This window comes from Larus michahellis, chromosome 1, assembly GCF_964199755.1.
Source record: "Larus michahellis chromosome 1, bLarMic1.1, whole genome shotgun sequence".
NCBI lineage: Eukaryota > Metazoa > Chordata > Aves > Charadriiformes > Laridae > Larus > Larus michahellis.
This window is the reverse complement of record NC_133896.1, coordinates 203,523,137-203,645,032: the sequence shown is the minus strand read 5'-3', so window position 1 is coordinate 203,645,032 and position 121,896 is coordinate 203,523,137. Positions and strand designations below refer to the sequence as shown.

Here is a 121,896-nt window from a genome sequence, read left to right as displayed (position 1 = left end):
GAGGTGGCCAGGGGAAGGGAGCCGCAGGGACATTAAATGTTGGCCTGCCAACAACAGCGCACCTCAAGCTGCCGTCTTGCAGTCAGAAGACTGCAGTCTGCAGGGTCGCATCCGACACCGTGAAAATATTCAATATAACTGATTTTGGATTCTTAACAGCATTTAATTCCTTCGGCGAGTGGTTGCAGACACTGACCTTCTCCATTAGCGCTCTCCTTTGTGGCGATTGTCACGGAATGCGCCTGGCGCAGCAGCGGGGTGTACATCTTCTAAGGCAGAAATGCATTTTAAATTGCACCGGGTCCCCATCCAGCTCGTTGGCCATATGTTTAAAGAGGAAAGCGCTCCGGCATTAGCTACAGCTCAACAGCAGACGCATAATTTGTTTCACCTCGAAGCACTCTTGGATACACTTTTCCTTCAGACTAGCAGAGATAAATGACTTGCTGGAAGACAGCATTTGTAGGACAGAACATTTATATTGCAGAGAGGAGAGATTTTTCTAAAGCTTTGTTATTATTGCAATGAATCAGCGTTTGCTACTTGATGTAATCTTGGCAGCATGGCAACACGCTTTTTACCGTTTCGAAAAGAAGTGCAGAGTAGCTGTTCTATTTCAAAATAGCATCGTTGTGTTTGTTGGTTTTCAAGGAGGTGCATGCGTAGGGCTATTAGGTGACACGTCTCAAAATACGTACAAAGGATTTTACCTTTGGAAGGTGACGAGTACAGATCAGATTTTTCCATATTACCATTTTTACTGAAATAGCCAAATATGAGAAATATGAGTAAGAACAAATTGCAGTGAAGTCTTTGAGCCTGCACTCACCTATACACGCCGATGCAGTGCTGAGTGCTTGAGGGCTTATTGCATTACGTGGGTCTCCACAGATGCAGCTCTGCTTAAAGGTACAACGTTTGCAGGGATCGAGCCCCAAAATAATAACCCTCTGATTCTATATTTTCAAGTAAGAGTATTTCTAACTTTGTTAACGCACATCATCCCCCTTCCAAATCTGCTGGGGAATATGCATCCTGTCTGATACAGAGCTAAAAACCCTTTTACACTGATAATACGTGGAAATGGCTTAGTGCACTAGACAGTGTTTACATTCGTCGGAAATCGAAGTGACTTAGGAGCATAATCACCTTTACCAGAGCGAAGTTCAGCGGAACAGGGGCTGAAACTCCAGTACTGGCCAGTATTAACTGGGGTGGGGGAGGGCTTTTGAAAACGGAAAGCAAACGAATGAACCCACGCAATTTCAGCAGCATTGTGTGCACGCATGCAGGGCCCGGGGTGCTCACTTCAGCCCTGCCATTCCTTCTTGCCTTCTCTGTAACCCTGTATTAATCTTGCTCTCACCCAGTGTCTTGCTCCCCTCTTTTCCTTGCTCCCAACCCCAGTATCTATTACCAGCAAAGATCTCTCTGCTCCTCCATATCATCTGTATCCCCACCTCCACGTTAACTTCACCCCATTTGCTGAAAACATCCTCCTCTCTCCAGACGAAGAGCAAAAGGGTAGGAATTGGTGTGAATATTACCAAAGTTACAAAAGTTAACAAGATGATGACAAGGTGATTCTTTTCAGTGGTGGCCAGTGACAGGACAAGAGGTAACAGGCAGAAACTTGAGCATAGGAAGTTCCACCTAAACATGAGGAGGAACTTCTTTACTTTGAGGGTGGCAGAGCACTGGAACAGGCTGCCCAGAGAGGTGGTGGAGTCTCCAACTCTGGAGACATTCAAAACCCGCCTGGACGCGTTCCTGTGCAACCTGCTCTGGGTGACCCTGCTCTGGCAGGGGGGTTGGACTAGATGATCTCCAGAGGTCCCTTCCAACCCCAACCATTCTGTGATTCTGTGATTCTGTGATACGACATACAGTATGAACGATGCCACCCAAAGAGGAGGAAAAATGCTGCAGTCCCCCCTCACAGTGCCCTCTGCAGTGGCATCACTGGGACTTTTGCTTCAGCAATAGCTTGTAGAACTGACACCTAAAAAAAATTACACAGAATATAAATGGAATTTATGACATAACAAATAATATTTAATACATAGCATTGAATGCATACACATCAATACCAGTGCTGTAACAACAAAACAGAACTCGTAAAATTAGCAGCAGTTTTTTGCAAGTACAAAAATACACATTTTTTTTCAGAACATATATAATAGCAAAATTTATCAGGATATATTATACAAACTCAAAGCATTTAGATAATGCATTACTTTTAATATATTATATGATGTTTTAGATGCTGCATAATAAAATTACATGTGTTCTGCTTGCAATAATACATAATGCCATTTACAGCAGTGTTAAGAAACTATTCACAACTTAAACACGAACAGAACAGCCAACGAAGCACAATAAATGAAACACACAGAGTTGCGAGGTGTTACTTACAAGCTTCAGCGTTTCTCCTTACATATTTTTGAGCTTATTTTTTTTTTCTTTCTTTTGACGTGTGAAAGAAATAACTACACCTATCGAACATACCTTATAAACATACAGAAAACAATACACTTATTCCTTGGAGGACAATGAAGGTAATACCTATCAGTTTCAGAACAGTAGTTTAATACCACAGTTATGGAATCTATGCTGACTTTTCACGCTACATCAAAACCACAAAGGACTGGGACTCACATCCGCAAGGCTCAACACATGAGTGGTCAAGGGGAGAGGCCCAGCAGGCCCCCCGCTGCCCTGGCGGGCTCACAGAACAGGGCGCTGCTCTTAGTCACCTCCTGGGACCCTTCCAGATTTTCGTGAGATTTCTGTTTGCTTGCTTTTCAGCAATTTTTATTATTCTTACAATGTTCTTGCAAAGCTTTATGTGGGAACATTACTCAGACAGTTTCCTAAAAAAGGAAAACCTGCGAATCTGGGGACTGCTCAATTAAATTTGAACAACCTGGTTATTAAACTTAAAATGAACACACATTAACACCAAAGGCATTTTCTTTATGGTGTTTATTTTAAGCGTTAAGATTCCTCCGCAAAAAAGCTTTGGTCAGTCTCTTCAAACTTTGGATTGCTGTAATGCTCTTCTAGACCTCCTCTTTGACCTTGGATCATGAACTCTGTCTCTTCCTACGACTTTCAGAGGTAATGGCTGAATGTCAGGTTTAATCAAATAGCCGTCGACTCCGTCAGTAGGTTTCAGGGGCACTGGCCTGCTGTTGGGCTCTAGCAAGCCCCCCTCAGCCAAAGCCTCGGTAGGTTGTGGAGATGGTGGCACCTTGGTGGGTGTAACCAAATAGTCATCAGCCGCTTCAGCAGCAGTGTCTTCGTGTTTCTTTAGTGACTGAAAAGTGCTATCAAAAGGGGAGGAGGTTTCAGTTGGGGTAAACACAGATTGGTCTGAAAACTGAGAGAAAGCACTGTCGAGAGAGCTCATCGACGACACAGACGGAGACGTCGCAGGAGAAGACAGGCTAGAAGAGCTAAATCCTGAGCAAATATTTAATCCCTCTGGCGTTGGAGGCAGGAGGCAATGGGACAAGTCTTTCTTTTCAACGTTTTGGTTTGTGTTGTCACTTTTACCAACGTTAATCCCTATAATCAAGCTCTGATTGATAAGCTTTTGCCCTTCCATCTGCAATGACCGAAGCTGACGGAGATAGTCTTCGTCTTCATGAGACAGGACAATGTCACAGCTAGCTTTGCGTGTTGCCTTCTCATGACTGTCACGAATGCGGGCAAAGCTGGGTGCAAGGAGGCCAATTGCTGGCTCTGAGGAGCGCCTGTATCTCCTCAAGGCTTTGAGAGTGCCTGAGGTAGCTGCTGAAGAGAAGCCCAGGGCGTTGGAGCAGAGAGACTCGTTCTCCGAGTTTTCTTGTGATGAAAACTTATGGTGTACGTCAACAGAAATCGTCAACTGTTTCGATTTGGTTTTACTTTGGATTTCATCTACCTCCGTCTGCTCCGAATCACCGTCGCTCAGAGTGAAGACAGACTCCCTGCTCCTGTTATCCTGATCTCGGTTTTTAATCCAGTCGCTGGAAGAGGAGTCGGCTTCATCATTCGCCTCATTTTCCAGGCTGTCGTAGGAAGAGTCATTCAGATGGAGGGAGGCAGCATCTGCAAGGACAAACCAAGTGTTAACACATCGGTGACTGCACCACCCTGCAGACAAGCAGCTACATTATTATTTTTTTTTGGCAAGTATCGTTTCCTTTCAAGAGCATTCGCCCTTTAAAGATTCTTCAAGCATAAATGCCAATAATTTCTGAAAAAATTACTCTCTGATTTTGAAATGGAAAACCTGAAATGAATGCTAAGTTGCAGTTCAGTCAAGAGGCACAGGATAATGGCACAAATAATGGTTTGGGTCTTTTGTGTTGGGTTTTGGTTTTTTAAGTGGGGAACTTCAGTAGCAGGTAACCCAGCTGCAAACAAGAATTTACACACAGTATATTAAATCAGTAATTTATTGAATTTTTCTTTTCATTATTGAATATTGAAAGCAACATTTAATCTTTCTTTCCTTCTTTTAGATGAATGAAGAAAACAGGGCATACTTCGTGCTTTCATAGTCTTACAATATTTTTAAGAGCAACACTATGAAGAAAGTTCTAGTCTCGGTTTAAACAGTCACCTCATTTCCACTGAGCAGCACGCACCTGGGCCCTGTTCTGTATATGCGATAATTGGAATTACATTAAATCTCTTTTGCTCTGGGCTATGCTAAGCTGACTTATCTCACATTTGCAGGAGACAGAGCTCACGCATGAGCAGTCACCATGCCTCAGTGCAGGTCTGGAAACTTGCTCAGCTGCCGTAACCTATCGTGGGTCTGAGCTTTCAGTCCCAGCACATTCCAGCATGGCAGATCCCACGTACTTCCACTCTTGGGAAGGAGACAGGCCAAATTTCACAGGATTTCACCAAATTTCACTGAAGGCAGAGCATAAAGAGTTCGGGACAGCCACACTGAGTCAGTCTGGCATGCCGAAGCAAGTGCCATCACCACTTTCGGTACAGGCCAACTGTGACAGAATTTATTTTACAGAAACGCTGCTTTAGAAATATTTTAAGGAGAGACCCAAAACTCCAGTCAAAATCAACATTATCACAGGGCTGGAGAGAAAAAGAGCATTAACAATATTCTGGAATGCTCTGCCAACTAGTCTGTTAGACATTTTCAGTCCCCAGTTCCATGATTTTTCTGTGCTAGGAGCAAAATCTGCACGTCCCACTGAACCTCTGGAGATCTCTCTCTTTTGGTAATGAAGAATAGATGCTTTCAACCCTACCCTAATATAATGGTGTGACAGCTGTATTATGACCACTGGCTTCCTGATATTCTGGGAAAAAATAGGCTGGGGCAAAAATTGTAGACTTGAGAAGAAACCTTCTCCAGATTATTTTCTTTCTTTTTCTTTCTCCAGATTTTTTTTCTTTCTTTTTCTTTGTTTTCTCTCCCCTCTGTTTTTTAACACAGTGGCTCAGATGACTGGAATAGGAGCAAGGGATTCTTTGGGAGAGCATTTTGTGACATAGTTCAGGTCTATGGTAAGTAGGATCAGTGATTATCACCAATACTTTGGGCAAAAGATACAGAACAGCATTATCTGGGAACACCACATGAAAAGGGAACAGCATTTTTCTGTGGAATATACCGATCTTTTGGCTGGATGAGTTTAGCTGTCTAACAGGATCAAAAAATCATCCGTATTACCTGAGCTGTTCTCTCTCTTGCATGTCATCAGTATTTCTCCAAAGAGGGAGTTAATTTCCTCTCCAAAAATCCTGCAGCAATTCTCAGTGAGGAACTGTACCAGACTAGAAATCTGCAACAAAACAATGGGAGAGAGATGTCTTGTCAGATCTTCCATTATTTCAGTCAGAGCACGCTCACCATACAGATGAGGAATGGGAGCGAACTGCCCATTCACGATGTGCCCCCCGACAGCCAGGATCTCCTCTTCTGATCTGCTGGGCCTGAGGAAAACAGCCAGGCCCATCTAAAATGTCCCCGTATATATGCTTGTTTATGTTTTTTCCACTTCTACTCCTATTCCAAGGTCACCACAACCAGAGATCCTTTTGATGAGAGAAGCACTTTGCTAAGACACTGGGTATTGCTTTATGATCTTCTCACCTTCCTCCTGGCAGATTATGTGAATGGACAGATGAATGTTTCTGAAGCCCTGATAAGAGGACAAGTCCTGATCTGAAGAGGTACAGACTGTTTTCATGTTTGTAACCAACAGCCTGGTTTGAACAGGATGAAGGTCCATTTGGTTTTTTACTGCACTGCAGTGTCTCTTACCTTTTTTGTAAATTCACTTTCTATATCAGGAGTGGAGGAAACAGGAGGCCAGAGCAGGCTAGGTGCAATGCAGATAGCCAGATTAAATGCATTCATCTGGTTCTCTTCAGATCGCATTTCTATGCCATGCAGTACTCCAAAGATGTAACGTAAGAGAACAACATTAGCTCTGGGGAGTTGCTCTATTAACCTGAAAACATACACAAATGTAATCTTCAAATTAGTGACTGGACAAAATAAAACCATTTTCCATAGACACACACATGTCAAGGTAATGAAAATACAGAACAGGGTAACATGGTCCACTAAACAAATCAGAGTGTGTCAAAGACGTGTTCTTGCTTGGCTGCCTTCCCTCACTGTGACACATCTCTGAACAGTTTTCTGGGAGGACAGAAAACACTCTAACACAAAATTACACTCTGTCAAACTAAGAAACCAAGTACAATGTATGACATGAAACTGTATTTCACCTAAGTTGCCTGATAATTCACTATTCACTTAACCAAACAGTTCAGTTTTCACTCCATGCCGTCTAGTTGCCATAAGAATGTACGTATGTAAGTATGCGTGAGGTCAGCTAGTGTACAGAGCTCTGTTTCTCATGACATAAACTTTGCCCACTTTTTGCTTTATATCACCTGCAAGGGTGGAGACTTCCCTTGTCACTACACTCCAGTACTTCATTTACAATTCCCTCTTGGCTTCAAAATGGTCACTAAAATTTGAGATGAATGAGAGGGAATAGATTAGGAACTGATTTCAGCTACCCTTTCACCCAGGACCCCGAAGTTCCCTGCAGATGATTTTGCATTTCATTATCAGGCAGAAATCCAGGTCTTGGACAGCGTATTTATAAATACTATAAATATTTTTTTTTCATGAAAGGGTATTTTATTTATTTACTGGTATCCACAAAAGGCAGAAAAGCAGGACAAAAGAGAGTCAGAAAATTGTCCCATACAGGCAATTGTTTAAGTATATATGTAAGTTTGAATGCTCTGTCATATACACAGATATTTTTTTAAAAAATTAATTTTAAGTTGTAAGTTGAATATTTGCGATTCTGCACTCTGAGATATAAATTTATAGGAAAAGAATAAAGAGAATATAAGTAACTCTACCTTTGGATGCTTTTTATCTTCTCTTCATTATTTCCTTGATCCATCACAGAGACCCACTTATCACAGAGCTGGGATGACAAAATGCTGCCTGGGATGTTGCGAAGAAAATCCTTATCAAGAGAAAAGAAGAACAAAACATGTGAACAGCTGTTCTGGAGCACAGGAGGGAGTAGGAATAAGATATGCAGATACAACAGGATGTATCAATGGGACAGCACTAGCTGACAAGCACCTTGTTCCACACAGCAACCAAAACCAGCAGAAAATCATCTGAGATAAAGAAGTACTTTGGATTATGCTTAAAGTGAATATTTTCCTGCCCTTTCCTCAACCTTTCCTGTCAAAATAGGGGTATTTGGATGCTTCATCTGCTATTGCTGAACTAAAAAATCTGCAGTGGGACCAGTTATTTTGGTGCTGCATTATGTCTGTCTTTACTTATCACTTAACTTCATCTGTAGTCCCCGTTTCGTCTCCTTAGCTGACAAGCTCCAATACCACCAGACCATAAGCACTCCAAGGCACCCCTACCTTCCTTGCCCTAATCAATCCCTAAATGCACCAGTAGGAAAGTAATTGTGTAAGTCTCACCCACGAAAACCTCTCGCATGCAAGAGGAATGGCTATCTGCAATAAAAACATTCTACTGAGGCAATGCTTGCTTGAGAATGGAGATTACTCTTTCTTTTAAGCAACAACTACACATAAACAGATGCACTGTACTAAAATGTGAAAAGAAATTGGCTGATGCCCCTTGTAGCTGAAATTTTACTGAAGGCTTGGGATGCTTTTTGCACAAGGAACGTTGTTTTTAACATACAAGTCTGTAAGAAAAGATAATGCATGGAAAAATTAATCCAAATATTTTGGGCAACACTACATTCACTAGGGTCTGCAGTGTAGGGTATTACTGACAAGTAAGGAAACAGCTCTGCAAACCTGCCTTTCTAGTATTTCATTGACCATAAGCAGAGATAAAGGGCATAACAGGACCAGGTTGTAGCTGAGACCTCAGGAAAGCTGGCAGCAAAACAAGCTGGCTAGTCCTCTTCCCCGTCCTGATTCAGTGGTAGCCTCTTTTGGAGATCCTCTCAACGTTAATGTGCCAGCTCATTCTTCTCAATTCAGCCCACCAAGTCCTCTTTGGGCCTGTCCCTGGGGAAAAGTCCTACTTGTTTGTGCCTGGGATCTGCGCTGCTCTCAGCCAAAAATGGGGAAAGGAACGTTCTTCACATACCTTAAACAAAGATGCTGTCACAAATATGGATTCGCAGGCTAGGTCCACTTCAGCGCCTGAATCAAGCTTCTCCTTGAGCTCTTTGCAGGTTTTTGCACTTCCAGAGCGTCTGAATATACCCTCGGTGGAAGGGCCCTCTTGGTAAAGGAGCGAAAGCATGTCCTAAACAAAAGTAAAGGGCAGAGATGCTTTCTCAGAAATGTATTTTATTGTCTAGTGCCATTAAAATGTAGTTTTGCTGCAGATGAAAACCTCTGAGTCCTAAAAAGCCTCACAAACCAAACACAAGTCAAGGCTCACCCTCCAAACCACGCCAAACTGCGCAGCAAAGCTGTGATCTGGGGCTCTGATTTTAGAAAACATCCCCTCAGAAACACTGTGCTGCCACTGCTCAGCACTAACCTCTTGCATGATCTTCCAGGATCTGTGCAAGTTTTAGCCAAGTCATATAAATATATAAGCAATGCGGTATGGGAAAAGGAGAGTGGTCTACCCAATCCAAAGCTCTGCATCTGACAGTGGCCTCAGCCGGACACCACCTTGCAGGAAGATATGAAACCCTCACTGCTCATCAGTGTGTTTATTATTATCATCGACCAGAGACGAAGACTTCTGTTCCATGCCCGATGTCTGAAAAAAATGAGATTTTATCTAATCTGGAAAGTGCTTTGTTTGTTGATATCTATCTGCACTTCTACAGCAAATCAGAATCAGATTTTTACCCTTTTGTTACTTCTTGTGAGAAGTATCACACTCTGCAAGCAGCTCAGGGCTGTTAGTGGGACCACCTCTGGGGCATGGTGTTCCCACCTGGGAGGTCACCCAGAGGGGGCTAAAGCTTGGCTTATGGCCCCTCTGAAGCCAACGAGGCTGCAAAAGAGTAAACAGGTAGGCAGCTCACTACATGAGATATTTAAAAGGGAAGAAAAAACAAGCAGATCCCTTCCTCATGTCTCAGACATGCTGGTCACCTCTCCCCAGGCCTCCTCCAAGTGATGTGGAACGTGTCATGTTTGTCTCTTCCGAGGGGGAAACACAGACAGACATTCTCTGGAATTACCTGAATGCACACAGTGGTCTGAGGACCGAGTTATCACAAGAAATGGCAAGAAAATGGACACTCGGGGAGAGTCTGTCATCATTAAACCAAGTTACCGTAACAGTAATGGCTGAGCACTGGCTTTTGGTGACTTTCCTAGTCTGGGCTGTAAGGTAGGTCCTTCCTGACACACAGCAATGCAAATGAGTCTAATGGAAACTATTATTTTTACTTTTCTTCTTTAACATTTCTTTCTCACTCTTGCAGAAGTTGAAAGCCAAGCATTCATGTAAGTGCAGACACTTTGGAGGAGCACCTTTCATGACAGCAGGATTTGTGTCAGCATTTCCATTTTCTTTGCAGGGATTCAGAGCTCTGCTGTCAAAACAGGCTGAGTCCCACAGCACAGGATCTTAGTGCATGAACAAATGCTTCAAAAATATATTTTGAATAAAATATCCACAAGATACAACTGGAAAGCCCGTCTTGAAGTAGTCAACCCAGACAAAATTACATGAATGAAGCCAATGGTATAAGACAATCCAGCGTGGCAATGGCTAAAAGAGAGCCCTACAGCTGTAAAAGCAAGTTTGAAGCTCTGAAGCAGAGATATCAAACATGCCTGCAGCATTCATCCCTGATATTTTCCTTCTCTTGCAGGTAAATCCCACACAGTCCCTCAGACGCAGGATTCCATTCTCTAGAGACGCTGCATGAAATCAAAAGTAAGTTACATTTTGTGGCAGAAACCCACAGTGTTTAAGATTCAAAGCACAAAGTCTACCAAGCTGTGATTCTGTGCTTAGTAAGTTTGGCTTTTTTCAGATAAAAATTTACTAATATTTATGTTTTGGAGAAATTTCTGAAATGCAGCTTATGAATTGGCTTATGTCTCAGACAAAAAGTATGAGAGAGCAGGTTCTTACACAGTTCATCTCTGAAGGGCTTATCTAAATAACCTAAATGATAAAAATGTACACTTCCCCCTGAAAAGAAAATAACAAACCCACACTATTAAAAGACCTGAAAAGTCCTGGTATGATTCACTATTCAGGCAGCGATAAAACTGCACATCGAGAACAAGCTCAGGAGACAAACCATCTCTTCCTGTAAACTGGTGTAACCCCGCTGATTTCAGTGGGGTTCTCGCCAGTTGTTCCAGCCGAAAGTCAGGCTGTTAGGACAAGGGGCCCAGAGCTCACCCCCCATCTGTAAAGATTTCAATCGCTGCATCAATAACAGGGCAGCCCTCAGTCCTGACCAAAAATGCCACACGTTCTGCCTTAATTATGGCTAGGACTGTGCTCTAAGACTACCTTTTTCATATTCTTGGATGGGTTTGGAGAGCACCCACAGCACTAGCACTCCCTTGAGACAGGATGAAAAGATGCTCCTGCAGCCTTTGTCTGCCCACCTCTTTTTGCAGTGGTGCTGTCAGATCAAAAATGAGGACCCAAAGTGCTTGCCTGTCCTTGGATGCCTTCAAGAAAGGCACTGAAACTGTCTACTTAAGGGCAAGTAGCGTTTGTACACACGCGTGGGCTGTCTATATGGGACAGCAGATGCCACATTTATGGAGTTGGGGATTTTACGGAGATCTTGGGAGTGGTTTAAAAAGTATGTGCGAACATGGCATTTATTTACACTGCGTAAGTGAGGATTAGGGAACCAGCATTACAGCGTGGGCTAGAAAAAAGAAATAGTCCACAGCAGCAGACCGATCACATATATTTCTCAAGCTGCTTACTATTAACCAGGCCTGACCACAGCATATGTTAAAAACCAAAGTTCTTGCTGAGAACCACAAATGAGGTTTCCTTTTGGTTTCTCTGCTTCAGTAATTCCAGTGCCCTGTTTACAAAGTGTCCCCATGTTCTCATTCACTACACAAAGAAATTCCACCCCTGTAAGAGCCAGCCCTGAGCCTAGGACTCACCAAGAGGGGTTTGGGCAGGTTGTCATCCTCACAGATGGCTGTTAGCAAGAGGCCAAAGAGCTTCCCAGGAGCAGCAGATGTTGAGGAGAGGGGTGCATTGTCCAAGTGAGTGCCTGGGCCACGCCAAAAAGCCCAATTTATGATAGATCTTTTCCTTTTAAATGACTTTTGGCTTAAGTCTGGGAAAAGAGAAAGGTGTTTATTAGAAGAAATGCATTTCAATTCTAATTCCAGTATTTGTTTTGTGGTGGTTGCTATGGTTTCAAAGGAAAAAATGTCATGAACTCAACCAACTCCTTGGCATCCGGCTCAGCCTAATCCACCATGCGCATACCTGTGTGTTTGTGTGTATGTGTGTGTGTATAGAATGTGCTGCCTTACCCACGCTCTTAAGAGGATCACCAGGATCTGCACTGCACTGCTGGACCACAGCATCGGCACTTATTGCTAAGTGTGGGATGGCAAACCTCAGCCCGCCAGCTTCACACGGAGCTGGACTGTGCTAAATAACTCATTGCCCATCCACAGGTGCAAAACCACAGACCTTCCTTGGGAAAAAATAATATATAAACTATAAACACCACTGCCCCCACCTTGGCTTGATGTCCGGAGGCATCCCGGTTCCTCTGGCAATGCAGGGGAGCACCTGCTCTCCCCACAAGTAACGCCAGAGAATCAACTAATGGGGTGAGATGTTTTCAGACCAGGAAAAGTCACCACCTTTGCTCTCTTCCCCGCAAAGCAAGTGTATCATTAGTGCCCTCGCTCCAAGCATTTGCTGACCATGGCCCAGGGACGGACCATGGCCTGCCCTTTAATCAGTGCCTTCCAGATGGCATTTCAGCATGCTGCTAACGCACTGATGGGCTTGGTTTGTCTTCATTTATTTTAATGTATTTCATGAGATATCTAATTGAAGCTCCTATTTGCAGTGCACAGAGAAGGAAATACTGATATTAGGATACAAAAAGGGCTTTTTTCATATGACCTTTCTCAACATAAGACAGTGTAAATGGTTCTTAACAGCACAGGCTACTGTTAAGGGTGGGTTGAGACTGTTTATGATGAAAGTGCTAACCAGAAAAAACTTTTTCTGATATATTTTTCCTTTTCTAGATGTTTTCAAAGCCAGTCAGCTTTGATTTAGTAGCTTATCTACACTGTGCACCTTTCCATTAGCTGGTTCTTCAATCTGGTCAAACATTTTGCTTTCTGCTGTTGTGGAGTGCAAAGGGTAGAAGCAAGGCTCGCAGAACTAAGGGTTGTGGTATAATACCAGATTTTTCTCTTCTATACTTTAATACACTTGTTTTTTAGCCCAAATAGTGATTTTCATTATACGTCATTCCATTCTAGATCACGCTCCCTTTGGGAATGGGTGGAAGTCTTTTCATTAGAGGCTTGCAGGATGAAAAGTTACATTTTAACTCAAAATGTGAACATATGAATGTGAAAGCCTGATGAAAAATTCTTTTAATAAAAAATAATACGGAGGATATACATTTTAAGCAGTCCAAAGCTTCATGAAATATAAGCTTGGCAGTGTCTAAGGCTTTACTTGACACATCATGTTTTGGGAGAACGTAACTAACCTATAACTTTCAAAATGGCAATTTTTCTTTCAGATGAGCTGGATATTAGCACATGAATATGGTTTGCATCACTTGGAGTTCTTTTCACACAATGGCAAATACAAATTGGTGTTTTTTTCTGGCGACCCTGTAGATCTCAGTGGAAGTAAAAATTAAGAAGAGATGCTATTTTGGAGAACAAGGAACAGCAGAAGTGGAAAAAATTGGTCTGGTCTTTAAATTAGGAACTTTTCTTAGTCTCTCACTGTTAAAAGCCATGGCCCAAACTGACAATGTGAGCAAGGGGTAATTGTGATTAACTGCAGCGCTCTCCTGGGACAGGAAGGAAATCTTAGTAAGTGTCCTCCAGCATACCAAGGCAGAAACCAACATATGATGTACGGCAACAAAATGCCACGTCACTTACAAAACTAACATCTACTGAACAACAGAAAACTCATCCTTGTCATATCCCCCTTTCTAAGGGGGTTGAGAAGTCTTGAGGTAAAGAGCAGATGAGAAGAGCAGGTTTTCTTGAACCTGTGCAAAGTTACAACATTAGGAGAAGTCCAGCCTCCTCTCAGCCAAGACAGATGCCAGTTATTGCTCTGCAGAAGTACTTCCATACAAAAACACCAGGGCCTTGTTCTGGTGGATTATTCTAGGGCAGAATCAGAAAAACAGCAATACTTCTTTGGTTGCAGATCTTGCTCAGAGCTCATTCTGCTCCCTGTCTATTCTGCTCATATTTTACATGCAGGGAGTTTCTATACATAGGTAGTATCCCAGACATACAAGTGGCATTTCGTCTTCTTGCAAACTAATCAGAAAATTCTAAGTAAAACCTCAGATCTGTTTAACAATGTAGCATCCTTTCTGATCAAACCCCTAACTGTCAAACAATTTCCAAAGACCTCCTTTCTGTATTGAGACCAACTTGTCGAAATTTCGCTTTCTCTTTTAACAGACAATTAAATAATAATTTGGATTACAGCCTAGCCACTGACAACAATCAGTTCTTTCAAGTTAAACTTTAAGCAAATCAGTATGTACAATACTTTTTAGACATGTGCTCATGAGCATTACTTAATGGCTATGTTTAACTCGTAGGTGACCATTCCTGCCCTGCTACGTGCTGAAAGGCTGCAGGACAGGCAACAGAAACACTCCAGTTCTTCCACACAGTAAATTCTTCTGTACTTTTTTTAACCATCCTGCCAGGACAGCTGATGCAGCTACACCACCACAACCGGCGTCCACGCAGCTACTTATTTGACGTGATGGCCAGTTGTCAGTCATGTCTGCCTGTCAACACCTACAAAGCTGCCTAACCATGGTGCGTGCTGGTACAACTGGGCAGCTACCCCTTGTTGCTTCCAGAAGGGGCAGCGTGCCCAGCACAGCGATATCGCTGCAGGAAGTGACGGCAGGGAGGACAGCACAGCATGTGGCAGTGAAATGTGGGGTTACAGACGCCACTCCCTGTAAATTTGCCCTGTAAGCGGTGGTGTGCCTAGTGGTTTCCTAACAACAACACAGATTTTGGCCTGCTGATCTGTAGATGAGCCTAAAGCCACATCATAGCCTTGGCTTGCACACAGGTGCACTCTGCCATTTTCCAAAAATGAAATAGGTGAGAAAGAGTTAGGAACACACAGCACTGTATGCAAGATAATCTGTTTTGTAAGCGGCCAGACCTATACATCACTTTAAAAGGTTTTGTCTGATGAAAGCAGGAAAGGCGAACAGACTGAAAGCCCCTTTTTCCCACTTAGCGCAGTGCCTGATCGTGACTTGCAGGCTGCCCCAGGCTTTTGCTGCCCCAAAGCCAGCCTCTCCTCCCCTCCTGCGGCTTGCGCAGCACCGCTGACAACACATCTGCATTAGAACTTTACAGGACTGATTTGCATTTCTATTTTCTCTTGCCAGTCAACGTCAGCTGCCAAGCGGGGCCTGTAAACCTAATTACACCCCTTTGCTAGATTGCCTCATTCTTAAAATATGCCATGAAGTAATATATGATACAAATTACTGGGGAAGGGGGGATGAAGGAGTGTGGAAAGGAAATTGATTTATATAAAATGCAATCAATTTCTGGAATAATTTGTAATAGACACTGGTATAACCTCACTATATTTAATTTCTAAAAACATTACAAATGGATTTTATTCATATATTGTGGGAGATCTTAGCTATTGGGGAGTGCACAGGATAACAGTGTGTATATGTTATTTTTATTATTAGATGGTCATTAGTGGTGAAGTAAGGCAGAATTTCTAATTGAGCCGAGTATGCCAGCCTGTTAAGCACAATAAAAACACACCCTGTGATGCATCCTTGCCCTACAGAGTTTTTAGTCTAATGCCCCAATCCTGTAAAGATCTCCTTGTTTGTTTTACCCATGAGCAGTAAGCAGTCATTGCATCACTGACAACAGAGTACAAAACAGAGAGCAGGTGCTGATATATTTGCAGCATCAAAGCCAAAGGCTGAAGAAAATATTACTGTATTCATTTCACTCAAAGAGAATTGAAATAAAGAAGTTGCATTTGCTCACTTCATCTAGGTACTCAAGTACATGCCGAAGCTTTGCCACGTGAGGGTCCCAGTGAGGCAGGTGTACAGTCCTAAGTACCTTGTTGAGATAAAGGATGCTGACAAACGCTGCATGGGAATTCTGTGCTGAAGTCAAGCCTTGACTCCTGAACCGTAAAACCTCCCTTGTTACAGAGCACGGCAAGGGCTGCAGAGAGAAGCTCAGCTAATAGACTTACAAAAATTGTAGGGGAGAGATCTTGTCTTTCTTATGCCGGTTTTAGAACAACCATTTGACAGACAGCTTGTCAAAACATAACTCACAAAGATGACACACATACAACAGCACACTCAAATCAGGGAGAGCTACATTGCAAACCCCCCCGTGCAGCTGGAAAGGTACATCTGCGTGTTCCTCTTTGCTTTCCACCAGCCCCCTCCATCCCAGCCTGTTCGCTTTCAACAGCAGAGCCTGGGAGGCAGCGGGGCTGTGGGCGAACGATGCTGGGGCAAGCGGGGCACGTACCGTTCAGCTGCTGGCACACAGCCAGGCGGCTAGGCTTCAGCACAAACTGGCACTGCAGCTCCTGGGGCAGCTGCTCCGTCAAGAAGGACCCCTGAAGCTGCCGGGGGCAGGCACAGTGCTTTGATCCATGGGGCATAGCGTCGCGAATGTGGCTCATTTTAATTCCAAAGGGATACTCATGTCCTGTTCAAAGACAAATCATAATAATCTGTGTTGGATTGACTGGAGACTTGCAAAACTCCATCTGCCTTGGAGGAAAAGCAGATTTTGCATGCTGGCCTGCGGCACTTTCTCTCTCAGTACTCTCAGAATTGACGCTTTTCTGCATATTTACACTGGCATAAATCATACACTGGCAGATACGGAGTTACTGTGTTCACTGTAGTTAAACAGGCATAAAAGTAAAATCAGACCTATTACAGCTGCATCACACAAAAGACCACCAGAAAAAATACAAGTGATAATTTCTCAATTCAGTGTTTATTCTTTCTACTGCTTTACTTGTGACACTGAAGCTTAGGTACTGGTTGCTCACGTGGTTCTGGCAAGAAATGAGATTTTGGGAGCAGTCATCTGTCAAATTTTTGCTGAGCATGCAAAACCAAAAAATCCAGTGTGAAAGTGATCTTCCCTCCCTCTCCATGCACAGCCATCAACTCAGTCAAATGAGACACAATTATGGTTCCCGTCTGAGGCTGAAACAGGAAGGAAACGTTAATCATAGGGCTAATGCAAATGAGCTACGCTCAGCATTAACCAGCATCTTTGGGGACTACACAGAGGCAATTCATTTCTGGAGAAGCTTTCAAAAATGCCACCAGGAAGATATTTTTTGGACTTGTCTAGAGACCTGGCAGTTGAAATACATTAAATATGGGTGCAATGTTAAGATGTTTTAATTAATTTGCACTTAGACTTGAACACTGATAGGGGAGAGATGTTATTTGAGATTATAGGTAGCGTGAAGCTGAAGCACAGTCAAACTTCTGATGTCTACCTATGATAAAAGCTGTCCTTATCCAATAAACCTTTGCCTAAATATCAAGAACAGCATCAGTTTTATATCAGATTCTTCTTTTCCAAGGATTCTAACTTGAATTTGCAGTGAGAGAGTCAATCAACTAGAAAGGCCTTTCCCATTTCTGAATTCTCTGGTTCTATGTTTAAAACCATAGCTGTGATTTTCTCTGAAGAAGCTACACATAATAGTCAGAAAGACAAAGTCTGGTATGTTTCAAAGACAAAATAGTTTGCACTGTCTATAGGGTGCACAACTTAGACATTGTATAAATATTAATGTTGTCTGACTCCAGCAAAGCATTTGTAGCTAAGGCTGCTTTAAGAAGGAATGCTAAGATTTACTGGGGTTAGATTTGCAGGAGAAAAACAGAAAATCCACAGATCTTTCTCGTTCTAATCATCTGTGAACTCATACAGCACAAGTAATGCTGGGCTTCTACAGGGAAAGGTTCTTAATAACAGGAAGGGATTTGTTCTCAGTGAATCATGGGCCAAAATCAAATCACTCCATCCAATCACTTCTGAGCTTTGGGTCGATTCCTGGGGAGGAAATGTTTCGAAAAGCATTTTAGAAAGTGAATAAGCAATAATTTGTTCCTAATCAGAGGGGAGCTGTCAGCCAGTAAGAGAAACACAGGATTGGAAAGGACCTCTTGAATCAGTTAACTTGAATTGTGGAAGAACAGAACATTTCTCAAAACTCTGCTGAGTTTTGCTGAGGAGGGGAGTAAACAATGTTACGGAAGTGTAGGAAGAAATATGGTAAAGCTGGACCAGCTCCAGGAGAAGAGGTGAGTGAGTGGAGCAGCTGACTTTGTAGAAAGACCGAGGGTCATGCAGCAAAATTGGGGCAGAAATAAATGAACTTTTTCAACCTCTAAGTGACACAAGCAGACAATTGCTCTTCAAGACAAAGGATAAGCATCTGACTAGCTCCCCAAATAGGCAAACTTGCGTGACAGGGAAGTAAGAGAAAAAACGGGAAAAACAAAACAAAACAAAAGAGGAACTGCACTTCGGTCTTCTCTGTATTTCTTGCTTCCTTCAGCACTAGAAACTGAGTGAATGTTGAAAAACAAAATCGTATCAAGAACTTACCAATAAGAGGGTAAGGAGCATCTTCTCTTCCTGAAATCACCCACAGCTTGTAGTCTTTTTCGGAGCCCTTTAAAACCAAAATTAAGAATAAGTTTGCCAGCCATTAAGAACAGGTTTGTGTTAGGTTCCTCACAATATAAGGGTATTCTGCACCTTGCCAGTGGGGTCAAAAGAACCCCTTTTACTCCTGTAGTGCCCAAATTTGCCACCAGCAAAGCTTCTGAATTGTGTCTGTTATGTGCAATGTGATTTAGGTGACCAGGGTCTAGCTCTGAGCAGTGAGAGGGGCAGGAACCTGTCCTTTCTGAAGGAAAAGGGTGAGATTTGCCCCAGTTCTTTCAGTGCTCCTGGAAACAGAGGGATGGAGGTCACAGACTGCCAGGACTCAGGATTGCTTTTGAGGCCAGACCAATGCATTAGCGACGCGAGCTCCCCATGCCACGTGGCTGAGCCAGTCCTTGGCCTGCATGCCTCCCCGCTGCCAGGAGGCTGGAAATGAGGCAGTCCCCAGCATGGAGGGGACCTCCTGCCCCAGGTGCTGCTCCTGGCCCCCAGCCCTTCTGTGCCCCACTTCTCCCCACCGGCGCTGAGCAGCACCCAACCCCAAGAAGAGACAGGTCTGATCCCCTGGAGAGATTACAGATAAGCAGCATGAAGCGGAGGCCTGGCTGCAGAGCATGTGGCAGACAGCGGGCAGTTCCTGTGAGCTAAGGTGACCCTTCAGCTCTGTCCTGAGAACCAGGGTAACTGCATCCTCCAGGATGCGCTCTGGCACACAGGCACCTCCAGCCTCACACCGGAGACCTCTGCTCCGCTATCTCCCAGCTCCTCTACGTTCCCTCTAAGCAGAAGGAGCTCAGGCTTGCCAAACAACAGAATCCCATGCCCTGCACTGGAGAGCAGGGCAGGGGCACCTTCACCGGAGACCTGAGCCTGCACTGATGATGCCAAGGTGAGGATGGCACCCAAGGGGCTCCTGGCACTCAGCGCTGCCCCAAAATCTCCTCACAGGGCTGCCGTCAGCCCTTTTGTGCAGCCCTTTTGTGTGGAAGGGCTTGGGAGCACTGGATGGTGCTTTAAGACTGCTGAGCCCTCTTTTGAAATTTACAGTGGAGAGGATAAATTTACATCAAAGACGACAATTTCCAGAGGACTGGAAAATGTGAACATCTTTGGGAAGAGCTATGTAAAATCTCTGATTTGAAAGCAAATCTAAATATTGCCCGTAGCATAAATATACAAGTCAATGTTGCAGTTTAACTGAAGAATAGTACATTATTTCAGATATAATGGTGAGACAATAGAGAAAAAAAGAATGACATTTAATATAAACCACTCTCAGGACAAAAGGTAATAGCAACTGGATAAATACACTGCATGAAAAGTGATCTATTGTACCTAAAATCCCTTTTCAGTGACACTGCTAAATAAGTTTTCTGGCTACAAAAGGTGGTAAATGCCTCATGACAGTATTTATTTTATTTATTAAGCTCTGAAATTAAATCCTATCTCCTTTTAAAGAGAATTGCCTACTATCCTGCATTGTCTGGACCTTCACTCAGTGTCCCCAAAGCTCTTGAGACTCTTTCTACTTGCCGCACGCACCTGGTGTAATGCTGATACACTCCATAAAAGCCTTCACAGTTTGCTCTCTGACTGACAGAGCTTTCTGGCCCATATTAGCACTGCTGTTAAGTTAGCTAGCAGGGGGCAGAAGGAAAATAAATAGACTTTGGAGACATCTCTGATGCCTCAGGGCAAGCAGCCAGGAGCAAATAAATACAGCTGAGGAGCACAAGAAAGGGTATTTACTTTTCCTTTTAGATATATATATGAAAGGGTTCGTTGGTGTGAAGGGGAAGCAGGGGAAGGGGAAGAGCTGGTAGGCGCAGTTTCAGGAGGCAGACTCCTCATCTCTCGATTGCAAATGTTGTCCTTTATGGGCTTTATGGGGCCATTTGTCAGTATAAATGTGACTGTCCCAGAAAAGTCAGCAAGTGTGCCTACAGAGCTGGGAAACCCAAGGCCCTTCTTTCTGCCCCACTTGGTAATTTGGAACAGATGATCAATGCCATTTTGCACGAACTAGTTGTCATTTTACCAGAGAAACCACAGAGGGAAAAACCCTGATGTGTTAAACCAGAGTGAACTCAGCCAAAGTAATAGCCCCATTAATCACGCAACATGTGAAATGTAGTTTTTATAATTGCCATTGAAAAGTCGTAGAGCTCCTTTCAAGTGGTTCTCTCTGGACATAAATAAAAAACCTCATGACAGCACAGGAGGAAAAGCATCCTCGCAGTCAGAACAATCCTACAAGGGGGTTGGGTGCTTGATTCATACACAGGCTACAGCTTAATTTATTTAACTTGTTTGATTTTATTGCTAATCTTACGCCTCTAATGAAAAAGGCTTTATGCTATGAAGATGCAGTGAAAAAATGTAGTATATTATTTGGGCAAATAATTCTGCAGGCAAGATTTTACATCTTTCAGATGGCTTTCATTCTTTTTCCACTCAAAATAAAAATGTAAAGAGGAGGAAAGGCTTGATTGTGATACATACAAAAGAGCACAAAGCTGAAACCTAACCTGCTCCTCCTCCTGCTCATCTCAAACAAAATATTCTCTTCCAACACTACCATTTTGTTGTTTTTTCTGTACACAAAATGAGGACGCGCAAATGACACCCAAAAAATCGGTAAAAATGAAGCATATAATAATAAAGACTTGCAGTTGTAATATAGCATATATAGAGAGTCTTGATTTTTGATGCAGACTGGGGGTGACAATCTGCAATTAAATCCGTAATTTTAACTCACATCTTATCCTTTTCACCTTGCAGTCCCTCCATCAACTCCAGGGCTACTGAAATGGACAGACTGGTGGATCGTGAGCTCAGAGCAGAGCCCCAGCCCTGGTGTAAATGGGATGTCTGAGCCATAACCAGATGGACAGAAAGAAATTGCTGTGCCTGGGAAATAACAAGTTAGCAGAATAAGCCCCTGGACACAGAATGAATGCTAGGGAAGGCAAATTCTCAGGTTACTCCAATTTTCGCTAGGGCTCTCCAGAAGCCCCAGTGAAGCACAAGAGTGGCATTTTGGTCATATTGACTCTTCACACTCAGGGCTGTGGTAAGGAAAGACTTGTCAGATTCCATGCAATGAGATCAACACATGCATCAAGAGTAAGACATTTTAAAAAAATCTTGTTACGCAAACAGCAGACTGACAGGCCAGTTAAAAAGCTGTCACCCAGGAGCTTCTATGACCATTGGTGTTGGTTGGAGCCACAATGTAAAACAATGAGAGAAACAGAGTAAGGGAGCCAGAATTCTTGTCCCTGGCACTGATTCGTTACTACACCTGAGGCACTACATTGCCTGGTTTAGAGCAAAGGGGCAGCACTTGAGCTACTAGGAATCGCTGCATCTACTTGGTGCACTACCCTGCATTACTGTAAGTCTTGTAAAAGCCCTTTTCCAAAACGGATTCAGGACATTGCTTAAATTGTGTGCATTCAGATTCTGTGCAATCACTCATTTACATTCACATCTCGCATAACACTAAAGGTCCGTGGATATTTAGAGTGGCTGATTTGGACACTTGAGAGCAGTGCTTGTACTTGTAATCTGGGGACACAGCCGATCATGCACGTTTGCACATTTTGAAACCAACTAACAAGCAGGTCAGTAGGTTTCCTGTTCACACTGAAGTATGCAAAAGGAGCTGTATCAAACTCTCACTTCTTGTGTCAAGATATCCTGTTAGGCATCAGCAAAACAGATTCAAAAGCGACTTCAAACATGACGGATCCCTTACAGGGATGAGAGACTTATTAAAAACTTTTAAGAAACTTGATGATCTCTGGAGGTCTATATATTAACAAGGCACTTTTGCTTCATTTCAATAACACTGAATTACTATGATAAAGGATTTAATTAATGTTCATATCCTAAAACTTGGAAAAAGTGCAAGAGAAGAACTGATTACTAAAAGCGACTACAAAAAGGCTCATTAAAACTGGTGCAAGGACTTACGTTAATTCCCAGCTGCTGCAGGGCCATGAGAATTACATCATTTGCTGTATCAACATTGGTTATACTTAGGGTTTTTGACTGTGAATAGAAAAAAGGAGAAGGAGGAAGTGGCATTAAAAATTTGGATTTGCAAAGAGTACCTGAAATGCAATAGCTCTGCATAATTCATTGCTGGAAAAAATGAGACTATCCTGTTAAAATTTTACGTGATAAATAAGTTATCCTGCATAGATAAAATCCAGGTGTCTGAGACCGGGGTTTGATTCCTCTGCTTTGTCGCATACTTTATGTATTTGCTCCCTGCTTCCCCAATAGCTTCATCAGAAGGGAGAGGGCCATGATTACTGGGGACAAGACCTCCACATTAAAATATGCAAAAAGGCACAGTCACTAACCGTACTTTAGACACTGCACGAAGGAGATGTAATGGTTTGACTAATTTAAAAGCAAGCAAGTTTTCTTTGAAAAAATGAAAAATTTCAGTAATTTTTTTCAGTGAACTACGAGGCTCTCGTATCAATTGTTAATAATTTCTATCCTTTCCTACTGAAGATCTCCCTGGCAAGAAAATACGGTACACAGGCTTCATCTCTATATCCTTTGCCACATTCTATATAGATTTCTCAAAGCTAGATTTGGCTTTGTACCAGAAGCACTTCCTCTTGGTAATCTTTCATCCAGTTAAAGTGCTACCTCTCCAGCATCCTCCAGAATCTGCCAATTGGCAGTACGGAAAAGCATGGATCATCAGAAACACTGCTTTCTACATACCTATGGCGACCAGCACGAAATGCCAAGCTTTGTGTTGGAGGAAGTGCCTCTTTCCACAAGGCAGCCTTTCCAGTGTGAGATTTCAGCACCTGCTGCCTGGCACCAGTATTACTCCCGTACAGCTGGGCAGTGCTCTGTACCTCCGCACCGCGGGCTGCTCTTACGCAGGGCAGCACATTTCAAACACACCAGGATTAATGTCTCCATCCTCAGCCCCGCTGGGATGTGGAAGCACCGCTGCCATCACCTTGCAGAGGCAAAACCAAATGGGGACAGCATGTCCAGAGTGGTTTTTGCTTGCACCACCACACCTACGCTGGCCTCACTTCCAAGCCGACAGGCAGCTCCTACACATCAAGCACAAGCTACTAAGCCCTCTTTAGAGGCGTGCTAGTTTGGCTCTGATAACAAGACTACTACACAGCTTTTGGACTGCAGCTGGTTCATGGCCAACCTAAAGCCCTGGCAGAATAAACACATGCCCACTGCGACAAACCGCCCAGGCGCATCCAATGGCCCAAAGAAGGGAAGGTGGCAGAGCCGGGATGTAAATGTTCACTGCCAGTCCCAACACAGTTTGCTATACCCTGCTACCCTGTGTAGCATATCAGTTTTATACTGGCCATAGGATGATCAGGTGAAACAACCCCCTGACATTTTGCATTTAGAAAAGATCTGAGCTGTACATTTGTATAAGTCCCTGATGGTAACAAGCTGCCATGGCAATCAAAGGAAAGTAGTGAGAATACTGTATATCTCGCTTCGGGACATATCTGAAAGCTCATACCATAAAAAATTTAACATTTGCCTGAAGCAATGACATCTGGCTCTCAGGAGTAGGTCAGCACATTTGCATAAGTTTTGCTCTTGGCTAGAATATAATAAAATGTTTTGTGCCTTGTGTTCAGCCTTCGTTACCTTCCAAAACTGAAATAATTCCTGGGCATCTCCAGCTGCTGTAGCACAGGGACCACACTGCCATAAGAACAATTTGCATCACAAAGTTTCCATCTGCTCCTCCACTATTCCTCTACTGTTTTATTACTGATAATAGTTAAACTACAGTGTGTAATTTCCAGGACTGTCAGGACCAGGAAACAATATTTGGCATGTAAGCTAATTATAAGTAAGGAGAAAAGACATTTTAAAAAAAACCCCAAACAAACCCTGGGACAAGAGAGCAACACCTGAGTGCATGTATTATTTATAGACATTTACGCCTGAGCACACCTCGATCTGCAGTCCTGCTTTTCAACTATCACAATTATTGTTACTGTTTATTAATATTTGTCTTAGCAACCTGGCAATTCTAACTATTATCATTTAACTTAATAATGTTTTTCTGAAAAAAGGCAGACTCCTTTATGCTTAGGTCTATGCAAATACAGAATTCTAAGTAAGTGGAGATTCACTGTTGGGCAAAGACCTCCAATGAAGTCTATCTTCTGCAAAAATTTCTTGTGTCCTTGCGAATGCTCTTTAGGCTTCTGAGCATGAAATACAGATCTTAAAAGCACAGTCAGAAAGAAAGGACAAGTGTACACGAAGCAGAGGAAGAATAGACGGATTATTACTGAATGCTAGGGTATCCCTAGAGAATAATTTAGTTTAAATTGGTTAAGAATGACTTAGTAAAAAAGGTGCAAATCACCCTGTGGATGATCTTTCTTTACCAATTTACCTTGTGCCTGTAAATTTACCAACATCACTTAGTTGATGAAAAATGTGCTTAAGGCAATTTCAGGGTGTTCGTATACATAGCTTTACTGACTTATGATCATTACAAACAATAAAACACATTGCAACTTTGCAGAATTGAATGAAGGCAGCTGTGACTTTAGATCAGTTTTACAAGCAAAAAAAGGGTACATTGTACTGGCATTTCTGAAGATGCTTATGCATAAGTTCCGCTAGAGGTGTTTTTTGTGACTTCACACTGTACAGTCTTTAGTTTGTGTGCCAGAACCAGTATTTCTTACCAAGCACACTGTCTTTAAAAAGGAACTCATGTATTAAACACAGGAAACAAGCATTTCAGGGCTGTGTAAGCCAAATCTTTAAAGGGGCTGGATCCTTAAAGAAGGTTGCAATCCAAAGGAACCCTCCCAATATCCAAAGGATTTACAAGTGACTAGCACTCATAGGTGATGCGGATTTAGACCCCCCTTTAGCTCAAGAGCACTTACATATGCACAAGTTCCCACGTCCTTTGCAATTATCTTCAGAGGAATGCTTTTAGGATAGTCTTTTTCCTTCTCTTCTCTTATTCGACTGACAAAACAAGTACAAAACAAGTAAATTTTTAATATTGTAAACATAAATAGCAAGATGGAGATTTAAATAGCAATCAAGCAATAACTGGATAAGAAGCAGATTGTTTGAAGATATACTGCAGTAAAAATATCTCTGAGGACAAGAAAGCATCCAGCAATATCTGTAAGGGATGCCGACTGTGTCCCCCAGTAAGCTCTCTTGTATTAAAGTTGATTGTAGAAATCAGTGTAAGCAGCAGAGAAACCGGATTTAAAAAATCAAGCTAAAACCACCCATCATTGTGATGCCTCAGCTGCACTGTATGGGCTCCTACTGGAATCAGTTACATCCCAGTGTACAGACCAGTTCAAAGGACTGAGCAGAAGAGTGAACTAGAAATCATCCCCAGCAAGGATGATTTAAACAACCCCAGGAACTCTGAAGAATCAGATAAAGACACAAACTTCAACCAGCAGAACTAGGTGACCAGAAAACAAAACCACTACGAGTAGTTTTCTGTCCAAACACCAACTGAAATAAGAGAGCTCTATTTACGCAAACCCTCCCACCACACCCGCCAACTTGGGGTCCATTTTGTAAGGCCAAAATACAGCCAGCCATGAGCTGGCTCTAACCTATCTGCTGATAGGTTAGAGCAGAGATTCCTGAGCTGGGCTTGCTTAGATGCCATCACCATGGAAAGAGCCCCAGGCTCAGTTAGAGCAATGGTGGCTGAGGCTCCTACAGCTGCATAGGGAAGGGACCACATGTGATAGGAATTGTTCCAGTTTTGCACTGAGCCATGTTCAGGCACAGGGAAGCGTTTCCCTCTTTGCATAGTGATCACTCCATGAACAGCACATACCATCTTCTGCAGGGAGAAGACACGAGATGTTTTTTTTCTTAATATCACTTTTTGAAAAGGCTTATCTATCATGATGGCATAGGTATCACAGCTTGGGAATCACTGATTTAGATGACTGGGACTATTATACAAAGACTGTATAATAAAATACCTTTGCAAAAAAGACAGCCATGTTTCCTTTTGTTCTGCAGACCTGCAAGGATTATAGAAAAAAAGGGACAAATCAGCCATCACCCTAATAGCATAACTGCCCTTGTACAAACCACGGTGGAACGGACTGCTTCTTGGTTGCAACTGCCATAAATACCTACAAAAACTGAAAGGTTTTTCCAGATTCTAACAAAAAATCTGTTTGCCTGCAAAATCAACTGAAGAGCCTGCCACAGAGATCAAAAGCCCCAGTAACCAGTTTTTACCACAGAACTTGAAGCTTTACCAGTGAATTCAGTGGTAAATGTGTTGAGTTCTTAAACTGATGTCCAAATAGAAGAGGAGGGCACTTTAAAATAAGAGCTTAATTCAAATGTTTAAAGGTATTTCCTCAGGTACACAGACTTCTTCCCACTTTCACTATTCTAATTCTCTTCTTATTTGTTACTTGGTTCATCACCATGTTACAAAGTACACATAAGCCACAATGAAAAAAGGTCCCATTGCACTTAGTAGGGTTTAACTTTGGACATTTTAAGGTTTCTCTCATCTAACTCTGTCTCATTTACACTTTCAAGGATACAAACTGTCCAGTTAAATGTAGCTAATAATAGGATAGTGCACGGAATCTAACCTAATTTTCCTTCAACTTTCTTGATTTAAATCCTGCCCCAGATGGAGTAACTGCTATTCCCACTGCTGCTTCTGCAAATCAAATTCTTCAAATTTTCAGAGCAGGCATTTAGAGAACTACAACCCTACTTAATGATGCTGGGAGGGGAATGCACCTTATGAACATTAAAAATGTGATTCTCCTTTGTCTGCTTCAATTCTGTTGGATGTGCATCTACGGGCTCATGCATGGCATTTTAGATTTTTCTGTCTACCTCCAGACGTAAAATAATTTCACTTCTATAAAATCTCTGACTCTGTTTTGATTGAAGCTATTGCTTTCCTATCCAACTACTTTCTGATAGCTATAAAGGATCATGTACTGTCTCTAGATCAAAGCTCATGTTTATTGGCAAGAGTTCAATTGAAAATCAATAGAAAATTTCAGCTTTGTTTCAGGACTATTAAGTGAAAAAAACATAAACAGCACAACCAGCTCAACAGAGAGTAGTTTGTGCACAGCATTCTCTTTGGATACGGACAATGTGACATACAAATTAAGCTGCATGCGTCAGCTTTTGCTCTCTGTTGGTAAAGAGGAAAATGCATTTTCCAAGACCTAGCCAAATTACTGTGGCTAAGCAGCTGGGATTTCAGGGGGGTGGTGCCCTCCCTTATCCAAAGTGACGACAGAGCCCTCCCGCTGAGACTAAAATTAGCCTAATCACTGAAATTACCTCTACAGCCCTTACGTGTCCTACAGTCAATTCTGCAAAGACAGACCAAAAATCTTTCACTCTCTTACAATTCAGAGATTCCACTTTAAGAGGAATTTTGACATTTTCTCTGGCACAATTAAATTAAAAAGAGAAATAAGACAAGGTGCATATTTCACTGTATGTTTCCTGCTACTTCCAGTACAAGCTCTTCTGTTTAAAAGTGTCCTACGAGGGTCTCTTTGATCCTTTCATTAGCTTGGCTGTTTACTATTTGTAGTTCATCTTATTAATTAGCCAAGGTGTTTGTCAAATTACATCCAACAAAAAGAGAATTTCCACTGAGCAAGCCTGCAGCACAGACAGTGCTTTGTCAAATCATGTATTTTCTCAAATTTTTAAGTGATAAGCAAGTATCACTGCCACATTTGCAGACAGAAGATGAGGCATGGAAGATAAGTGAATTGCTCACAGCAGTAGAAGGAATTGGTTTAAGAATCAGTAAGTTCCTGCTTCCCACCTTCACTGGTGCTGAAATGAATCCGTGATAGTCTTGTTACTTGTCAGCCTAAAAACATTTAAGTAACTTAGTAAATAAAACATATCTCAATTCTTACCTGAAATTCGCCACACAGTTCGTGGTGGGCCAGCCCAAAACAAAGGACCTCTCTGGGTCTGTGCTGCCTTCACAGACTTCTTCTGTACAAAATGCTGTCCACATCTCACAGAGACGTGCTTGGCACTTTAGTTTGAAATGAGAGTGCGACCTGCCAGAAGAAATTCACAGGTATGTCACAAACATGAAAACATAGCAAGGCAGGTTAAACAGCAAAGCTTGCATTGGAGCTGATGGAAGGAGCACTTACGCTTTAGTTAAAGAAAACAATGCTTTATTTGGGTTTCATATAAAAATATATAAATTTCTCACCTAAATGGGATCAACAGATTTCTTATATGCAGAATAAATAGGCTGCTTGTGGCATCCCTGGGCATCCCCCTTCTTGGGAAAGCTTCTGCCCATGTCTAGAGCTCCCCTCCAAATTTCACCATGAGGCAAAGATTGCCATTTGTGTTGGATTTCTTTCAGTGACTTAATGCCATTGAGGAATTTACAGTATAGTTGGATTGCTTAGCCCCTGGGTCAACAACTATGGTGAGTTTAAGCAGCGACAATTAGGGAATCCTGAAGAAAGAACAAGCAGAAAACTGCCATTTGTGTTAACTACAGCACAGGTCACGTATCACCTCCACGAACTAGCTGCATAGTAGCTTTAAGCCCACACCCCTCGGAGAATGAGCGAGGACTTTGTGCATTCTCAAAATGTCTAGTCACCTACAAGGAAGATACATGATTTCCCCAATTTTTTAAAATTTGTCCCTTCCTGTATTTTATCCTACTAAACATTAGAATACAGTAAAGGTCACATTTACAGACTTTCACTTTTTTTATTTTCTTCTACCTAATTTCTCCCACATCTCCTTATTTTGTAGGATTGGTGGGCACCAGTGCTACATCAGAAACAAGTAAAATCTCACAAAGTCAGTCCAGCTCTGTAGCAATACAAAACCTACTCACTTCAAGGCAGGTTTGCACTAGAGACCTTGCAGACTGAATTACCTGAGCTACGGTTCTTCTGGGCCAGCAGGGAAAGGCTGGAGGAAAAGCATCCCCTCCCTGAAAATATTTTGCCCTTCTAATCAAAGGACTGCAAGCAAGAGCATGTCAGCTCAAGACTGTGTTGCAAATGTGGATGGGGACAGTGCCAGACACCGTGGTGATTAGTGCTCTATAAATAAATATGCCAGGTAAGCAGTTTCTTAGAGCTTTGATACACACGGACTACCTTCTCTGAGATTAGTCTCATTTACAACGTATTTGATTTAGGACAGACTGAACTAATACAGCCTGAAACATAAAAGTACTTGAACCTTGCGGCTTTAAAGTGGACACAGATGAACTTGCAGTACGCTGACTGGTCTGAGGTTTCCAGCCAGTGTTATGCCAACAGGTGTAGTGGGGTAGAGCAACACTAATAACCTAGCAGCGTTTACAGTGGTGGGCAAGAAAGGACCATCAGTGCATATCACATCTGGCAAAAAGGTGCACTTCAATTAGATTTCCACAAAATACTGTCAAATACCATCTCAAGTTCATGCATTTTTTTAAACTGTACCATGGTGTTTCCTGGTCATCTATACATTTCACCTCTCTCTACTCTACTATGTTTTGTTACCCCATCAAAGAGAAAGTATAGAACATTTCAACACACTCATCAACAAATTAGTTTGTGATGCAACAAGTAAAATCTGTTGAGGATAGAGAAATAACTGTAACTGACTGACCACAGAATGAACTGTGAAAATGTAGATTTACAAAAAAATACAGCTGTGAATTCTTATGTAGTTGTTAATAAATGGATGCCTGATCTGACTCCACCGAATCAATCTGTTGACTCTCCCTTTCTCCTCAATTTCTTTTTCCCATTACCCAGTACAGTAAACTCTCTACTTGCTGTTCATAAAGCCAGACCCCTACAGTGCCAGTAGCGGGTGTCGTCAGGGCATTGGCACAAGGACAAAGATGTTCTCGAATCATGCTTGATGTATATTCTTACCCTGTTTGCCATGCCTACTCACAGCTCTCAGCTATTATCAGTATTCAAGTGGCCTGGTTTCCAGAGGCACTGAAACAGTAGCCTCCATTAACATCTAAAGAGCCTGAAGTATAATTTTATCTCTATCTGCCATGTCCTTTATGCAGTCCATGGGTTCTCAGCATTTGTGAAATGTGGGTCTTCTATTTAAGTGACAAAGCATTACCTCTAGAAATTAATATATCATCACTGACTAAGGAAGCCTCATGACTGAACATGTGAAAAATGGAAAGAGTAACAATCTAACAAAGATTTTATTTATATTTTAAGGAAGTAAGTCCTCTTGCAAGTGTTACACTGTAAATATCAGCCAGATCCAGAGTCCACAGAAAAATCACGAACATCAGTGGTGTAGGTATTGACACACCCCAAATTGTGCCACCTCTGCAGAGCAAACTCAGTTCCTTTTGCTTTTCGTAAGTGGCAATTGGATACCTTGCAGCTGTTAACAGATGGAAGATTAACTTCTCACTAGATTTGCTAATCTCCTTAATAGGACCCTCTGACAAAAGCATTAATGGATCTACTGCGAGATTGCTACCGTAGTTCCATGTATGTACTCAACCATCAATTTCTATGGCCAGCGAGGTTGGGAAAATAACCTTAAAATGTACGTGCATACATGCATGTATGTATTACAAAGGAGAAAGATAAAGCCACACACAAAATGTGCCTCCCACACAAAAACTTTTGTAAGAAACCTTGATCATTGAACTGACAGATCCTTGAAATATTCACTCTGCCAAATTAAAACACATGCTTTCTGTAAGGAAGGTAATCAATATATAGAAAACAGTGTAACATTTTACATACTTAATGTTGGTTTAGAGAGAAAAACTCTTTCAATCCATTTCTGACTTACTGCTCACAGGAAAGCAGCAAAAGGTGGGGCAGCAGAGAGGGAAGCACAGCATGTGAGTATTATTCTTATTTTTTATAAGCTGGGATAATGCATGATCTGAAAAGATAACAGTCTACATTCCAAAAAACGATTAGAAAGTAGCAGAAAAGAAACCTACAGGCACTTCATCCAAAGTCATACACAGACGGGTTGTAGAGAGGACTCACCACCTACAAATTTCCATGGGAGCAATGCCAATTTGCTGCCTTTAACCAGGAGCTCAGGGCCGTACAGGAGTTTACTCAGGAAGCTCAGAGGACACAAGATACTTGTTGTTTTCTTTAGGAAAAACTTGTACCCAATTGCTGATCATAACGAGTCTATACATGAGCTCCCTTTGTACAGTGACTGGCTACCTGCAGCTGAGCTGACACCAGCGCAGCGCGGAGGTGTACCTAAGATATCTTAGGTGTTCATATGCCCCAAGCTGAAAAACTACCTAACACAAAAGAGTATTACAAATTTTTAGCACCTTCTGAAGGTAAGTCAGATTCAACTGTATCACTAATTCTGCCCTGGTGACCTGCTGTGTTGACTCTGCATCAGCTATTAAAAAGTCAATAACAATCAATAGTCACGGCTGCATAGCAATACACACCACTCAGGTTTTCCCTCTAGGAATCAGCAATGGTATTTTAGTCTGAGACATCTTTACAAATGCTGATTTTTAAGTAGTATTCATCAGTGACAGTTCTGATGCTTTAATTGCTGTCAGGGCAGCTGCAGAGAGTACATCCCAATTAGTTCTTTAAAATACATGAAGTAATATCACTCAAAATACTGTTTTACTATTTTTAGCAAAGACTTGATCCCCCTCCCCCTTTTTCACATGCAGAAGCACAATTTGTTCTGTTCCTGCGGACTCTCCACCACACTAAATCAAATGCTGTAAGAGCCGTCAATACTCCCTGGGGACCAGATTTTGGAGTGGTTACACAGAGTAGTGCTTTACTATGCAAATAGTCCCACTGGGACCCAGCCAAACCTGCAGTAATGTGCAGCTCAGCCTGGGGTTGTAACATTGCTTCTGCTCAGCACACTGACCAAGGAGGGAGGGATTCATCTCATCTGATTTTAGTTCTACAATTTAGAAGCTTAGACCTAAGCTAGTGAGACTATGCTCACTGAATAGCCAGCGGACAGAGTTAGAGACCCTCAAGAACATGACCCCCCTCACCCACCATCAGCATTCTTTCAGGGTCAGGTGAGTTTGCTGCAGGAAGGTGCTGGTATTCCCTCAGTGACTATAAAAGGAGCCTAGAAGCCTCGATAAGTTGCAAATATTTAACGTTTGAAAGCTTAAATTAGGTGACACAAACATACATAAATACAGTAACAATGCTATTACTAGTACTGCCAGTAGAATAGCAAGACTTCCCCTAAATATCCTTATGTTCACCACCCACCCGTAGCGGAACATGTTTTGGGTAAAATATCCTCTGCGTTGTCACGCTACATCAAGTGAAGGAGTACAGCTGGGGGGGTTACATTTACTATGTGTGATTCAAATGGACACAGCTCAGATTTCTACAGAAAACACAGATTTATCCTGGCTTTTCCCAGCAGCCTCTGAAACAATTGCTTAAGTGAAAAGACACATTGCAAAAGCCCAGGATTCACATCGAGATCACCCACCCTGTGAAACCACAAACACAGTGCCTAACAGAGAATGAAGCTGCATCACAATTTTTTATTTCCCCACAACCCATAACAACAAGTGAAAGCACCGTCTAAAATTGCCTTAAACCACAAATGCTGCATGAAGCTGGCATGCTAGACACAGCTTGTAAATCTGATTTAATTGTGAATGGTAGAGTGAATAATCAGAGCTCAGCAGCAAGCCTGATTACACATGAACACTACCCAGACTGCTCAGCATCGCTTTCTTTCTCCTTCCCCTTCCCCACACTCCTCCTGGCACAGCACAACCTAGAGACAAACACCATGATGCTGCCTGCAGTCTCTGGTTTTATACAGCTGCTCGTCACTGATGTGTATCAAAGCAGCTTCCAGGTAAGCGTGAAGACCTCTAACCCCTCTGCAACATGGCCACCAGTGTTACGCACACCCCATAGGACTGAAGATGACCTATGTAAAACACAACAGTCAGTTGAAAGCAGCTCAACGGACACAGCCAAGCACCAGTAAGTCTTTTCTATGACATTGAGCTTCCAAAGCAGGGAAGCTGATACAACACAGGCAATATATTAAAGAACATCTAATACTTCTCTAAAATTTTGTTCCTGGAACTCCTCTATGGCTATGGGGTTTTCAAAGGTGCCTGAAGAGGTCAGGCGACTAACTTCCATTGACCAAATAAAAAGCTTCCTTATGATTTAGGGAAGATTTGCTACTAAAAAAGCATTATGTAAACCCATGTTATGCTCTACTGAGAAAAAAAGGCTTCTCTGTAGGAGCAGTGCCTGAGGTGCAATACTCACTTGGACTTGGCAACAACCAGAAGGTCTGTGAAGAGGAAAAGGTGTCGCTCCTGGGTTTGCAGACCTGTCTTCAGCTGCACATGGCCATCCAGGATGAACATTCGGTTGTGGCACATGAATGACTGCACAAGGGGACATGCCTCCGGGCTGATGGGGGAGAAGCAGCCTTCCCTGAAAAAGGAAATAAAGGGAATAAAGGAAAGCGAATAGGATGATTGCTTGTGAGTGAGAACCAGGCAGTGACTTCCCACACCTACTGCTAAAAAGCAATTATTTGACCACATGTTATTGAAAGGTGAGAGGGACAATAAAGATAATCCAGCAGTCTGATTCTAAGACAAAATCTGTTAGGGACTCTCTTCACTGAATTACAGTCCAAACACATGGATAGCATCTCTCAAAATTTAAATACATCCCTCTCTATTTTGTCTATTTGTCTAGCTCCTTTTGTATTGAAGTCGTAGAGAAAATACTGCACCTTCTGTAGCCTCTCCATAAAGAAAGTGGAGACATATGCATGACAAAGGGATGACAGCACACCCACCTTGGTCAGAAGGAGACTCATACTTGGGGTCAAGAGCAACGTACAGAAATAATTCAGAATCAAGGACAAACATAAGGTGCAACTGAACCTTGCTATAGACAGACCATGTATTAGACACAACATGAGAAGCAGTAGCTCAGTCCCTCTCCCAGCACACAACCCACACTGAAGTAAGCTCCCATTGCAGGGTTTACCTATGTGACTGGAGCACGGCTATGCTGGTCTGTGGTGTGTAGAGGCTGCTGGATAATCCAAACCCAAGTCTATGGGGGGCTGATCAGGCTCCCTTCTGGAAGACACTGATATTTTCTAAGGAGATATTGAGTAGGTTGAAATCCAAGGTTACTGATGGTGGAGACCTGATTCTCTCAGCCCTCCTGATATAACTATTCTGCATGACATAAAGTAGTTGAATAGTTACTGCAGCGCAAATGTCTATTTATATATTGCCATGCTGAATGAATGTGAGGGTCTGAGGGGAGGACACTCCTCCTCTAGGGCTCTCCAGAAGCTGGCTGCAGGTCAGGCTCTCCCTTAGAAACCCAGAGACACGGCTTCAAATTCTCCCAGACAGGTGAGAGAACTGAACTTGGGTCTCCTACACCCTGGTGTACCTCAAATAATGAATTTCTGGATTAAAACCAGGACCCGTCAGCATCTTTACTCATTATTTTTAAATGCAGTTTTTCAATTATTTGCTTTCCCTAGAGGTGCCTCCAAATGAACCATTTCCCTTTGGTTGAATGAATCAGTTAGATTTTTATTCAAATGTATTTACTTATTTTTTCTTGTTAAAAAAGAAAAATGAAGCTAAAACTTGGCAGGGCCAGCTTGGCAAGGAAAGGCTGAAGTGAGCAGCTTTGCAATTATAGTTTATTCCTGGTCCCGCTGGAATGGATGACAAACACCTAACGACATTGCTGGGAGAAGAAATGGACTCTATATAGTGAAAGTCACAAAATAAATGGGAGAGATACGAAAGAAAACAAGAGTGAGCAGAGAAAACCTTCAAAAAAGGTTATAAACCTTCTTGTACCTCTCTTAGAGCCTGGATGATTCCCGACCCTCCTCTCCTTGATGCCTGTGGCTGGATTACTCAGGAAATTATTTAGGAAATCCTGACAGCTGGGAGAGAAAGGATAAGCTCTGAGATTGGCCTACATTAGCAGGACACACTTTCACTGATCTGTAAGGAGCTGGTGAGGATCTCTGCCTGCTGGGCAGAACCCTGTTTGGCCTTGGTTTCCCCTTTCTGTCTGGGAGCCTGAGTTTTTGACAGAATTCCTCAACTTAATTCATCTTAAACCATGTCCTAATCTTGCCTTTCATTACCTGCCTCTTCAGGGAAGAGATAAAGAAGAGGAATGACTTTCAGAAGGAATAATGCAAACCTGAAGTTATTTGATCGTTCCTCAGCAGAAGGGTTGCCCAGGAGTGCGGAGGTTAAAGCAGAGAGAGGAGTTTTGGTCCAATACAACAGTAACACATGCGGTGTGGCCGGCAACAGGAGTCAGGGGAACAGCAAGCATCTCTCCTACATTGCCACTTCTGTGGGACTGGGAATTCACCAATTCACCAGTTCATCAGTCCCTGGTAGGTTACTGGGACTTGATTTCATAAACTCCCTAGCAGCACTTGGCATAGAAACTTAAGCAGAAATCAGCAATGATGACCAGTCCGTCTGTGTGAAAGCCATGCATGGCCTCTACCTCAAAGGTTAAGTCAGGGAAATACTCACTTACATTTGAACCCAGTAACAACAATAGTTAGAAACAGCCCTTTCATGTTACACCGGTGTAACCAAATCAGCAGAAACATTCATAAAATCATACCAAAGTGCCTGCCCCTACTGTCTTTCCTGTAGGTTCAGGCTCGTATGTCCCCATATAGGCAACTCCGATTGTCCATTTTCTACATCCTGATTTGTAAGCCCCGGAACCTCCCAAGTTAAACTAAGCAACATCTTTGTCATGCAGGCAAGCAAAGGAAGGTGCAGTAGGTTTATTAATGCCAGCAGAGGTCAAGCAAATTAAACTTGGTTTTAGAACAGGAAAATGCAATAATATAAATCAGTTATTTTAGCGAAATCTGCATTTTGACCCGATTCCTTTTGACCCAATGCCTTTCAAGCTTCTCTGTCATCTGAACTCTGACAAGCACGCTCACATACTTTAATAGAGTTTATCTGATAAGCCTTATCAAAAAAAAAGTGAAAATATTTTCTTCCTTTGAAACAAAGTGGAAAAAATCAAAGCCATTAATTCAACCAGAACCTTCTAAAGCCCCAGGACGAAGGAACATGGAGGAAATTCACCAGCAGTGACAAAAATGCCTTTTGGAAAGCACGCTTTTGATCCTCTCAATTAATGTTCCATTGTTACAAGACATGAATGAAACCTGTTTTATTACACTGAAGAAAATGCAGATCAGCTATACCCTCAGGCATAGGGATTTATATGAGAGAGGTATTTTTGGAGTTCAGTTTTTAATGGCTCACTGATTTTTCTGACCGTTAAACGTGTCTAATTTTGAAAAAGTGCTAAGCTCTCAAATACTGACTCTGAAAATTCCTTTTAATAGAATTACGCAAAAATCAGTTCTTAAGTCAGCGTGATTTCTGATATAATGTAAAAAGTAAAAGTAAGTAATATAGGGTCTTCTCTGTGTTCCCCTAAAAGTCATTCTATGATTAGCACATGCAAAAATCCCACAAAATAACATCTTTCCAATTTGTCAGAAAAAAAAGAAGCCATCATCCAAGTTTGTCAAGAAGGAACTGTGAACTGATTTCCAAAAGATGGGGATATCCTGCAGAGACAGCAATCAGCCATGTTCCACTTCATGTGGAATCAGCAAGGCTGATACTGATGCTTAGATAGTGTTGCCATTCTAACTCTCCAGTCTCAAGTGGACATTTTTTCCCAAATGTGCTATTTTGGGGGTCTGAAATTTCTATGTGTGGTTTTAACCAAGGAGTAAATTCTGTAACTTGAGAATATCTACAGAGGTATTCTCGAGTTATTCAGGAAAAGACTACAATCACTGTACTGGCTGAAAGTACTAGAAAGATAATTGAAGATTTTTCTTCTGGCATTTCCAGAGTCTAAATTTTTACACCTATTATTTTTTCAATTTAATCAGAATAGGCATTTTATGCCTATTTAAAAGACACAATGATTTAAAAGAACTCTTCAATTTTGTAGGTGTAATATATGAAGTTGAAATCCAAAGTAGTCAGCCAAACACTGACAAATACATCCCTGTTGTATTCAGTGTGAAAGCAAACACATCACTGCTCACTTTGTCAACCACAAAAGTAACCACAAAAGCACAAAAGATACTACCTCTTCCCCCTGCAGACCTTCCTTGGAGTTTCTCAGTACAACTAATACCTGAATGGCATGACCCACAAAATGTTTATTCTTGGTGTAATGGAGAGCTCAGCTTTATTCTCTATTTGTAGTGAAAACAATGAAAAAAATTATATTCTCCAAAGGAGAGTTTAACAGCCCATGTTACATGGTTACTAAATCCATGATCCAAACATCGTTTATGCCAATGGGAAGCTTTCCCTTTATTTCAGTCGATGATGACTTCAGCCTATCTATGATTTAGGTTAAGCTATAAGATGCCTCAGAGGAACAATCTGTTCCAAGGTACCTAAGCTGGAATGAGCTATCGCAGGTATCTATCTCAGGTATATGACATCCCTCTCACAGACTGCCCATGCTCCATCCTAAATCTCACTCTGTTGTTTCAGTTATTGTTCTCTGCCAGAACTTCTCTCCACTGATGATATCTCTGCAGCCATAGAACTTGATTTCCTCTAATGATACAGAACCAATGCTCTTTGCACGACTGATACCTATTGGAATAAAATATCACTTTGCTCTTTAACCTCTGAAGTCCTTCACAAAAGGCAGGTGAGAAATGCACCTTTTCATTAGCAGAGCAGTAAAATGGCAGCTATTCAAAAGGCTGAAATCTGACTCAGCCCAGACACATGAGGGGCTGCACATGGTCTGTCCACTACTTACACATGCACAATACCTTTCCAAATTCCTCTCACAGTGACCAACTTAGCCTATAGTCATTTCACACATAGGTGTGATAAGCAAAGATACTGCATGCTTGTGCCAGTGCTGAAGCCCAGGTGAGAACTAGAAGCTCTTTCCAGTTTTGTGCCTGCACACACAGACCTTGCAGGTTGCCACATAAACCTAACCTTGTCTTGGCTACAGGCCAGGGAGGCCACCAAGCAGAGCACCAGGCAACCCTCCTCATGGTGCTCAGAGGCTTATTTTGTGCATCTCAAAGGCCAGTTTTGGATGGCTGTAAGGAACCAGCGATTTATCTTTCAGGAAAAATAAAGCCAATGAATTTTCAACTTCAGTCTCTCTCAGCAAAGCATTTACTGTATCATCACTGAGTCACAGCATTGGGCTAAAGCAACCCACTGAGAGAAGCTGGAGCTATTCACACCCTTTCAAGGATAGTGAAAACAGCAGCTATCTGCACAGTAAAAAACGTCTACAGCCTAGCCCACATTCCAGATTTTTGCCAAAATGGATTTATCAGCCAGGGACAACATGTGATTTGTGACCAGCAGAGATACCCCCAAAAGCAAGCCTGATCTAGATGTCAAGTTCCTTCATTTTCTTAATAGAGCTTATATTGGAAATCAGGTAACAATAATTGTACTTTTTTTCCGTGCCTCCTACTCAGACCCTTAAGCTCCTAAAACTCCCTGTGAGAAGGAACTTCAATAGCACCTTAATAGATGCTTGCTTCATACTTTTGCTAACGAGGCAGGCCCTGCTAACTGGAGCTTGGAAGCCAAGATGGTTTACTGCTGGAAATCCTTTATCACATAACACATATTACCCATATTGTGTGGCTGGAGGGTATTTTGCATTCAAGGTAATTAACTTAATAAGGTATTAAGAACTATTCTTTAACCAACCAAAATAAAAGAGCTCCAATTTGGTGTGCAGCCCCATCTCCCCTGAGATAAAGTAGAAAAAAATCCCAAACCTGTAACACAGCAGTGAGTACTGATCTGCCTTTGCAGGGCTGCCTATAGTGCAGTCAAGTGCAATATTAACATTTCAGGACTCCAACACGTATCTAATTTCATAATAAATGATAGTTTGGACGTGACTTGTACCTCATCCTGGCCAACCTGAAAATATCATGATAATGGATCACATGAGAAAAGAGAAGGGTGAAAAACTAAGTGAAAGAAGACCATTTTTTGTACACTGAAACCAAATCCCTACGCTTGGGACTGAACACAAGACCACAGATATATGGTCTTGCTTATGCTCCTGATGAATTTAGCCTCCATAATACCGAGAGCTCATTAAAGCGCATGGTTTGAAAAGAGCTGCTTGTCCCAGCCTGCCCTGTCCCCACTACCTGTTTGGTGTGGCCACCCACAGACCTGCTGGCTTCAGGGCCGAGCACTTGCAGCTCCTCTCATCATGAACGAGGCTCCAGGCAGACAAGGCTCACTCACACGGAGCAATCTGCAGGCTCAGAGCTCTATCTAGACAGGCAGGTTATATAAAAAAATCCTCTGCATTTTTAATGGTGGTAACCACTCACTACTGTCACTGCCTTCCAGCCATGACCAGCGCTCTCAGGGAGTCACCCGCGTGCTCAGGGTCTTTGGTGCTTCTTCCCACTTTGACACCTCATGATTCAGAATATGCTTTTCATCTAAATTTATGCAGCACTTTATTCTAATAATTATACCTGAAGGGTGAAAGGAAGCACAAAATGTATCAGCCTGGAGGGTAGGAGTGTTTTCTAGGAAGGCGGTAGGTAAGATATGGGCCGACGCCAAGTTAGTATGCTGTTGTAATTTTACACTGACTATTTATAGAAGGGACTTGGAGAGACAAGCATAAAACTCTCTTAATCACATGGGCTGCCAACCCATTTCTGAAAATCTGCTGTCAACCTGATCCCTGCTATGCTAAGGGAGCTTCTTTCTAAGGATGCTGGGCATGTTTGCTTGCTGTTATCTATGGTAAATCTTATACAGTTGAAGCAGCACTTTGTGAAAACGGTGCAGCATTCCAGAAATAGCAAGTCTATTTTCTCCAGCACTCCATTAAAGTGCCCCAGGCCATCACCATCGCGTACAGTAGCTTTTGCACAATGAAGCAAGTGAGATCTGCTCAGTTTTTCAAAGAGCATTAATTACTTTCTAAGTATTAAAACGCCTGCTCCTACTTCACAAGTGTACTTTACTGGTTGCCACTTCTTTTTTACAACTAATGTATTGGAACAAATCCAAGGCAGTCACCTCTCACACCCCTGTGTTTTCCCTCATGGACTGCGCCTGTGGAACTCACGGAACGCACTCTGCCTCGGAGCATGCGTCGGCCCCAGTTCACAGCCTCTAGCACAGGGCTGTCCTCACTCTACCCGTGCAAGCGGCTGGACCTCAGCAAGCTGCAGCAGAAAACACTGCACCCAGGATAAACCAGTGAGTCCCACCAGGGTCCCAGAGCCTTTGGATCCAAATGCACTGGCAGCCTCCCTTCCAGCAGAGGCAGCACAAGCACAAGCCTGGACAACAGAATGAAAATGAATATTAACAGAGGTTGGCAGCAAGCTTGGCCCAGATAAATCGATAAATTTACATTTTAGGGCAGAAAGCAGGGCTACCTCATATTTAGAAAATCAGGTACCGCTTCTCGGCTTCTAAAACTCAATGTACACATTTTAATTCAAAAGATACTGAGAAAATGTTCCAACTTAAATTATTCTAGAATTCTAAAAGCTGTTTTGTAAGTATCTGAAATGATCTTTGCTGATGTCAAAATCTTATTAAAATAAGATTTTAACATCATGCATCATTTTGACATCATTCAATAAGATTTTGACATCACGCAAAGATGAATTTCAGATAATAAGTATATCCTTCAGATAATATAAGCAATAATCAGTAACATAATAATACTTATAAGTATATATAACACTAATACTTATTACTTATAAGTAACATTCAGATAATAATCAGTAATAGAAATTATTATGATGAATCAACATGATTTATATTAAATGTTCAAAGCGTCGAGGCCTGTAACTATTATTTTTCTGTAGTCTTCCAAAAATCAGTACTAATGATTACGACTTGCAGTAAAATATCACATAGCTGTAGGGCAAAATGCATCATTAAAAAAAAAATCTTCACACCTTTCAGGATGGAAGCTTGGCAGCTTAACTGAAAACAAGCCACACTTGAAGTAATTTCTACATAGCCAAAAGGACAATATCCTCTGCAAAGCAAATATGTACTACAGCATGGTGGCTGGAGACAGGAAACATGCTTGTGGTTTGGTTTACTTCCAAGGTTTTTTGTTTTATTTTAACAAACAGCTGCAAGGTGTTTACTCTGAAAATTTAGCACAAGGGCAAAATTCACTATTGGTATAAATTAGCAGCACGGGTTTCAGTCATATTTTGCCTATTTCCACCAGAAAAGAATTTAGTGCAAGTTATTTAAATCCTATTGAAAAGTTCTTGCAGTGTGGGTGTCCTCCAGTCCTGCTATACAGCTCTGCTAGCAACCAGCAAGGGGTTTTGGTCCAAGTCTCCCTGAGCAGGGGAGAAGTTTGGGGGAGCACATATTCACGTGCAGAAGCCAGTAAAACCTTTTTTGGCCTTTGGGAAGGATCAATCTTTTATTCCCCACTGCAGTTCCCACTCAGTTTTACTGAGTGACGTAGCACCACCACTTTGAGTTACTCTCCCCTTCCAGTTGCACCAGGGAAATGGCGTTCCAGGTATTGTCTACCCAGACAAAGATTTTGTTGTTCAGATGAAAAAAAAAGTCAGAAAAAAAGTGAGCTGGAGGGGGGTGGAGAAGGAAAAAAATAGGATGAACAGAGGGCAAAGAAAGGCCAGAACTAACACTCCAGCACTGCGGTTCTGCACCATGGTTGTCTGGGCCTTTTGGAGCTTCTTGTGGCCTACAAGAAGTCTGGAGGTACAGAGGCCTCTTTTGCCACTTCCACCCCAGCTCCTTCCTACCCATTCCAAGGAGGCATACACAGGGGAGCACTCTGAGATCTCAGTTGCACCCATGTCCCCCTAGGAGGATTCAGTATTATTTTAGTAGCCTGAAGGAGTAAGGTTTCTGTCCTACCTTAACTTTTTGGCGAAGCAGCAATCACAATTGGGACATTTAATACCACTTAATCACAACCGGGACATTTAAAAGCCTTGCTCAACTCCACTGATTTTGAGTTACCTCATGGATGAAACTAACCTTTCCTTCAAAAGGGTGTTTCAAATATCTTCTTGCAAACTGTATTACAAGAGTTCGGCACAGGTCATGTAACAGCCAGGAACTCTGGGCTACCAAAAATAGCCAGGACATGCTGCAGATCTCTGTAGAAACAGGTCATTTATTTCAAGCTGATGTGAAAAGATTGGTGTGGGCATCTTTAGAAATCCCTTCTGGACCATCATGTATGGCTGTCAGTGAGCCCACGTGTGAGTATCTGCCCACCCCATTGTCTGAACCTGCAGGTTACACAGGCTGTAGATGGGCAAGAACAAGGCACCTGTGTGACTGTGTCTTTTTAACAGGGAAACATCGCATTTTCTACGTGACTGCCTAGGTTTATTGCCTGTCAGTCACCTCACACAATACCAGGGGGGCTTCTCACAGTCTCTCAAAGTCTCATTGCTCAACAGTCATCCTCTTTAGCCTCTGTTTTTCCCACTCTTCAAGAAGTAATTCAGTCAGGCTCTTCCCCCCCTCAGTTCACGCCACCTGGATAGAGCCTGCAGTTAGGTAACAATGAGTTTTAAGAAAAACAAATGCATTCAAAACAGTGCAAGGCTTCAAATACGTGGCCAGGTAAAGCAAACCTGGAATCCACCAGCTGCTGTTCCCTGATGGCCCTTTTTCAGGAGAAAATTTGCTGACTGTAAACAAAGTAATCACATACAAAGTGACCTATAAATAGCTGCAAGTACTGCCTTTAAAAGATAAGCCCCTTCACCACGCTTTATCCTCCGCAAGCTGCAGCTCTCATTGAAGCTGCTGCTGCCCGGCCTTGCCTGTATGCCCACAACTGTGGGACAATGTGGGGTGAACTCCATAAAGCTCCACCGCAGATGTGAAGGGAGGATCTGCTCAGCCCTCATATTGGCTTAAGTTTTTAAGGACCACTTCCCTGTGAGGGACAACCAATACGGGTGTCGCATGGAAGACGGGATTGTCACTTCACTGCACCTGTCCCAGATGTAACAGGAACAAATCTGGCTTTGGTTTGCCTCAAGGGCTTTAAACCATATTTTGATACTAGTACTACAGCAAAGGAATTATCCTATTACAGTGAAGAGATTACTTGATACGCCTGCCACTGCCAGCTATTGCAAGTGTAATGACCCAGATTCCTTCTGAACAGCCAGCAGACAAATTGGACACAGCCACATGCACCTGTTTGCTGTCCTGTAACTAACTGCCTACATAGTCAATGAGTTTTTCACATAGCTACTCCAGCAGGTTTGTCTGAGGTTTCTATTCCACCAGCGATCTGAGTGGGGGATAAAAGCCGTTAGAGGATTCCCCACATCCCTGCACCTGACGGTAATTACTTTACATAAGGGAGAAGCGGGCACAGGCCAGTTACCTGCAAGGAACGGCAGCCTGGAGAAGGGGGAAACACAAGAGCCTTTCCCATGATGACAATTTTCCCCATGTTTATTTGAGCCTTTGATATACCAGAAGAGCTTGCCCGTGTCTGGTTAGCGACCTCCTTGTAGAAATGCATGTCACACTTGACACACCACTCACCAGGAAACGTGTCCTGCTCTTGGACAGCAGAACTGAGAGGAATGAGCGTGAGGATGCCTGGTTGGAGGGGCTCAGCAACCCAATGTGTTTCCGGAGGCGCGCTAACAAATGAGATGCCCTGCAAAATACTGGATACAGTTTCACTACCAGAAAAAAATGCAGAGGGAAGGAAGGTGGATGAAAACACCTCAGCTCTGCTTATTCATTCAGGTCTTTACCATTCTTTTCTGCATTTTCTGAATAATGCTGCCATGAAGACCAAGGATGCACCTAGATGTACTGAGATACCTACTCCCATTGAATGCAGTCTGCGCACTGCATGAAGGTCCAAACCAGCACGCTCATCTCAGTACTTAGAACCACTTTCAGCTAGGGGACAGGACAGGCTGAACATGGATGTCAGTGCGTGATATGCAAAAACAACCCTGGGAACAGACGTAGGCCTTTCGCCTCCCAGGTAAGTGCTTTTACCATTCATGTACAGAGCCAGGCTTGCTCCTGTCAACACAAGATTTTTGGTCCCAGGAACACTGTGTGTCCTTCTCCATAGTGGCCCACCTTCAACTGTGGGAGGGAGATGGAAAGCCTCCACTCACTCCAACTACCCTCTGCTTTAGTAGTTACATGCCTCTTCTGGGAAGCAGAATATGAATTGCCGAAGGAGGCAAAGAGCTGAACCTGGGTGATCCATCGAAAGCACACCAACTTTGAGGCCAGCAGTTTCACAAAGAGCAGTGGTGGTCTGTGGGGACTTGCTTAAGGAGCATGCTAGAAACACCTAGCATAGCTGACACTGAGCTTGCTAGATGGCACAAACCTTGGTTGCATAGTCTCTTCCTGCCAAATATCCAATGAGCCAGGCTTCTTCCCACGTCAGCCCTGATATTGCATGTTCGGCAACCACTGCCCTAAACAATTATTAAAAAAGACTCCAGAAAAAGGGACTTGGACAGAGGTTTAAAAGACATCAACATTTGCAACTGCTTTTGTGAGGGCCTTGCCCAGGCAGGTTAAATAGGGTCTGTGGACTAGTGGATGGAGCTTCCCGTGAGCATCTCACAAAGCAGTGTTTAGTTCTTTAACACAGACCTGCACAGTGCTGCCAACAGTCATGCCGTACTGGGATGTGGAAAAGCACAACTTGAGGTGTTTGGGAAGCTCTTTGGTCAGTAGGAGAGTGCCTAAAGAGCAGAGGCACTTGGGAGGTCAGGCAGCCACTGAGATGATGTTTTTTAAGTCACGGTTTTAGATTCAGGTACCTAAATTATTCCCATGTCTTGGCCTTATCCTTTATTGGATCTAGCCCCCAGTACTGAAACACTTAAGACATGGGCACAGAAGGACTCTAAAGACAGACTGTTACTCCCGTGATGTGATTAAAAATTCCTCACCAGCAGTATTGTGCACCATGAGGAAGGAACCAGACCAGGAGAAGCGATGCTGTATCACCCAGGAGGTGAGTTCAATGCGTATTTAATGCTGGCCCATGTAAGAAGTGAGAGCACCAGAGGCTGCACATCAGCCTGCACATCATTAGAGGCTTTCTGCTTGTTTACACAAGATAAACGACCGCAAAGCAGTCTGAGCGAGTCAGTCTGTGATTTCCTCAGGTATGCCGCTGCCCAAACTGCTTGGCCAGACTGTCATTTGGCAGAGATTTTATTGTCTAAAATCAGGGATACACAATGGCTGGACAACAGCTGCATTCTGCCAGACCTCAAGGCCTAATCCAAAAAGCCCCCAAAATGGGCCACAGCCAAAAGCGCATGTGGACAGTGAGACATCTGGACAAGCAGGGCCCTGCGCTCATCCCGATGAGCAGTGCCCCTCACTGTCTTGCCTTAAAACTGTCACAACTCTATCCAAAGGGGAATCGGCTTACAGCGCTAGTGTTAAACTATTAGTCATTTATTATAAAATTAATCCCTCATTTCAACTCCAATCCCTCCAAAACCCCCTTCCAAGCCTTCCTCCTTTTTACCTCTAGTCCTTTTCTTTTAATAAAAAAGGCAGCGTATCTCTGAGAGCCGCAGCTCATTTCCATCTCCAGATGTACAAACACCGCTATAAGCCAGTTTGTATGTCATAAATGAAGAACTGATGGGTTTTATCGAAAACAAACATATGCACATATACACACACATGCTCACACACAAAACAAACAGAATAAGCACAGCGGGGGGACAGGAATGCCAATCTCTTAGTTAAAAGGCCATTTGAGGCCTCAGAAAGTTCACTTTGTTCCTTGTTAACAGTTAATAAAATTTTATCCCCAGCTATTACTATGTAAAAATAACTTTTGCGTTCAAGCACGTGGTTTAAGGAAACAATACTCCAGTGTCATAATTAGCTTAAATCAAGCATGAATTAAAAATACTATTAAAATTACAACTTGTAGAATACCATCACAAGTTATTTTAATTATGTGCAATCCCATTAAAAAGGAAGAACAATTTGAAACAAAATAATGGTTTAAAAAAAAATAATTCATGCTTCCTTATCGTACATAAGGAAACGTGACATAGTGAGTGGAGAAATTTGGGGAAATTCTCTCAAATTTCTGTCCCTTCAGATTAAGCATAAAATGTTACAACATCAGAACTTCTTACGAAATGGAAAATCTCAGATAAAATCCTGACCAGATGTGTCGAGGCTAAATTATATCTAGAAATTAAACCCAGAAGCAAAGAACTTTTCATTTGCTTTGTTGACTGGGTCTTTAGGACCAGCATTTTCCCTCCATCCTGATGACCAGAAACTTCATTTCTAATGAAACTGTGATTTTTATAATCACATGACTCCCGGAGCTGGAGCTTTATGGAAAAACCTATGAAATACCACAAGTCAAGATAAAGCGAGCGGTGCCCATACTTAATCCCTCACATTGGGAAACTCTGTTTTGTGGGATTTTGCCCTTTTTCTCCCTTTCTTTCATAAAATGGCTTTTCTGTATTCTTGAGTGTTTTGGGGTCTCTCAGACGAAGGCCTGTAAGATGAAGAGTGGAGGACACAGGGCTGCCCCCAGGGTGCTGCCACCTTGATTTTCACCTGGGGGAACCACTCAGACAATAGCGACAGCCCTTGCCCTTCCCAAAAAACCCACAAGCCCTACGGCTTCAGAAAGACTGCCTTGCAAGGGCTCCCTTCCACGGCATGCCCCTTCTTAAGGTGAATGAAGGCATTTAAGAGCCCTCATCTCTTGTGACCACACCATTTGGGTGGCCGAGGGCACTGGGGGAGGCTTTAGAGATGTTGTTTCAGTTGTGCCCGTGCATGCCTAGCGTTTTAGCTACCCGCCCCCCCGCCACCCGAGTCGGCCTCTCACAAGCCATGGGGCAGCGGGTGAGGGCCACAGCAGGGCCTTGGCTCGCCCGGCAGCCATATCTGCCTCAAACACTGTAAATCTTACAGTTACCTTGTTACTCCATTATCCTCCCCCCTCACCTCCCTTTTGCGGCCTTCAAGGGAACCCCCTCCCACACAAACTGCGATACCTGCATAACGGAATGGAAGGAGCCTGGGACAGTACCTGGCCCCGTCCTGGCCTGGAGCCCATCTCTCCCCACACCACCACCATTGGTGGTGTGTAACTGCTTCACAGGCAAAACCCCACCCTGACCATAGGTGTAAGGCACACACAAAAATGGCCACACACACACGCACAATGTGGCGGCCCCTCAGGTTTAGCCACGAGGCGTCATCTGTCTCATACCATCCCAGCGCTGTGCCCTGCGGCGGGGTGACCCTAGGCCATGCCCCACATGCCACCAGCAATGGCACCATCGATGGGCCAGGCTGTGGTGGCCCTGGCCAAGGGTTCCGCTCCTCTGCGCAGCATGGTTCTGTGGTGGCTGATGGGGACAGGCACCCCGGTAGCGAGGTGGCCTCAGCCCGGTGGGTGCCATCTCCCCCTCCACACTCCAGCAAATGCTGTCATGGTGCCCGGGGTGCCACATGGTGGCTGAGGGGACAGCCCTCAACTGCCCATAAAGGCCTGGTCCTGTGACAGCCGACAAATAAAATGGCTGTGGGGTGAGACAGGGTGGCAGGCTCCCCGGCTTCGATGTGCTGAAGTGCTGAGCTTCACCAACCAAACGCGCCTCGCAGAGATTATTTTGCTAGGTGAAATTATTCGCTACCATGGAAACGAGTGAAGAATGAGCAAAACGATTACAACCGAAACACCTACTTAACAAGTTAGTTACTTGCAATGAACTTTCATTCCTTTCCTCCCTGCAATCGGATTCGCCTGAAACACCAAATACTCATCTTCCCTGTGAAAAAGAGACAGTTAAGGCCTTCTGGCAATTTACATTTATTAAAAGTCTCTATTTTTGTCTTCATCTAGTCACATAGCTTGGATCATCCACATATCTTCTGACTAAAACCCTGAAAACACGATGTCCAAGACTTCGGGAACACTCTGTATTTGACTAGCGCCAAGTGGAATGTATTACTAGATTACACATATGATCTTCGTTATCTGGGATATTTAGCATTTGGCACGGGACCCCTGGAAGATAACATGCCAGAATCACTTACTGTGTGTTGGGAGAAGGAAGAGCAGCCTCTCGGTGAATGGCACAACACTGCTTCAATGTACAAAAGGGAAAAAACACCTTGGAAACTTGTGAAATCCTCATATTTTACCTTTAACTTCTTCAACTATAAAAGCCACATAATAAAATTGGGTGGGGGTGAGTTTTTAGGTCCTTCCTTTTCAGGTTCTTTAAAGATTTGTTCATAAAACCTTTTTAAATTTATGCTTAATTTTTTTAAAACAGCCCCTGCTTCTAGCTTACACCAAAATAACATCATAAACATGCTTGACACTGTAAGAAAGAGTCATTTTATTACCAACATTTTAGCACCTTTAGTGTGTAGATACACATATCTATAAATGGTCATGAAGACTCAGAAATTTTGAAATTATATTAATAAGTTTAAGCATGTAAAAATATCACTTTCAAAGATCTGGTGAGGCGTGCATTAGGAAAGGAGAAGCTGCCAGCGATGGCAACACAGGATTTGGCTGTCCCTGTGAAGTAGCCGAGATGCGAGCAGAAGTCCGCCAACGCAGAAGAGAAACTTGGGAGTTTGGGCTTTGTCACATGCAAAAATTGTTTTGAGGGGCAGCAGAACAAAGGCTGAAAATTTGGCTTGAAACAAGTCTTTATTATTCTATATCAATTATTTTGAGATGACAAGACCTGATGCTTAAATCCAGGCCTCAGACATTTCTGTTTCAAACCCATAATTTGTGTTGCATGGAGGTATATCATTAAGTAAGTTGTGCAGTTTTCATTAAAGGACACCAAGAAAAAGTAAGAGGAAAATTACAGCCACGGAACAGGTCCAGGGCCAAATATAACTAACCTGAATCCTTTGCTGTTTTCATACACATTAATGGAGTTAACAATCAAACTTATTTTTCCTGCATCTGAGTATCAGCCAAGAAAAACATCAAAAGCTTACTTTTCCAATGTATTTCTAGAATAACTTTGCTCAAAGTGCTTCCAAAGAGGACATCTGATGATGTGAAGCAGTCCTTACATGCCTACTCATCACTATTTTGTGAGGAAAGAGAAGCCGCGCAGAAAAAAGGAAGAGAAACAAGAACAGGAGGCAATGAATAGTCTGCATATTTTCATCTCTTGGAAGTAAGGGCCCAAATTCCACTATAATACCTGTACTATTTACTATGTTCCTCTGCTGCCTGCAGTTACGGTTGAGTGAGGCAGGGATTACAGCGTGGTTGCACATCTGTACAACACCGTGCCATACAGCCATCCCAAGTCTTCTGTAGGCCAAGTATCTTGTAACTCCTTTTATATGACTGACATGGCAAGGCAAGATTTGTAAGGAAGGATTAACTTTCATTAAACCAAATGATATAGCTGGGGAAAAAGAAGACAAGCTTTTAAGCACATAAGAATTTCAGATTTGCATCTCTTTCAGGACTGAAGAAGAGGACAATGGCACAAACAAGCTTTTTCCAGCTAGATCATCTTGCCTTACTTGCATCCTTGTGCCATCAGAGCCACAACACCACTACCATTAAAAACCCTTAATCATCTGAATGCTGAACAGCCATCTCCAGATGTCACAGTGGTTTCTTTGAATAAATACCATCAATAAACTTTAAAATGCCCCAAAGTAAGTCTGTCCAAAATGGGTGCCATCACATTTTATGAAAGTGCCCTGTATATAAACCAAGGACACCTGACATATAAAGTGGTATAAAAATACAAACTGACTTGTGCTTTTAAGTATTTCCTGCCCTTTTAAACTTTGCACTTGCTCATTAATTTCAACAAATGCTGAGGTGAGCCAGCTGCTGAGGTGAGAGGATTCATATAAATCCCTCACAGATGTTTGCTAACTTCAGATAGGAGCTTTATTATCTACAAGTCATTAATCAACCATTAACAAGTAAGTGTTATGGAGTCCCAGTATTAAGGTTCACTGCCAGAGGAGAATAATGGATTTTGCAGGCTGGCTGTGTCTACGAGAAGGGGAACTAAGAGCTGAGACAGGTCTGAGATAAAACATTTGGAGGAGATTAGAAAACATGAGAAGTCATTTTGGTGCTCTTCAGCTCACCTGAAGAGAAGGCACTTCACAAGAGTTAAGCATTTACACAACAAACTGAGTGGAAAGTTCAAACTCATCCATCAGTTTGGTGATGAAGAGGAATGTGTCTCGCACAGCCAAACAAGGAAGTCGGGCACAGGTGAGAATTACTGCTCCCGTGAACAATAATAAACACCATCCAAAGTGTTACCCTCTAACTGCTAGACTTTGAAGCTACAAAATCACCTGCTCTGGTTCCGGGGTCCTCAGACTTCACACAGTACCTCTTACTACGGCCACAGACTTCAGTTCAAAACAACAGAAGCAGATAAACTGTTGCATGCCACAGGCAGGGGACAGACATGACTGGGGCAGCATCCATCCACCAACTGTGAAAGCAACAGGGCCCGTCGGGTAGGCAAAGCATTGCCCTTGCTGCAGAACACGGCAACGTTTCCCCTTCTTCGGTCCTCTCCACCACAAAGTTTCTGCCAACTGGCCTTCCCAAAAAAAGTCTTTCCACACACTCGGTCTGGAAATAATTCCGATCCGGGCTATACAAGCAAGACATATTTACAGGTGAGAATGTACATACTAAGTGTGTATCCCACTCAGTGGCTCTCCAGCTATGTCCAATTTCTGATACTTATGGAGCAGGCAATAAAACAAACCAAAAAAAAGTATAATTGAAGAAAAATGTTCATGTCTGAACCCAGCAGGCAAATAACAGACGACTGAAATATAAGCATCAAATATAGTTTATCCTCTTAATATCAAGGAGCAAATCTTAAGACAGCTTGAAGGGAAGACATTATGGAGACATAGGTGTATGAACTGCAAGAAACCCTACTGTCCAAGGGCTGAGAGAGCGCATCTTTTGCCCCCTGTACTCTCCAGTTATTGCTACTCTCCATAGTCCGTCTCTAATTTCACAACCTCAGTTATGAATATGCCCAGCTATGCCCAAAAGATGGTACCACAATTACGAACATAGCGACAAATACAATGAAGAAATAATAGTAAATGAAGAATAAATATGGTAGTACAGACAATCTAAGCAATTTCAGTGTTCTCATGAAGGGGTTGCAAAATACCCGTTCTTCGTATTTTAAAGACCTGGAAACAAAGTCGGAGAGAGGCCACAGAAGAAATTTTACAGACAGAACCAGAACACATGCTGCTGGCTCTCAGTCCTAGGCTCATGCCACTAGACTACACAAAAAGGTGCAAACGCCTCTAGGAATTCATTTCTAAGTTTCCTCTTTTATCTCATAGCCAGCAAAAAGACCTGCAAGTAGTTTCAACTCGTTTTCCTTTCCTATTTTGCAACTCTGATGTTTTCACAGAATACTTTCACAGATTTCTGAAATACTGTGGAATTCTGCATGATGACAAATATGAAACCAGGTATTAGTTAGATCAAACACAAAGAACTTTCCGAAGCTCACATACTGATTACTTAACACACCACAGAGTAGGAAAAAATATTCCTTACAAAGCCATCCTTTAATTTCCCTCAATAATGTTTCTTCGTAAAGAGCTCTGCACAGCTGGAAGCATTAACAGCCTACCAGATGGTTCACTTCTCGATAAACACTTATGTTTTGTAAGTTTAAAGTCCAATGAACTGTAGTGCAGGAAGACAAAAGTTATGTATGCAGAGTGGTTCAAATGGCAGGTCAGGGCTGGGGCTGGACAGGGGACCAGCTCCATAGAAACTCCCATTTCTGTGGTAGCTTTACATTGGTGTAGGGAGGGAGGAGGAACGGCTGATCCTGGCAGAAGATGAAGACAAAAAACATTGAATGCTTCACACCCACGCACACCCACATACACAGCCCCGCAAGCTGCTAATGCTGGACGGGAGAAGACTGTGACCACCAGATCCTGGCCCACAGCATTGTCCTAAACCTGCAGGTGCTTCCAGAGCCCCAGAGTGCCTCTACCATGCAGCAGTCCATGACAGAAACTTAGCTCAAATTAAATTGTACAATCCCACAGTAACCACTCCTGAGTTATGCCCAGTGCTGCTTAAGCGTACAAGGCAGAAAACAGGAAAAACTCACTGACTCACCTCGAGACCGATCGAGATCTGTTAAGTGCTTTGACAAAGATCAAAGATGGTGCAGACTGGCGTCTTTGGGCCAAACTCTTCATTTTCTGTTTGGAAAGAGAAACAAAATGAAATCATAGGTGAGACTGAGAACAATATCTGCATGCATACAGAGTTGTCACAGCCAGACTCCACATGGGAAAAAGGCTGAGTTACTGCCATCAGCAACCCTGGAGGGGGAAAAACGGTTGTAAAGTACCACATATTGAGAAAAAGAGGAGTGACCAGAAAGAGAGTGATAAAGAAAAGCTGATAATTAGTGTCTATACACAGATACCTGAGGTACACTGCACCCATGAAGTAAACACCTAGAGCTTGTCCTCAACCACTTTGTGTGCCTTAATAATCTATTGCACTTTAAATTTATCAAATATTCACATCGTGGTTCAGATTTCAAATGCTTGATACATTTCTGTGTCAGATTGGACATTTACCATAAGTTAAGGTTTGGATTCTACCCACCTAACCCTACACACTGCACTGGGCCACCCTTTTTTTTCCAAATCTTTAGAGATGAGGGCATTTTCCTTTCCTACTAATTTAGCTGGAGCATTACGTCTTGTCTCTCAGTAGTCAATAATGACATTTCTTGTCATTCCTGATTATGTATGGGACAAAATAGGGAAGTGAGAGGCAGGGCAGTTCTTAGCACAGAACTAGGAAGGGAATGGGAAAAAGGAGACACTCAAAGACAGAGTATGCAGCAGGAAAAAAAAAAGAACAAAGCATAGGGAAGAGATGAAAATGTCAGTAGCTACCAAGGGAGCATGGATTCCCATGGAGTGAAGTTGAACACTACAGTAAAAATACTGAGCAACTAAACAACACCGCTTTCCCCAGAGGCAGAAATTTTCAAAAGCAGCCGCAGGAAACAAAACTGCACGTTTCCCCGAACAGAAATGTATTCCCCACTGTACCCTCTCCCTCCTGCAGCCAGAAGCAGGACTAAGGAGTCCTGGCCCTAACTTTGGAGCTGCTCTCTAGAACCGGTTGTGCAGCCTGCTGACAAGGTGCATGACCTCTCCTCTCACTCACCCTCCACCAGAAGGGTAGTTGTAACCTTATTTAGCTCAAATATTTTTCAAAATAAACTGATGAACAAAAGGGCCAGGGTTGAACTCCTCCTGAGACCCTGACAGGACAGTTTCCAATGCTGGCGCGGTCCCTTACGCCACTGAGAGCCCACAAACAGGTGAACCTTTGCCAGCCATGAAGTCTCTGTTCTCAGTTAATCGCAAAACAAGACTTTCTTTCCTTATACTAAAAATAACCACTGAGTACCAGGAACAGATATGTTAGGGAACAACTGATTCTTCTGCCAATGCAAGTGCTGTATGTGGCACACATTTTGTTTGAGCAGGTGCACAGCGTGCTCCCCTCAGAGAAATTCAAATCTACAGTACTACGTGCTTTACTTGCTTTTGACAAGTGTTATTTCTCCTACTTATTGCAGCGCATTTGTTATTGTGTCATTTTTTTGGTTCCCCCTTTATTTATGTAGAGCACGCTTGTTTGTTTTGTCAGATACTCAGTTACAGCTATTGTGCAGCAATTGTTATAAATTCAAATGTGTAATTTCAATTCACCTTTAAAAAATATCCCCTCCTCCCTCTGTCTTTCATCAAAAAATAACCTTCTCAAGACTGATAAATTAAGCCGGTGAACTTTTAGATGTCTTCTATCTCATCAGAAAATAACTGGATAATAATTTAATAGATTACTAACAACCTAGATGCCCATTTTTGCTAGGTTTGAACAAAAAAGAAAGAAAATACTTTGCTAAATTTTTCTAGCAAATGGAATCAGTTTGTCTTACTGCTAGCAAACCTGAGAAGCTGTTAGCATTTTAAAAAGCAGCATATCTACAAATATGAAGGCAAAAAGAGACCTGTATCACAATGCAGTCTAACATAATACAGAAGAAAAGCTACATTTTGTAGGACTCTATATAAAACATCAACTCTCAATTGGAAATCTACTGCAAGTCTGATTATTGGGCAGGTGGCTTTCAAGGGGTGGTTAAAACTAGAGCATCTCGGCCCCTGTGAATGCAGTGGAGGTTTGGTTATCTTAGATCCCTTGGCTTTTCAGGCCTGAAAAGGAAGCCACTGAAAAAAAATGCAGCATTTTAAAATCTCCCTCAACTATGGCAATTTTTTTCATGCTTGGGTGAGCAGCACTGAATAGTGCCTGTGGCAGCGAGATTCCCGTCTTGACTTAAATATCTGAGGACCAAAGTAAAGATTAGGACTACAGCAAGTTTAATAAGAGCTCAAATGACTGGCAGAGAGTCACAGAATAACTCAGGCTGGAGGGGATCCCAGAAGGCCTCTGGTCCAGCCTCTCTGGACCTGCTGAGAGCAGGACCCGTCGGACCAGGCTGCTCCAGACCGCCCCCAGTCCAGGTCTGTGTTATCTCCGAGGATAAGATTCCACAGCCTCTCCAGGCAACCTTTTAACACAGCTACTAAGCAAAGCTTAACAAAAATAAAAGAGCCTTAAAACATAAAAAGACCACTGATGAGATTTGGAAAAGGAAAATTTTCACAGCAACAGTGAAGTGAGTCAGGTCAGCTGCATGCAAATAAAAACATTACACAGAGACATTGACTACGGACAGAAAGGGAGGGTTTGTTTTTATTTTGCTACGTACAGAGTTTGAGAAAATAAAATAAGTGACCATCATGATAACTGGAATTGATTTACTTTGAGAAGGAAGAGAACAAGTTCATTTTTGGCTAAGTTGGGCACAGATGCCGGCTCTCCTCAGTTTCACTGTGTTTACACGTGCAAAGATGTCACCCTGGCAATGCGGAGATACATCCTGGACAGCTGTAGTCAGAGCAGATGTTTGGGAGCAAAAGGAGATGCAATGACCAATTATTTAAGCATGGGACACGGAGAAGCATTTCTCAACATGTGTCCCACATCAAAACCTCTATTTTTTTCATGTAAATATTAGAAAGGTCAACACAGAGAGAGACATCCTCGTACTTGCTGGCTGAGTCACACCCATGTGAAATGTATCATAAAATCAGTACCCATAATGAATGTTTACAGTGTGCCAGATGCAAAGATGATAATTTTGTATCAGTCAGGACAAACTAGAGTTATTTTTGCCTTCCCCACGTTCAAAAGCTTCAGTTCCCGCCCCCCTCACCTCCGATTCAGGTTTAACTTCATACTTTCTGCATTTCTGGTGGTGGTTGTCTTGACCGCTTTTTTAACAGAGACAAAAAGTTTTGCTTTTTCAGTTGTTGGACTGGTGGTACGTGTTAGTATTTGGCTAGTTTCTCATCTGGTATAAACAGTCATAGGGCTACAGATTTCAAAAGAATTCATTTACACCAGATAACGATCAGACACACACTCTGAAAAACTATTTTGTAAACTGTGATGGTAGGTGGTTTATGAGCAGATCAGCCCACCATGCCAAGGACAGTAACCTTGCAAACCATCACTGAAAATATGCTGTCTCTCCTCAGGAATCATAACCCCTATGGATTGCAGGATTACAGTAAAACTTTCAGCAGTATCTCACAAGTCATTGGTTGGAGGAAAAATTTATTCCTGACTGCCAGTATTCAGCTAATTTTGACTCGCAGTTTAGGTGGATAATGGAATTTATGTAAATTAATATTGCCAAGCTAAAATATTAATTCCCATTCTGTGAAAAAGGGCAACATACAGCAGCATTTGCATGATGTCCTCAAAAAAAGGGAATCAAAGATGAAGCACTCTCTTGTACTTTGTGTGTATCACTTTTAACTATATCAAGCTTAGAAAAAGAATGGCAGAGAATAGATTAAATAAAGAATGTGTGAAAAAATTCATTTTCACTGAAATACTATTTCATAGAATCATAGAATGGCTCGGGTTGGAAGGGACATTAAAGATCATCTAGTTCCAACCCCCTGCCATGGGCAGGGACACCTCCCACTAGACCAGGCTGCTCAAAGCCCCATCCAGCCTGGCCTTGAACACTTCCAGGGATGGAGCATCCACAGCTTCTCTGGGCAACCCGTTCCAGTGTCTCACCATCCTCACAGTAAAGAATTTCTTCCCAATATCTAACCTAAATCTCTTTCTTTTAAATCTGTTTCTTTTTTAAATCCATTTCTTTTGTGACGACAAGTAACTTAAGTAACAGATATACAGTTTTTGTAATATTTTACAAGTACCCAGAGAAGTGAAAACCTGTGCAATAAGCCGATACCCGCCTGCAGCTGCTGCAAAGGTGTAGGAGGTGGGAGCCGGCAGCAGGTGGGCTAAGGCAGGGGCTGTGCCATGAATCCCCGGGAGCACACTGCCCACGCCGCTGGGTTTTGGTGCCTGAACCGAGATGATGGTCAGACACGTGTGGGAGGATTCCTCTCACCCAACCTCAGACATGCACACCTGAGCTGTTTGCCCTCTGCTCCTTTTACAGGCAACAGAGAGAAAACAACATGTTTAGCGCACAGTTCATCTTGTCCTAGAAGTGCTGATTTCCTTCACTGATGGTAAAAGAAAACTAAGGTGACCAAGAAAACTGAGTTATCAGCTCAATTCTCTCCCTGCTATCTTGCAAAGGACAGGGAACAGACAAATTTGTGAGCTCAGTAACATAGGGAACAATTGACTTCTCAGAGAGTGGTCTGAACTTAGGATGAGAATATTATATTACCTGATGCCTATTTAAGAGATTCGTATATGAAATAGTTGAAAAATGTATTCAGTTCCTGACTGACAGGTGAGGGTGGCAGAAATGCCTCCTCAGCAATGTGCAGATACCCTTGTAAAAGCCTCCCCAGAGATGAAAGGATTTCAGGCTCCTGATCTACAGGCTGGGTCCAGAAGTGGGTCAAGGCTGGGACGTGTGCCTGGGACATTTAACTGGGTGACAGGGACAACACTCAGATGTGCCAATACCTTGAGCTGAGGATTGCACTCAAGTGGCTAAGCTCTCCCTCTCACTGCTTTATTTTTCTCGTAAAAAGAAGTCTGATTTTAACAAAGCCCAATCTAAGTTAACAATCATGAGAGATTTCACTCATGCAAACTCTGTTCTAGTTGTCTGAGCAACAAACCCTATCTGTGGCATACATTTCTGGTTTGAACCAGATACGAACCAAAGCACAGAAGACAAGCCTTTACCAAAAACCGTAAGGCAAAGTTCAACTAACTGCCCAACAATCAAAAAATCAAAACAATCCTCAGCACCTAGCAGTTAATTTTCCAGGACTATTGGGCACGGCTCTTCCCCCTCCATCACTGGGCTACTTATGAGAGGCAATAAATCATTTTTTCCTACATGCCATAATCCAGTATTTGTTAGACTTACAGCATAGGGTTGTCTAAAAATACCAAAAGTAACAAGAATCTTTTACACTTTAGTAAAGCAAGAAATGGCCCTATGCTGACCTATAACAATCCTGAGCCCTTATAAACAGGGTGAGGAGATGAGTGCATTTGAGCTGCTGGCTTAGGCAGCAGAGATGTCTAGGTCCCATGGAGAGCCCATTTACCATAAAGGCAGAGCAGGTGACCTAAGTATGTGCTTTTGTTTATGCTGGCAGAATACTTTTACTTACAAGGACCTTCCTAAAAAGAAAGCCATTTTTGGACGGATAACCAGGGAGAAAACAATCGCAGGGACACAAGAAGAAAGAGCTATCGACACAGTGGAAGTAAAAGCACATCACCACGGAACAGCAGCTGCTAGAGAGCACAGCAAAAACGGACACTAAAGGCCATCTCAGAGTAGAAAGAAAAACTGACAAAAGCAACTACAAGCAAAAGATGTTCTACCAACTACCTCCCAAAGGATACTAATCTTTGGAAGCACTGATACCGATGTGTTCAAATGATCTCACCCATTTACATCAAAATACGGAGATGCGGCAGACTACGAAAAATGTGGAGGAGGGGAGAATAACATATTTAGCCTATGGGTCCTACTGTCAGCTGCACTGCACCCACAGTGCTCAGACCAGCGACTCTGGTTGTGGTGGTTTTGATGAAGCCCAAAGTTTCCCTTCAAGCCAAACACAAAGCGGGAAGGTTAACACACGGCCATGATTCCGCCTCAGTGTCTGTACAGCAAGGCTTTCGTAGGAGCAGTTTGCAGATGACAGGGGGAGGAGTTTACCCCCCATTCCACATGGATACTTCAAGCAGCATTAAGTAAACAGGCAATGATTTGATATATGCAGTCCTGGGGTATTAGATCCCACATGACATGCCAAGTCCCTCTCTTTCCTACTGCCACCATGAGCGACAAAAAAAACCACCCAAGACTATGAAACTCGAGAACTAGAACACATTGTTTTATGCATAATTTTCAATTTATCTCATGGACAACCAGTGAAAGGATTGCTAAAGCTAGTTTGTAATTAAAGCAGTATCAGGAGGCACATCACTACACTAAGTTACCATACACCAGCACAGCCTGCCAAGGTGATTTCAACCTAAGGACCAACTACGTGGATGACTTCATTAAAATAGGGGCTTTTTCAGTCCTCATGAAAGATAAATTTGCTACAGGATATGTCTGCAGGATGAGAGGAATTGTCCATCACTTCACTAAACAGTGCCATAAGTGTTCCTGGACAGCCAAGATGCCTAGCATTACCAGCTGTGATTTTGACAGCAAGCCCCCAGATCCTCAGCCAGGATCATAGTAGAGAGCACAGAGACTCGCAGGAAGAAGAAATCTCTTCCTTAAGGAGCTTTATGTTAAAAAACATATATATATATAAGGACATGAGATCAAGGTATCATCAGGTACAATGACAAATACATACTTGATTCATCTTTGCAGAGAAAGACAGATGAAGGGCTGAAGAACATGTATGACTACCTTTACTCTTCCAATGCCATTAATTCGCTTGAATTTTATCCATTTAATACACTTTTGGGGAAAACTACAACTCCCCTTTGCCCACCAGTAAACTGTTGCTGTGTATGTGATCAGAATCACAAAGAAACACATTTTATGGTGATAGAACAACATATTTTAAGTCTCAAACCATAAATACTATTTTGCTTAGCGTGCAAAATGGTTAACTTTTTGCACATTGTATGAGTAAACATAAAAAAATTGCTGAGCCTCAAAAAAATTATAAGTAGTCACTTGAAATCTTCAAGGAGGCAGCAAAAAATCCTAAGAGTGAATTCTTATGTTACCAAATATTGTCTTGTGTAAAATATTCAGGGTTGGTTGGAATCTAGCCCCTCTAAGAAAAGAGAAAAGTGAAACACCAGGAACTTATAAATATGGTTAAATGACCACAGCTGCTACTGCTGACACAGTTACACGGGCATAAAAGATGTCTCTGCTGCATAGTTTATTTTGATAAATTTGTAGAAATAAGCTCTATCAGTATAATCACTCTTACTCATGTTACTTCAATCCACTTCAGAGTTGCATCAATTTACTGCTATTGGTTACTAAACTAAACAGTCAGTACAAAACTTCTCTGTAGGTCAACCACACATAGTCCAGTGACTCCAGTAAGTCCAGTAAGGAGGGAATCTGGTCCAGAATTTCCCCAAAGCATTAACTAAAACACTGCACTGCAAAGTCACCTTTTATCAGGGTGACTTGAATGCCTTGTAAGCATTTAACGGAGAGAACCTCCCAGTGTCTGGGAGGCAGGTTAGCAGTTCAAACCACTTTCCATGTCAAGAAAAGAAAAGGAAATGTTTCCAGGAAAATAGTTTAAACGGTCACACAAAATACATGAAAAAAGGTCCTAGACAATTTCTGTCTCCTGGTCCTATGATGTGGTCACGCATGTGATCCTTCAGCCAAGTGGAAGATGAAGTAGGAGTTCAGACAACCACAGAACAATGTAGCAAATCTCACCTAAATAAATTTAATTTGAGAGAGGTATAGTTGTGATAATAAAAAGGAAGAAATGTTCAGTGGTCACTTAGCATCCCTATTTGGGGGTATTTGTGCCAGAAAGTAAAATCGTTGATGTTAAATACGTATTTGTAACAAAATTGTTCAACTTGACATGCTGCGTCACCAGTATCAAAATTGGTTTCTTGACAACACATTCTTCCATTTAACTGTATGCAACCAATACAAGCAGTGGCATCTCCCCGGTAGTAAGAAAGACTTTCTGTATTGTAAAAAAATATGATGCTTGGGCTCTGAGTGGAAGGCAAAACAGAGGTATAGAGAGAGTCCATAGGACCCAAGTAGTAAAAAAAAACAGTCAGACTGTCACTGAGATCCAGCTTCAGGCACAATTAGGATTAGCCCACTGCTGCACAAGCATAAAGGTAGGCATCTTCTTCCCCAGACAGACACAAAGAGATGGGGTGCTAGTAGTCTCAAGGGAGCACCAGGATGGTGGACGAGCAGCTGAGCGGTTGGATGGATGTTGGTGGCTGCCTGCGCTAGCTGCGCACGGTGTGTGGAGCTGCCATGTGCTGCGTGGCCCAGCCAGGGTCTCAAGTCTCAAGCCGCTCCTCCACAGGAGCATGTCCATCTGTACCCCCATCGCATGTGCCTCCACGCTGAGGAATTCCAAAAGGGCTGCCAAGATCCTTAAAAAGTAATATCCCTGCTCCCTTGTCCGTGCTGGCAAAAACAAGGTCTGTGTTCCTTCGACTGTGGGCTCTTTGGAGCAGGAATGGGAAACACAAGTGCTACCATTAATATTTGTCCTCAGAAAGCTGAATCATGAAGTAGGACTTGTAAGAAAAAAATGTTCATCTTCACAGTACTTGAGCATTCCTTCTCATTTCATGCGGGTGCCTGGCATCAGGGCTCTGCCAGGCTGGAAGGTACATGGTACTCTGTCTTCAGCAAAAATGAAAGAAATGATAGAAGAAAAAGCAAAGCTGCACATTTAGCCACCTCAATTTAGATGGCAATACTTGGAGAAGGTGAGTATCCATCACTTTGTCCAGCTAGGCAGCAGAAGGTACTCCACCACTTTGCATAGGTGTATCACACTCCCTCTTCAGAAACCGATCAGGTATTAACTGCAGCAAAGCATGGTGGAAATCTTGGCCAAACACTCTCCATACAACCATTTCACCATTGGCAGTGGGTGCCATGAGAAGAGGTCCCCAGGGCTGAGGTCAGGCTGGAGTGCTATGTGCCTTGGTGGGACACAGCACACACAGACACATCCCATGGAAATGAAAAGTGTCGTTCCCCAGCCTGAAGAGACGCTTTGGCGGGAGGAGAGGGACCATGATTCTTCTCTGCACCGTTGTGCCATAGCCAGCAAAGCCCCAGCCACCGCTCAGCCACAGGACTGGACACAAGCTCAGCCTGTACTACCACGCATCCTCAATTCATGTCACCAGGTGGACAGATTTAGTAAAGGACACTGTAACCTGGCCAGTTGTTCTAATCCTGCCAGCCTGTTTGGCAGTCACTAGTACTGTGCACCTCTAAAGACAAGGCAGCGCATACATTTACATGTCACTGTCAGGCAAAATTGGTACGGCAGGGAGGTACCGGCTCGACTTTGGATAGAAAAAACACTACAGCACTTGCTGAACCAAGAAGAAAAAAAGAGTTCCTGTTTTACACAGTGGGAAAAATGTGGTTATTACAGCCCGCTCGTTACAGCAAAATAGAAGGCAGAAACAAGTGCTTGTCTGCATGCAGAAGTGAACATTTTGCACTTGATCGTGTCAGATGCTGAAAAGCAATTTGAGACATCAAACAGATCTTACAACCAGTTTGGGATGATGCTCTTTGGCTATCAATTGTGATATACTTGGCGAGAACAAGGCGCTTCCCTGGGAAGCTGCTCTTACATTTCTCTTGTACAAAGCACGTGCGAGGGTAGCCAGCAAACCCCCCCAGCTCCAGCAAACCCTCCCCTGGCTCCCCCTGGACACACGGGCAGCAGATCCCCCTGAGCTCCCCTGGATGATCATTCTGCAAACCTCCCCCCATCTCTCTCCGATACAAAACCTCCAGACATCCATCCAGCAAAGCCTCCCCATAGGTCTCCCCAGCACCTCCATGCAGCAATCCCCCCCCGTCTTCCCCAGCTCACCGGGAAATCCATGCAGCAAAGCCCCTTGGCTCCAGTGAACACCCCCCGGCAAACCCTTCCGTGCCTCCCCAGGACACCGGCTCCTTACTTACCCATGGACATCCAGGCTCCCTTTGCTCCCGGGACATCCGTGCAGCAACCCCCCTTAGGTCCCCGGGGTTATCCACCCGGCAGAGCCCCCTGAGCTCTGGGGCACTCGGGGACCAAGCCCTTCCCGACGACCCCCCCAAGCTCCCCCGACGGCCCCCCCCGGCCCCGGTGGCGGCATGTCGCCCGGCCCGCTGCGGCGCAGGACCTAAGGCGACGAGCCCCGGTTGGGACGCGCTGACCCGCGGGGGTGGCTCCGGGACCGGGGGTCGGGTGTGCCGTGGGGCGCTTTCCCGTGGGGGTCTTCCGTAGGGGCGGCCTCACCTTCTTGTTGTCGGCGGCGGCGAAGACCCTGCTCTCGCCGCTCACCGAGGACGAGCGGCCCGGGCCGAGGTGCTCCTGTTGCGGGGACATCACGTCCATGCAGCCCCGCGCCGTCGCCCTCCCGCCGCGGGGACACCCACCCCGCCGCCGCCGCCGCCGCCGCCGCCCGCACCATGGACAGGGCGCGCCGCGCCGCGCCACGCCCCCCTCGGCCACGCCCCCCGCCCGCCGGCCACGCCCCCGCAGCAGACCACGCCACGCCCCCACAGCCAGATTCGCGCCCCGGCTCTGTGCGCGGGGGTGGGGGGGAAGACGACGCGCATGCGCCAACGAGGTAGTTGCGGAGCCCGAGGGGGGGGAAGGATGGGCTCGTGCTGGGGAGGGGGCGCGCGCCCTCGGCCTGCGCCTGCGCGCGCTGCGGGGCCGAGGAGGGGCAGCTCTCGGCGGGACCCGCGGTGGCGGCGGGGGGGACGCAAGGGAGGGGGAAACACGGCGGCAGCGGGGAGCCCCTGGGCCCCGGCGGTGGGGGGGTTGCGGGGTCCCGGGAGTGGGGGGATGCTGCGGGGTGTCAGCGGTGGGGGGGTGTTGGGGTGTCCCAGGAATGGGGGGGTGCTGCGGAGTCTCAGAATTATCCTGCCCCCCCCCCCGACCAGCCCGCAGAAGGCAGGTCAATGCAAGACACCGTCCCCTCCAGAGCCCTCCCGAGGGATAGTCCCCATCCGAGGATGGGTGGGTGTGGGTGCCGGTGCCGGGGTCCCACCAGGAGGTGACCGTGGCCGCACAGGCTGCCAGCCCAGGGGTGGCCGAGGGGATGCCATCGCGCTCCAGAAAACCGCGAGCGGTAAGGAGGAGGAGGCAGCACTAGTTGAGCTAAGGGATGGCGTTGGCTCGGGAACAAGGGGGTGTGAATTGCCTATAAATAAATGTCGGCTGGGGATGGGAAGAAAGCGCGCTGGTCATCGCACTGATGGTAGGAAGAGGAGGTTGTGGAGGAGCCCCGCCAGCCAGGAGCACAAGGCAGAGCTCTGGCAGTGGTTTGGCATGGCTCTCGTCTTCATACATTATTGTATACCCTCATTAAATACGGTGTGTTCAACAGCAAGGCTACTCCTGATCACCCAGGAGGTTCTTTCTAATCCTGTCTTTCTACACTTTGCGAGGGGTATTTTTATCTCCAGCCTTTCCAGCTGTCACAGGCTCTACATGCAATTTCTCCCGTGTTGATCACCAAAAAAAGCAGAAAAAGAGAGATCCTGCTATCTCATATGCATCTTCTCGAACCTGCCGCGTTTCTTCTGCCAGAAGAAGAGTTTCAACATGCCTGTGATGAACTGGATTGGGAATTGATCCAGCTTTTATAAGGTTACTTTTCATCGGGAGAACCCAGGCTGGTCCTCCTGGGTGCAGAAATGTGTGTGCTGTTTCCATGACTTGGTGGCAGCTGCTCTTGCCATGTATGACTGGAATAGCAGTAACATTATGATATTTGGTTCCGTGCTATGTGGCCACCTTGATAGATGATTTAGGCCCAGCATGTCCATGTGATAGTGCTTCAGTGATCTCTTTGTTGAGATTGATGTGGGCACCTGCCCTCTCCTTGCACCCTCATTTCTGCAAGTCAGCGGAATCATTTAAGTGTAAGTAAAGGAAAGATGAAATATTAAAGCTTGGGATGCAGTATGTGTTTCTGCCTCCTCATGCAGAAGCACTGGGGTTTCCTGGGTCCGACTGTTAACTTTTCCACTTTTCCTGCTAACTTTTCATCTATGACCGTGAGGCCCCCAGGAGATGGCTCTTGGATAACACCGTGCCTGTGTGTCCTATCTCAGAAAGCCTACCAGGCTGCCCCTGATATCCTTGAGAAAGAGAAATGAAAGGTTAGGGCAGAGGTTTGTATGCATTATGTATGTTAATGTGTCGTGAATTGCACCATTTCCTGTTCATTGAATTTGTGTGGTCTTTCAGCTGAAGTGTAGAAACCTTGAAATGAGGCATTCTTGGTATCTGCAGTAGTTTACAGACAGATGGACACACATCACTAAAGCAAACCAGCGTATAAAAAAAACCTTCCGAAATTTTAAAGCACAAGTCTTCAAAAGCCATGATGTCAGCTAATTTTTGCACCCAAGATCCTTGGTGCAGGCAACGTGTCAGGCCAGGTGGCGAGCCACCGTCCCTGCACGCCGTGTGGACCTTCCCCCTCTGCCCTCACAGGGTCTCCCATCCCTCCGCTCCCATCCCCTTGGTTGTATCCCTGTTTCCCCTCCTTCCACCATGGTGCCGATCCTGCGGCAAGTGGAGAAAAAGCAGAGTCATCGGCTTCCCCTGGCACGGCGACCACTATAAAATGGGGGTGTGAGTCTCCGGTGACTCCTGCACGGCACCCGACCCGGTGGGCTGCCATTCCCAGGCAGGTCTCTGAGCTCCTGTGAGAGGGTTTAAGAAAAGGATTTATCCAGGTAGAAAGGAAGCGGTACCAAATGTCTATTCGAAGCCTGGAATATATTTAGCAATTTGGCAAGCCTCCTCCCCAGAAACATTTGCAAGTGATGATATTCTTGGTGACATTTTGGAAATGGGGCTGTAAGTATATGTTTATTTTGCAAAGGAAACGTTACATAAACTTTCCGAAATGCTCGCACATGCTTAGAGGTGTTCTTTTATCTACTACCATGAGCACATTTCCTACACTCTTCATTGAATACTGACTCTTTCACCTACTCACTGAGATAAATAGATTTAAAGCTTGCAATTTGGTGAGCAAGATGGCAGAAGCTTTCTTCTCTGCGTGGCACAAATATGTTTGCATATGCAAAATTACAGCCGTCAAGTTTTTGTTAGTGGCAGTGCTTTCCTGGTGCTAACTTTCCCGTACCGTTCCTTAACCTGCTCCGCCAGAAAAGCGGACGGGAAGGTTAGCGCTGGAGATGCGAGCTGGCAGGAGTGACTGGGAGGCAGCAGGAGGATGGCGGCAGGGAGGGAGGAACGCGGGTGCAGCAGCAATGTACAGGCAGCCTGGAGCACCCTGCCTGTAAAAAGACCTCTGGGCTGGAGCTGGCAGCGAGCGGGTCCCACGCCTTACGGTGATTAATCTCAGAAGGGTAAAAATAAATAAGCGAACTCGCTAGGAACTGCCAAAAAACGGGAAACAGGAAAAATAGGTTTTCCCAAAGGACTGTTCGGAGCTTAACCAGCAGTTTCTTTCTGGCAGATCAGGACTTTGTTTATTGGTTTTAGTTTGGATTTTGAGAGACCCTTGAAAATGGGTGGTGTGATGGAGGCTGGGGACAGGACGAGACTGCAGCATCCCCAGTGCACCCTCTGCCCGACTGCTGCCTGCCTCTGTGCACAGATTCCCAAAGGGAAAACCACCAGCTCTCCCTTGCTGTTTGACCAGGGATGCAGAAATTCCTGCATGGGCTTTTGCAGAGCCAGCCACGGGGACGGGGCTGCTGCTGCCCAAACCACCCCATTCCCTGCCACCCCGCAGCGCAGAGCAGGGACGCTCTGTCACAACACCAACACCACCTGGGTTTTGACATCAGCCTGGGTATTTCTGACCCATGTCGGTCTGAACAATGAAAAGCCCAGGTATATAATCACACCAAACCATCCTTAAACTGCCCCAACTCTCAGCACCGCCCGCTAAAATCCTGCTTGAGCCCTGCCCTAAGAAAAGATGCACAAGGCTCAGAAAATAACATGAGCCTTCGTAGAAAGATTTTCTTGCTGTTGCCTTGACCACAGTGTTGTGTGAAGAAAAATACTGGGGAGATGGAGGGGGGATTGGGACAGAGAAATATATGGGTGTTGTAGGAAAATCACATTTGTGCACAAGACAGAGGAGAATTATTCATGGACGAGCCCATCCAGATGGAAATATGACCCCTGTAAATCTGCCACATTAGGGAAGCCCACAGTGAACTGTTAGCAAACGCTCGATGCACAGGCTGCAGCTACCTCCAGTTTTTATGAGCTTTCCAAACACGTTAGCACTAGCAGGCATTCCCTTCCAAGAAAATCATGATATCCGAGGAACTATGCGAGGCTAGAAATGAGTGAGCTGTGCTGAACTTCCACTGAATAAATGCGATTCTACCAAATCTGCCCCAAAAGGGTACATTTGCCTGAACACTAATTTTATGAACCTCGCTAGTGCCTCATGCCATTAGAGCCAAGCAGTAGATACAAACTGGAAACTCCAGAGGAAGTTGTATTTCAATGAGATCTGATGCAATGACTTTCTGGTTTAATATCCCCGTACCTAGAATCTCATGCTGCTCATGACACTGCGAGCAGCTAAGAATAGGGCCATAGCCTGGACAGATTGGAGCTACTCAGATGGAGAAAAGCTGAGTTGAAAGGGAAGGTTGGAGAAGAACAGGATGGATGGAAGGGATGCTGGAACTCAACACAGGAGCTCTAGTGGCAGGTATTTATCGTACCGTGTGAATCCTTCATTGCTTATCTTCACAGTATTTGCTGCTGCTCCTTGCCAAAAAGGTTGTAGTAAGCTGAGAGCATCCTCCACACTCCATGGCAGAAGAAAGCCCAGGTACCGACCCCTGCCCTTCTGTTTTGATAGCAGCTTGCTAATAAAATTGTTAAACGCTGTGTGAGTAGTTGCTAAGCAGAATTCAGAAATGTCCTGGGATTCAGGCCACCGCAGTTATTAATGCTTTGCGCAGATAGGTTCACATTAACAGGAAATACCCAATTCTGTCCCTTCCCGCACTCTAAAGTTTGTGGGGCCTTTTGTGCCAGATGCTCTGCCTCAGAGACTCCGTAAGCGCTGAGAAACACCTCACTTGGGTAGTTCTGCCAAAGCTTGTCAAATAAACAAAGATTGACGTGCTCTCTCTATCCCAGAAATACAGGGTGGCCCCGGGTGAATGTGGAGTCCGGGTTTACAGCATGTGGCGTGTTTCCAGCAGCAGGGACGAGTGTCCACATGGAACGGGGACCCCAGCTGACAACACTGCTGTAGAAACTGGGACAGTGCAAGTGCTGGGAGCATCTGAGCATTGGGTGCTCCACATGTATCACCGCTATGGCCAGCTCGAGCCATCTTCCCATGGCCCCACCTGCCGCCCAGATATGAGGGCAGACTTTCACGACCCAGCCTTACAGAGGAACCTACCAAGGATCCTACCAATTCTTATTATCCCTTTCAGCCTTATTACATATGCTGTGTGAAATTCAGTCCAGCGCATCAAAGGGAAGTTTTGCCTTTGAAGGGCTGCATGCTTCCTGCATGCAAACATTGCTCTGATTTAATTAAGCTTGATTTTATAATCAGTGTAGTTAAGCCAGTATGATGCTTGTGAGCAAATACGGCTGGTGTAAGCACCTCAACGTGCATATGGCCTGATATCAACACCGACCATAAGCAAGCGACATTCATGTTTTCCTACCATTCACATTTTCCCTGTTTTTCCTATAGCTTACTTCTGATTTTTATGCATTATTTCTTTTGTTCACATTAATGCGCTCAGAAGATTGTTTATTTTTGGTTTCTCTTCGCTGAAGATTTTCTTACGGTCATTGTCCAGAGTTCAACCTTTCAATTGCAAATTGCAAGGCAAAGTTTAAAGTCAGTAACTGGATATTCATCCACAAGGGACCTCAAATAGGAGCTAAGTATTAGACATGAAAGGATAGCATTTAATTTAAGATAAGGCCTAATCTCTTCCCTTTGTGAGCAAGATTTCTGAACTAAATCTGAGCACTTGCGCCTGGAGCTGTTTAACTTTGCTCTCAAGTAGGTGGGTAGTGATGGAAATGCACAGAACTGAATCTGCAGCATAATCCTGAGTATAAGGTGGAGGTGCCATTAAGAGAAGAGAGGTAGACTTTAGGAATCATCTACTAAGTGTTCAGGAATGTGCAGGACACACATCTCTTCTGTGCAAGCTTGAGCTTCCTTGGATCTCACTGTACCCATCACACTACTTGACTCCTGGAAAACCCACAGTCCACAGCACTCACAGTGATGCTCCACACCGGAGTTGGTTTCTATTCATCAACATATTCTTCAGAAAAGTCACCCACCCTATCACCTAAAATTTGATGAGAGGGTGTTTTCAGATGCTTGTCCCAAAATTGCGGTTGAGAAGCATGGTTATCAGCATACAGATCATAAATAACCTGTAATGTTTTTTGTGTTACAGCCAGGTGTTGCGCTGACAGACTCCCTGGAGCTCCACAAAGCGTTGGCCACGTAGACAGCCGAATTCCCGTTTCAGTGGGTTGAGGCACAGAGTGATAAATGAGGTACCGTGAGTCAGGTTGGCATATATGTGCCCAGTGAGAATTGTACATTCATAGCAGGAACGTTTATAGTAACTAGAATGGGAAGTTATTGGGGCTGTGTTAAGAATAGAGCATCTTTGTTTTGTGGCTGATGGGACTTAAATTTATTGCAAGCAGAAAGTGGACTGTTGACATTGGCTCTTTAGGAAACATGAAGGAAGCTCCCATGAACAGGGAACCCTTTCGAGTGTAACATGCGCTCATCCATAAAAGTTATCACATTATCATCCTCGCTCTGGATTCATTTCAGGCATCGCTTTCGCTGTCTCTAATTCACAACCTAGACAGTTTTTACTACGAGTGTGTTTAAGAACCCAGAGGGCCATATTTTTTGTCAGTTTGTGTTTTTAACACACTGATGGATTGTATTGCACTTCTGATCCCTCCCTGGATTTACTATTTTCCATTTGCCATAGAGAGCTCTCTTTTCCTAACAACTTGTGGGACTGTCAAGCTGTGAATGACAGACATTAAAAAAATCATGGCCAAGATTTTTCGTTGTCCTTTCATAACACACTGCAAAATTTTTCACTGCAAGAGTGGGAGGCTTTCAAAACTGACTCAGATGAATAAAAAGTGAGCTCGACATCCTCCCGCTGACTGGGTCTCCAAGAGAAAACAGCTCTATTTTTCTTGTACACAGTGTTGAGTTACTCAGTATAACCTGGTGCACTTATCTTCAGCTTCTGTAAGCCAAGGTGGGAGCCCAGACTTCACTGCACTCCATCGAGCAAGGACTTGGCTCTCCTGCCTGTCCCAGCCTCTAACCACACAGCTAGCGGTTTACAGGTTAAATGGTCTGTTATACGAGGGCTGAAATTCCTGAATCTTCTGGCTGATGTGGACAATGAGGACTGTCGACCTCCAAATGGAGTTTGGCTTTTTGCAAGACGGTTTAATTGCTGGGAAGCGGCGGCCACTGAGAGCTGGGTCAAGGAGCGCCCACGGTCCCTGCCAGGCTCCACCACCACCACTCCACCTCTCAAGCGCTACTTCCAGCATCCTAATGTTTTAAGAGAAAAAGTGATGGTTTTGCGGTGTATCCAAGCTGTTACTGACTCCAGCACGGTAATTGTAAGAAACAGATCTAGGAAGTACCTTGGAAGATCACCTCACCTCGTCATCAAGCAGTGTTACCTATGTCTTTCTTAAAGGCCTCCTGGATTACCTGTTCTTAGAAATGAGCAGTGATGGGGATGCATGACCTCCCTTGTGATCCTGTCTCTGCATCGTCCCCACACTCGGGAACTATTTTCCCTGACGCCTGACTGAAACCACCTCCTCCACAGTTAAGCCTGTGACAACTTGTCCTAAGCCCAGGGGATATGAAAAGAGTTTATTCTTTCCTCCTTAAAGCTACCTTCTACATATTTGGACACTATGTCCCCACAATTCTCTTTTCTAGACTAAACAATACCAAATCCTTCAGCTTCCCCTTGCAGTTGATGATTCCTGGTCCTCCAATCAGTCTTGTTCTCTGAATTCTTTCCATTTGGTACATTTCCTTTCTAAATCATAATTTCCAAAGGGGGATATGTTTTGTTTGTAAGGATGATGTGCACATGTTTCTCTTCCTTTCACACCCCACCTTCAAAACAAACATTTCTCTGCTTTTTTATTAACTGAAGAAAGGTGTAGCTGTGGGGAGAGGGTATGGAGAGGTTGGCCGTCCATCCTTAATATTTTACAAAAACATTTGTTATTCCCCATGACGCAGAAAGCGATTTAGCAAGGAAAAATGTATTAGTCTCACATTTCCTAAATGACATTCTAACTGCTGTAAGCCAGAAAATATACGTAGAGCTATTAAAATATTTGGATAGTGTAAGTTTAGATAAGATTCCAGCAGATATTCCTATCACACTTATTTCTCAATATGAAAGCTGTGACCCAGCATTTCTCCTGAATCAGCACGATGCGGGCCCTGCTTATCAAGCAAAGCTAAATGGTTATTGCTTTTAAATTAACAGAAAGGTGATTGCTACTGAAGTGCATACATTTGGATGGAAACCTAAGCCATAGGATAATTTTGGGCTTGAATTATTTTAGGATTAAAGCTTGAGAAGAAAAAAAAAAAAAGGTTACTGTAATAACTCCTAGACCCTTAAAAACAAAAATTGTTTTTTGTAAACTTTGTTAAAATTTAAACTTTTTCAGTCGCAAAGTAGGGAAAAAATAATCTGGAAAAAAATAGTTAACCTATTTCAGACAAAAAATTTCTTTGGGATGCTGGAAAAAGTTCATTGCCATGAGTGCTGAGGAATTTGGGCAGAAGAGCAGCACGGAGAGGACCTGAAGGGGTGGTAAGGAGATGCAAGGGCGGAGGGGACACAGAGCTGGCAGCCGCAGTGCTGATGGGTCAAGAAACTCCATGTGCAGCAAGAGCGGAGAAGGGGGCGGCAGGGACATCGCGGGCACAGCCCTGCGTGTCTGCCCAGCAGCCGCGTGGCCTTGGCTGGGTTGCTGTCACGGAGATCGTTGCGGGCACATGGAGGGTTGGTGACCTGGATGGAGAGGATGGGATGGCTGCTGACCACTTTGCCTGGCCCCCCCGGCGAGCAGGGAGCAGCATCAGCTTGGCAAAGGAACAACTGGATCTTCCCGCAATCTAAAAATAGCAACATAAATATTGTGTACGCATTAATTATAACTGTTACGAGGGTACAGTGTGGAAAAAAACTAATTAATGTGAGGCATGTTCAAATGACTTCAGTGAAAGCTATGCTTTTTTCTTAAAGGAACATGATTTATTTTTTTTACCAGATGCCTTTAAATATTGCACTGAGACGATCTCGTTCTCAGGGGGGCTTTCCTTCTGGAAGACCCCCAGGCGTGGGGTTGGATAGCTGGTCACCATAAAGTATAGCATCAGCAATATAGCTACAAGAATACCTTACAATTATTTTAAAATAATTGCGATATAGGCCACTGGGAGAGAAAATAAAACACATAGCATAGATAATTAGAATTAGATGCCTGGGGACCACCTTCTCAGTCCGACATGCAAGCCTACCAGCTTCACATCTTATGTATTTGCAGTTATCAAAACATAGTTGGCTGTGAGGATGTGTACTTGGCCACAAAAATAAAAAAAACAGGCTAAAATTAGTGTCAGGAAGAGCACTGCGCATTTATTAAAAAGAAACCTGAAATAGTAATCACAGGACTATCATGCTGCCGTTCAAGGTTCACGGCTTAATTCTGCACTAAAGAGGTTTGCTGTTGGCTTGAAGACTTTCAGGTCAGTGGAAACTGTTGATCCTGAGAGGCCTGTCAAGAAAAATGAGTGAATTATGGGGTTTGGCCGAGTCATGTGCTTACCAGGCCAATTTTGGTAACCAAGGCAGCAAAAAACCCATTTCAATGAACTGAAATTAAAATGCGTATAAATGTACAGTTTAGGTTTTGCAGGATTTTTAATGCTTTGCAGTATGACATAATGGCACGTATTTTTATGTCCTCAGAACTTTTCTGCTAGTTTCAAAAGGTTGAACTGACACTGATGTCACATTATCCACTTATTCTACAATATATTCTGGCCTTATGCTTTATTTAATGCTTTGCAATGTTATTTGGATGCCATAATTTTACAATTACCTCACTGGATCGATGAGGAAAAGTAAAAAGCTGCCAGATGAAGGTTATTTCACACAGGACATCGTCAGCAGCCCAGGCCTTTCCTCGTTTACCATTCCTTCTCCTCCACCTGAACGCAAACCCATTAAAACTGGGCCAGGAAACGTCCACCTCTGCCTTCACACGCAAGATGTTCGTAAATCGCATTTCTGTAACAGGGGTTTATAATCTGACGTTAATGAAGACTCGAGCGTAGCACCGTGTTTGAGAAGGAGCCGGGGCCAGGACTGCGCCTGATGGACGTTCCCATACCTCCAGTGTTATCAGTGGAAACCCTCGGAATTACATCAGTGCAAGCGCTTTCCCGTTCTCTTCAGTTCAAAAGTTTCTATTGGCAGGATAATAAAATATCCCCCATCACATCTTGTGAAGAGTTTACGCTGCAAATTCCAGCGCCCTGGCTGCTCTACCGCCCTGGTCCCAAAACACAGGAGCCGTGCTGCTTCCCATCTGCTGCCAGCCCCTTTCCACCACTCCAGCGGTGTGAAAGACTCCTCACATCACATGAAAGATGCCTTTCATTGAAGACCCCTTTTCCAGCTCTGGGTGAGCAGGAGGAGGCCGGAGCGCGGATGCAAAGCTGTGCTGCAGCCTTGCAGCTCTCTGCGGGGAAATTTGGTGGGTGTTTCACTAGGTGATGTGGTGGTTTGCAGGGCGCAGGAGCCGCTCCTGTGCCTCCTCAGTCTTGACCTCTTAATGTCCACTCTGTAAATTGTAACATAAAAGCCCACCACTTAAACCCCATCTCCTCACACCATGCAGCAGATCAAGGTCACCTGCAGACTCATTAACCTGCTGAAGAACCAAGATATGCCAGACTATTGCAGACCCTGCCTGCCTCTCCACCCTTTCAAACCCTCTGAAAACAGAGCTGATGGTGGTGTCTCACCCCACAGCCCGCCATAGCCACCCCACGGTACCAGAAGACCACATCCCCACCTCCCCTTGCCTCCATCCCCTAAAATTTGGGGTGTCCCAGCCTGGGTTTCGGAGCAGTCGCTGCTCACTATAGACCAAACCGCACTTGGTGAGGGGAGTAAGAGGGACCTGGACAAGATAGAGAGGTGGGCCCAAGCAAAACTTATGAAGTTCAACAAGGCCAAGTGCAAGGTCCTACGCTTGGGTTGGGACAATCCTCGTTATCAATACAGACTGGGGGATGATGTGATAGAGAGCAGCCCTGCGGAGCAGGACTTGAGGGTACTGGTGGATGAAAAGCTGGACATGAGCCAACAATGTGTGCTTGCAGCCCAGAAGGCCAATCGCATCCTGGGCTGCATCAAAAGGACCGTGGCCAGCAGATCCAGAGAGGTGATTCTCCCCCTCTACTCTGCTCTCATGAGACCCCACAGGGAGGACTGCGTCCAGCTCCGGAGCCCTCAGCACAAGAAGGACATGGACCTGTTGGAGTGGGTCCAGAGGAGGGCCACAAAGATGATCAGAGGGCTGGAGCACCTCTCCTATGAAGACAGGCTGAGAGAGTTGGGGTTGTTCAGCCTGGAGAAGAGCAGGATCCGGGGAGACCTTATAGCAGCCTTCCAGTACCCGAAGGGGGCCTACAAGAAAGCTGGGGAGGGGCTGTTGCAAGGGCATGTAGCGATAGGACGAGGGGCAGTGGTTTTAAACTAGAGCAGGGTAGGTTTAGATTAGACATTAGGAAGAAGTTCTTTACAATGAGGTGGTGAGACACTGGAACAGGTTGCCCAGAGAGGTGGTGGAGGCCCCATCCCTGGAGACCTTCAAGGCCAGGCTTGATGAGGCTCTGAGCAACCTGATCTAGTTGAAGATGTCCCTGCTTACTGCAGGGGGGTTGGACTAGATGACCTTTAAAGGTTTCTTCCAACCCAACACATTCTATGATTCTATGACAACTGCTTCAGCTATGCCTCCATCTGCTGCCTAACCCAACCCAAAAAGGTTTTTATTTGAGCTCCCTGTCAGAGACTACAGGAACAGAGGTGAGCTTGTCTTGCCGGCCCGCTCCTTTGGTTGCGTTATTGCTTAATTGGCATATATGAATTGATGTGTAATTGGCATATGAGCATTAGCTAATGAATAATGTGCATAACAATGGGAATAACAATGATTTACCCTTCCAGAGAGTTGCACTGAAAGGCTAGCAATGAGAGCAGGCTGATAACTGAAAGCTCTTTCTTTTACTCAGGGCTTTGAATACTATAAACTATGGTGGTAAAATAAATGCCATGTTAGGGAATAATAGTATCCTGCTGCTAAACTAATACCTAAATGACATCGTGGAAGGATTTCCATTTTAAAACTGATTTTCTTTCTGGCCTATATGTTGATCGATGTGGAGTGGGTATCATTTTGTCTACTAGTTGTTACTGATGTCAAGTGGACATCATCCCAACCAGGAGCTTTCTTGGCTCAAATGCCACTCAGCTCCCTGCAGAAAGCATTGCAAAGTTACAGGTCCCAGACTGTAGCATTATATCAGCTGCAGTGCCCATCTTCATATTGACCAGTAAAGTTGCAATGTTCATTTCTGATACTCTACAAAACCTCACAGGATGGTGATAATTATAAAACAAAAAATGAAGTGCAACTCAGTAGAATAATCGTGGCTCGTATAAAGTCACTGGTGTCTTAGCTGCGCCATGTGAGGGATGACACGGATGGTGGTATCCAAAAACCTCTGACAACTTTGGTTTCACTTGATTTCAAAGCTAAATTTTTCTTTCGGCATAATCACCTCTTCCTCTTTGTTTTCTGCGGTTACCTACAGCAAGGAATATTTTCCCAGGCGTAAAAAGAAAATATATTTTCCCTTGTTTCATCCCAATTTATTGTTTGTTCATCTTTCTGAGTAGCTGCTAGCATTAGTCATTTGTTCTCAGAGGTGCTCACATCCTGCCTGTGCCTGGAGGACTTTGAGGACAGCTGGCAGCAGAAAGCAGGCTGTAGGCCAGATAATTTGTCCTGGGCAGGATATCGCCCCAGTCTGCAGGTTGGCAACCCCCGGTCTTAGCTGTTGGACCCAGTTTTCCTGTAAGAATGAATCAAAGGCCGGCCTCGCTGGTCCCTCGTGAGGCTTCTCTACTAGATGTTTTGTTATCCTTCATAGCACTTCGTTTGTAGCTCTCCAGCCAGCTTTCAATCCATGTGACAATGTTCATTTCCAGGCCAGTTTTGATTATTATTCTTTGGTGTGAGATACCCTATCATTTGCTTTACTAAAATCCCAGAATATTTCCTTTACGTCATTGCCTTTGTCCAGCAATGGTAAAACTCCATCATAAAATGTAATCAAGACTGTCTGGCAAGATCTTTTATTTAGAAACGCGTGGCTTATTGCACACAATTCCGCTGCCCTCTTGATTTTTCATGACTATATTTTCAATCTTAATATTACATTAACATGGAGGGGAGGGGGAGAGACACATTTGTTTCATACCTGACCAACCATTTTTTATGCATATACACATTTCCTATAACGCAGAGCACATTTTCAAGGGAGCTATGCTATTTTCCATGTGGTTTAGGCTGTTTGTTTATTTTATCATTAATTCTCAGTGAGAAGGTCATCCTTTCCCCCAGATGTTTATTACTTTTCGCAAACCAAAGAAGATTGCTCTCATAACTTGCGTCGCAGATCTAATACTTGTAAAATGCACAAGCGATGCCAACGCAGTAATGGTTTCAAGAGCTTTCTATACGCAGAGCTGTGGTTTACCACCACACCACAGTTTACCACAATTTAGCAGAGAGCTAAATTGGTTTAATCAGTAAACCAAATCTTGGCCAATTTGAAAACACCGTGCTTAGGGCGGGGAGGGGGAGATGTGGGAGAGATTTGCTGCCCCGGTTTCTTTCACCTTTTCTATTTATTTCCATTTTTTTTAAATTATTCTCCAAGATTCCCAGCAAGTAGAAAAAAGGTAACAATTGGGAAATATTTGGATGTTGACAAAGACTAGTCCAAGTTTGTCAAATATATTTTCAATGTTAACCTTTATAGACCTCTGATCCTCTTTTAGGTATATGTACATTTCTGAAAATGCAAAGTACATACGCATGGAAGTTTCTGAGGTTTAAATATGTTATCTCAACCCCAAAATTTTCCCTCTGCAGAGTTTTTGATCACTTTGGGTATACTCGGCTACTTCTGCATAATTTACTACTGACTGCAAGGAGAGCAGGCTTGGAAATAAACTCATATATACATAATAGAGAACTGACAGGGGTAAGTAAATGAATTATATTTTCATATATCTATGAAAGTTGGGGGGGTTAATGTATATATACACGTTTTGTCTTTGGAAATCTTACAAACGTGTTTGAGGAGATGAAAGATGTGTGTTCAGTATGTAACATAAAAATGAACTGGTTGTTTGGAAGGGGGTGGCTCGTATTTCTGATATGTCTGAAGTTGAATTTCTTCAAATAGAGTCTCTATTTTTGCCTTGATAACATGAAAACACTGGTGGGACTTGCTAGAGAGATTTATTTCGCTAGCTGAAAGCTGAGTAGGCATCTCTGAGCAGCTGGTGGTAAGGACAGGAGATAGGTTGAATTAAATCACCATAATAAACAGGGTTTGAATTTTTTTTAATGACGTCAAATTCCGTTTGTGACTTTTTCCTCAGCGGAGACAAGCTGTAACAACTTTACGTTGAGCAAGATATAAATCTTTTGATCTGGTACTATAACAGCCAAGATGTCAGAGATAATGTTACTTGATTTAGAGTTTGTGGCATCCACTTGACAAGGCGAGGTGAGAGCCGCGCTGTACAGCACCGCAGCAATAATCACACCAAACATCGGGACAGAAACTGTTTCTTTTCAGCATTGTGGGATTTTCACTAGAGACAAGCCTGTGCTAAACCAATATTTTACGTCAGTCATCCTGTGGGCAAGGACAGCAGCTGTCTGCAATTCAGCACTTTTGTAAGTTTACCCAGAAATATTTTCAACTGAGTTCGTTGCACTTGCAGAGAGACCGAATTTCACACTGATCACCATCCCACGTGCCTGGATAGGCAGGCTTTGGGCTTCACTGGGACGTGGAGTGAGTCACCTGTGAGAGACTTTTCAGAACCTTGGGGATGGGTAATTCGAATCCCACCTCTAAATAAAGTTATCCTGTGGAAAACTGCTGAGTCAGCCTCTAAATTATCTCAAAACTGTTTTCTGTTCTGAAACGGTAACACTCCGATAAGTGAGTTCAGCTCACAGGGCTGCAGTCAGAAGCAGCAGAATGGGAAACCAGTGGTACCAAGCCGGGGCTTACAGGGAGGCTTACAGGAAGGATGGGGAGGGACTCTTTATCAGGGATTGGGGCGATAGGACAAGGGGTAACGTCTTCAAACTGAAAGAGGGGAGATTTAGATTGGATATTAGAAAGAAATTCTTTACTGTGAGGGTGGTGAGGCACTGGAACAGGTTGCCCAGGGAAGCTGTGGATGCCCCATCCCTGGAAGTGTTCAAGGCCAGGCTGGATGGGGCTTTGAGCAGCCTGGTCTGGTGGGAGGTGTCCCTGCCCATGGCAGGGGGTTGGAACTAGATGATCTTTAATGTCCCTTCCAACCCAAACCATTCTGTGATTCTATGAAATGAAGGGGTGATGTCAAGGGAGGGGAAGTAACTGAGGAGAATCAGGCTCAAGTCTGAAGGAAATCTAACTCACTAAACACATTACTTAAAACAAAAAAACCCAGCCCAAGCAGGTCAAGGTTTAAAATGTTTTGGATTCTGAAGATCACTTTAGTTAAGAAACTTAATAAAATACAGTTTAATTCATAAAATTCAGCTACATAGGTAGAAGTTGCAAAAATGCATGGACCTTCTGATGGCTTGTCTTGGCTAATCTTCAGAAAGAACCAAAATATCAAGTATTCTGCTAAGGTATCGCACAAGCATTTCAGTAGTCATGACTCCCAGTTGTCATTTTGCACCATTCCCAGCGACGCTGCAGTCCCTGTCCCTGGAGACCTGCAGGAACAGCCCGGACAAGGGATGCTGTGAGTCAGCCCCGTCTCATCTCAGTGATGGCTGTTGAGGTAAATAATCTCACAAGATAACAAACGAAAACCTATTTCTGTAAAAACAGTACTCTAGAAACTTGCTTTTATTATCCGAGATTGTGTCTCAAACAAAAAAGTAAATTCAAACCCCTTCCACAAGCTTTCTGCTGCTTAAATTTGCTTTGCAGAAGGTGATTATTATTGACTATCTAGCTTCTTACGTAAAACCCAAGAATTTTGGCAGTGGGGTCTAATACTTGGTGGTGGTGGTGATGTCTTTCCTATGTATTGAAATGGTGAGTGAAAGAACATGAGATGAATATGCAAATGCAGAAAAGAAAATAGGTGATATTTGTGTGGAAGACTAAAGAAACACATATTTTCCAGGTTTTTGTGGTTGTTGTCATCCACAGGCAAGCTGTTCACAAATAACTTCTCTGCGTGTGCTTGTCCATAGTGAGCTTCCCACTTTCCACCACGAGAAAAGACAGGACCACTTCCCTTGTCCTTTCTAGGTGTGATTGCTCCTCAGCATGGTGTGTTCAGGCATTTCTCATCTCGCTTCTCTTCATCTGTCAGAACACAGATCAGCTCAAGCTTTCTGGATCATTACAGTGGCAGATGGACAAATTTTTACCTCAATCGCCATAAGACAGTTACAACATGTTTCTTTTCTCCATGACACAACAGGAGGATCTCCTTTTGGGCAAATCAAAGGCACTGTAATCCTTTCTGCATGTGCTGGGGGGTTTGCTTGCATACTTTTCTGGCTCTGCACCTTCCTCAGCCCCTCGCACATTCATGTGCACAGACACCTGCCTACATGGTCTCATTACTTTCCTGCCCTCCGCCTGCTCTGGTTTCATCCTGCAGTTTTCAGCTGAGGGCTCTGGCTGCCCACGAGGCAGCATGGCCCCAGTGTGCAAGCTCCCAACCCACTCTCCCAGCAAGCCCTCTCATGTTCCTCCTGCTCAACTGCACCATGGGCAGCTGCAACAGGAGCCAAACGGGTGGTCTCAGCTTCCAGCCATGAAGAGAGCATGCACTGAGCCCTCCGGCAGCCTGCAGAGACAGGAGATGTCCATCAAAACTATCCACCAGCCATCACACCATCCAAACAATGTGATCTTCATAAACCCACACAACTTTCTCTCCACAGGTTTGAGATGAGTCCAGCACACCAGTCAGCATGAGCAGGAGAGCAGCCCCACCAGGAAATGGCTACTGCAGTCCCTGGGTAAAGGCAAGCATCTTAAAAATCAAACCTCAGAAGCTGTGCTTTGCACGCTGGACTCGCAGGATGGATGGATGTTATTATTTACTGCATGACTCATGGCCAGGGAGGATCCCTGGCAGTAAAGACAGTGACCTCTGCTTTGAATCCAGGTAACTGCCGCTTGCTTGCAGCACACGTGGCATTGTAGTGCAGTCGCAGCAACTTCAGCGAAGTGGCAAGTCCGCATCGCTTTCCAAGAAACCATTTCAGCCTGGCTGCCCAGAGCTCGGCTTTGCGCAGCCTGGCCAGGCAGCTGGTTTGCGTGAGACCCCGTGAGCTGGGAGTGTGCCGAAATCCCTCAAACGCCTGTCCCTGAGCTCAGAGGAGGTCGGGTAGGAGACCTGCACCTCTTGCTGTGCCTTTGCTGGCCATGGCAGCAGCAGAGGACCAGCCACCGACCGGTTCCCGAGTCTGCTGCGTGCTGGGTCACTGCTGGCACAGGATTTCATGGCTTGGCCTCTGAATTTGGGGCTTATCTGGAGATATTTCTGAATTACACAGAGGAGACGGAAGCTATAAACTACTGAGAGTGAAGACATTTGGAAAAGGAGGCCAGATGTGGCAAACTGGTCCTTTTTCTTGTCTCGGCTAACATCCATCCTCACACTGGCATGTCGAGCAGAGATGAACATTTCCTCTCCAGGTAAGAAATCATATGTTGATCTGGCTAACAAATTGCCAGAGTCATTCTGCGAAATGCCTCAGACACTAAATCTGATATCAATTCCCTTTCGTCACCCTAAATCCTGCTTTTTTGACAACCAAGGTTAATCGTTCCTACCTTTCACACGGTGTGCCGTGACACAAGCCGCACCTGGGGAGCATAACAAGGTTGCTCCTCACCACTTCCATTCCCTTGGGCTGCTCTTATTAACTGCCTCTGGTAAGAGGCTAGCCAAGCGCTGGCACTTGTACGTCCCTGAAAATGTTCCCCATACTTCTTGACAAAGACGTCTGCTGACTCAAAAGGCCGTCACTTACTGCACGCAGCTACTTCTCCATGCAAAGGGCCCAGTTCCTCTGTTGTGCAATTTGTCCATCTGATCTTCTAACAGCAAAAAAGGAGACATTTGCTATTTCCTCAGCACACAGGAGGCAATCAGGCCTTTTCTGGGGTAATGACTTTACAGCAATAAGGTACAGTCCTCTCCTATTCTTAGAATGAAACAGCAACATGTAACTCCACTCTGAAAACATTAAAAGTTGTCGCCACACTGTCTGCGCGTGTACTCCCAGCAGCCTTTACAGAGAGGTCTACAGTTGTAAAGAAGGTGGAAATTATGGCTTCGCTCTGGCATTGTGCTGCTGAACGTCAGTTAATGACAATAAATCAGAGCAGCTACCTGCATGCCGGATTACACGTGACTGTAAGTTAGGCACCTGGTTTGAAACTGTTTGTCCCAGTTACTTCTAGCTAGGGTCATCTACTCTCTTGTTTTCTTACAGCTCAAGTTATAGATACTCTGCCCCTTAAAGTGGTTTCCAGTGCTGCCTTTCCAGTTTGTCCTGCCAGGCTGGGCTGGCTCCTGGCAGTGGAGGGCCTGGGGGCGGATGGCCACCGACACAACGTCACCGGGGCTCACACGCACCGTCCTGTGGGGTTCGTGTCCCCGTCTGGATCCAGCGCTGTGGGGCATGAGCTTCAGTGCCCGCGCTCTGCAGTCCAGCCTGCCCACGTGGCGTCTCGCAGACAGCCCTCGCGTGCTTTCTCCCCGGTACTTTTCCACTTGCTTGATGATGTATCTAACCGTATTTTTGAGGTCTGCTAAATATACAGCCAGCCATAGGCTTCAGCAAGCAAACCGCAGAACCCAAACAAAAGAAAACTCATTCCTCATTTCCCTGACCAGACCCAAACAACATCTACAACACTTCCCCAATTTAAACATGTGAGATTTTCCTGCCAGACCCTGCAAAAAAACCCCAAACCATCCTCTCTGGCAAACGCTGGTCTCTGGCAAACACTGCGATGGGCATTGCACATCTCTCTGCACCACATGCCCCCACCACTCCTCTTGGTTGCCCAGGCCCTGGAGACCAGCCCCTTGCTCCCTTGGTTAACCAAGGAGCTGCTGCTAAAATCTTTTTTAACTGCTGAATGCGTTTTTTAGGGCTGTGTTCTGGATTCAGTGCCGATGTGAGGGCAAAGCTATTTCTGGTGGCTCCCGTGGCGCTGTGGCACCTTTTCAATGCTCTCCACACCATCGGCACCCACAGCCCTGGTGCACCGCTGGCCCTGGCCACTGTCTTCTGGAAAGCTCTTATCATTCGGCTTCAAAAGGATAAACCCATTGTATCCTTTGATTACCTCAGAAGAGTAAATTTCCTTTCTTCCACATAGCATATTTTTCTAAAATGTGATATTCTGCAAATAGATTTCCCACACGCAAAATGGAAAGCCTTGGACCAGTCACCCCAGTCAACAGATTATGAAAGTGAAGTGGCTCTAAATGATCTCTGTGCGTGAGTTCACTTTGAAAAACATCTCTTAGACATCTGTGGAAATCCAGTTCTTTTATGCAATTTCCTTTTTTTTTTGCAGTTCTCGGGATAAGACAGAGCAGCAAACCATAGGCTGTTTCTATTCCAGGGTAGCCTGTGAGAAATAACTGTGAGGTCCAGCAAAACAACAGCAGCCTTTTCGAAACAGAGAGCAGACCTGTTCCCCACGGGCAGGGCCGCTCTCCTGTTCCCTTTGCACTTTCTGTAGACACTCAGCCCCACAGAAGCCTTTGGCTTCCCTTCTTCACCCTCACATATTTACCTTTCCCTTCCCAGTTTCCCCGCATCCTGAGGTGCTTTTGCGCTGGCAGACCTGACCAACCTGTCCCATTTTATTCTCCCATCCTCCCATCAGGATGCTGCTGCTCCAGTGGCTCAGCATGGCTGGCTGTCCCAGAGAGCCACCCCGTCCTCATCCCTCCCCCTCATCGCCGGAGCGGGTGTTTCGCTCTGCCACTTGCCTTGGAAAGTGCTTACATCCCGCCCAGCTGCCGAGGGTCCCTCAGCCATATTCCACCATATGGCACCACGTCCCTCCACTTTATCGCGTGGAAAATATCAAGATAATCAGACCTGCCTCGCTGTGATTCATGTAGCCATCTGTCTGGGCTTCCCACTATTCGAGCGCTGTAATACCCAGCCTGCTAGCCAGAATATAAACGGGCTTTTACTGTCCAAATTTCTTAATCTAAACAAACATGAAAGGCCAAATTCTGCTCTGGATTCCGTTTGGACAAATCGCATTTGTGACATTAAAAGGAGCTGTTTGAATCAGTCCGAGCATGGAGTTTGGCCCAGGGTTTTCCAACTGATTTATAGCATCCATCTGGCTGCTCTTTATCAAGGGGAGCCTGGCCTGAGCGCCATTTTTAATCAATGCTGGTATACACAAAACTCAGTTACGGCCACAGCCGTGTTTGGTACCAGGGTTGATACCAGCCATGGTTGGTACCAGCTCTAACCCTCTTGAGTCACTTTTACATGGCTCTCAAGCTTTCAGACACCACCTGTCTGGTCAAGGAGGACCCTGCCTTAAGTAAACCCTCTGAAAAGGGGATAATAAACTTTTAAAGAAAGTTTGGCTATGGACTTAAAGAAAGTCCCAGTTAACTGCTACTAGGACTGCTTCTGTCAACCACTCTTCACCCTGGGCTAACGCGCATGTCTTCAGCTACAGGGGAAAAAACTAGGAGATAAACTGTTTGGCTCCCAATTCTGCATAATACTCGAGATATTGACCCTGGGCAGATCTGGTCTCCACAAATGCACACTGCAGCAACGGTGCTCTTGAAATCCCTTTCCCTGAAGGCAGTGGCCACACAGAGCTTCAGGCCTCTGCCCCAGGAACCAGCGCTATGGTGGGGGTCCAGCTCCCACACTGCAGCTCTGCCAGCACTGTGTGTCTCGCGTCATCTGCCCCAGGAAACCCAGCTCTCCCCAGGGTCCATGTCCTGGCCCCATCTGAGTAGAAGCCAACAGAGTCCAGCCCAGGTTTGCAGGAAATGCTCACAGGAGACATGGACAAGGATGGAGGTGGCAACACCCTCTGAGTACCTAAAAGTCTACTGTAAAGAAATGGGGCACCTTCCTGGAGTGTATGACAAGCAGTGATGGGCGGACCTGAATCAGGGGAGGGCAGTGAGACCCTTTCCAGTCATTTCAGGAGACTGTGAAACCAAGATGTTAAATCCTCCAGGATGCAGCCCTTAAAAAATCGTGTTGTGTGTCCTGTTGTTCCTACCAAGCTCTGTCCACTTCACAATGCTGGCCAAGTGGGAGCCAGTCAGTCCAATTCCTGGTGGAAATGCGTTAATACTGAAAAAGGGAGTTTTTGAAACTGAAATCTGTGTATTTTCTTTATGTTGAAAACAAACAACTCCTATAGCTCCTTGTAGCCTTTGTGGCATGCCAAACACTTGCAATATTTTAGGACCACAGTTCTTGAAACCTAGTGAACGTGAGCAAATCTCAGCTTGCTTTTAAGAATTAAAAATGCACCTTTTCCTCAGCTTTTCAGGAAAAAAGTCCTTACATCGAAACAATGGAGCCTGCAGGTCCCAAAATCAGCTGAAAGTGAAATAAAAGTGATGTGAACCTTTACATTTTAAAATCTCAAGATTTCTGAATGTCAGGAATTGGTGACATGAAATTTGCATACAGACAATTAAATGAGCCTTCTAATCAGTCAGCATGATAGAAAGTCTTTTGGATGCTACCCACAGGATTTGTTATTTTTATAACTCTTTTCTGTTTTAAGTTATTTTTTAAATTATTCTTTCTCATTACAGTTTAATGTTACTTAGCGTATAGCTGAAAAAAGAAAATGTGTTAAACCTAAAAAGTAGGAAGAAGCAGAAAGAAAAAAAGCCCTAAATTTCCAAAAGCCACATTAGGCCTCCTAACCATTTCATGCAGAAGTCGATCTGAAAGTGGTGTCAGGAAAGGTAATAATGAGGCAAGATGGCACTGCAGGGAATCTACATTTTCACCTTTTTGCCTGTGTTTTTTCTCAAGCCAAGAAGGTCTCAGAACTCCTCGAAGAGGGCTACAGCCCGGGTATGTTCGAAGTGGCAGATGACAACCAATTTTTCAAAGGCTCTGACAAAGCAGAGGAGCTGGAGCTGTGTAGGGTCATTCTGTACGGTCTTCCCAAACTCTTCTGCACTTCAGCGCTGGCCGGCCTGGCCACACAGGTGGCAAAGACAAGCCTTTGGGCATTGTTGGAAGGAAGAATTATTTATTGGATGAATTGAAACCAAGGGCTTAAGTGTCTTTTTCAAACAGCAGGGAAGCCCTGGGGAGAAGATGTGAGAGTGAAGAGGAAAGACCTCAGTTCTTCTGTGGCTCCCTGTGTGCGAGCAGGACCTTGGTATCCCACAGAAGCAAACTGACTCCTCTTCTCATCAGCTTCTGCTTTCTGGGTCAAATCAGCATCTAAATTAAGATGGTGCTCAGTTCCTTAGCACAGAGAGGAGCTGCGTGAAGGCATCTCAGCTCTGTGTTTGCGTCCTTTGCTGTCCTCCCAGGCTAGACCATTCTCCCCCTTCTTTATTTTCCCAGTACTTTCCTCAAGGGGTCTGACAGCAAAAAAAAAGGGGTCCAATAACAAAGATAACTCACGTAAAATTTTCCCCATTAATGACATTGCCGTTTCTCTGCCCTTAAGCCATTTTTTAATCCCTTTCAGTATTTTTCTGCCTATTCTATGCTATTCTTTCTGACCTTGCAAATCAATCTGTCGTGCAGCGCTGTATTAAATGCCCCCCTGGCAGCTGGATGAACCATGCCTACTGTTTTCCTCTCACCCACTAATCCAGTAAACACATTTATCAGGTATGACCTAGATTGCTCGTTGGAGAGTGACGGTAATTCACACAAGAGCCTCTCGCAAGGCTGGAAGACACAAGCATGCAGTCCAAAGGGTTTACTAAAGGCAGTCAAATTCTGCAGTCACAGAATAACAGAATCACAGAATGGTAGGGGTTGGAAGGGACCTCTGGAGATCATCTAGTCCAACCCCCCTGCCAGAGCAGGGTCACCCAGAGCAGGTTGCACAGGAACGCGTCCAGGCGGGTTTTGAATGTCTCCAGAGATGGAGACTCCATTGCCTCTCTGGGCAGCCTGTGCCAGTGCTCTGCCACCCTCAAAGCAAAGAAGTTCCTCCTCATGTTTAGGTGGAACTTCCTATGTTTGAGTTTGTGCCCGTTACCTCTTGTCCTGTCCCCGGGCACCACTGAAAAGAGCCTGGCCCCATCCTCCTGACACCCGCCCTTTAAGTATTTATAAGCATTGATAAGATCCCCCCTCAGTCGTCTTTTTTCCAGACTGAAGAGTCCCAAATCCCTCAGCCTTTCTTCATAAGAGAGGTGTTCCGGTCCCCTAATCATCTTGGTGGCCCTTTGCTGTACCCTCTCCAGCAAATCAGCATCTAAATTAAGATGGTGCTCAGTTCCTTAGCACAGAGAGGAGCTGCATGAAGGCGTCTCAGCTCTGTCCTTCTTGAACCGGGGACCCCAGAACTGGACACAGTACTCCAGGTGCGGTCACCGTCTGTGACCCAGTCCTGCTCTCCAGGGTGAAGTAAGAGTACAATTAAAGTCAATGGAGTGACACGCAAGTTGTTCTGGCATGGATGGAAGAAATTCATCTCTGTTGTTCACAATGCGAGATTACCTTTGCTTTTAACATTCTCATACCTGGAGACCCTCCCCACCTTCCTCGTCAGAAAAAGGCTTACACAGCACAGCTGGTGGGGCAGGACGCTGCGTCCAGAGCCGAGCTGGCTGCATCCACCCAACCCAACCAGGAGGCGTGGAAACAGGCTGAAAGACATACAGCCCATCCCTGACGGGTGTTTCTCTGACCTGGCCTTAAAAAATCATTAACTATCCTTATAATTAGAAAGCTTTAAAATTAAGTGTCTCTGGCTGCAAATTTAGCTGATTACCTCTTGTGTGCCAGACTGCTCCCCAGGGGGGTAATGTAACAACGGATAAGAGGAGCTCTGAGGTTCGAGGTCAAAATCCAGGCCAAAGTAAGGATTTCATTACTGCCCCACCAGTGAAACTGTTATTGACACAGTCACGTTTTCTGGAGGATAAGGAAAGGTGGGAAAATGAATTAGCATCTCAGAGCGTGAAGGTGAGCTCTGCCGTGCCACTCGTCTCTCTCCCGTGGGCTCAGGAGATGAATTTGCTTCTCTAACCTGCCTGGGCACGTCCCTTGTATATTCTGTGCTCATCACCATCCAATGTGATGCCACTGTTGAGAAAATAAAAACTGAACTTCATACAGCAAAAGTCAACGTTTTATCCATTTTCCCTCCAAAACCGATGATGAGCAAAGTGCTGCCTTCACAAAACATTTCCATTTTTGATGGAAAGTACTTGGAGAACAAACTCGTTTCCCTGATTTTTCTGACTGTCTCTGCTCTCATTCCTGTCCCTCTCAAACCAAGGAGTTGGCTCAGGACTCTCACTACAAGTTGCCTCTCTGACCTCAAAACATTTTGAAGTTCTCTTCTCCACTTTCTCCCAGGTGTTTTTGCATCCTTTAATGTGTAAACACCAAAACTCCCATCCATGTGCTAGGGCAGTTATTGGTCTCTGACCTGAGAGAAATTTGACCAGAAATAGGTAGTTTCACAAAGCCTCTATTAATGGAAATATTAAATAACAAGTCAGATGGAGCAGGTTTCAAACTCCTACGAGACGCTAACGTGATGTAATATCTCCTTGGAAACGCTGCAGCATGGGGTTTGGCAGGATGTGTCGGTGATACTACAGGCTGTATAGTGTGGGACTACTGTAGCTGCCGTCCACTGCAGCTGCGCATCCAGGCTTTCACGGCTTTCCGCACCCTGCCTGCTAAAGGTAGCTATGCAGCAACCCATTTTCGAAGCTAAAAGCTGTGATCTATGTGGCCTTTATTTTAGACTCAAGTAGCAAGGGCACAAAAGGCACTCACCCCCAAGTTCTGGATGTTTTCAATAGGTTTTTCAGCACATCCCGATGTATTTCACTGGACACCTATAGGAACAGCCGTGCACCAAAAGCTGAGAATGTCTTTTGATGAATCGTGACCCACATTTAATATTTAGTTTGAACAAACTGGCTTTCTAATACCAAAGGTACTTATGGGGAAATCTGTGCTTAGACACTAAAGAAAAACTTTAGTTTCTGGTTGCTCTTGCTTGAATAACCCATTTTCATGATATTTCCTTTGTAATTTTGGGTAAAGCCACAGATGTATCTGTACAGCAAAATGAGATAATCTAAGAGGAATATGTCAAGCCAGACTGCAGAAAGAGATGATATTTAGAGTGGATGAAGCAACACACAATATGAGGCACTGGTAACTTGGAACATTATGTACCAGATTACATTTCCAAAAAAAAAAAAAAAAAAAAAAAAGAGACAAAACAAGTTCTTTTTTTTCCCCTCCTTCCAAGAAATCACTCTTAGGTAAACCTTCAGGAAATAACATCTGATGTGACGTTCCCCCTTCTCACCCTCTCCCCTCTGCAGCAAGCAAAGGTTTCTCAGGAAGCTTCCCCGGCTCGTGGTGCTGCTCTGTGCAGCTCCAGCTCAGCAACTGGTGAAGCAGGTGTAACTCCATGCCGATAATAAAGCTGGAGCAAATGGGCTACTGGGTGTGCACCCAAGACAGAGCTTTCTGGAAGCAGCGGAAAGCTCTTCTTTGGCCTTGGCAGTGGGGGAGCCCTTGCAGGTTGTTCTCTGGGCAGCAAAACCACATCGCAGGAGCTCCAGCAGGGTCCGCGGAGGGACGGGATGCCCTGGATCAGCATCACCACGCAGCCTGCACCTGCGACGCACCCTGCGGCCTGCCAGCCAAGGTCCTGCTGGAGACATTTATCCCTACGCACAATGAGTAATTCCCTTGGCTTCCCATGCATGGGACTAATTTGGATGTGATTCCTTGTAGGTATGAGTCTTACACGTCATTATGATTAATGTAAACATACGCTCAGCATAAACATAAAGCTGTTCCAGCCACAACCGCTGAAATACAGCCACTCTATCCCAACTCCTTGCTAGTTTATTTCAGTGCAGGTTAAAAAGGAAGAGAAATCCCTCGGCATGGAAGCAGCTAAGAGCAGAAAGCACGTGAAAGATCACCACGTATCGCATTTTCCTGTTTGCTTGATGTGCATGTGATACTTAGTAGCACAGGTGACAGCAAGGACATGACAATCTGTGTGGCAGTATCAGAAGCTGTGGATGCCCCATCCCTGGAAGTGTTCAAGGCCAGGCTGGATGGGACTTTGAGCAGCCTGGTCTAGTGGGAGGTGTCCCTGCCCAGGGGAGGGGGTTGGACTAGATGATCTTTAATGTCCCTTCCAACCCAAACCATTCTATGATTCTATGGTCTTTCTGGTCTATGCAACACAGAGAGGTTATTTATTCCTATATATTATTAGTGTGATTTTTTTTCTTAAAGTACCGGAACAAAGGCACTGAAGAGTGACAGCTTCCATCCCTGCAGGGCAGAACACATCTCACTAAAAAGGGAAAATATAAGACCTTGGTGCTAATCATATCCACCCAGCACAGCAGTGCAAACTTCCCCAACCGTAGCATCCTCCAGAGCCACTCAACCCTGACCTGGAGAACACCACCTCTGGGGCTGAGAAACTGGATGGTATTCTGGTTTTCAACCCTCTTTTACTGTAGTGAAATATTTCCAATAAAAATAGGAGCTGTTCGATGTATGACTCCAGCATTTGCGGAATGACAGCAGCACTGGGACTTTGCACTTTAGAAAATCCCTTGTTCACCCTTATGTGATGTGTGAGATCATGGAAAGACAGAGCAATTCGCCTTCTGCCTGCCAAACACCCAATCACCATTTAAAAACTTTACAGCACCCCTTGGTGGATATATATTAGCACCGTTTAACTACTTGCAGATCTTTTTCTGAGAAAGTAAATTAGAAGTATGAAAAAGCAAGAGATAAACAGGGCAGCCCTCGTAGCAGGAGGAAGCCACAAAAGGAGGGAAAGTGGATCTTGAGAACCTATTCTCCATCTGTAATGGGCATAGAACTGGCCTTTTAGGTAAACACAGGCTCATTTATCATTTACTGCTAGCACTGCTTACAGTAACGTGCATGTTTTTAGGGGCAATAACAGGAGAGAGCATTGCCCTGGCCAGTCTGCACGCCGTTAGGTAAGTTCTCAAGTGTCTCTTGCTGTTGACAACAAGGTCAGACAAGCACAGCAGGGGCCGTCCCCATGGCCACGTTGCCTGCCCAGTCCCAGGAAGACTGGTTTGACGAGCATCACAGCAGAAGTTGGGGATGGTGAGGATTCACAGGTCCCCATGCAGGAGGCGGCGCGGGGGCGGTGGAGGAGCTGTGAAGACAGCTCTGGGGGTTGGCAGCTCCAGCCCAGCATGGCGAGCGGCTGCGGTGAGAGAGCAGAGCAGAGAAGTACCCGTGTGGTTAGCTGGATCAGCTGGCCAGACGTATGCACAGCCCTGCACCACGTACTGGGAAAAGTGCCCACACGCTAATGAGTACAGAGACATGGCAATTAGCTTGTAAGCGCTTTGGATTAGGACCATCTGCACCGTGCTTACACAATACCTGCTGCAGTGGGCCCTCAGCCTGCTGAAATGCTCCTGCAGGACAAACATCCAGAGCAAGGAACTCACATTTTTCCTGTTATCACTGCGTCTTTTTGGAGGAAGTGGGGGAAATGACTATTTTTCGAAAGAACATCTTGTTATAACAACTCTGAGAATTTCTGCTACGGAGCAGCTCAGTCCTGAACTCAGAAACATTTTCCAGCCACGGAGCACAGCAGAGACATATGCTGTGTTTTGGACAGGAAGGGAGAAGATGGACTGGAGACAATTCTGCAGAAGATTCAAGTACATTTCCAGGAAAATACAAATGATTCATCACACTTCTAATAGCCGTTATAGGCATAACTGCGAAAGCAGTAGCACAGCACTAGCAATCAGATTAATTAAGAGGGACCAGGATGACATCAATTCTGAAAATCAGAGAGAGAAGAAGATTTTGGGCACAGTATCTTCAGGGGACAGGCTGAAACTTTCCAACATGCAATCACCAAATCAGAATTTACAGCTCAAAACATGCATGCAAGAACAACCAGGAAAGGGGTCCCGAAAACCACCAGGGTCCAGTCCGACACCAGGGGAGCAGCTCATGCCCTCTGCCCCCCAAAATTAAACTTTCTATTCATTGTGCCTTATAGTTTAGCAGCTCATTGTAGGAAGGATTACAGAGATTAAAAAAATATATGTTCCTGGGATAAAATTCATCTACTTGCTTTTGTATTTGTAAGATGGCCCACGCTTTGTGGTGAGAGGACATGTGCAACTAGTTTTGCATCTGTCAGGAAAAAAGGCTAGCCGCTATCTGCCAAATTTATGTGAGCATTCAGCCTACCAGTAATGAAACAGCAATGGTTTTGGGGCAGAATAATAGGACAGGGGTCTGACATGACGTGTGATGTATCTGGAGATATACATTATAAGGTTAAGTAGGTGACATGGGTGTGCTGCAGGGTCAGCAGTGCCACCTGGCATCATACCTCCTAGGTAGGGACTGTGTAGGATTCTCTTTTCACAAATCCATCTGTGCTTTAGAAACCAAACATAAATTAAGAAAATTACGCAATGACTGTAGCTGATACACCTAACTATGCTTTGGGATCCATTATATGCAGAAGTCCTGGTTAATACTGATCTTGATGAATAAGCCCATGGTTCCAATGAAATCTTAAATAAAGCTCTGAGAGACTTCAGAGAAGCCAATGGTTAATGCCTTTTCCTACTGAGTTTGCAGAAGTCTCATTTCTGAGCACTGATCAGAAGCTGAGAGAAGAAGGGTCCAGTGATTTTGGTTGTACTTGAGGATTTCCCTGCACTCAGTTCCCTACCTACGAGACATTTTTCAGTGTCTTGTGCAAATGATCCAGGATTTGTGTTCCCATCTCTCATATGAGGCTAACACTTCCTTGCTGAAACAGGAAAGTATGTGGAGGACAGCATGGAGGTCAGGCCCCATGATGGAGGCAGGGCAAAGAGCTGGAGGTCCACGCTGAGTCCAGAAGAGCTCTCAAAGAGGATGGGCCAAAACCTCTATCTATTGAAACCACCACAAGGTGGTTCCACCACCACCACCACCACCACCAGAGAGGTGCCGGGCAGCAGCGCAGTGAGGGTCCTTTCCTGCAGGTTTGTCTGAGCTGCAATAAAACTTCCAGAGGGACAGCGCAGTGACCTCGTGGGAGGAAATCTGGTAGGCTGTCTCCTGTCCTCTTCCACAGTGTGATGACTTACGTAGTACACAGCTTGTTGGTGTACCTGGTTTAGTCTTCAGCGTCTCCAAGGACGCATCTCCTAAGGCGTGTAGCAGAGACTTGTGCAATTTTAAACAGTGAAATGATACCAAATATTGTCAAGATTATCACCCCCTCCAATCAGTGAGCGCTGCAATAGTTCAGTTCAACCTTGAGCATGCATCCTTAGCACAGCAGCTGGAGTCCAGACCAAAAATCACATTTATGGGTTCTAAAACTTGAATGGATTCAAAAGCAGGAATAAAAAGAAACAGTGGCCAAAGCCAGCACCCTGCAGAAATTACAGTGGATTGAGCTGATGGGATGCACGTATCAGCTGCTCCCCCAGAGGCTTTTCAGAAAGCTGGGCAGGTCCTGCTTACTCTTCCCTGCTTACTCTTCTTGTGGGGTGGATAGAAAACTGGTTGAAAGATAGAGCTCAGAGGGTTGTGATTAGGGGCACAGAGTCTAGTTGGAGACCAGTGACGAGTGGTGTTCCCCAGGGGTCAGTACTGGGTCCAGTCCTCTTCAACATATTCATCAATGACCTGGATGAGGGGACAGAGTGCACCCTCAGCAAGTTTGCTGATGACACCAAGCTGGGTGGGGTGGCTGACACACCGGAAGGCTGTGCCGCCATACAGAGAGACCTGGACAGGTTGGAGATCTGGGCAGAGAGAAACCTTATGAAGTTCAACAAGGGCAAGTGTAGGGTGCTGCACCTGGGAAGGAATAACCCCATGCACCAGTACAGGTTGGGTGCTGACCTGCTGGAGAGCAGCTCTGTGGAAAGAGACCTGGGAGTCCTGGTGGACAACAGGATGACCATGAGTCAGCAATGTGCCCTTGTGGCCAAGAAGGCCAATGGCATCCTGGGGTGCATCAAGAAGAGTGTGGCCAGCAGGTCGAGGGAGGTCATCCTCCCCCTCTACTCTGCCCTGGTGAGGCTGCATCTGGAGTACTGTGTCCAGTTCTGGGCTCCCCGGTTCAAGAGGGACAGGGAACTGCTGGAAAGGGTGCAGCAGAGGGCTACAAAGATGATTAGGGGACTGGAACACCTCTCTTATGAGGAAAGGCTGAGGAATTTGGGTCTCTTCAGTCTGGAAAAAAGACGGCTGAGGGGTGACCTTATCAACGCTTATAAATACTTAAAGGGTGGGTGTCAGGAGGATGGGGCCAGGCTCTTTTCAGTGGTGCCCGGGGACAGGACAAGAGGCAATGGGCACAAACTTGAACATAGGAAGTTCCACCTAAACATGAGGAGGAACTTCTTTACCCTGAGGGTGACAGAGCACTGGAACAGGCTGCCCAGAGAGGTGGTGGAGTCTCCAACTCTGGAGACATTCAAAACCCGCCTGGACATGTTCCTGTGTAACCTGCTCTAGGTGACCCTGCTCTGGCAGGGGGGTTGGACTAGATGATCTCCAGAGGTCCCTTCCAACCCTATGATTCTATGATTCTATGATTCTATGATTCTATGATTCCCTGTAGGGGATGTGCTTGCCAGCCATCACCCTAAACAAAAGACAAGGTGACAAGGTGCTACCCAGGAGAGCGAGACCTTCATGCTGTGGGCTCATGACCATTTGGAAAGAGCCAGCATGCCTTTTTGTGGTGTGGAGGAGTGCAAATGTTAAATGCTGCTGTCCCATAGACTCACCCTGGCCAGAAACCGCAATGTCGTGCTCCTCCTCGCATTCTGCATGCACGGCTCTCAGCTCACTGCGAGCACCTTGCTAGAGCCTGTGACGGGGAAACCATGGCACATCTGGCCAAGGTTTCTTTCCAGGACTGATCCACGTCCTGGAACATGGAGTCTCCCAGGCAGCTGGATATAGGGGGTCAGGCAGATTTTGGTTACCCTAGCAACTCGCATGTTATGATTCCTAAACAACTGAGATGTTGGAAGGCTGGGGACACTTGGGGGAAATGGTTATGGAAAATAAAACTAGTCTTCCAGCCACGCAGAACACTGTGTGGTAAGATCTGCTTATTGAACCGCTTTCAACTTCTCATCGTTTTCTGGATGGCCAACGGATTACCAGCTATGAGACCAGATATTCTATTCTCCTGCTCTCCTTTATTAAATTCAGACCCTTGCAAAAGAAGAACCTGCCCGTAAAGAGTGCAAGCAGATGGCCAGCGGCCGTGCCCTGCACTGTGCCGTGCAGCAAGCGGCACGGTGACCCTCGGGTGTGGTGCCTGCAACCAGGCATTCACAGCTTATCGTTGTTTCATAAGGCTGAAGGACTTGCGAAACGCCAACTGAGAGTGTAAAATAGGATGATGAAGATTACAGCAGGGCAGGGCATCAGATCTTAATGCAACAGCAATCAGCGTTGCTCCAGGGACATCAGCGCAGAAGCTCAGTTCACTGGACGCCAATGATTACCGCTTGCGGATCACCTTCATCATCACATTTTGAAATTTCAGTTATGTTCACCTGGAAACCGTGTTGATTTGAGATGTGCTATGTTCAGATCTCACACACCAAGCTGATTTCCAGCCTCCTGCGCTGAACAGTTTCCACTGCAGATCAGTGCTCGTAACCCCAGTAACTTTCATTTAGCTTCACAGCTCCTGACCTGAATCAATTCCCCGGTCATTTAATTTGAGGCTTATAATTAATTATGTAGTAGCTCATCTTAATCAAGCATTTGTTAACTGCCAAAATGCCCACCTTGTGAAAGGCTGTGTTTCTACAGCACAAGGTGTCCTCACAAGGAGAAGCACAACATGGAGCTGGTCAGGCACAGCGGTAGTTTTGCGTCAGCTGGTGTCATGTATTTCATCTCTGGCAAAATTAATCAGAATTCTCTTTTTCCTCTCTACCTGCTCTGAACTGTGTTTGCAAAGGTCAGCTGGCACTCGCAGGACACAATATTAACAGAAATCTGCCAATTACTTGAGATACCCAATAAAAATATTTTCAAGGCAGGCTTTTTGCAAGTACAGGTACAACATGAGTCACATCTAAAGTAAGGCCCAAAGGAGAAGTCACTGCGATAAGCAGGCTAAATCAAATCAGTTGGTCTGACTCACGTCTCGTTTTCATCAATTTTGCAGTGATCTGTCTTTTCTGATAGTCAGGCTGCTTGCATGTACTCCGGTAATGCAGAGGGAAAGGCAGACCAAGAGAGCTAAAGCAGCCTTGTGCAGTAGCAAAAAGAATACAAGTCACAGGACATAAGAAAATGTCTGAAATGCCATGGGACATAAGAATGTCATAAATGTCATAGGACATAAGAAAAATGACCCTACCTACTTGACCTCTGCCCATGGATGGGTAAAGCAACCATTGGCCTGAGCAGAGACCACTCAGCTCTGAATATTCAATTGATTCGATTGATTTGCAGCGTGCCAGCCAAAAGCAAAGAGATTGTGAGCCACTTCAGATAAAAATGGATCATAACACTTATCTTCCACAGCAGTCCCAAATACCCAGTGGCCAAAACCAGAGTAATAAGAGCAAGGTAACAAACCCACACCTACATTGGTAGGACTGTATCTGTGCAGCACCTACAGCACTGTACTGGCTCAAGGTGAAGGCAGCCTCTGGACACCTACTTTGGGAAGAAGAAATGGGGCAAGAAAGGGACACTGGTCTCTCTTCCAATGGCCCTATCCTGTCCTGGCGGGCCTCCCTCTTTCCCACACCACCCAACGTGCTGGGCAGCCGGGGTACCACTTACACAAAAGCAGTCACCAAATGCAACCAGCAGGGAAAGGGCTGTGCATTTACTGAGCAGATAGCTGATTTTGGCTGAAATGATCCTTGGGATCTTTTTGCTTCACCATATCTCTGGTGGATGAGCAAGTATACCAGTCTCCCTCAAAATATTTTAGGTGCAAAGTCTGTTTGACGGGTTCATGCCCATTGGGAGTGGTGGAGGTGGTCTGGTTCACTAAGGAAATCATGGCTTCACACATCAGCAAATGTACAAAGTAGATACTTTGACAGTTCAGGAGTCTTAATTTAAAGATTGCGGATTGATTGTTTTGTTGAAATAATCCTAGAAACAAACAGTCTAACTTGTCCCCACAGGATCTCAGACCGAAGACCTGTTTTTTCATGGATGATGGGAAAATTCCCAAAATGTTGGGAAGCTATTGAAGAAAATAGAAGCCACAGAAACTGAGGTACCCTCTGGTAGGCCAGGATGAGAGATGGGATGGATGGAAATTTGAAGGGATGCAATTTGCAGAAACAACTATTAGACACAAGTTTGGAAGCTGCAAGGACGGAAACCCGTCTGTCTGGGACTGCCACTTGTTCAGCCACCATCGGTCTCGATGATTGGGCTGACAAGGTGCAATGTTCCACTGCCAAAATGTGAATAATTATTATCAAAACAGGCCTAAATAATGATGCTTTGAACTCATTTTGGAGCTGAGGGTTGTGGCTCAATAACAGGTATGCTCACTGGTAAGGCTTTTCTGAGAAAAAATGTGACAGTTTTGGGGAATTGGTTGTTACATCTAGGATGCTTGTTGTGCATTCAGATTCAGACAAATGATCACAGTTTGAAGTGTGACTGCTTCTTGGCTACCAAAATTACAGAGAGTTGAATCTGAAAGTTTTAAAACACTCACAGCAGCCAACTCCAAAAAGCCCATGCCATTTCCCAGGTGTCTTCGTCCAGCTCTGGAGCTGAGCAACATGCTGATTTTTGAATAGCACAACCCAACTGGGGTTTGAAAATTAGCATAGAAGTTTAAATTCCTTTTGATTGATTTTTCTTGGTGATTAATTGGTCATTAACAACGGATATTAGCTCATAATTTGCTGCAATGTTAACCAAATGACAGGATTTCAAAATCATGGCTCTTCCCTGAGCAGTGCACCCTGAATTAAAATGTTCACCCTTACTACGCATGGTATCCTATTCTTAAGGGAAGGTCAGTGTTGAAGCTAAATCAAGAGAAGAAGCAAGGGCTATCATATTTGTAATTAGTTTAGCATGTCTGAGAAACACCAGCACTCCGGAGTTTTAAGGTCCACGACTGTTTTGGAAATTGTGCTCTTTCTAGGCAACATGTAACCACGCAGAGAGCTCTTTTGTACCAGTTGTGCCTCATTCATTTCACTGATGAGATGCTTTGGGATGAATCACGCGTTGCTAGAGTTGATTTTGAGATTTGTCTTGTAGCTATCCCAATGTGAAACTTCCATCCAGAAAGCGTCTGGTGCACTGAGACACGGAGGTGATGAGCAACCTCATCACTTGATGAAGAAAGTAAAAATCTTGTAAGACAGGCGATTGCCGTTGTCACTTCTGAGAAGATTTTACACCTGGAAAACCCCTGTTGAAGCTGCCAAACGCCAGGTACTTTGTTTTCCCCACTGAAGTCAACGGCAAAGCACTACTAGACCAACATCTTATACTTTACAAATCCTTTTTATTAAAAGAAATCAGGCAAAAATAACAATAAACATTCTTTAATTTAGAAGAATTTTGCCTGTTAGGGTATATATATAGGGAGAGATATATACATATGGATGTATATATTATATAGATATATATAGATATATATAAATTTATTATATATATTATATATAAAAATATATATCTATATATGAATATAGATATTATATAGAGAGATATATAAAATTTATATATCTCTCTATAAAATATATATTATAAATTTATATATAAAAATTTACAAAATATATATAAATATACATTATATATTTATTTTATTATATACATATTTTATATGTATTATTCATATAGAATATATATTATATAAAAATATAAAAATTTATAAAATATCTATATTATATATAGATATATACTTCATATATATCATCTATATATAATAGATATTATAGATATTTTATATATTATAATATATTCTATATATAGAATATATTATAATATATAATAATGTATAATATATAAAATATAGTAATTATATATCATGTATATTATACAGATATATATCTTTATATATATATAAAAATATATCTCATATATATATAAAATATATATATATATATTTTATATATACATATATCCCATGCTAGTTAGAACAGGAGAGGCAAGTTCCTGGAGCTGGCTAAGGACCCATCCTGAAGATCAAGATCTAATTAGGATCCCTTACCTCAAACTAAGATCCATTTAAATTGTTCTATCTGACAACAAAAAGAGAAAAACTCCCCTGTGCTTCAGGCAGAGATGTCCAGAGAAGGGCTCACCCTGTGCTTGCATCATCCTCTGCAAGAAAGACTTGTGTGAAAAACAGAACGGAGAGGTTGTAGACACATTCAAGGTCAGGTTGGACGGGGCTCTGAGCAGCCTGATCTAGTTGAAGATGTCCCTGGTCATTGCAGGGGGGGTGGACTAGATGACCTTTAAAGGTCCTTTCCAACCCAAACTATTCTATGAGTCTATAAATGAAAACAAATCTTGAAGGAGATCTGAACAATTTAAGTCTTCAATAAAGGTGGGTGGGTAGGTCACTTGGACCAGTGACAATTGAATATCAGATGTTTTTAATTAAGAACCTAGTAGTAGCTTAAAAAGTAAGGAGATTCTGAGTGAAACTTGCAGTCTTCTCCCACCAGTATTAAATGGTCAGGCACTCCGTGGACCAATGTGCAATGGAATAATTTAGGAAAAAAAGCACATTTTCCATACTACCTATGTGTGATGTCATCACTGCTAAATGGAAATATTACAAGTATTGCAGTAAATTTTGCCACAGACGGACGTGGACTTTATTTCTAGTAGCACCCACCATGCCGTGTTACCAAGCTGTGGATGTGCTTAAATAGAAAACCTGGCAGCTGTTAATAGCCTAACAGTTCTCCCTCCTCCGCTCCTCCTCATTCCCCTCTCCCACAGCAAGGAACAGGCTGGGATGGGGACAGAGGGCCGGGCTGTCCCTTTCATCGTCAGGTTCCACTGGTTCAGCCATAGCATGAAGCCACCGCCTCACCCCGCGCCTGAGTTTTCAGAGACACTCTCTGTTTCAGAAGTCATTGGAAATAGAGACCGTGTGCGTGTGTGTGTGCGGAGGGGTAGACTGATGATGTCCCTTTGCATTATAATGGCGTCTATACTCAGGGTCATGAATTACAGCTTCCCCAGTGACGGCGTGCAGGCACCGGCCTTCAGCTGTGTGCTCCCTTAGCACCATCAGTAATGCAGACATGTTTCCCGAGCGCCATGAAAGCTTCTCTGCCCTTGTTCCAAGTGGGAATATTTTGCAGGCCATTGTCCCTGTACCTTACCCAACCCTTGGGCCAGCCAAGGGCAGGGTTAGCCAGGTCCTGGCTTGAGCTGCCAACAGCCCGGTCAGCACCGTGACGCCGGTGGGGATCACCCACGCTCAGACGGGTGGATCCCTTCCCCAGCAAGCTACATGCCGTGGTATGAACGCTGCCAGTGCCTTCACCCAAAGCTGCTCCTGTAGGAACGACACTTCTGGGGCACGGGTCCTCTCACCAAATGTTCTGCTTGCCCCTGATGAGCTGCAGCTCATCTGCTTCGGTGCCCGAGCAAGTAGGCGACAACCTGGGGAGCCGCCATAAATCATATGCTCACAGCCTCCCTGAACTGAACTGAGCAGCCTCTGAGCGCCCACGGGCAGGGAAAAGGGGAAAGCCTGGGTCTAAACCATGGTTAAGCAAGTTTATAGATGTGGCCTAAGAAATAAGTGCTGGAAAGCACTGTCAAGAGCAAGCAATAAAGCAGTAGGGTAAACAGAACCATTGCGGCACGGCATATATCTTGTTGTTTCTTGCATTTCTCCTGTTGCTTCTTCTAATCGTCTGTAATCATAACAGGCCGTGCTCTTCCCACTTGAATTAATCAACTGACTGCGAGTGGAGCTCAGGATAAGCAGGCACTCTGAAATATGTCCTTATTAACCTCTGTAATCCTCTCTGCGCTTGTTAAATGTGATGGCAATTTACTATATATTATTCCGTTCCATTTAGTATTTTTCTTTAAATAAAATTTCTGTTTCGGTTTCTGTCCTACCAGCAGGGAGGGGAAAATAGGCCACTAACTCTCCGTCCTTCAATCTGCGGGAAAAGGATAAAAGCCAGAGGTCTGTGGGAACGGCAAAACCCATATTTATAGAAGATTCACCTCCATTCTCTTCATCTGTGCTAAATGTATTTGTTAGAAATACAACTGAGTACTCGCAAGGGCACTGTCAATTTAAAAATTACCATGTCTCTGTCTGGAAATCGCTTACTCTCCCTTGCTACAAATAAAACCGTAGCTCGGCATAAAAGAAAACAAGGCAGAAGTAAAAGTCTCTGTTATTCTTTGCTACTTCCCCCCACCCCACCCCCCGCCCCGAGCTTGTGCATTCACACAGGCCTCTATCTCTTGGCAGCCATCTAATTACCTCTTTGTATTTACAATCGCTCTTCCTCTTCAGAGGTTTGTTGTAGGGTTGTAGCAGAGGGAAAAACATTTTCTTTTAAAAAATGATACCAGGAGGCGGGAAGAAGACAGAGACCCTTCCCGCACTTGTAAGCCAACTAAATGTGAACCAAAAGGTAAAATGTAAATGAAGAGAGCTTAATTTTTTGCCTTGCTATGATTTCTAGTAGTGAGTTCATTGCTTGCTTTTCTCTCGTTTGTTGCTGTGCACCTTAATCACCTTATTTTTATTAATGATGAATGAGAGTGCACTTTTAGAACGGGAGAGGCGGCTGTTGCGGTGGGGCAGAATCCCCCCGGGGCTGCGGGTGCTCCCAGCCCCAGCTGTCCAAACACGGCGGGTCTGCCGCCCAGCCACCGGCTGGCCCTAAATATCATAAAAGTTATGAATAACGGGTTCTTGTTCCCGCCTCCTGGTGTTTGACCCTTTGCGGGGCCGCGTTTTCCAGATAATCCTTGTAGTTGGGAATTTGCTGTTTATAAGAAGCGAAATGAAATCTGCCCTTCTCCTGGCCGTGGCTGTGCAGGACACGGCAAATGCGCAGCACACCCCAGCCCAGGGCCAGCAGCAGTCCCCTCTGGGCCACCACAACCACCCTTCATTCTTCCAGTGTTTCCAGCTGAGGCATCTTCTGCTGTGTGCGACACCCCTTTCTGGTGAAACACCCCTGAGGACCTTGGTCTGTGGGCAATGCCAGGAGGATTGTCTCTGCCCTGGCTTCCCCTGCAGCCCACAGTACAGCTGCATACGCTATTTATTTAACTCTACAGGTAAGCGTGTCCCTCAAACCCACATAAAGGTCCTATCCAAGCAGAGCCTAGCTTCATACAGGGATCTCCTGCCCACCACTACAGAATCAGGTACCACCACTCCTTGTCCTCTAGCCACACACAGACAGCAGAAGTGTCTGCAAGGTCATTCAAGGTGAAATCAAACATTTTTTCTGGCACTAAATTTTAGCTCAAACCACACTTTTGCCCAGCTCTGCTCGCCATCCAATGTCCGAGCTGTTGGAAACACACTGTTTACCCTGCGTGAAGATGTCGGGCTGCAGAGGCTACCCAGCTCCGTTGTTTGGAAAGCTCCCTCAAAGCTTCCCTGCCTTCCCCTTTGGAGCCAAAAACAGTGTGGGAGTGCCATGGATGTGACAACTCTGCCAGGTCTCTGCAGTCAGGTCCCACAGCTGCAGCACCCTGCCCCTCTCGTCCCCATCCAGTGGGAACGCACGTTGTCCATACCTCTCTTTGGTGACCAGGAGCACTGGAGGGGGATCGTTCCTTCCACGGCTCGTGGCAGCGATCGATAGAGATCTTGCAGGACTAAAGAAAACCCTAATTCGTCCCCTCTCTCTTTGTCTTCTCTGAGTTTGGGGAACAGTCCCTTACAAGTAAAGCATAAAAATTAGGAAGCAGTTATTATAACTACAGTATATTGCTTCCAGCGTACGGGTTACTACAGAAATGCTGGAAGACCCTCCTACACCACCCTTAGGAGCCATTTTTAAGTGCCTTATAATAAGTATGCTTTCCAAATCTTCCATAAGCTTAGCATCGAGTTATGCTTTAAGACTTGTCTGAATTCATATCCTTTTTACATTCAGAAAGAAAGGGCAAATATTTGGTGAACCCATAATAAATTAAGGATGGACGAATACTAAGAGCGGAGTAGTCTATTCTTAGAATTATGTAAATGTGAGTTAAATAGAGTTTCTCACGGAGGTTGTGCAGAGACATAATGAGAGAATCGCATTTCTCATGTACCAAGCTATTTTGAAGTCTGGATGAGTTCTTTCTCTGAAAACGAAGATTTTTCCAATGCCACCAAAAAGAAAGAAAAATCGGTGAGCTTTATTTTAATCAGATGCTAAGTTTATTCAGGTTAGCTTTCAAATACCAAGAAGTTGCTTTGGAGGGAGGGGTTGCGCTGGGGGCTGATTCCGGGAAACCAAACCATAACTTCCAACTACTGCATGAGTTTCCTGGGCCCTTGGCGAGGCGAACGTGAAGGCCCGTCCTCCTCCAGCACGTTCCACAGGTGTTGCTTTTTGGGACAAGCTGAGCAGCCCCTCTGTGCTCTGAAGGATGCTCTGGGGAAGGGGTAGCAAAGAGAGTCCTTCACGCAGTTCCGCACGCACCGGCAGGTTGCTGAACAGCAACACACTCCGGGATTTCAAATGACTTTGCTCTTTATATTACTTCTGTTCCTGCCACTGGCTTCTTGGCCTTTATCCCCCCCACCCCAGTGCTCTGATGCAAAAAGGCCCCTTCTTGCAGCCTCCCAAGCAAACCTGCAAGCGCCGTAGGGTCAGCTCCTCGTGGGTTATTCAAAGCGGACTGTATGTACGCTCCTCATATTGCTCAAAAGCCTTTTACGAAGCAGTGGACCCTGGGGAGCATTGTTGGCCGGCGATCTACCTCTCATTTCTTTTGCCCCACCAGCCTGAATATTTATGAGGTGGCGTGTGATTTGATGGTATCTGGTTCCACATGTAATGCTGATGTCATGTGTTTTAGATTTAAAATGCCAGTTTCATTTTGCAGTGCATAATAATTTGTTTCTTTGGCAGTCCATAAAGAATTGCACTGAATCTTGGCCTGCCTGGCTGCAGCGAGGTGGATGGGGAAGCAGGAGGACTTAGTGCACACCAGGGGCTGTACCAAGAGCGATGCAGTTTACCTTCTCTGCCTAAAACATCGGCCGACCTCAAGATGCATCTACGCATTCCTGGTGCACTGTCTACCCAAGCACTTTGCCAGCAATGATGAATGAAGTCTTGCAGTATCTCGGCAATGAGTGTTTGATGCTAAAACCCACCCACCAACGTTTGATGGGGAAGGGGACACTGAGGCAAAGCATTCTGCTAAGGCTACAAAACCCACGTGTAAGAGGGAAGTGAACCCATCTTGCACAGCGCCCACAGCTGCACCAGAGCCATCCTTCCTCTCCCAGATACAGGCACTGCCAGAATTTGGCTGTATCTCCTCTAAACACTGTTTTGATTAGAGGCAGCTCACACCTTCAAGCCCCAATTCAATTTTTTTTTCTGCAATGAGAGATCTGGATGTAATGTATCTATCAAACCTCCTACCTAGTCTTGAGCCAGTTCCCAGTGCAGAACGAGAGGGGTACAATTGGGAAACAGATGCTTAAAGAAACAGACAGACTGGATAAAGAAACAGAAAAACAAACATTTTTTTTTCTGGCCTGAAATGCTGATAAACAGAACTCAGACCTCTGGCGGAATAACAGGAACCAGCAAGGCGTGCAATACCCACTGCAGTAAATAAAGGTATTGCCATCAGATATACACAAGTATGAAATTTCATGTGCGTTTACGTAGGAATCAGAGTCCTTCCAGTAACTTCTGCTGCTGGCAGAGGTGTTTGTGCCATGCTGGAGCTTCCCAAACGCTTTGGGCTGGATTCTGCTCCCCAAGTGGTGGGTGCTGGTATGGTCCCGCAGGCATTTCTCCATCGTGTCACCTGGGGAGCGTGAGCTCAGGGCAGTATTCCTGGAATAACTGTAATTTCATAGTGCTGTAAGCAAATTCATTCAAAAGGGGATCACTTTCTCGCCAGGCCAGTGTAAAAAGCAGTAGTGCACTGCTAGCAGTCTACACTCCAGACCTGCAGCAGGTGGATCTATACTCTCTCCTGTCTTTGCTACCCGTTCCGCCCGGATAAAATAATCTATGCTTGTGACAGCACCGTCCTGCCTGCGCAGGCTGTATATGAGTTGTCATTAGTATCTCAGCTCCGTCGGTCTGGGGTGAGACTCTCTGATAGGGCTGTGCTGGCAGAGACTAGTGCAGGCGCCTGCTTTGCAGAGCAGCGTAACTGCAGTGCGCTACAGCCCTGTGCTTTGTCACCGCATTTACGTGAATACAGCTGTAGCAAAATGAAAGCTCCTGCTGATCTCCTAATGGCTCGTCCTAGCATCCGTGTCTGAATCAGTAGGGAAAACTGTGTGGATAAAGTCTAAGGAACAGCTGAGAGAGAAAAAATAAACACCCTGAAAACTGACAAGGAGAAAAGAGGAATTCTTAGAGGAATTACTTGCACAACCCGGTTACTGAAATAAAGCCCTCTATTACTGCCAGTGCAAGCTCCCAGGGATCTGGGTGCTCGGTGGGATGACTCACGGAGACACTCAGCCGTCGCTGCTGCCTGCAGGCGGGAGCCAGCTCTCCTGGGGACAGGCGGGATGGGATGTCTGTGCCTTTCCCATCCCTCCGGCACATCCCGGAGCCCACACGGGGCTGCTGCCCATCCGGGAGCGTGCGGGTGCGTGGTAGGGTTTGCCCCAGACCCACACGTGCTCCGAAGCCACTTCTGCAGCGTGGGCTGATGAAGCCGGTGGGACTCTGGGCTGCATTGAGTGCTCCAGCAAACCCTGAATTTACCCACCGGCAAGGTTAAGCCTCCGTTGGGTTGTGAAGAGCTGCCTGCTGCTCTCTGCAAGGTCAAGAGATCTGCAAGTAGAGGCAGGGGATGAAATCACAGTGTACCAGGTCTAGACACTGAATAGAATATTACTGTATATTGTGACTTTAATTTCCCATTGCTCTCTCTGCCCTGGTTTCCTCTCTGGCCTGGAGTGGCTTTCCCCTCTGAGGCAAATGAAGGGAGAGCTAATACCTTGTTTAGATGGATGGACATAGTTGGAGAACACAAGCTTTGAGGAAACCAGAGCTTTCTTTAGGACTGCCACACCAGAAGGAGCTGATGAAGGTCCAGAATGACTGGTTTGGGTTTAGTCTGACTATAGTGATCTGTCGGACAGTCAGAAAAAGGTATCCAGGAGAGCAGGGGATGTAACCAAGAGAAGAGATGGGAAGACCCCAGCCCCCTTTCAGCTCTGAGCCAGGGGTGGGCTGGGAGCACACTTTGCCAGCTCTGTCTGTTGATCTAATAAAAGATATTATGATCTCTTCCTATATGTCCTGCCCTGCACGCTGAGGCTCTCCTAGTGACACCACCACAACTCTTTTCTGAGCTGAAGCACTCTAATACCATGGTGATGAGCACAGCACACATGCCTTGGCAGGTTGACTAGATAAGGTTATATACAGTAAGACAGAGTTTTTATATTATTACTGGCCAGGCCAAAAGCTGGGTAAGAACTGAACAGCTTGTTCTCATGACATGTCTAACCTCTTTTCCAGGCTGGAGAGCTCTGAATAAATTTCATCAGTCAGCAATCACTTAGACACACTTTGGACTCCCCGCTCTGCCACTGTTCCTCAGAAGAGTCCCAGGGGACGAATTTCTGACACACCGACTTCAGATTTCCCCTGTCAGAAAGCATTTATCAAAACTGAGAAGTCAAAGATCCCCAGCACCCAACAATGGAGATGTTAGGTCCACTGCAGAGTGGTCAGAATACACAATTAACCCACAACACACACACCTTTTGTTGCTGTTAGTGAACTGCAAGCAAAAGGTGTTTTGCAAATATGATTGCTGTTCAAAAATATTAAAAAAGTAGTATAGAAACTTCAACATACAGCCTGCTTTGGTTTCCCACTAATGGGAGGAACCAGTTTATGGCAGTACTATGTGTTAGTCTTTTTTGAGCTCCTAATATGTTTTGCAGAATTTCAGCCTTCTATTACTTTAAAATAAACATCTCCAGCAGTTATCCCTCGGTAGGCAAGTCTCAAGTCATTGAAATGTGTGTGACCTGCCTATAGACATCTGTGAAAGGCCTGGACAGTCTGGAAAAATAGCTACGACCAGTAAAACTTGAGAGCTAAAAGTGAAGAGAGTATCGCTCCAAAAGGGTGGAAAAGAAATGTGGTCTTATTGTTGGCAGAAAGACTCAAAGAGCAATAAATAATTTGGCTTTTTTGGTTGATGTTAACAGCATAAATGTGTTCTGGTGCAATTTAAGGGAGGAGTTAAACTGAAGACACTACAGCCCCTTACATCTCACATTGTCCTCCCAGTTCTGCAATTCTTAATAAAATCAAGCATAGTCATTTACTTAGGTAGACACAGTTATTACCCACAGCTGCAATGGCCTCAGTGGAGAAGAAAGATGCATTAGTGACCCTAAAAACATTGTTTTCTGGACCATGTGATGTATTTTATGGAGATATATTTTCTGGGCATCTGTGGTCTCTACTGCCTCCTAGTCTGTCCCACTGCCCTAGGAGAGAAACTGCTGCTCCCAATATGTTCCTCTGGCCTGTTTAATTAAAAGTTTCCAGCAATGGACAAGCCAGTGCGTCTTCAGGCAGCATCTCCACTGCTCCCTGCCTGTGCTATTAGAAACTGGCCCTGCACGTCTAGCCCAAACTGCCCCTGATGCCTTTCAAGGCATCAGAGCTTCTTGTCCTGTCCCCTGTGGACACGGATGCCCTTTCAGCCTGAGAAGCTTCTTCCGTGCAAAGCAATTGTGATGTTTCTTGGCACTGCCCTGCGTGAGAGCAGGCAAGAGGTGCAAGTTTTGGTAGGGTGCCAGCAATAGGGTGTCAGCAATTATGCTCTTTCTCTCCATGCCAGACCCTGGAAAACCGACCAGCCAGCACTGCCCGTTGTCCCCAGTGGTGCCACTGCTCTGTCTCACCCACCACAGCTCCTTCACCAAGCCCCTACAACAGAGGAGTGCAATGAAAAAGGTCATCCCACTCTTCCTTCTCCATCAGCTGCGTCAAACAAGGGGCTACAAAACCCATCTTCTGTGTGACCCCAGGAAAGAGCAGCCACCAGGAGCGAGGGCTGCAGAGAATAACTTTGGTTGTACTCATGCAACTTCAAAGAAAAACATGAAGGAAGAATGTTCAAAGAAATGTGTGAACTATTAAGTGTGAACTATTAAGCCTTAAAAATTAGGTGAACCCCAACTAAGCTCCAGAAAACTAGTAGATTGGGTTAAATTCAGTTAGTTCTCTGCGTGCCCCAGCAAAGCCCATCAGTAAAACCGGCCTCCCCAGTTGGACAAAAGCAGCAGCTCCTTTCCTCTAAATCTGGCTGCAGGGGCTGCGTACAGCGCTCGGCCGGGGCAAGCTGCTGGTGATCACGGTTTTATCAACAGCTGGGAACAGTTTGTACACAGAAGATTCATCACCCCTTTGCCGTGGCAGCATATCATAAAATTTGAAGTTAAAAGGAATGTAATCTCACATCTCATCAAAGAGAAGAAATTTGTTGCGTGTTGGTCTTTCCTTTTTTTTTAAGACCAAAAAAAAAAGATTATCCCCAGCCACAAATGGGAAAGTCTGCCGCTCTATTTATGGCTCCGTTCCTTTGTATGACTGTGCTTAAAACTTTTGCAGTGATTGTTGTCTTGGAAGCCCTCATTCTCAGCTTACTGTAAATATTAACTCTTTAGGGGTTGCAGTATCCTTATCTGAGCTAAACACAGCAAGGGAGAGATTCATCTCATCTAATGTGAACTGCTATCTAATGTCAAAAAGTTAGCTGCCTCTTTAGTAAAGGCAACTTTAATTAATTAATTAACGGCAAGGTAATAAATTTAAAGATACATTTCCAGATGGTGCCGGAGGGAGCGGGGCATCCCCCAAGAGCAACCCCTCTCTGCCCCAGGGGAGCCTGTGGTACCACACCGACCACGGCGGAGCAGGAGGCGCGAGGTGTACATTTTGGGTGGCCCACGTTAGATGAGACACTTCCGTCAGTGACTGGGCATCTGAAGGAGCCCCTGTCACTTTGTCCCATTTTACATCGTTGTTTCCTTCAAAACTGCTTGAATACATCCGTGCCTCCCGCTGCCCTCCACCACTGCCGCAGCTGAGCGTCTTTCGTGTGAAATGAAGCATGAAAGGTGGACAGACCTCATGGAGTCCTTGACATATCTTCAGGATATGCTCTCTGCCTGGGATCCCTCTTTTGGCCATAGTCTTTTGCTTTGTCATTATTTTCCACGGCGACTGTTCTGACAAGGTGCTGGAAGAATTGCGCCTGGGGCTAGATGAGTGGTGTTTCGATGGTAAGGAAGGTGTTGCAGCTTTTCCTAAAGGCAGAACAGCTTTTAATTCACTTAATCTCCTTCTACAACGTGTTCCACAGCCAGGTCCCTTGGAAAAAAATTGCTGTCTCCCGCTCCGGCAGGGGCAGCTGGAGGGCCGTGCTCAGGACATCGCTCCCACCTAAGGGACTTTGTTTCTCGTGCTAAGTGAGAACGATATTGTAATTAAACATTTCTCCACTAAAACATAGCTGAGTCGTGAGTGCAGCAGTGTCCTCCCTGTTCCGGCGGGCCGGGGTCCCTCCCCGGGACCTTTGTTTTTGCATAGGAGGGAGGGTGGCGATGGCAGAGGGGGCTGGAGGTGCGGGATGGCGTGGGGGCCCTGGGGAGGGCGCGCAGAGAGCGCTGACAAAGCACTGTCACTTATAACTGAATTACCAGCACAGGATTTATGACTAGACTGAATTTAGTGCTACCCGTATTACTGAAATAAAGCCCATGAAAGAGAATTATCTTGAGTCAGAGGCTGTAAATCAACCGATCCCCAAATCTCCAGGATGTTGGGGGATGAGAAACGCGTGTACTTGTAAAGCGCTCTTAGACTCACACAGTGGGCTCCTTGGGAAGCGCGTCTGCAGTTCATTTCATTTGTCCAATTAATAATAAGTACAGCACAAACTATGTATACTCCACTGTTTCCATTTTTGCTTTGCTCAAAATGCCATGTCTCCACTCTCTCTCTCCCTCACTCCCCATTTTCCCTTTTCCTATTCATAATATTTGGTTTAAAAATGCTCCTTGCATTTCAGTGCCATATTAATAGCAAGTAACATTTAGCCCCCCAAAGCGTCTCACAAATTAAAATGAAATATATGACATTGTTCAGATGTAGCCACACTGGGAAAGAAAGCTGGCAAAGGCTGAAAAGGAGAATTCTCCATGATGGATTAGATCAGAAAACTTAGATTTTCATAACTTGGGTGCCAAGAATTAGGCCCTTACATTCACAGTAATTTCATAATTCATACTAACAGCACTTAAATCTGGTTTTCCGGGATGCTGAGTAAGAGGCAGCTCCAAAGGAACTTTGCCGGGTCATGTATTCAGATGTTTAAATATGAAATTGGAAGTTTGGCCTTAGGTCCCCGTTTTTGCCGTGCCAGGAGGGGGTCACTGCTGGCTACCAGCTGCATAGGCGGTTGACTCCCAGACTCCGGTAGAGGCGGGACCCCACGCCACCACCTCTGCCAGCGGAAGCGTGCCCACACCCCATCCAAGGTACATCACCTCCCCAGTGCCCTCTGACTTTGGCCTTGCATCGGCTCCCCATCTGAAAATTAACATCCCCTTCACTCCCCGCAGCGTTGTCCCTGTCTGGGGAGTGGGCTGAGGGGGGTTCTGCAGAGCCAGGTCACTGCCCCCAGCGCCACGAGCACAAGGCCAGGCTGTTTTGGCCACCCCTTTTATAGAGCAGTGCCGCTGCTACCCCACATTTCCCTTCCGGGATGCGCCTGCAGCTCCCGATGCAGAGTTAAAAATACTTCCCTGCTCCTCATTATTCACCTCGACAGGTCAAGGCAGGACTTTGATCTAAAGGGAAAGGCATTCCCAGGGATATGGTTACATGAAACACATGCTAAAAGGGCTTCTCAGCATCAGGTTTTATCTTTGCTTGGTAAGTTTTAATGACATGCACATGATGAGGGTGCTGCAGGAGCAAAGTGAGCCTGTGGTAGGACCCTGTTTGATTTAATAAACCTGAAAATCATAACCAAAATGGGGCTGTTCCTGGGCGTTCTGTGCTTCCTTCCTTGGCTGTTTTCTGGTGAGAACACATCTACCTTGATGTTTGTTTTCACTCAAAGCAGCTTATGGGTCATCCAGCACACGGAAAATGTGTGGTCTGGGACAATTTCTCAGCTCCTAGAGCCCTGTGCACTCCTGTTTATGTTACAGCATGGGAGAAATGAGCTCTTTTACTGTTAGGCGTTTTGGCAACCACCCGTCCCCACGGACTCCAGGCAAGGGATGCTGCTGGATCCCCAAGTCTTCCTTCGTTCAACACGGGGGATGTGTTTGTGGCCAACTGTGGGTGACTTCATCACCTCCACCCCGTTTCTGTGTGTTGTTTTATATCAGACAAAACAGGCCATCTTTCAGTAATTACTGTAGCAGACAGCTTTATAGCTCGTCATCTTCACAAAACAAGGAAAAGGAACATTTTTTAAATTGCTTATGAAAAGTTTATGTGGTTATTGGAGCTGGAGCTTAATTTCTTTTAGGCGGGTTCCTCAGGAGTTTACGCCACTTGCTTAGGTCAGTTCTGCATGATGGTTTTGCTGAAGATGTTTGGTTTAATGCCCTCTCTTTTGGTGGTGGCAGCTGTGGGTGAGCTCTTGGAAGAGCTGGCATTTATTCTTTTTTTTTTTTTTTTTTGGCTTCTAGCTTTTTCTGCCATTCCAGCACCTTAGGTTTTATATTTTCTTGAATATTTTTGAAACAGGGTAGGGAGCTGAGGGGGTAAAATCAGCTTCCATAGAAAGAGTTACATCAACTGGCGCTGCTGGTCACCACCAGCGCCGAGCTGAGGTTCGTCTCAGACTGAGGTTCTGCTGCACCGACCGCAGCGGCGAGCGCTGATTGCACCCGGAGCAGACCAAAGGGAAGAAATAAAGACATGTTAGCTCTGAGTCTCGTTCCGCCAACACGGCTATAAATCAGAGGGCTCTCCATTAAAGTCAGCAGCGTCGCAGAGGTGTGGGAAGTGACTCGCTGCAGCCAGCCGCGCTTACCTCGCTGTAATCCCAGCGGCTATTTTTCACGCGGGTGTCATTGCTTTGCCCATTAAACCTTGCCGGGTGAATGGAGAGCAGTTTTTCTCTGAGAAGGGTGCTAATGAAACGCAGCTCTGCCGGCTTTCCCCATGCATCCCAGGTGGAGCAGGGCATCGTGTGGGGGCTGCTCTGCACCCCTGGTGCGGTTTCTGCAGGTAGCTCAGAGGCGTGGGGCAGAGAAACAAGGTGCAGGAGGTACCAAACAGGCTGTCAGGAGCCCACCCTGAGCCAGAGCTGCTGCCTGCCCCTGAGCTGCCCTCAGGAATTAAATAAAGCAGCCCTGACACACGTGTAAGTAGGAGAAAACTTCTTCAATGCCAAGACCAGTAGTGAGGTCCCACCTGTCCATCACTGAGGCGTTGAGGGCAACCAGTTCTGTTCCTCCACTCCTCGCTGCTTGTGTTTGTACACCTCTTCCCACCCCAGCTAGGGATGCATCTTCCCCCGCCTCTGTCTCTCCTGCTTGGACTGAGGAGTGAATGCTCAAGAGCAGCGCTCTGGTCGCAGCGAGGTAACTCTGAAACCCCTCTACCGTGCAGCTGGCCAGCAGAGGCAAGGTACGGCTCTGCAAATATGTTCAGAGAGATGAACATCTCACAGAGCGTGGCAGCCCCTCTCTTGGGAGTGGAGGCTATGGTTTGAAGTGAAGGGCTCCCACCCCTCACAAGGAGCCACGGCCACAGGATACCCAAGTCGGGGGAGCGCCACGTCCCACCAACCCACCTCAGACTCCAGAACAGCTCCATGCTGGAGCAGGGTGCTCAGAGGAGACATGGGCTTTTGGTTTTCTACTCCCAGCACTGGTCAAATATGTTCCACACCAAGAACAAGCACGTCATCTCGGGATGCCCCTGAATGCTCCTACCTTACGCTTTGCAGACAGCTGCCTTTGGGCAGGGTTCAAATCTCTCAGGCTGCAAGGAGCACTAATTATAGACTTCAGGTATTTCAGAGGAATGCAATGAGCCCTAGGATGAAGGAGACATGGCGTCTTGCCCTCTGATTACAGAAGCCCTAACTAGAGAAATATTTTTCAAAGTTAAACCCTCTGGTGAATTCAGTTTAGCTTTATGCTTAATTACCGGATGATGTGAGGGCACACTTTCTGGCAAATCTACTGTTTGCCAGAAGTGTGTTTTCAAAATAACCTATCAAGCACAGACAAGACTGGCTGGATTGAAAGAAAAAAAAGGAAAAAAACATCAGGGTCTCTCGTTGCTTCCCATTCTTGACTTCTCAAGGGGCAAGAGGGGGGAGAAGGAGTTTGTGGTGTGCTACAGAAGTCAAGAGGTCTTGGTCTGTATCAGGCAGACGGGGGTACAGCAAGCATATAGCCATTGGCCCCTTCTCCAGGACCTGCATGCCTCCTGCCCGCGGGCCCCAGCAGCCATGGGGTGGAAGTAGGAATCAAGATTGGTACCTTTTTTCCAAAGCCAGAGAAAATTCACTGATAACATGGAAAAATGCAAAATCAAATGGTATGTGGAGCTTCCAAGACTGATGCATCTGCAGAGTCAGGAAATATACATACACAAAGGACAGAATCATATCCTATGTCAGCTCATGTCAGCAGATCCGCTAGATTAAAACTGGAAGTAGCATATAAACAGGAGAATTAGCTCTGTCTCTGATAAACCTACTGAGACTGATGACAACAAAAATGATTTAAGGTAACTCTACAGGGCTGCATGTGAAGGGTGATGTTTCTCAATAAGAATAAAAGTATGAGAACCTGCTCTTAAATTAACGTGCTGTGCAAAATGAGCTGGAATTCACCAAGACACTGAAAAAGCCTTTCAGCCTGGAGATGGGAGCCCTGACCAGCAAAGACCTACAGACAGCCCAGCTCACTGCTCTGGCCCTCAGCTGTGGTATGGGAAGTGTTACTTCCTATGGGGTTTATTGCCGAAAATGTCCTTTACATCTTTAAATCCCTGCATTTTGCAATAAGGGTACTGTTGACCAGAGTCATCTCACCTACATTTAAGCACTTAATTTGAACACTTGAAATTAGGTGTTTCATCACTTTAGACTTCCTTGGTAGATGTCCTCCCTACCCCTCTTTGCTGTTGGTGGGGCAGCCAGGGTGAGAACCATTCGCAGTGGTGTCCCGGCAGGTCCCTGAGCAGCTGCTTTTTCAGGGAGGTCCATCTTGTATCTGCCTCTCCAGAGCAGTCCCACATCTCACAGCTTTTAGGACTGAATGGTGCACAGAGTGAATTTGTGAACTGCTCCTAGCCACGAGAGAAAGCATTGTGTGTTGACGAGGTCCAAAAAGCCTGTCCCCATCATATGCTGTGGTCTTACCTGCTCCAGCTCATGAAGCCACATCCGAGGGCCCATTACAAACTGGAGGACATTGAGTTACCCCAACCCATGAAAAGGCTGCAGCCCTCTGAGAGAGAGCGCATAGCAGGGAAGGACAACTGCTTCTGCACAGAGGTCGGCCAGACCCCAATACGTTTTCTTTGAAGGCGCTTTCTGCTTTTTATTTTGTTGGCTGGCTGCTACTTGGCGACCCACTGAGGACATCCAAAATGCACAGTTGCAATCTTTAAGTACATGCTGTGATTTACAAGACACGTCGTCCTTCTAGAAAACATCACGGTAACTCCTCTGCAATCTGGAGCCTTCACGCCCGTGTCATACCAGCGCGTGGCACCGCAAGACAAAAACCACAGCTACTGGAAAGCCTGCACGGATTCCTTGCAATGCGCGTAATGGAAACAGGTGAAAATTAAACAGTACACTTAAGTACTTGTCTAGTCCCCATTAGGGTTTTGTAACTCTCCTTTATTTAAAGAATAAATTTCTGACACTTAAAAGAAGTTAAACAACTGTGTTTGAAAGTTCTAACATAAAACAGCCTCAACACTGTTCTTTCTCTTGAGAAAGTTGTTCAAATCACTATTAAAATGTCTCTGTTGAGAATATGGAAATATTTGGCTTAAACAGTATATTTGCTTTCTAAAAATGGACACAAAGAACAAAATAGGATCCAAATATACAAACACCCAGAAAACGCACACGTACATAAAAGCAGTCAAGAAACAACCGATGTAATATTTGTTTGTAAAGAAGCTAGTAACAGGGGCATCCAGGAAAGAACATTACCCAAAATACTGAGCTTTGGCCATTTTAACTAATGTTGCACTACCAGTACGGAATAATACATGTTAACAAACACAAGTGAAATCAACATTATTTTAAGGTCGTATTGTGCCATGGCCTTTGCTTAAAGTGGTGTCCTAGAAGAAAAGGATTGACACAGTTAGGAATCCCCTTGGATCCATCTCATATCCCTAAAAGAAAACTGCAGTCATTTCTTACGCCCTTGTTTTGCTAAGGAAGGCGATGGCTCCTGGTGACACAGGGGCTCCCGAAACTGCCCCAGGAGCACCGCTGTGCGATACAGGCAGCCCCACAGGTCTCTGTTTTCTGAGCCTTGGCTCTGTGGAATGGTGACTGCTATGACTAACAATGTTGGACAGAAGTTATTTTGCCTATGTGATTTTCCCTGGTATTTCTGTATTCCTTACTGTGTGCTTGGAGAGTGCAAGCAGGCGGCAGGTATTTCATCATTTTGCGCGAGGGGTATGTGGTGTTAGCAAACCTGTCTTACTTCGGGTGTTTATTTCCCCCTCTTAAACACTGCATCACCCTCATCCTTCTGGCCATGTGCCGGAACCTCCTCCAGTGTCCAAGATTTATTAAAGGGTAACATCTGCTCTCTCAGTGCCAGCGCACCTCAGACAATCTTTTGGATATAAACTATACTGATCAGTGATTTTTAATTGGCTAGCAGTTACTGTTTAACATCTCTTTCAGTGGATAGAAAGTAACTCCTTAACACTACCTAATGCTAAACATCATCTAAATGAAACAGAGAAGTGTTTATTAAGCACGTGCATCCTGTCTGTGTTGTTATTGATCATGTGTCCCAGTGGTCTAGCACTGCACTGAGGTCCTCCCCGAAGTGTTTTTAAGTTTAAGGTCATAGTATGACAGGACCACTCAGGCAGGAAGGGGCCTCAGTAGGGCATCCTCCTTGTTGTGCTTACTGGACACCAATCCTTCACTGCTTCTTTTTGCTTCTCTTGTCATTCTCTTTGCTGCTTATATCTTCACTGCTATAACCTTCCTCTTAAACATTTACTGGTTTTCTGGCAGTGAGAGCCAGTGGGGTGCCCGGATGAGGCCCCTAGTTTGCAGTGAATGAACAAACCCTCCTGGAGTAGGTGCCTAAGGGTCCCCCCGAGCCAGCAGTGGGAAATAGGTTGATTCAAGGATTTGCCAAGGGAAGATTTGTCTGGTATTTGCCTACAGTCAGGTGTCTAAATTAGGTAGATTGACTTCCATCCTTCCTCATTTATTCTCTCTTTCTCTTCCTTTCTACACCACATTGCTTTTTTTAACCTACCTCTATAGGTGTCTAATGTGTTTGTTGGATCACTGTTTTATGCCACATAATAACATGGTCTTAACTTCCACACATTGCTCACATTTGTCTGGGTCAGTTTTCCTTACAGTCAATGTTTCTGATAAATATTTTCAACTTTGCTAAATTGGCCCTTCTTGAAAGTTAAGTGTCCCTCCTGCTTTGGCCAGGGTGCGATAGGAAACAGACTGTGCTCAACTGTTACTGGAATAAAAGGATGTGCTGGGTTAACTGATGGCCCAGAGTCAAGCTCCTGTTCAGCTCTATAGGTTGGAGCCCAGCAGCACCATGATCAGCCCAAGAATCCCCAGGAAATTTTCATCTGCAGGAGACAGAATTCCAGACACCCCTGGACGTCAGAGGGTTAATGCACTCCTTCATCCAGATGCTCAATTATTTCCATACAGGCAAGTCAGGCTGCACATGTTTAGTTTTGGTGATTTGTCAATTTAATTTTGGAGGTGCGGGCAGGAGGCCGGCAGGACACAGCTGAGAGCAGGCTGGCGGCAAGCCCCAGGAGTGCAGAAATGCTGCTGCAGCAGCCGAGGAGGAGGTTCGCTCCCCAGCTCCCCGTCGCGCTCTGGGTACGCAGCCCCGGCTCGCAACCACAGGCTTCACAGTCGCCTTCACGCCCCCGCACTGATGTTGAGCAGACTTGACATCAGTACAAAATGTCCCCGCGATACGGGATTTTTCAAGCTGTACTAGAGCTAGATCTGTGTTTTCCACGTCTGTTTTCAAAGCCAACATTGCCAAGTCGCTCTCTGAATGCAAGGGCAAATCTGGTAACCTGGTTGTGTCAGACACGTGTGAAGTCAGTACACTGGGTGCATGTGTCCTTCCTTCATACATTAGTTATCCTAATGGCTGAGGAAACCAGAGGTCAAGCCAAATACAAAGCAGAAATGGCCCTTCCTTTTGTGTTATTTGATTTTTGTCCATTAGTGACAACAGACACCATGTGGAACTCCATAGGAGCCTGTGTCACCCAACTCGGGTGGGGAAAGAAGAGTAAATAAAGGAACATGTTTTTAAAGAAATGGGATTTGCCTTAAAAACAAAACAGGATTGAGAGTTAACCAGGAAGCTCCATGTCACATAGTCACACCATTATGCTCTGCTTTCTGTTGGCAACATTAGCCAAGTGAATCACAACAAACCCCTAACAATCTCTGCATTGCTGAGAATATGGAGACAAACAATATTAACGGTGAAATTATTAGCACTCTATTTGATAAACTATAGGACCCATTTGCTGTAGTATCTTCCTGGCAAAATCTTGAAACTTTTTTCCCCTTTGCGGGAAGATCTCTTACCTTTGTTCACCACCACCTGCTCAAGGAAAGGTCCACTTGAAAGTTACAACAGGTTGCTTAGATGAGTTTTCAAACCCCCCAAGGATGGAGATGTCACAGCCTCTCTAGGCCCATGTTCTCATCTTCGTCCTCACTCAGAAGATTTTCTCCTTATGCAGGAGAAATTACTTGTGTTGCAACTTGTTTCCATTGCCTTTTGTCTTTCTGTGTTCACCTTCAAGAAAAGTCCAACTGTATCTTCTCTGTAATCCCCATTAGGTTGCTAATGATGCAGTTAGGCCCCTCTCAAGCTTCTCTTCTGATGGCTGAACAAGCCCAACTCCCCCAGCACCTCCTCATAGCCTTGTGCTCCAGTCCCCCACTAGCTTGGTAGCCCCTTCTGGATTCACTCATATGTGTCAATGTCTCTCTTGTACTGGGGAGCCCAGAACTGGACCCAGCACTCCAGATGTGTCTCATCGGGACTGAACAGACGTGAAGGATCACCTCCCTCAACGCGCCGGCAAGGCTCTGCCTAATGCAGCCCAGGATGCCATTAGACTTCTTTGCTGCAAGGGCACACAAGGGCTCATGTTCAACTTCTTGTCCACAGGATTCCCAAGGTCCTCCTCTGCAAAGCTACTTTCCAGCCAGTGGACCCCCACCTGCACTGTGATAGAGGGTTATTCCCTCCCAGCTATGGACTTTGCATTTGTCTCTATTGAATTTTGTGCGGGCTCTGCCACTCTCTCTGAAATCTCTAACAAGTCCCTCTTGACCACAGAGATCTCACTGTAGAAAGCAATCAGTTTGGTCAGGTACAATTTGCTCCTGATAAGCCCAGTCGGGGTGGATCCACGTCACCACCTTCTCCTTCACATGCTGGATGTGGCTTCCAGGATTTGCTCCATAACCTTCCTGGGAGCTGCAGTGAGGCCGACCAGCCTGCAATCCCCGGCAGCCTCCTCCTTGCCCTTTGTGAAGACGGGAGCGGCATTTGCCTTTTTTCAGTCTGTTTCTGGCTCTGTCCATCTCACGAAGCCCACAGCCACTGCGCTGTGCTCTCTTCTTCCGATTAAGGATTCAGCTCTGCTGAAAACAATCATGTCCTTATGTTCTAAGAGGGCACCAGAGACGTCTGCTACAATACATTCAACGGCACAGCACAGGGGCAGGGTGGCCGCTGTGGTGGGATTTTAGTTCTTCTTCATTTTGCTTTGCCAAGAGAAGAATACTGTCATAGGGAAAAAATCAGCTGTTGTGAATTAAGTTGCTATCTTTCTGGGAAGGAGTGTCCCTTGTTACCCTTAAGAAGCAGGTAGACCATGCTCAGAGTCTGAGTCCACCTCCAGCGATCTTTGTAATCACAGTTTTCACCTTGACATAGCTGTCACTTCAGTCACCATCTTTCACATTTTAGCATGGTTTTAATCCTCGGGAGAACCGCACCTGCCTGTTTAAATATGAACCATATTTTGTTTCGATATTTTAAAAAAAAAAAATTACCCTTTTGGGTGTTAAAACAGAACTAGATCCTGGTAGAAACTGCTTTGAAGTGTTACCTTGGGATTGCCCCCATTGCGCTGGCCACAAACGGTGTGACTTATCAGCAGGAGACACTACCAGCTCTAATTAAAACGTATATGCGCAAACATCTTCCACAGTCAGAGTCTCCCTGTGAAGGACCAACCTCTGTGCCTGTAGTAGGTATCGTGTCCCATTGCCTTTTACCCATGGCATCCTCAGAGGCAGTGGAGAGCGTGTCCACCTCTGGGCTGGCCCCAAGTCACCGCTGGGGGTGGGGACAGCATCCAGAAAATGGGTCTTCATTCAGAGCAAAATTCTCACTTCGTTACCACATTATGAATTGGTTGGATGGTCACATCCAGAGGGTAGTGGTCAATAGGTCAATGTCCAGATGGAGGTCAGTGACAAGTGGTGTCCCTCAGGGGTCCGTTTTGGGACCAGTACTGTTCAATATCTTCATCAATGACGCAGACAGTGGGATCGAGTGCACCCTCAGCAAATTTACAGATGACAGCAAGCTGAGTGGTGCAGCTGACACGCCTGAGGGATGCAATGCCACCCAGAGCAACCTGAACAAGCTCGAGAAGTGGGCCTGTGTGAACCTCATGAAATTCAACAAGGCCAAGTGCAGGGTCCTGCACCTGGGTCAGGGCAACCCCTGATATCATTACAGGCTGAGGGATGAAGAGATTGAGAGCAGCTCTGTCGAAGAGGACTTAGGGGAACTGGTGAATGAAATGCTGGACATGAGCCGCCAATGTGCGCTCACAGCCCAGAAAGCCAACCATGTCCTGGACTGCATCAAGAGAAGCGTGGCCAGCAGGTCAAGGGAGGTAACTCTGCCCCTCTACTCCACTTTCATGGAACCTCATCTGGAGTACTCCATACAGCTCTGAAGCCCTCAGCACAGGAAAGACATGGACCTGTTGGAATGGGTCTAGAGGAGGGCCACAAAGATGATCAGAGGAATGGTGCACCTCTCCTATGAAGAAAGGCTGAGAGAGTTGTGGACAAACTAAAGAGGGTAGGATTCAGACTAGATATAAGGAAAAAATTTCTTACGATGAGGGTGGTGAAACACTGGCACAGGTTGCCCAGAGAGGTGGTAGATGCCCCATCCCAGGAAATATTCAAGGCCAGGTTGGACAGGGCTCTGAGCAACTTGATCTCGTTGAAGATGTCCCTGCTCATTGCAGGGGGTTGGACTTTAAAGGTCCCTTCCAACCCAGACTATTCTATGATTGTTCCATGGCACAGCCTTCCCATGTGCTGAGGGAGGGGCAGCGAGGAGGGAAGGATGCTACCAGGGCTTTACTCGCACAGGGGTATGCGGGTAAAAGCACTGGGTTAAATGCATCGCACTTGAATATGGATGTGTGTGTCTGCACACCTAGGTACAGTTGATGGATAGGTAAAATGACTGATAACATTAATTACTATATGCAGTGCCAACTCAAGAAACAAAAGCTGCATTTTCAAAAATGAAGGGGCAGCTTTTCTCTCACTAAAGTGGAAGTAAATTCAGGTTCAATACTGAATCCAACAGAATTGTTCTACTATAAAACTACATAAAGAGAAAGCCAGTATCGCTTACCAGAAGGATACACTCTGGAGCCAACATCAAGGAGGCAGTTAATTTTTGAGCTCAAAGTGTGAAGGGGAATTAGATCTTGCCTTCAGGGCAGATACTGGTGTCAAATCTGGCTGTGAAGATGTACAGCAGTGTTTGTTAGAAGGAATGATTCCAAGATACTCCATGTATTTTCTTGCTGGGAAGACGTTATACCACCATGGATGCTGGACGGCTTATGGGAGAGAGAAAGCTCCAAGAGCTTTCCAAGCGAGTGAAAGCTATGAAGCACCTTAATCTTCTTACATCTTGTGATGCCTTTTAAGGGCTATTCAAAGCCCACAATCAAGGAGCTGATTTTTATCTGAGGAGCTGGCACGACGCTAGCTGGCTGGAGTGACATAAGATTTCTCTGGCCTTGTGAGCTTCAGGAGAAAATAGCTTTTCCCACCAGCCCTGTCTATCATCTGCCCATTCCTGCTGTGATACGAGGCAGTACACGCAGAACCATCTTTGTAGAGACAGAAAAATCGTTGCTCATTTCCCTGCTGACATTTCGGGACGTGACACCTTCGTGCCGGGGCTCCCCATGGAGCTGCTGGAGGCACTTTTCTTCAAGCCAAGGCACCACCAGAGCAGAGTAACAAACCAAAGGCTTTAATCAGCCATTCATCCAGCTTATTAAAGCATCTATGAGTAGCAGCAGATTTGCAGGGTCTCTCTGCGTGAGCAATGTTGGTTTCCCAAGCTCCTGAGAGCACATGCTTGGCAAACTCGCCCGGTGTCCCCTGCAGTGGGGCAGGGGAACCAGAGGGCCAGCACAGAGCCTGAGCACCACTTTGGTAGCACTTAAGCAGCGTCATAAGGAGAAGCACAACCCACAGGACACATTCTGGCACACAGCTGTGCAAAAACATTTTGAGGCTGGAGAGAAACTCTGGGTACACTGGATGTAAGGAGTGAGAGAAGGGGGCAGACAGGACATTAATGCAAATGGAGAACACTAGCCCGCCAGAAGGTTGGCTTTGCAAAATCTGTCTGCTTATTTGCATTAACCTGATATTTCCTGTCCTTCTCCAAGCACAGGGTAAATTAG

General features: G+C 44.9%; 1 protein-coding gene and 1 long non-coding RNA gene across 3 annotated transcripts; one reads left to right on the top strand and one right to left on the bottom strand.

Moving 5' to 3' along the window:
• Positions 1-2,036: 2,036 nt before the first annotated feature.
• On the bottom strand, positions 2,037-63,437 carry ARHGAP20 (Rho GTPase activating protein 20). Its single transcript, XM_074569778.1, has 15 exons — positions 63,260-63,437; positions 52,794-52,879; positions 33,780-33,950; positions 28,401-28,550; positions 26,457-26,498; positions 25,374-25,458; positions 22,417-22,494; positions 18,376-18,442; positions 16,258-16,440; positions 11,626-11,804; positions 8,651-8,812; positions 7,414-7,523; positions 6,290-6,479; positions 5,696-5,807; positions 2,037-4,095 (listed from the first exon to the last, which is right to left on the bottom strand). The coding sequence occupies exons 1-15, from the start codon at positions 63,356-63,358 to the stop codon at positions 3,035-3,037; spliced, it is 2,775 nt and encodes a 924-aa protein (XP_074425879.1). The 5' UTR covers positions 63,359-63,437; the 3' UTR covers positions 2,037-3,034.
• Positions 63,438-63,520: 83 nt separating this feature from the next.
• LOC141737952 (uncharacterized) lies at positions 63,521-81,686 on the top strand. 2 transcript variants are annotated; one of them, XR_012585281.1, is made up of 8 exons: positions 63,521-63,593; positions 64,438-64,896; positions 65,037-65,148; positions 69,430-69,532; positions 77,300-77,411; positions 77,815-78,115; positions 79,132-79,227; positions 80,351-81,684. It is a non-coding gene; the product is annotated as an uncharacterized LOC141737952 (long non-coding RNA). The 2 variants fall into 2 exon arrangements; XR_012585282.1 differs by lacking the exons at positions 64,438-64,896; positions 65,037-65,148 and having other exon boundaries at positions 63,524-63,593; positions 80,351-81,686.
• The last annotated feature ends 40,210 nt before the right edge of the window (positions 81,687-121,896 follow it).

Bases quoted from the DNA above. Each gene is read 5' to 3' on its own strand.
- ARHGAP20 (XM_074569778.1), bottom strand. From the start codon at position 63,358: ATGGACGTGATGTCCCCGCAACAGGAGCACCTCGGCCCGGGCCGCTCG. The intron at 28,551-33,779 runs GTGAGTATTGCA...TTCTTCTGGCAG, and splicing joins CTGGTTGTTGCCAAGTCCAA to GTCGCACTCTCATTTCAAAC. The intron at 4,096-5,695 runs GTAATACGGATG...TTGTCCTTGCAG, and splicing joins CAAGAGAGAGAACAGCTCAG to ATGCTGCCTCCCTCCATCTG.